This window comes from Phodopus roborovskii, unplaced genomic scaffold, assembly GCF_943737965.1.
Source record: "Phodopus roborovskii unplaced genomic scaffold, PHOROB, whole genome shotgun sequence".
Taxonomy (NCBI): domain Eukaryota; kingdom Metazoa; phylum Chordata; class Mammalia; order Rodentia; family Cricetidae; genus Phodopus; species Phodopus roborovskii.
Window position 1 is genome coordinate 37,657,854 of NW_026126418.1, and position 144,179 is coordinate 37,802,032.

A 144,179-nucleotide genomic window follows, 5' to 3' on the forward strand; every position below is an offset into this window, starting at 1 on the left:
AGAGTGGTCACATCTCCTCAATAGCAGTATCACACAACAGTTCTAAATTTGAAATCTCATGGTGTGTACTTAAGTCTTCTGCCTTTTTATGGGCTTAGAATTTTATACACATTGTGCAAGTTTTTGAATGAGAGTCTGTGGTACAGTTTAACAGTTTAATTTACATATCTTCCTATTTACAGTTAATACTACTACCATCTTTAAGTAGAAAACTATTTCTGAATAAATTAATAAACATTTTTAAGAGAATGATGACACATGGATAAATGAATTAAAAGGAGTAATTTTCAATTTCCTAAAATAATCAAATTTCTGATAATTTTACATTTGGGTATGCATACTTATGCAATAGTGTCTGAATGTGCATCTATGTATGACTGTCTGTGTTTACACATCTGTGCTGTGTTACGGAGACAATACTAATTTTCCCCAATTCATATCCGGTTAAATAAACACCACTTCTTGACCAGACTATTCTTTATACAGAGCATCTCTTATACCAAGTTCAGAATTATACCAAGTTCAGAATAAATTCTTGAATATCCACATGTAATTCTAAAATTAGTGATGGTCTGTTATGATAGATTATTTAATTTGTCTATCCTCACATGATTGTGTATCTTTAAAATGAGTCTTTGTGTCTGACACTATTATCCCTTTTTTTGTCAAAGATATTATTGTTGTTATTCTTTGCTAATTACCATTATGAAAATTTATAGCTTATTTGTCAGCTTTATACAAAACAAACAACATCCTATAGATAATTTCAGTGAAATTGCAATGTATGAGAAGAATAATTCAGAATAAGCCCTAGGAAGTAAAGCAAAGGATTTACAGTTACACACTCTACACACACACACACACACACACACACACACACACACTCACACACACATACACACACACACAGACACACACACACACAGGAAAGATCTCAAATCAATAAATTCACTTTACAAACTAAGGAAAGAAAAACAAATTAAATTCATAGCTAACAGGAAGATCTACTAAAGATTAAAACAGCTAAACAAAACTAACATGCTTTAATGTCTAAAATTAAATGAAAAAAATGAAGAAAACAAATTGAACATAAAAGTTGTTTTCTTGAAATTATTATAAATGTGTTCATTTTATATTGTATCTAATCTTGGGCATGTTTCCTTACCCTCCTATATCTGCTCACTCATTTTGGATATGAACATTTAAAAGTTATTTGAAAATCTCTAAAAACGAATACAAGTTTAACATTTACCTGAAGTAGTGTTATATTTGTAAATTAATCTTGAAGGTATAGCATATTTATCTTTTGGCACATGGGTTTTTGTTTGAAATGATTAATAGCATCTAGTGGCACAAAATTCTTATCACTGTAATGTTTATACACATGAAAATGTCGTTTGAGCTTGCACACTTTTTAAAGACATTTTCTTCTTATTTTTTTTTTTGAAGCTGTTAAAATGTGCGGTTTCATTTGGGTTTTGCTGTATATGAGAATGGTATTATTTTTTCTGTGCTAATAGAAACCTGACTGTTCCATCCTATCACCCTATGCTTTACAATAAGTGCTTCAATTCTCCCTACTTGATACTCCTAGAATAAAACTACATTTAAACGATTTTTCCTCCTTTTCAAATTTATGAAGTTAACATCATTAAATCCTATCAGTCAATGGCACATCTATGACTTCTGTTTAATTAAAATATGTTTCCAGTACATTATATATAATTTATTGTTAAAAAATCAATGTCATAGTATCTTTCACCTTTGGATTGAATAAAATAGAATTCAAATTTTATTATGTGGCAAGAAAATAATCATCCTTTTCTGCTCAAATTAGGAAAAAGCCTTCACATTTTATTATTAGCCCGTGTTGCCTTTCTCAAATAAACCATATGTATGTGATGTATGTGTGTGCATATATATGCATATATATACATATGTTATATTATACAATACAATGTGCACATCTCCCTTTATCTAATATTTTCCATTCTGCATGGCAAAAGAATTATTTTCTTCTAAAGAAATGTTAAACTCTCCCTCTAATTCTTGGTCTGGTTTCATTGTTGGTGGTTGGTATTTTTTTTCCTTTCTTGTTTCTTCATAGAGTCTAGTTTGTGTTGCCCATTTAGTTTTGGAGGTGTGGCTTGGTATATGGTTTGCCTAAAAGTGATCACATCATTCAAAATTTAACTTCTCTCCCAGCAGTTGTTAGGTAATATTGTCTGCTCAGTTAGTGGTGGGATTGTGTACCTACCTCCCACCCCCCCCCTTTTTTTTTTTTTTGTTTCTTGTAGGTTTTTGTTTTATTTATTTATTTATTTATTTATTTATTTATTTATTTATTTATTTATTTTATTCTGGCTTGACTTTGACGATGTCTTGTGTCTGCTGTCACAATTGCTGCCAGTTCATGTATTTATCTTTCCTATTGTTTCTAGAAAAGAGTTTCCTTGAAGTTGTCATTATGGTCCTTGGTCTTTTTCTTTTCTTTTTTTAAGGATCCCTGAGAGGTGGATTGAGATATGAATGTCTGATATTTAGGGTTGAACACTCTACAGTCTTTAGTTTTCTGTCTCTTGGCCACTTGGCCGAGTCTCCTTGTTATTCCCACCTGCTGCTAGGAGAACTTGCTTCTAGGAGAAGCTTCTCTGAAGAAGATTGAGCGATGCTCTGATGTGTAGGCAAAGCAACAAACCATTAAGAGCCATTTTTATTTTTATACTGTTCCACTTAGCAAAATAATAGTATTGGCTTCTTCACTAGAGTCCAGAACTCCCCTATCCAGACACATTTTTAAAAGTACCAATGGCATGTCAGTGTGTCAAAAAAAAAAAAATCACTGATTATTTTGAAAACCAGACTAAATTTGTAATATGGAGAGCACAAAATGATTACATGGTTACAACTGCAAATTTCAGAGTTGGTGTAACCTTATTAAAGCAGCTTTGACTTAGCTCCCATTCTTTGTCCAAACTCTTCACTGGACTGAATCAAAGGCACTCACAAATTTTTCTTCCTGATTTTTTTCCAACTTCCTTTGAATCTTAACAAAAATATCTTTTCCTGTGTCTTCAGAAGGATTCCTAATCCTAGAATGAAGGACTCAGTGAACTGTAATTCCCAGTTTTTCTGTAACAACTCTTAGGCAGCCTTGAGGGAACTGTTCTGGGCACACCATGCTCCCTACTGGCTTAGTTTCTGAATTTTTAAACTCAAAATTCTTGGTAAAGTTAGTCCTTTCTGGCTTTCTATGGCTTCTCTAATGGAAAATGGACAGGCTCCTACATAACTGAAAATTACATTAGGGCTGAAATTATATTAAATATTAAACATTACCCATCTAGTCACACTGACTCAAGCAAGAATAATAGAAAATAAATATGAAGTTAAAGCTTAATGTGCCTGGTTGTATTGAAGATTGCAATCCCATGGGAGAAATTCTGGGGATTTAAAATCACCAGCAAAGCACAAGAAATAAACGTTTGCTTGAGATACAGAAAGTGCAAATTTGAGGAGGATGCAGCTCAGTAGCCAGCATGACTGTTGCTTGTCTTAAGTCTCTGAATATTCAAATAGAAGCTGTGGGGTCCACTGCTCTGCAAATACTATATTTGAGGTTACACAGTGCAAGGTTTTAATCCACTACTACTGGATCCAAGGTTTTATTGGTCAAATTAATTCAATAAAAAATTTTTTGTTCTTGTTTTTGTTTTCCCCATGGAAGGTGGATGTTCATTCTTTTGCAGGTGCTTCGTCTAACAATTTCTGTTCTAGACAGTGATGTCCAGTCTTCTTAAATGCTGCAGAGAGCTTTCTCTGGATGTAGAGTAGTTGAAGTATCATCACTCATGGTGCAACAGTTAGGGACAGAAGATATATAAAAGCTATGTAAAGTTTCCAAATGAAAAACTGAAACTAAAATTGATCTGGAGAAGAGAGTTGAGTTAGAAAACTTTTGAGCTGGCAATAGGTGCCAATTACTGGGTTTTAATGCTCACAGGATTCTGGAATGCCCCAAGTTGAGGCAGCAAAAGTTCAAATACGAGGCCAGTTTAGGCTACATAATGAGACCCTATCTAGTAAACAGTGATAATATCAACAGCAGTATTTTATTGCAGATATATTAATATAGTCTTGTTTGCCTAGGAACCCCTAGGAATACATTGACTATTTCTACTATTGTCCGATTTATGAATAAAATTAATTTTCCTGATTTTTTTTATTTTAGTGCTTAAAATAGTTAAAACTGCCCTCCTGCCTTCATTTTTATAATAACTTCATTTTACTTAGTATTTAGGAATCCTAGCATTCATCCTTGTCCAGTAGGCCTACTCAATTCACCTACTAATCAATTTTGCAGAAGATAACTCACAAGTAAAAATTCCTATGAAACATGTTGTGATCCTCTTTATGTAAAACAACATTACCCACATATGCCTTTGTTTCTCGTTTTGTATGCCCTTTGTATGCACTCACTAATTTTTTAGTGTGTTGTGCACTTTTCATATATTATAAAGCTTGAGACGGTAAACTAAAACATGATTTATTTTAAATGTTGTGAAATAAATTTATAAATCAGCCCAAGTTGAATGCTGAGCAGATATGTATGTATGCATACAGCTTACACTCAAGGTAATTAACTAAAGCTGTATGCATACAATATTAAGGATAAAACTTCAAAGTTACAAGGAATCTTTTTAAATAATTGATTGTAAATGAATGATTCCAGTGTGCTCCATATACAACTGCTGAGTGCTCAGACATGCACTCCCTCTGGTCTCAAGTCCCCTGCAGCTCAGAAGCTGGTAGGGTAGTAACATATTTTTCACATTTCTCTTCACTCTTTAAGTGCATTTTCAGTTTTTCTTCTCGCTCTTAGAATATTGGAAATCATTACCATTGCAGCAACACTCATTTTTGTACCATTATAAATACTGACATTTATTCTTAATGACTCAGTGTGGAAGCCAAAAAGCAATTACTATCGATTATATGTAGAAAGTTCTTTTTGTTATAATTATAGCATTTTAAGAAGCTCTAAGATCTGAAGTTCCAGTTGTCTTTGAAGGTAAATTCTCAATTATTATCAAAATGCAAAATACAGTTTTTAAAAGCAAGTTTCTTAATAAGAAATGTCTCAAATATGTCATTCTCTTTTTCTTCTTTTAGGATTCAATATAAAAGTTCTTTTTTTTTTTTTTTTTTTTTTTTTTTTGCTTTTAAAGACTCATCCCCCAAGTGCAGCAAAGATTTTCTTTTATTAGACTTCTCCAAACAATTTGCCTTATTAAAATAAAGTTTTAACATTGATTTCATATCTGCTCTTTTTAGCTTCCCTGGAACTTCAAAATGTTTCTTTCCTCAAAGCACTTAGGACTAGTGCATCCTAACAAAGTGGTTTAAAATTTAAAACTATCTATGCTGTTATTTATGTCAACTTATTTGTTTCTCTTTCCTTATCTTTTTCTATGATCGTGCTAAGAGAACAGGTTCAATACCAGGAAAAGAATGAGTCTGTTTTATTTCCTCTGTATTGTTCTCTAAGCAGTAATCCCTATTTCTAAACAAATGTGGGCTCCCCTTAGTTTATGCTTCATGATAAATTTCAACAGACATAAGTTCTTTTTTTGAAATTCCAACATTAGTCGGAGCTTCATGATCACTTCTGAAACTGAGTTATTTTTTTAAGTTTTTAAAAAATATATGCATTTTTTATATATATGAATGCACAAAATATGTGTGCAGATATCCTCAAAGTAAAGAAGAAGGTATCAGATCCCCTTGTAGCTGGAATTGCAAACAGTTGTGTGCCACCTGACATAGGTGCTTAGAACTAAACTTGTGTCCTCTGTAAGAGCAGTATCCATTCCTAAACACTGAGCTACCTTTGCAGCCCTGAGCTGTCCACTTTTAATCATACATTGTATTTTCCATTTGTGCTTTTAATGTGGGGTCATATTTGTCTGTATCTTCTATTTGACAGTAGAAGGTGTTTACTATATGGTTTGCTGTATACTGTAGGTGCCATATGTATAGTATAATGTGTGGCACATAGTAGGTACTTCACAAATATTTGTTATTGGGAAGTAACTACAAATTTTCTCCCTGCTTACCAGTGGGGAATTATAAAGAAAAGTGCCTGAGATGAAGCAGAGCTTGTCTTAGCATTTATTGTGGAAGCCCATTATTTTTAATGTTCCTTATTTTATTTTCCTCCCGAGTTGAAGTAAGACAAAGCAATTGTTGCCTTGAGATAACTGTCGACTCTAAATGTCCAACACATTCTTCTGTTTGCTGTACCCTCTGCTATATTTTGTAAGGAGAAGAAAAGGCATACCTTGCAGATTTTCTTAGATGTTTATATAAACTAAATATGAAGCTACTTGTATGTCAAGTGGAGTGGGCACAGGGGAGCCCAGGTGTTTGGAGAAACATTGTTTAGGCTGTGTCTATAAGGTTGTTTCTGGCTGAAACTAAGTTTTGAATCTGTAGATTAACATAACAAATTACCCTCTCTTGTCTAGAGAGCCCTCATGTAAAGTGCTGGAGAATGAAGAAGAAAAAGTCTTCTATCTTAGGAGAAATTGAAAGGATGAATGTCTTCTAGCTGAGGCTCTTTTCTTCCCCTGCCTTTCAATGTAGATTTGAACTAGAAAACCATCATCTATTTAGTCCCCTGGGTCTTTAGCTTACCTACCAGGGATCACAGGGCATACCAGCTACCTGCTTTATTTATTTCTTTGCTTGTTTTTAAAAAAGACTTTGCTATGTAAATCAGGCTATCTTTTAAATCAATATTTTCCTGCACTAACATTTAGTGCTAGGATTAAAGACATGTGTCACTATACTATACTTTGTTGTGAAATGCCTTTTTTTTTTTTTTTTTTTTTTTTTTTTTAATCTTGATAATTTGACTCAGGACCTGGTGTATACATGAAAATTTTTCTACCACCATCCTGAATCTATAGTTCCAGAATATTAGTGTCCCACTGGAATAATTTCAAATACAAAAATTTAATAGGTGAAGAATTCTGGGTATGATTATTAATCTGCTAAAATTTACAGCCACGAGTCAAATAGTTCTCACTTCTATGCCCAAATGATACAGGAATAGGTTGTTCGGATGACATGCAAGGCTACATTTAAACACCAGGGGGCAGTAGAGTATTTTCTTGTTTAAGATGCAACCACTGAATTCTTAATTTACAATTTTCAATCACTCTCATTTAGTAAATGCCACTGTATGCACATCCTTGGAGAATATGTTGAGGAAATTCATTAATAAATATCATTTGTAATTCAGAGGATTCAAAATGCGTTAAATTCAAGTTCAGTCTCTGTAATGCAAATGATCCATATCTAGGCATGGTTGCTAATTACCGTGTTAGTCAGACATTTCCATCACTTCAGAATAGTCTTTTGGATACCACAGCCAAAAGTAGTAGAAAACTATATATTCTGAGAAGAAATGCCAGGGGAATGAAAAAAGAGCCAGAGAAGTGTGGTGTCAGCAAACAAAGAGAAAAGTTTTCAAGGAAGGAGTGATGTAGCAATATTGTATTCTGATCTTTATAGAATTTCTTCTACATGTTATACAATGTCTCCAAGTTTCCAGCATATATGATGATGTCATAAACTATTAGAGGGACCAATGTTTCAAGTAAATGGAGTACTGAACTTTATGACATTGTAGGTCATCAGTTAACTAGCATAGAGCCATTTCCAATTTTAAATTTTTGTTGTTTAAACTGTGAAAAAAGTTTAAAGACCAAATAAAAGATAAATCATATGATAGTGTCAACTGCTACCATGTGCCCTGCAGAATATTTTATTCCTGAAAAACATTCTTATAGTTGGCCCTGACGGGATTATTTTAGGTAAGAAAAATAAAGTCAAATTTTACAGGACTATGAAAGAGTGAATGAGATGAAAAATGTTACACAGAAGCTATTTAAGAAAGTAGTAGAGGGAGGAGTGATGAGCAAAGGGATCAAAACGAGACTGGAGAAACTCACAGAAACAGCTGACCTGAAAAAGGGAGAGCTCATGGACCCCAGACTGATAGCTGGGAAACCAGCAAATGGCAAAACCAGGCCCCCTGAATGTGGTCCTCAGTTAGGAGTCCTGGGTAGTCAATGAACCTGTGGTACTGGATCAGTATTTATCCCTAGTGTACGAATGGACTTTGGGAGCCCATTCCACAGAGAGGGACACTCTCTCTCAGCCTAGACACTTGGGATGTGGCAGATTTTGATGATTCCTCAAGGAAGGCCGCACCCTCCCTGAGGAGCAGAAACTCCCTGAGGAGTGTAGGGGAGGATGGGAGGGAGAAAGAACTGGGACTGATATGTAAAACAAGATTGTTTTTAATTTAATTTATAAAAGGGGGAAGGGAAATAAAGTTAAATGATGGCAAAGCAAGAAAAAAAGAGAAAGAGAAAAGAAAGTAGTAGAAAAAAGACAGGAAAAGTGGGAGCTCATAGGAGATCAAAGGTTGATTTTATTGCATCATCTCCTGAAGAACTGATGGGTTGGTTCACAAACCTTTTGAAACAAAAAATAAAATTATCTGAGCTTGTGCCCCTGTGTCATTTTTCTGTAGAGATGGTGCATAGCGTATCGGTACTTGAATGGAAGAATTTTGAAATCTAGAATGACAAGGGAAAAGCAATTTTAAATGTGCCACTGAAAACACATAAAGCAAGTCATCATGGAGAAAGAAGAAATTCTGTGCAGAACCACAGTATCCCCAGCCCTGTTCTTTAAAAAAAAAAAAAGAAAAAGAAAAAGAAAGAAAGAAAAAAAGAAAAGAAAAGAAAAAAGGAAAAAAAAAAAAAAAGGGAGGTATCAGAAAAACCAAGAAAGCCTGAAACATGATTCCCAGGGCTTTCTGTTACTTCTCCATTTCATGATGGTGTTTTCCATACACCATTGTAAAATAGTCTCTGTGAAGAAAAATGTATATTAAAACTTGAATTTTAAATTAACTTATCATCGCTTATTAGTTGGAGGCTTATGATCTGTTAGTGTTCAGAACTTTAAAAACTATTATTGCACATGCTTATTTGTACCAAGAGCAGAAATATTCAGAAAGGCTGTGATGCAGCATTACTCAAATGATTTTTAAATATTTAGTACAAATGGGAATCTTCTTTATGTTTGATACTCGTGATACATAATTTATTTGGCCCTGTCCTCCAGCATTTCCAAAGTCCTCATTTTACTTTGCTATAAGTTCCTAGGAAGTGTGTTTATTTATGATGTGGTGCTATTATTCCCTCTAACCTGTTTATCTTGATTTGACTCCAAACAGTTATTTGGAAGTTAATCCCTGATCACACTTTTGCTCTAGTTGTTCTGTAATAACTAGAGCAGCATTTATTAGGTAATTACCATTCAAAAGCCTCGTATTGGTGCAATCATTTAATCTACAACTTTGGATGGAGGTGCACAACCATACTGTTTTTCAAAGTGGCAAGATAAATGCATTCATTCTTGGGTCTCTGATGGCCATTAGTTTTGCTATTTGCTCATATTGCTCATCAGCCAAAACAGACAAAAGGCAGGTTTCTAAGAAGCCCGTACAAATGACAAGAAATGTTCTCTAATTCCTTGGGAATTATCTTCTGAGAAGTAGATCTCACTCAAGTAAATAAAGACACTACTGGTATCTATTGGAATAGGCCATGTGAATGTCTGTATCTGGTTTTGGTAACTGACCACAAAGAACTTTTAAATCTGCCTGGTAACAACTGAAGGGAGAATACATCAGGAGACAAGAGTCAGATGTTAAGGGAGAAATAGTTGTCTCACAAGTTTTGGATAATTCTTCCATATCTATATAATATGCTGAAGAAAAAAAATGTGTTACATTGTAAAAATTATAAATTTTGACAATTAATTATTGGGGTCCAGCTGGTCTGCAGTTTCTTTCTCAGGCACAAACTCTGGCTGAATTGTAGCTGTGTGACTGAGTCATTACTTTGGAAATCTGTTGGAACTAGAAAAAGCCTAGGAAGAATGTCTTCATGGGAAAAATAAGACTACCATAGCAATTAACTTTGCATTCCAGCTGAGATCTGCTGTATAAAGAGGCCACTTCACTCTCCGTACCCCCGGTGGAACATTCCACTCTGGACTCAATGTGGATTCTTTGAAGATTTGTTCCATGCTCCAGCTGCAGTTCTGATGGATGGGTCTCAAAGGACCATTTTCATTGTTTTTGAAAGGAAAACAGCCATGTCTGTAAGAGTAGCCAACAGAGATCCTCTGTCTAGAGGGCTTCCTGAAGACCAGGTGGACTGTAGAAGGCCAGGGAGGGTTCCTCAGGATACATTCATAAACACAATGATATACAACAAGGCAGAAAACATATAGGTCTGGCAGCCTTGCTAGTCATTCTCCTCATGCTAATCAGGTAGGAAGACAGGGAATGCCATCTCCTTAGAGTCTTTCCTATAGTAAGTTATCTGAAAAATTTGGAACTCCACCTCATTTTTCTTAAAGTGACCTGGACAAAACAGGTAAGGGGTAGGACATTAATATAGCTTCATATTTGCTGACCACTTTCTTTAAAATTGTACATTGATGATTTTTTTAATTTGTTTTTATTAAGGCAAAAGATGAGTATAGTTTAAAAGCTTAGTTTTTAATTAAACCACTCATTCTTCCTGAGTACTTTTCCAAACTACAAAATCTTTCATTTATTTCAGTTTGAAATTAATCGAACTGTTTCTGATCTTACCATTTCCCAGGTGAAGCATTGGCGCTCACCTCTGCTGTCTAAGTTTTGGGCAGTATCCCCAACATTTCTATGATGAGACTGACCATCATCACTCCTTGCTTTTCATGCAAACACACTGTAAGAGTAGCAACAGATGACTGGTTCACTGGTTAATCTATAGTTATTAGATTCACAATTACAACTCTTCTAAATCAAAGGGAGAGTATATATTGTATAAACATATATGGATATATATGCATTAATGTTAGAAGGGGTCCTAATTTTTTTTTTCAAATTTAAGTCTTAGTTTTCTCCTGCTTCGAATTGTTCCAAGGTATGTACGGTTCCTGTTGGCTGAGATGTGTTTGTTCGGAACAGATTATGTGTCTAGCATACCCATTCTGATCATTAGGTGGCAATGCTTGCATTTCTTGTGTGTGATATTCTTGTTGCATCATGGGTACCTCAGGACTACTTGTCTGAATTGTCACCATCAGCTCAGGAACTTGTGTGTTTGCCTCTCCCTGAACATAACCTATTTTCTGACACTGACAAATCTCAAACCATCCCTTGATTTTTTAATCTATAGGTTTTCTTAGAAGAATAAAATTATTCATTTCCAGTTATTTTTCTGGTTTTATTTCAAAGACCCAAAATATATGTAGTTTTTTATTCCATCTCTCCTATATTCTTTCTTATTATTTTAGAACGGTTTGTTTCATTTTACATTTATGAGTGTTTTGTCTGTGCATATGTATTTGATGTATGTGTGGAGGTCAGAGGAAATTTTATGGAAGTTGGTTCTCCCCTACTGTGCTGGTTCCCATGATCTCACTCAACTATCAGGCTTGGCAACAATTGTCTTTCTTTACCTGCTAATCTATCTCAGACCTGTCCATATTAAGGCAAAATCCTTCAATGATCCCCAGTTCCTCGATCTGACTTGCTGGGTATCCAGTAAGCCTCAGGATCTTCTTGTCTTTAGCTCCCCTGCACAATGTTTTACATGTCAATCCCAGTTCCCTCACCCTCCCATCCTCTCCTATCACCCAAGCAAACCCCAGGTAACCCCTTTTCTGCTCCTCATGGAGGGTGAGGCACTCTGTGGGCTGCTGTTTTGTCTTGTTGGCTGTGTTCTTTACCTTATAGAAGCTTCTCAGGTTCAGGAGGTCCCATTTATTAATTGTTGATCTCTGTGTCTGTACTACTGGAGTTATTATGTTCAGGAAGCAGTCCTTGTACCAATTCATTCAAGGGTACCTCCCACTTTCTCTGTTAAGAAGTTCAGTGTGGCTGGATTTATGTTGAGGTATTTGATTCATTTGGACTTCAGTTTTTTGCACGGTGATAAACACAGATCTATCTGATAATGAGATTGATGACTACCTTATATGCCATCCTAGAGCCTTCATTTAGTAGCAGATGGAAACAGAAGCAGACACCATAGCTAAGTATTGAGCCAAACTCCTATAATCCAGTTGCAGAAAGGGAGACGTGATGAGCAAATGGGTCAACACCAGGCTGCAGAAACACACAGAGACAGCTGACCTGAACAAGGGGGATCTTATGGACCCTAGACTAACAGCTGGGAAACCAGCACAGGACCAATTCAGACCCTCTGGATGTGGGTCTTAGTTAAAAGGCCTGGTCAGTCTAAGGGACCTCTGACAATGGAACAAGGATGTATGAAAGGTCTTTGGGAGCACATTCCCCATGGAGGGATACTCCCTTAGCCTAGAGACAGGAAAGAGGGCCTAGGCCCTACTCCAAATGACTTGACAGATTTTGATGATCCCTCCTGGAAGGGCTTACCATCCCTGGGGAGAGGATGAGGAATGGGACACGGGGTGTGGGGGGTATGGAAAGATGGGAGGGAGAGGGAACTGGAATCGATATGTTAAATGAGAAAAATACGAAAAAATAAATAAAAATATAAAAAATATTTTATGTGAAAGAACATATTTTCAACAAAAGGGAAAGGATGACTTTTTTAATGTCTTATATCAAGAGAGTGTACAGTCATCATGTCTCCTGACTCTTGAGACTGATTCAGAAGTATAGCTATTCAAATTTCTCCTCCATAAAGGAAACATCAGTCATTTAAATTTCTTTACAAACTTTACTGCTTTCACCTCCACAATTTCAGAAGTTTTAGTACATTTGTTTCCATGCCCCCACCCTCTGGCATCCTGAAGTTCTTCAAATAAGTAGTGGCTATACTTTGCTGATGAACAAGTAAAAAGTTGTATGTTCTGTATGCTGTGCATGAGTGCGAGAGTTAGAGATCCATTCTTGTGCATTAGAAGGCTATGTTTTCTATTTACTTGGCAATCATTTTCTTTTCCATTTTTTTATATTTGTATAAATTCTTGGAGAATTTCATACAATGAATTTGGATAATTTAACTATATTATTAAAGCCATCAAATGCTAATGTCACTGTGTTTACATTATGGTACAGGTCATATACATAATAGAAAGACTTTAGAATTGCCCTTGTAAAATTCAAAACAAGAAAATTAGAATTCTCAGAACTGTGAAAATTTCAACAAATGGAGAATCTTTCTTCCCAATAACGTTTCCTAAATGCTGTTTTCAGCTAAGCCATTATCTTTGACTGTGTTTATAATACAAGTTTAGAAGAAAACTATATGATGACAAATTTCTACAGTGTCTACCTCTCTTTTGAATGCAGAAGTTAGTAGGGCAGGTTGTAACTGAACTTCTGGTGACACAAAGATTCTCAGAAAATGCCCTGCCTTGCCCAGTTGTACTGTGACAATTTTTTTTTTTCACATAGAGAAATATAGCTTTCCAAAGAGAAAGCTAACTTGATTTCTACAAGTAGCACTTTCTATAGATAATGAACTTGGATTTCCTTCACTTACCTTGACTGAATCATTTGCCATTTGTATGGTGAGTCCCACTCCATATAACGGGCATTGGTGTTATAGGTGTTTCACTCTTTCACTGAAAATGGGGCTAACTTTAATAGAGCAATGGTTTTCAGCTCTTATTCTATTTAACCAAAATTAAGGTGGATGAAGAAAAAAAAATCATTTCAGTGAAACCACACTTACTGCCACACTTGATGACAAAAAGTCGGTTGTTACCCAAACACAGAAACAGGAAGGAGAGAATTGATTCTTAGTGGCTGTGTACAGATCTCCCACTGTGTGTGTGTGTGTGTGTGTGTGTGAGAGAGAGAGAGAGAGAGAGAGAGAGAGAGAGAGAGAGAGAAAGAGAGAGAGAGAGAGAGAGAGAGAGAGAGAGAGAGAGACCTACACTGACCTGTCTGAACTCATCATTTGATGAACCCAAATTATGTAAGAGCAATGTTTTATCACATTAGATATCCTGGAAACAGGGATAGATCCCAAACGAGAGTTAACAGATTTGAGTAAGTTAAATTCTTTGGAAACCTAATTCTGTGTGAGAGACACAAACTCTGTTGTTTTTAAGTTCCTATTATGTTAGGAGACTATAGTGGCGTAATATCACTTTTGTACATGGCAGGGACATGAAAATAGAAAATAGAAATGAAAATAGAACTTTCAATATATTATCAATTATGATTTATATTCTACTTTTATCTCTTGTAGTCCTCTGAGCCTCTTTCAAGCTTGTCTGGGAAGTACTTGCAGCTGGTTGTTGAACATGTAATTGAAACCAGAATGCATGGTGGTTAGGGACATTTTGAACATGGACTTCAGACAGGCTAATACATTGTTCTGTCTGACTGTCAAACAGTCAGGTCCACATTCCAACAATTATGGAACATAGGACATGGCTGAAGATTGTGATAAAGTTTTCTTGAAACAATGCCAAGGAACTCAAGCTTATAAATAGGATTGTTTATAGAAGTCTATGCATACAACAAAGAAGCCAACATTGGCTTTGTGTGTAGTCTTCAACCATTGAAGTCTTTCCTAGTGATATTTCAAATTTCACTTTAAAAATCAATAGTAATTTGCAAAAAGTCATGTGAATTTTGCAGGATTATAAAATCTGGAGCAAGCAATGTAGCTTAGTAGTATGGCACTTGGCTAGCATGAGTGAGGACCTGAGTTCAATCTCCCACATTTCAAAATAAAAAGAGACAGAATGCAAACACTCAGAAAGACATGCTTCTGCAGTATGATCTATAATTTATTCATTCTTAAAAGCTATTGTCCTAGTTTTGACAACAGTCCAATAGCAGTACAATGATAAAGAAAGGGTGCTAACTAGGCTTCCCATATCAATTCATGTTGAGAAAACAATTTCCTTCTTGTATTGTTAATTGACAATAATTTGGTACATTTGTGAAGTTAAAATGCAGTGTTTTGACATCTGAATGCATTGTGAAAATAGCCAAACTATTTAACATATTCATCATTTCATCAACATGCCGTTGTGTGTGCAGTGACAGCTTTAAAAACATGCTCTAGGCAATTTCATAATACACAATAATATTTCATTTACTTGGTTAGCATGAAGTACGGGGTGTCACCAAAGCGTATTGAAATACCTGAACACTCTGGTGAGGTCTCCATTTTCCCTCCTCTGCCACTCCAGACTCTGCAAATACCATTTCTAAGGTCCATTTTGATGCTTCCACATATGGATAAGAGCACTAGAGTAATTATTTTTTTCTGGGTGTGGCATAGATCCTATACCATTACCCGCAACTTTTCATGCTCTGTGTATCGTAGACTTTCCTTCTTTTATGGCTCTGTGTTTTTCTAGAGTGAACACACTCCATATTTTTTTTGTCCATTGGTGAATAGTTTGACCTCCGCCCTTAGAAATTAAAATAACTTGTAATGTTTAATTAATCACGAGAGTACAGCCATCTTTATGATTTTTCAATTACAATTCCTTTGGATTTTTACCCAGAAATAATAATAATGTTAGATCCTACTATAACACCATTTTAAAATTTTCTGAGAACTTCACACTCCTTTCCACAATAGCTGTACTAATTTACATTCACATCAACTATGAAGAGCATTTCAGTCAATGTTTTTCATTATTATTTATTAAGAATCATATAACTTTTATTTTAATAAAATATAATTATATCATTTTCCCTATCCCTTTCCTCCCTCCAACCCCATCCATATATGCTTTCCACCATACTCTTTCAGATTCAAGCCCTCTTTTTCTCTGTTATTGCAACGTTTTTGTATGTTTGTATAAATGCATAAATATACACATTCAACTTGATAAGATCATATAATTTTTACTAGTATGTATATGATTGCAGACAGAACTGACCACTTCATATTTGATAACCAAATAGAAAGTTCCCTCCACTGAAGACCATGTTCTCTGCTTTCAAAAGTTTCTAGTTTAGGGCAGTTCTTTGTCAGAAGGTTCTTTCCCCAAAATAGTATATCTACTGGAGCTAGTATTGTTCAGGACCTGTTAAGGCAGGCATACTATTTAGGTATCATAGATGTAGCTTCTTTGTTGCATGTAGGAGATTTGACCTCATAGAAGAACTTCTGATCATCTAGTTCTTTCAATCTTCCTCAGCCCTTCTTGGATATCCCCAGAGCCTCAGAGACAAGAGTTGTGTTGTGGGTGTATTCAATGGGGCTTGGAACCCCACAAACTATTGTTCTATGTATTTATTGGGTTGTGGCTTTCTGTAATGGTTTCTGCCTGCTGCAAAGAAAAGCTTCTTGGATGAAAATTGAGACATATTTATCCATGAGTACAAAGATGAGTGTTTAGAGTGCAGTTAGGAATTATGCTGGCTTAGTAAAGTGTGGAATGGGTTCTTCTTTATGACCAATGACTGTGTTTATATAGCTCATTTAAAAATGTAATGTATAATTTAGTACAGATTTTAGATAGTTACCTATAATAGTCAAAACTTATAGCTAGGTGAGTTAGGTTTTCTAGATATGCAGAGATGTATTTAAGATAGATAGGCATTCTTCAAACCTTTCAAAGACCTACAGAATATGGCATTTAAAATGGTTTAGGGTTTTTCTTGACAATAAGACTTAAATGTTCCTGGCAACACCACCTGTGTCAGAAAGGAAGATGGACATTGAAGAAACTCGTTATAGAGTTTGCTTCCAATATGGCAAGACTAGCCATTTGGACAAGATACTGCTCTTGTCTGGACTGTTTGACTTCATACTGTATAAACTGGACATGCAGGACCCACAGAAAAGTGACTGCTGATTCAAGATGGACATTGCTACAGAGTTCTTGCTTCATGGAAGAGTCTGCCAGACAGTCTGCAGGACACAGAGAAAAATGACTGACAAACTGCCAATACAAGAAGACAGTTTAAAGTTTCCTACTTTGCTGAAGAGTCTGCCAGATACACTATGGCCTATGGGCTGAAGATGGAAGATTACAGAAGAACTTCAGGTGACTGAAAAGGCAAGATGTTTCTGTCATTTCTAGAGTTTATATACTATCCTTCTGTGGTCTCTGAAGGAGTTGAGGACAGATAGTTATGGCCTTTGAAGGAGTTGAAGACAGATAGTTGTGGTTGTAGTTTTCCTTAGTTAGGATTCAATGATAAGGTAATATAGGACTTTAGACTCACAAAATAAAATAGATGATGGAATATTTTATTCAAACCTTCCTAATTGTTAATGGACTAAATATTGTTAACTGTGGTTCTTACTTGATAACTGTTGTGTTATATATTTTGCTATATTAAGGTTAAAACCATTCTTTTTATTTAGACAGAAAAGAGGAGATGATGGGAGATGTAATTCTGTATGTATATGTTTGATACAATGCTATTGGCCAGGTGCTAGTTTCTTATCGGCTAGCTCTGTCTTAATTATTAACCCATTTCTATGTATTTCCATGTGGTCTTACCGAGAGCAGAGGAATGGCAGTTCTGTTCTCTCCAGGCTCTCCATCCTCACTCCTTTACTACTTCCTATTTCCTCCTTGTCTCCTAGTCCCTCCTATCTTCCTTTCCTATTGGCCAACAGTGCTTTATTCATTAACCAGTATGAGAAACATATACAGAATGACATCTCCCATCAAATGACCTCACTAGGATTCTTTCCTGGTGATACACTCTCTCTCATAGTAATATGGTCTCAAGTACAATTATACAACTCTTGGTTACCACCAAGTTATGAATGGCATCATTGTGATTCATAGGAGTCACAGCTGGGTAGGACTATCGGGTACTTCCTGTCTCTGCCCCCTTGGCAGGTTGCATAGGATCTTCTAATACTATGAAGACTAGTCTTCAGGAAGGATGCTTTCAGGTGAGATCCGGCTCCAGTCCTCCAAGTCCTCTGTCCAAAATATATAGTTTCATCTGTCTTTGAGAAGCAATCAGGGGCAGCTGCAAACAGAATGGTTTTGAGACCCACTAGCTGATGTAGTATGGAAAAAAGAATCCTCTATCAGGGACAGAAATCAGAGTCCTTCTGTTGGATCTCTCCTGCGCATGATGTAAAGGTGGCAACAAGAGTTTAGATGGAGAAGAAACCATCACAAAATAAATTCTTTTAAAGTGTATGTTTAATTAAAACAACTTCTTCCCCCCCCCCCCGTTTTCCCTCCAGGCCTCCCCATCCACTGTCTCTCTCAAATTTATGGTCTCTATTTTTAATTGTGAATACACACACACACACACACACACACACACACACAAACACACACACACACAAAACCTGCTCAGTTCACATAATGTCCTTACTTATTTGTTTGTTTTTCAAGACAGGGTTTCTCTGTATTGCTTTGGAGCCTGTCCTGGAACTAGCTCTGTAGTCCAGGCTGGCCTTGAACTCACAGAGATCTGCCTACCCTTTCCTCCCGAGTGCTGGGATTAAAGATGAAAGCTACTAAAGCCTGGCACAACGTCCTTCTTTATAAATGATTCAGTGGTTGAACATTTGGTATTAGATTAAAAGGTTGGTAGTTATTCACTGGACAAGACTGTTTTTCCCACTCTCAACAACATTCCTTAGTTGCCTGTAATTCTTTGTTTAATATTATAGCCCCACAAGATGCCCCTCTTCCTTGTAAGCATTTCTATGATGTGGACAGGATTCCTGTCTTGTTTAGGTTGTCATGTTGTGGGAATTTCTTGGATTCAGCTTTGCTGGAATGTCTAGGAGAAAAAAATCTCAGAGCAAACATCCTGTTCCAGATCTTACAACCTTTCCACCTCATCTTCTGTTATAATTCCTGAGATTCCAGTTCAGGAGTTATGTTGTAGGTATATTACTTGTTGTTAAGCACCACAAAGCCACTTGTTCTATTCAGGATGATTGGATGAGATGAGATGAAATGTATACTTACCTATGGATATACCCATTTATAATGTAGTTAGGACTATGCTCATTCAGTAAAGTAGTATATTTAGATTATTCTCCAAGATACATGACTGCATTAGTTCTGTGTTTCAAGTACCAGGCAAGACTTCCTTCTTGTTGACTGTGCCTGAAGTCAAATTAAAGAGCTGTTAATTATCACTTGGGTAGACATGCCACTATTTCATTGTTAGGTTTATCATTCAATGATGGATTTTATTATAGTTCATAGGCATCGCACCTGTGTAGGACTATTAGTTGTTTCCCTCTGTTAGAAGCCTGCATGGCACCTTCTGATGCCACATGAAAGCTAGTCCTTAGGGAGAAAGATTTCATGTCAGAGCTAGCATGAAACTCCCAGTTCTTGCTGAAGTAAACGATGTCCACACCAATAGGGACTTACTTGCCTTCCATTCTTGGAGATAATAAATGGCAACAACAATAGCCTATACTGTTTGGAGAATTTCTTGAACAGCCGTTACCAACAACTCAAAAGGGGGCTTCTCATGCATGGTATTGGTATCCTTATTAAATAATCTATGCCTTTTCAGAGAATTACTGTCAGCACAGATGGAAAGTCTCCATTTACACTGTGCGTGTCTACGCATTTATCTGTGTTATAGTCAGTTTTAGGCAAACAGATAATAATATGATTCCTTATGACTTTTGTTTTTTGAGACAGTGTTTTTCTGTAGTTTTGGAGGCTGTTCAGGAACTCACTCAGTAGACTACTCTGGTCTCAAACTCACAGAGATCTGCCTGCCTCTGCCTCTCAAGTGCTGGGATTGAAGGTGTGCCACTGTCTGGCTCCTTCTAACTTTTAAATCCATAAATTCAGATGAAGTTACCAGAAGACCAGATTGGTAACACCAAGGTGTAGGTTTAAAGAATATACTTGCATTTGGTAGAATTGCTTCATATTTTGTTGTGTTATTTTTACACAGGGTTATGTAAACTCTGGGATCAAAGTAATATAGATCAAAAAGAAGTCTGGATCCATCTGCATTTCTGATACTGAAATGTTTATATTATGACAAACATCCTTTGTTTACATAGGATAAAAAAATGTACTTCTCCCAGGTCAGGATTTTGTTTAAAGTAGTATGTTTCTCTTGATAAGGCAGAGCATATAGGTCCACAGCTTCTATTTTTTTAATATATGCTAAAGATAAAATGACTTAGAAAATATAATAAGATGGATAGTCTTATAACAAGACAAAATCTAAAACAAGATGTATATCAAGGTCCATTTTCCACACTTCTCTCTGCTGAGAAAAATGGAAAGATGGTTAGTGTATGCCTAAGAATATAATGAGTGCAGGGATATCTCAGATATGCCATTATCTAACAGTGTTAGCAGGATATTTGTTTCAGAACAAATATAAATCCAGTGAAGTGTGTTTCTATAATATTTGGCTTTTCAGATCATACTTTTGTAGCTGCCTGCTTTTACATAATATGTAAAATTGTCCTGGCTTATACTCATTTCACATAACTTATTTAAGCTATATGATATTGAGGAGTTCATAGTATTTGAGAATTTGATACAGTGTTTTTAACCATGTTCACCGTTCACTTCCTCCCCTCCAATTCATTTACCCCTCAACCACTTTCCCTTCACATTTTGTGCTCTTCCTTTCTCTTTCTTTCTGTTTCTCTACTTTCTTTCTGTCTTTTACCTTTGTTTCTTTCTGTGAATCCTCAAGTCCATTCTGTGCTGCCTTCTGTGTATATAGATATGAGACCATCTTTCATAGATATTTCTTCAAATTGCCATCAATTCTCCATCACTGCTCATAGTTGTAGATTACCTGATTTCCTCCATAAACTGGGCTTGGATTTTGGCTGCCTTGGTCTTATAAAAGTCTTATGCATGAAAGCTGCAATTCTTTGCATTCATGTGTGACACAGTCCTGTCATATATTGGCAAGTAGTATTTCACTGAAGATGTCCAAACCTCCAGTTCTTTATTTCTGCCCCCTTTTCCATGGTAGGAGGGGCTGTGATACCCCCTTTGAAGCTAACTACTCCATGTCCTCTTATACTCTGTGTGTTGATCAGTTGTAAGTCACTGTTTTTCTATCTACTACAAAAAGACATTTCTTTGATGAGGGTTGAGAAAGGCACTGATCTATGTCTATAAAGATAAGAACTTAGGGTGCAGTTTATTAATAAGTTTATGTGGCATAATAAAGGTTCTCTCCTAGGCATCTATGATCTAAATGGACACTGGTCTAAGACCCCATGCAAACAATTCCAGGGGTAAATTCGGTCTTGTCAAGTGGGCTTTAAGTCCAATTAAAAAGTGCCTGGATAGTCCAGTAACTTTTGTGCCATTGTGCAAAAGTGGATATAACTTGCCAGGACAGTTATTATTGTAGCTTTTAGGATTTACAGAGGTCCCTTCAGCACTATTAAAGCTAATCAGTAGGGACAAAACTTCAATATCAGATTTATTTTCCCATGTATATGACTCAAGTATATGGTGTCTTCAGGCAATAGGGTCCACGATCAATTTCTAGAGGTCAACAAAGAGGAGTAGCAATAGTCTATAATGTTGAGAAAGTGTCTATGGGACCTGATGGACAACTTAAATATTGGTAATCCGTAGCTAACAGAAAAGTGTTACACAATGAATATTTTATGTATTTAACCATCTCCATCTTGGTTAAAAAGTTTAGTAAGTCTTCCCTACATCCCTCAAGCCAAAACGTGGGATATGCCAGTTTTTTTTTTTTTTTTTAAACACAGATGAAAATTTCCTCTGGACATCATATTCTACTAGCCAGGGTGGGATACAAACATACATTGCACTTAACAGTCTTCCAGTCAAGTCTTTCTTAAGCAGCCTCACACCTGCACAGAACAGCAGCCACAGTAATGTTCAGGTTTCTAGGCTGAGGGCTGCCAGTGTATCATAGGCTGACATTTAGCCCATATGTTCATAGGCAGTCAGAGAAGGGCAGGGAAAGCTTCCTGAAGATCAGGACCCTGCATTTGCTGGCCCCCTTCTCTCTCATTCCCCTCTCCTTTTCCACACACTTCAGTGGCACACAAATGCAACTCAGCCACACACTGCTTTTTGCTCTTCTCCCAGCTTCCCAGCTTGGACCCTTCACTTCTGCACATCCTGCCCAGATTTTTTTCTGTGTCTCTCTTTACTAAATCCCAATCCCAGTTGTCTGACTGGCTCCTTCCCAGCAGCAGGAGGATGAAAAAGAAACCACTGCTGAAGCTGTTATTGCCTCTGCAGCTGGGTGTCTGTCAATATCACCCGCCCACGCTTTGCTTATCTGGCTTCTGGAGTCACAGGCTATCCTGGAGATGAGTGTGGGGGAGTGGCCACGAGAAGGGAGGGAGGAAGGCAAAGGAAACAAAAACAGCTACACTAGGCTTTCAGGGCATCTGTGTGTATATGTGGTCTCTGGGTCTCTGACTGTGGAACCACCCAGGTGGCTGAGTGTCTAGCTGGCAGCAGCAGGGAAGAGCGAGCACAGCAAACAACCTCCTGAGCAGAGATCTGAGAAGAAAGAGAAGCCCAGGAGAGCAGAGGGCTCCCAGGAGCCCTGCTTCTGGGGGATCTTGCTGGGGTTTCAGTGAAGACTCTTTTGGCCCCAAGTAAGTGCATGTTTTTTTTCTTGTAGTTACAATCCTATGATTAGGATAGCTCATGGCTGTTTCCAGCATTTCCTTTCCACTCCAAATGCCCCACCCTCTGATCAATCTTTGGGAAGTGTTTGAGAGCCAGAAAGAACATTAAGATCTAGAACTGAACTATCAGCTGCAAGGTGGATGCTTGCTGCACTGATGTGGTTAGTTACCTTACCGGATCAGGTAAGCAGAAGCCAAGAGTTGCTCTGTTACTGTAAAATTTCTAGAAAACCCTAGATGCTGATGGTTAGAATGGATGGAGTGGGAGTTTGTGTGAGTTGGACTATACTATTAAGGAATTCAGTCTCTGATTTTGTCAAATTTTGTACATTTAAGAGTAGAACTTTTGATATGACAACATCAGTATTGAAGCAGAAGAAGAATGTTATTGGAAGCCATGTCCTTATTTTGAACAGCTTGGAGTTTGGCATTATTTGGTTCAATGTGGTTTATTTCTATTTATTGTATTGTTTAGTCTCCCAAACATAGTCTTTCTACTGTCTGTTTTCCTTTTAGAATTGATGGTGTTACTCTGGTCCTGTTTCTTCCGAGATTTAGGGTATTGTCAGAAGGGAACTGATACTGAATCCATGCAGAATACTCAGTTGATGAACCCTGTTGATGTGTTGTGTAGATATTGGCTAGGAAAATCTGAAATAGAAGTATGACAGTATTTTAGCGGGCATCTGGGGAGAACATAGAGCACAGTAGAAGGGACCTGCTGGGGGGTGATCAGATTCCTGGCTCCTTGCCTGACATGGCTAGCTCTAAGAAGCTATAATCAGCTGTCACTATTGCAACTAACACAGCCAAGGCCCAGGAGGAGTAATGGCCCTCTTCCTTTTCCTTTAGGCTTCTGCCACTTACTTTACAGTTGACATCCTACTTTCATATTAAAAATAATAATAATTTCCTGAATTATTGGGCTGTCCCATAATGGAGCTATTTGAGATTTAGAGTTATAAAAATCTTTATTTTCATTTTGCATAACAAAATGAATTATTAATACTTAGTTTGATTGCAATCTGTTTTCCTGATTTGTGATACTAATTCCTGCTAAGGACTAATAAAGGTGATATTGATTGTTTTATGAAAGCAATTATTTGTGTAACTGTTGGTTATGCAAAGAATTTATCTGAGATTTTTCTCTACTTCCCCAAGGTGGCTCTCATTTAAAGTGTAGTACTGTAGGAAAAAGCAGACTTTTGACTGATCTTTTGAGAATGATGAGAGTGAGTGAAAATCAAATATGTCTCTCATCAAGGATACCTGTGAAGTTAAATGGCAATCTGTTAGAGCCCAACCCTATAAATGTGTGCCAGTCATATTGTAACATCCTTGAAGATTCTGGCAATATGTCCTACACTTTTTTCTCTTTAGTTTAAAACTTTGCTTTGCTGTGTGGCCTTACTTTCTGGGTTAAAACCATCAAGACTAGAATAGATGTTTGGGAGTTTACTTGCTATAATTATTAATACTGGTGTAATTGAGTTTAGGAATAAAAACCCTCAGCCTTAAAACCTTAAACCTCAACCTTAAAATCCATTAAGTCTTGCTGTACACCAAGGGGTACCATGAGCCTTCCTTTTACTTATGGATGTGTTTAAAATAATAGAATTACATGAAATTGGTCATACAGCTCTGTAAAAGAGGCTAGCTATCCTTAGATAACATGGTGAGCACCTGTACACTCTTGCCATTTACCAGTTTCACCTAGAGAGCTAGGCACTCTCTTTCCTGATTGTCATGTGGTAAAGACATGGGCAAGATAACATATATATGCTGTGAATGAATTTGCCAAAATGAGGTGAAGTCTTGTCTCATCAGACTACAAATGTAGAGTCAGTTTTTGCTCAACCTTTCCTTGGATAAGAATTATGCTAATGTTTCCAGATCTACATGTTGATGGAAAAGCTCTGCCTTGCAGAGCAGTACTCAGAGGTTCACCGACAAGTCTCTGGCCACTACTTAAATTTTGTCCTTAAAGATTATAGTATAAATATTAGTGCAAAAGAGACTTTATTTAAAAAATTTAATATTTGAAATTATAATACATCATTTTACCCCTTTTCTTATCTCAATTTTCACCATATAACCCCCCCAACTCTGTTGCTCTCTCACAAATGCAAGAGTTCTGTTACATTTCTGGGAGTCTGACCTTTTATTACCACAGGCCACTATCAACTCTCATAAATTTGAGACTATCTACAACCCCTACCCAGCTCTACTGGCTGTCCACAAAGATGCTATCTTACCTCATGTAAGATGTATGAGTGTTTTGACCATCTCATTAGGAGACCTTCCCATAGAGCTGTGAAACTGGTACAGAAAAGTGTAAGTGGGCAGTGGTCAAGTGAAGGAGCATTTACTCTCATACCCAGAGTTCTCTCTTAATTTCACTCTCTGGATAGTTATGAAAGTTTACACTGTTGAAACCCACACTGTGTATCATTCTAGGTATTCAAATTCATATTAAAATTTCATTGGATTTTTTTCTTTTTTTAAAAATAAAGTCAGTCCTTGACAATTTCAAAAATATATACAGTGCATTGTAATACTCACATCCTTTGCACTCTCTAAATCCCTTCCTATTAATTCTCCCTTTTCCATGCAAGTCTCCTTCTAACTATCATGTCATTAGTGTGTGTGTGTGTGTGTGTGTGTGTGTGTGTGTGTGTGTGTTGTGACTCACACATTTAACCAAGGCTTAGTCTATAAAGAACTGTGTGAAGCAATGTGATTGTACATGGTGACTCATCAATGACCACACCACTGGGGAAAAATAAAGACTTCTGCATTTCTCAGCATCTATCAGGACCCAATCATTTCCCAGCTATAATAGTACATTTCTTTACATGGAATTAACTTGTAGAAAAAATTCTAATTTTCTCTTTCTTGGTCCTATTCTGTATTTCTTGGGTGATAACAATATTAACCAAGAAAAATCTCACTCCCTCCTCCAATAGTGAATGATGGCTTCTTTGAGGTTGAAGAGGATGGTTGAAGAGGATAGTTTTACCTAGTAGATAAAACATCCCAGATTGAATATTGACAAGTCCCATATTGTGAATCCCAGTGGATGAAACCATAGCTGCTGTGAGTTCATGATTTCAGTGAGTCTCTCATAACCATAGAGTCTTAAAGTACTGATCTTCTTTGTCAGGCTCTTACATTTTTTTGCTTCTAGGATGTTCCTTGTGCTTTGTATGGGGGTGATGTAGATGTTTTGTTTTATTTAGTCATTTATTCTCATGTGATACAGTGTACTCAGGGTAGTATTGCTATAGATAGTTTTAATTTACTTACTTATTCTCTGCACCTAGAGCAACCATAGGTCTCTGCATTGTTACTTGCTGGAAAGACAAGCCAATTCTCAGATGAAGGATGAGTAGAACCTATATATAGTCACAAAAAACCAATATTTAGAAAGTTTTATATCATGACTATTTAGCAGACAATATTAGTAAGTGTCCTAGGGTTTACAATCTCTGTAGCCTTGGGGATTTCTAGTGTCATATATGCATCCTCCATTCTAATCATAAAGGGATGTTTCCTCTGTAATAGTCTCCAGTAGTGCACCAGTAGGTTGATCTTGCTAGTTATGACAGTATTATAGTATTCAAAGTCTACCAATTGGAAAGACTCCTGTCTTAGTTATAGTATCAATTGCTATGGAGACATAACATGACTCTTAAAAATTCTTATTTAAAACAAACAAACAAACAAAAACTTCCGGTGACTCAATTTTTCTGAGGTTCAGACCATTATTATCATGGTGTGACATGGTGGTGTGCAGGCAGACATGGTGTTGGAATTCAGAATCCTCTATCTTAAGAGGCAGGCAACAGCAAGTGGGCTGAGGCACTGCACAAGACTGAATTATAATCAAACAAAAAAGGAACTACACATAACTGACTCTTTTTTCCTCTGTAGGCCGAAATTTATATATTTGCTTTATCCATTCATCTGTTGATAAACACTGAGGTTGCTTCTGTAATATTACTGTGGTAAATAATAGGATAATTAATATGTTAATGCTAACAACCTCTTTAACAGTTCTTACATGCATGTATTCACAACAGTGTGGATGAATCTGGAGTTTATTATGTAATATTAACTTATAACTAATAAAAATAAATCCAGTTACCTTACCATTCATAAAGATTTGTTCCAGGAACCCCTTGTGGATACCAAAATCTATAGAATTTCATGTTTTTGATATTAAGTCATGTAATGTTTTCATTTACCTATGCATCTCTTCTCATCTATATCAAGTTATCCCTAGACTACCTACAACATTTAATAGGATGCCACTGTGTATATATACCATGTAATAGAATGCTGTACTATTCACAGCATAATGAGAAGAAAAAAATATATATACATATATATATATATGTATGTATATATGTATTATATATATATATATGAAATATATAGTGATTATTATGAATGATTTTTCTCTGTTCTTGATTGGATCTCTGAATGTGGAAGACATGAATATTAAGGCCCAGCTTTATTTCAGGATCATTTATATGTAGAATTTTTTTCTTTTCATTGAAAATGGATTTTTTTGTCACACAATGTATCAAGACTACTGTTCTCCCTTCCTGTACTCCTCCCAGTTCCTCCCCACCTCCATTCCCTACAGATATGGTCCCTTTCTGTCACTCATTAGAAAACAAACAGGCTTCTAAGGGATAGCAATGAAATAAAATATAATAAAGTAATGTAGAATTTCAATAGTCTTACCCTTAGAAATAGTGTGGAATATGATGGTTACCTAGAAATGAGATTGTGGATTGCAAGAGATGCTGTTGGCCAAAGCGTTCATATTTTCAGTAAGGTAGGAAGAATGTTTAAAATGTTTGCCATATAGCACAGTAATCAACAATATTTCTTTGTATATGTACTTCAAAATTGCTAAAAGATTATATGGTAAATATTCTCCCTACTAATAGTATCTATAAGAGGTGGTGGATATGCTACTTAGGTTGATTTAATCATTAAAGAATATATTCTGTGACAACCATTGCACTGTGCCTCTAAAATAATTGTTAATACGACATAGGACAAACTTTAAAAATATTAATGTATGCTCACATTATTCAGAAAGTTGTATATTTATATTTTCATTTCCCAAGATGCCACTTCCTAAGAGTGTGTTGGCTGATAGGAGAGCTGGACCTGCCAGTTGTAGGAGAGCTGTGCCCTCCCTTGCCAGGCCAGCACAGGAGAACTGGTCTTTCCCCTAGGTGGTAGCCACATGGCAGCACCTATGGTGACATGAGTGCTGGGCATTGGACCTGGCACTCATGGGCCCACAGCACCACCCTGCAAGTGATGATACGGGATCAGGAGAACTATCCCTGCCCTGCTCTGTCCACTGCATGGAAATCCTTACCTAATGGCTTCTGGGATGGATGTAGGAGAAAATGATGGATGCAGGAGAGAAAGACTCACTGTCCCTTGGGGGCACTGACCACTAGGAATCATGCTTTAGTGAATATATGAACCACTCTGCATACACTTTGGAGATGGGGATGGAGAAAGAGGAATAGATCTGGGAACACTGGGAGGTGAGCACAGTCAGGAAGCATGATGTGAAATTTCTAAATAATCAATAAAAATAGGGGGAAAACAGTGTTTGCTAAAACTGTTCAGAGTTTCAGACTAAGTTATACTGAAGAGTAGAATCCAAATCTAAAATTAGTTAGGCTGCTCACAGAACAGCTGCAGAAAAGCATAGGTCCAGAGACAATGTAGCAAAGTCCATAGATCAGGCTAGATTACCTGTGAGGAACAAGTTACAGTGAGCATCTGATACTTGCAATAATCAATACAGAATTAATGCAAAGGAGATCACCAAAGAGATTAAAGGAAGAATTTCAGAAGGCTATCAAATTTTAGTCAAGTTATGTTTTATTCTCAAAATTTCACTGGATGACATTTCAATGTCTGAATTTTGACAATCCATACTGAGTGCAAACTATGTTAACATAACAAAAAAAGATGTTTACACTCTGATCTCAAGTGTGTCAGAGTGTCCATTGCCTACCTCCATATGCTTGTCAATCAAAGGCTGTTCACTGGGAATAAGTCTGCATTATGTCTCTATAGAGTTTCACTATTAAAATTATTGATCATGTTAATTTTATTCAGGCTCCTCAGAATCTTATTAGCTTCAATCATCTTTCCTTGTAAGCATCTGCTTTCAAAAATCAATGATTATATTTTTCATAGAGTCCCATTAAAAAAATGAAAAGAAACAACAGTGCACTGAATAAGATCACTTGGCTATACTCTGTGGAGAAAATAGAGTCTAGTCAGAGAGATTCTAGAAGAAAGAATGTATCAGAGAGTTCAGGTGTGAGTCATCCTAGAATGCAGCAAAGATGAAATATAAGCTATGATATATCCACTAAGTGCACTAAAACAGCCACAACCAAAGAAGATGCCAGGCTAAATTGACCATTAAATGGCTAAATTGATTAGCAGTTAGCTTCCTATATTCTCAAAAAATCATATCCTGTTCACTGTTTGCTTCCCTCTGCCTTTCACCTGTGCCAGTGTCTAGAGTAAATCTAATTTAACATACTATGCTAGACTTATATTTCTCATTGTTTTAAAAGCAGTTATTTGAACGGCACTGGAGAATAGTTTGATGCATTGTCCATGTCTGATGGACAGCTTGACACAGTTAAATGAGAAATAGTTTCAAACTATTATGTCTGCATGAAATTAGCATCTGAGCTGCTATCTTTACTTGATGAATCTACTGTACTGTTTTTGTTTTCTTTTTCCTTAATCTCCATTTACGTGATCATTTTCTGTGCTCTATATCCTTATTTGCTAATCTAAAACTTTGTGGAAGTTTATTAGAAGTGTTCATATGTACATCCATATGCAGATGTGTACAAATGGTATCTATTGCAGTTATCTGTCAAAACTAATCTAAAATTTTGTTTCATGATCAATTCCCCCAGTGCCCATCAAGATTGCTAATTAATTATTTACACTCAGTAGGTTAGATTCCCCCAAATAGGAATGGGCATGAAAAGGCATTGGGTGGCAACCTAAAATCTCTGTAGAATTTGGCTGATGTTCTTGGCTACATTATTGAAGACTCTGCTCTAGACATCAAAATGAAAAATAAGATGAATTTGGGAATAAGAAGGAAAACATTGACTATGACATCCCATTTTTTTCATGCCCTTAATTATTTCTAAGAGGATGGAACAGCAGTTGTGGGTAGCAAATGCCACTGAGGTTGGCTTAACCTAGTTTATGATTTAGAGAAGTTTATCATTGGCACAATGATTGAGGGGACACTAAATCAGAATTCTTTTGTAAATTGAAAGAGAGTGTTGTTGATAGCTTCCTTTCACAGTTGGTGTGCGTTCAAGCTATCTCCAGCCACTGAGGACTTCAATGTACTATTTGAAGGTAAGCTAGAACACCCTAGAAAGAAGAGAAGAAAATAGAAGGAAAAGGGATAAAGTTACCAACTACACAAGTATTAGGCATTGGATAAGATAGAGGATCCCATGTGCTTAACTTCAAACTCTAGGACTTAATGTCCAAGGTTTTCTGTTACCTGAATGCCACCCTAACCAGGTCATCATCAAGCCTGCACTCAGAGAAGGAGGAGTACTGGAGCTCAGGGAAGGTGGATGCCTCAAGAAGAGATCAGAATGTGATTCATCTGTTTAAACTGGCATTCTAGAGCAGTTATTTCTTTCACTGGCATTGGTTTATGGTTGATCCTTCTTATTTGGTGTGCTTATTGAAATTAATACAAAAGACAAAAAAAAAATCTAATGATGCATGTGCCATAGAGATGTGTGAAGTTTTTGAGTAAGAGCATGATTAGCAATATACCTTTGTCTCCAGTACGTACCAGATCACCTCATGGTACTGCAGCCCAGAAATTCTGAGGTTGTCTGGTTTAGACCACTGTTTCTTTATCCTTGATAAACAGGTCATGGGTAATTCTGATGTACAGTCAAGAACAAATATTCTCTTCAGCAATGTTGATAGGACTGTGTCACTCCCCAGTGCACAAGTCAGTTGTTGAAAATTCCATTTTGCCCTCTCAGACACTACAGGCTTTCTGAAATGCAAATCAGACACCTAATATCAGCTTATCCTCCCAGGGTCTAGCATATCATTGAAGGGTTTGTATTCGTGTCAAGCTAACACAGGCACAGCAGATATTAGAGGTTTAGGGATGGGCTCATAGGAAAACTATTGCAAACTCATCGGTCTTGTAACTGATTCAGAGTATTTATTTAGATCCCATGCAATTACTTTCTCTGCTGAGAAGCTAAGCAACAGTGAAGGCTAAAGAAAATCTAGCAGAAAAAGCCATCAGAAAGATATCCAAACTCAAAAGAAATATCTAGACATATTTCTAGGTCTGGGGTTTCTTTTCCCAAGGACATCAATTGGGCTATCCTTCTCAGAGAAGTCAGTTGTAGCAAGATTACAAGAGCCAAATCAGATGGTCTGGTTGCCTGATTGAGACACCTTTGGTTCCTGGTGAGGAGTGACAGTGTACTTTTTGTTTCTTGTCAATCTCTACTGTAAGCATGATTTTGGGTGAAGGAATTGACAAAATGTATCTGTCAGACAGAATTCTTAAATCAACCTGACTCTTTTGCAACTTGATCATCTTCATGAGGTAACAAGAGATGACCCAAAAATCCTAGTGATTTCAAAATGCATTGGAAGTATTTAGAAAATCTGGAGGAATAAGAAAATAAGCAATTTAAAATACTGAGTTAAACTACTTTCCAGGATCACTTGCAGGGAATGAAATAGTACTCACTGATGGTTGGGAAGATTAAGATAGGAACCTTTAAGGCAGAACCAGCTATATATTGTAAACTTAATATATAATTTTCTCTATTGCTTTATTATACCCATAGGTCATAATGGCATTTCTTGGGATAACCTTGAAAGAACTTTCTTCAACTCTTACATGTATTTCTTCCTGCTGCTCACTCCTACTAGGCTCTTACACTCATGGCTCTTGCAATTTGTAGAGAGTTTTTGTGTTTGTTCTTGTTATCTGATGCTGTATTCTTGTAAACCTATGATAACAAGTGACTGTATCACGTTGTACATAAGAAAAGCAACGATTAATTTATCATTCAAGGGTACATTTCAGTTTGACCTCCAATATAATCCATGTTCACAAGTATTTGCAATAATTTTGGTATCTTCTTTTTAAGCCTTAATCATTTTCAATAATGAACAAGGTAAAAGTTGTTCTAATTTATCTATGAGTATGTATCCCATTCTCCTTATATTATTGACTTCTTTATTCTATATTAGCAGCAATGGTGCATGATACTGTATTTTGCATCTTGTATATACATGTTACATGAATGAAGATCCAGAGCAAAGCACTCAGTGTACAAAACACTGTATTTTGTTACTTAAGTATGTACAAATACTGGGTAAAATTGAATTATAAAAGATATGAGACTATGGTTAATTGTAATGTAACTGAGGACTATTAAATGGATGACCAGTCTTTTGAAAAGGCTGGAAACCACTTTAATGTATCAAAAAATTGCAGCATTGTAATTAAAGGTAAGGGCCAAACATGCTAGCAAACACATGTTATTGCAGCAGTAAGAAGCATAAAATAGAAATATTTCGACCCCAAGGCCCACCTGGGTTACTTAGTGAGAACTTTGGCAAAGATCTTTGTGTCCTTTAAAGTGAGTAAGACTCAAATGTAGACACCTTCCTTTCTTTTCAATAAAATGTCCTATTTCAATAATGGGTTCCAAAAAGTCAGAGTAGGATAAGGCAAGAGAAATAAGGAATAACAGATTTGAGCAAACTGGAAATATGAATCCAGAAAATGTGAACCACCTTTGATCCCAGTGTGTTTAGGTTAAGTGTACTTTAGAAAGTTAAGTTGTAAGGATTAGCCAAAATTTGCTGACTATGAAGAAATATAATTTCAAGGAACTCTAAAAAATAAAAAGTGTAAATAAATCAGCAGTGATTTCTGCTAGAACAGAATAAAGTAAAGTAAAATACTTGTTCTCGGGAGCAAGTAGAAATATTGGAATAAGGAAAGTTAAAGTTGCATTAAGGAGACAAAACTACAAGAACAGAAGAGTGCCAACTAAGTGTGCAGTGATGGAGTGAGCACCAGCCAGCTTTTGAAGCCAGTGAGTTCGTTCTTACAGAGGGGCATGACCATTTCCTGTTAGACATAGGTCTGAATATCTGGCTTCTTGTAGTATCCCCACATGAAAGTTTTTCTACCCTTGAAACTCACAGCCATTAAGGAATACATGACAAATTTAGATTATGCTTGCAAAGTCATCTACTCTTTCTATACCTGACCAGGAACTTCTTACCTACAGAAATATCTTTAGTGATTTGTAGACCAGTCTCATCTGCCATCTATTTCAAGCCTTCAAGTTCAGCTCAGTACAAGAAAATAATAGTGCACTGGGTGTGGTTGGACACAGGAAGGAAGGGAATCTAAAGAGTCAAAACATTGGTAATATGGTTGAGTCTTCCAATGGATATCTTAGGTTGCTTTTTATAGTCTGTTATTTCCATTATCATGTTCAGTTACAATGAATTACAGACAATTGTTAGAAGAGGAAACAGAAGCAAACACTATGAAAATAGTAACAAGCTGAAAGTTTAATCATGAAAGAATTATAAAGTAGAAGAAAGCACACTGAAAAAGGAAACTCCTCAAGAATGTAATTGTATTGCAGTTAATCACCACAAATTATTATTACTATTAATTACTGGTTACCAGTAAGGACTTAACATTGTTTTCTACATATTTTCTTTATAAAATCCAAAATTTTTGGTAAGTGTTTCATTGAAAAAGATTAGTAGGCATAAAAGACTATGCTTTAAAATCTAAGTACTTCATATTTATTAGCATTGCTAATATTACTTTTAATTTTCCATTTTGTATTTGAAAAAGAAATACATCAAGAGGTGGAGTACCTTGTTTCAGATAAAAGATGAAATATTTGTGTTTTATAAATTGCACAATAATCTATAAAAGCATAAATCCTGTCTTAAAAGTAACAATACAGGGCTGTAGAGATGGGTCAGTGGTTAAGAGAAAAGGCTACTCTCCTAGAGGACCATGTTTTGATTTCCTGCACTACATGGCAGTTCACAATAGTCAGGAACTCCAATCTGTGAGGAGTCAATACCCTCTTCTGTCCTCCATGGCTACTATACATATGGAGTATACAGATATACATTCAGGCAAAACAAATATATACATAAAAATCAATTAACTAATGACTTAAATTTTAAAACCTACATAGGAAACTAGCTATACAACTAAACTCTTACACACAAATTTATAGTAAACTATTTAAGATACATAAAATGTTTATGAGAATGTATCAATACCTATATGTGGACTTTGACTAATTTCTTTCCATCTGCATATTTCTAAACCAATTTCAATTATTGTTCCATTTATTCCAAAGCAATTTGCAAATGCCATATATCTGAATCATAAGACTTATTTATTGGTGCAATAATAAATGAAAATCTCATTCGTTTATGGTTTCCCAGGGTAAAATGCACAAATCTTAAGAGTCATTGATCATTGTTTTGATAAGTATATCTACTTGTGTGTTCCAAATTCCAACCAGGCTTTTCACATTGCAACCAGCACTGACTCTCCATGAATGGTGCCATACTGGGACACGCCAAACCTTCTCTTAGAAGTTTAGTTATGTATTGTACAATCTTTGGTACACATGTGGCTTACAGTGAGTTATTGATTTATCATATCTATTGGTAATTCACCATTTGTGTCACTAAATTGAATTCTATTGTGTAAATTCTATTCTATAAAATTGCCATAGATATTTTAATTTTCATATATATTTATAGACTATTTCCTTATTTTGATAATTAATTCACATATTAATATATTCAAATTAAAATATACATTAATTTTATATTTACATACAAAATCTCATTTTATTCATTTCATGTTACATGTCTAAATATCTCCTCCCAAATTATGACACTGTCTTTGTCATAATTTCATGACTGCAGAACATTGTTTCTGAAGGCAGAATCTTAGTTTTATAAATTTTTTTCTTTATACACATCAATAGTATTGTTTTACTTTCTTTTCGTTTCCCCTTTTTAAAGAGAAGCCAGTAATCATTCTTGTTGTCTCTTCATGCGTGTCATCATTCCTCAACTGCTTTCCAGGTTTTGACTATTTTCCATCTTGTTAATGGTTAACCCATATGACTTAAACTATACTTTAATGCTGCCCATTTTCTTGTAGATTCATTTACAAATTAAAGTTGTTAAAACTGGGCATTTTTTCAATAGATTGTATTTTAAATTGGTTTGTCACAAATTTCAGAGGTGTGGGGAGAATGGCTTGATGAGTATTGTGCTTTCTAAGCAAAAATAAGGATGAGGCCCCCTGTAAAAGCCAGGTTTTGTGTCATACATTTATGGTCCCAGAACTTGGAAGGAACATGGGATCCCTGGCCAGCCATCTAGCTGAAATAGAGACTTCCTTTTTAAAAACAAAGGTGGAAAAGCAATTGAAGCAAGACATTCTAACATCATCTTGTGTTCATACATACACACAAGCACAAGCATTTTCACATGTGTACACACATGCATACATCACACACACATGCATTCACACACACACACACACACACACACACACACACACACACTTTTTAAAAATAAGGAAAAGGATTTCAGTAATTTTGTCAACACATAAGCCTTTGTTTAAACCTGGTTTCCATGGCATCTCTGTATAATCCTATAGTGTACATGCATTCATGCTAATGTATACATATACAGTTTTGTTCATAAAACACATGCACATAAATAGAACTTGTCTTTATCCACATTCACATCCTTATTTACAATTTCTAACTCAATTTCCTCTTTTGGAAGTTTTTAGATGTATCTCAAAATCATGAAGTCCAAAATTTCAAAGAACATTATCTCTCTTTCTCTCATTTGAATATTTGAAATAATGTTTCCAATATTCCACAAGATCTTTATAAAGAGCTAACTGATAATCACTTTTAGCCAAATTGAACAACCACCTTTCACAGTCTCTGACCTGTACCCAGACACCAACTATTAGTGTTCAATATTTTTAATGGATATTAGAGAGAGCTAGGATATTATCTCCTAGCTACCAGCTATTTTCATTTTAATGAATTCAAAACAACTCCCATGGTTTGCAAATCATGAATAATTTATAAGAAACCTATCTAAGAGTGCATTATATGGTTTTGGGGGGGTTACATATGAGATGTCCCAACTCAGACTCCTACATAAAAATGTTCTAATAACTTATGCAACAAAAAGTTTCCTAGGATGTTTCCCTGCACATTAATCAATGCTTTGTTATATGCTTTATACCAGCGTTTATCACACAGAATGAATATATGTATGCATCTATGTATGTACGTATGTATGTATATACACACACACACACACACATATATATATATATATATATATATATATACACATACGTACATACATGTTTTTATGCATTTGCTTGTGTGGGTGTACACATGTGTCTGGGTCAAATATATGTGTGTGTGCTAGAGGTTGATACTGAGGATCTTCCTACATTTCGCTCCACTTTTTATATTATTTTTTTATCAAGAGGTATACTATCACTGAACCTAGATATTGTATATATGTATAGTTCAGTTAGTAAGTTTGTTCATGGAACACCTTTTCTCTGCTTTCCATGCACTGAGGTTACAGGAGAGCCATCATTCCTGTGGGGATCTAAACCGTCTTGATACTTGATTGACAAACACTTTATGTGTTGAGATATTTTTCCAGCCTCTCTATTATATTTTTTTGTTTAAAAATGCACATATGCTTGCTTTCATAATCCCTTCAAGTTTTTAAATTTACACCTTCTCTTTATATTCAAATAATTAAGCCATGTAGAAATGGATTTGGTTGCAAATGTACAGGAACCAAGGTTAAGGATAGTTTCTAAGTTCCATATATGTTTCTACAATCACGCAAGGTACAAAAGAGGAAGGCACACTAAAACTACACAGAACCCGCCCTGTTGGTGTAATAAAAACATAGCAAATACATGAACATCACAATGTTGTACAATACAGTAAAGGCGGTCCACATGAACTTACAGTGTCAAATCTTTTATGAGATTGTGACTGGCAAGGAAAAATGAAAATATGGCTGGTGGAGGAGTAAAACTGATGTAAGATTACTGACAGGGAAAATTACCTCTCTGCAGGAATACAGGAGGAAAAAGTATTTTCCATAATCATTCTTGAATAGCGTCATTGTTCCACTCCAATTTGAAAGGCCAATGTTTCAAATTAAGCTTCATGATAATAACATAAGTAGCACTAAGAAATATAAAATTACATGCTAGGTTATAAACCACCTTTAAATATTCTTATTTATATCCATGAGAAGTGTAAGTCCCAGCTAAGTTGACAGTCAGTATCAAATGACAATGCCATCTCAGTAAGTGGCCCTATGCTTTAGCATCAAGATGCCAGCACATAGTCCTGGAAACTGAGCATGGCACTGTTGCTGCTATTGCTACCCAAACTGCTAAAATATGCTGGTAAAACTTCTGCCTCCTGCAAAAATAGATTACCCAAGATATTACCTAATTCATATCTTTTGATCCAAGTTCAAAATCTTGAACTGATAGATTGAATTGATTTCCCCTAAGAATATGGTTAAATTTTTTATTAATTTGTTTTTATTGAGCTATATATTTTCTCCACTTAATTTTATCTATATGCAAGTTAAGCTGTTCTCCCAATTATCTAGCTCTTCCTTTTTGCTCATTGTTCGAGGAATCTGCTACCATTCCAATGAATATCTAAGCCCAACTTAATTAGCATTGGTCTTCACCAATTACCCTTCTATACTATAAATAGTGCAGTCATGTAAGAGACCAAGACAAACCTACTCTCTTGTAAAATGGTATTTACATGAACAATATGAAAAGACAATGACAATTTGAAATTTTTATCTCAGAAATAGCACTCAGCATGAGTGTCCATTACAGGTCACTGTAATATTTTGATAAATACATCCTTATTGAATTTTAATTTCAAGACCATTTTCCCTATAAGAATATATACTGCATACCCTTTCAGATTCTTAGGAGAAAGGGATTCCATTTTGATGAACATCTAAAATATTATAAAGCTGCAACTTGTCAAGAGTTCAACTGTGAGTTGAATGTAGTATTATTTTTGCCAAAAGCTTACTTCAGCTATTCAGTTTTTTAGAAAGGCTATCTAATGGGCAGATTAACTATTAATCTTTGTTTTCTTAGGCATTGAGCTGTATTAAGATAGCTCCACAGAAAGCATAGTGCCTGGAGTATATTATATAAACTTCCCACAGAAATGCTTTTATTGAATTATGTTTAAATGATTAATAATTCAGTCTGCACTCTACCATTTAAAAGTCAGAGGCCTGCCAGTTCCATTTGATAAATGTTTGCATTGCTTTGCAGTGCATGGAAGACAAATGTCTGCTGCCCATTCATTCTACTAGTCAACAATTTGGTATAGTTTCTTTCAATGTCAGATTAAATGCTAAGAGAATCATCAGGGCTAAGTTGCTTCAATGAGGGAGACAGTGAGTCCCAATAAAGGCTAGAAGGTGGCTCAGGGTTTCTGTGGTGTCCAATTTAATCTAATAGCATTTTACATTGCATATATATGAAGGGTCCCAAATACCGAGAATTTCACTGATGTTCTCTGTTGGCAAGCTAATAAAACAATGAGTCATTGGATTATTTTACTAAGAAGTGGTACAGAAAAGGGAGATTATACTTGAACTTTACAATAAGAAAGCAGACTTTCAGATTGAATTTTTAGGTTTCAGTGAAGTGTGCTCAGACTATTTCCATTAATAACAGCATTTATAATGAGCTTGAAACATCTCCTTCATGTCTAGTGGTAATAAAGGTAATTTTAATATGTATGAGTTTAATTCTGTTGGCTAGCCATCTAAGTGCTTCTAAAAGCAATAAATATAGAAATTATTTTAGGATGGGTGTGATGGTGCTGGAAGTCCCACTATTCTGGATTCGTAATCCTTCTGTCTCAGCTAATCTTTATATTCTGTGACACTGCGTAAAAAAATTATATAAATATGTTAACATTTGATTGTTCTAAGATTACATAATAATGACATTATGAGTCAATGCTTGTATCTATTTCAGCATTTCATCCAGCTATCAATAATTTCATGCTTCCTACTGCTACTTAACGTGAGGCATGATGCCCACATCAGCTCATTCAATCTTAGAAAACACTTTATCTTGAAAGCCAATCTGCTCTGCTATCGGCTCATTGATTCTTCTTCCTCCAGAACAACCTAGTTTCTCTTCCATATGAAATACTTCAGATAGTTTGAAGCAATGAACTTCTGCTATGTGCCCTTCCTGTGTCACTATGATGCACCCTCTATTCTTTTAGTCAAACTCTCTACAGTATCATTGTACTTGAATCAAAAAGATACTGTTCCAGTTTACCAATGCTGAAAAGAGAAGGATGCCTTCTGTCAACACAGGCTACGGTTATGTTATCTAACTTGACAAGAGAAATTGCTCCTGACTTGATATTGATATTAAGTAAGACACATTGACAGTTTTCTCTGCTACAAAGCATATCTCTTCCCTATTTTCCTGGTACAGAGGGGTATATCTAGTACAGACTTCTGTATCTTATATGCACTGCCATTGTATGCTTTTATTACATATGATCCACATACCAAATGTTATCACAAATAAAATTCTTTCTAAGGGACTGGAGAGATGGCTCAGTTGTTAAGCTCACCAACTGCGTTTCCACAGGACCCAGATTTGAGTCCCAGAATCATTTGGCTAACAACCATTTATGAATCAAGTCTCAAGGGGTTCCAGTGCCCTCTTCTGAACTCCACAGACACTGAATGTATATGGTGCACAGACACACAAGCAGGCAAATCCCTCATACACATGAAATAAAAATAAAAATTAAACCTCAGAAAAATTATATTGACTTCTTATCTACTGTGTGATGATTATTTTACTGGACTTTGGGCCAAAACAATGTATATTATTTTATCTTGAACTCAAGGAGGAATCTCAATTGTATGACTGAAAAATCAAGTTCAAATATATAATTAACTTGACTGATCTCTGTAAACATTTTCAAGTTTAAATGTCAATCTACACAGTTCCAAGATTTGCAGTTTTATTTGTTTCATTTATTTCCATTTGACTATTTCTCACCACAACCTCAATTTAGTTTATCAGTTTAGAACTCACATAAGGTAATAAGGGATTGAACAGATCATATTGTTCTTGGTCAAAGAGGCTTTGGCAGAAATCCTTATAAGCCTATTGTATGGGCAATATTATTCTATCATGCATGTTTTTATATGTTAAAACATGTTGTAATTTTATTTTATTGTACATTTTAATACTTCATTTTTCACTGTTAAGTAAACAAGGCTCATGATAAAAATTTAAAGCATAAACATTATCAGTGTGTGTGAATGTAAAAAAAAATTTCTTTACCTGTTTCTTATTTATTGATTCATTTATTCTAAAGAATTGAACTATAGGCAATCACCTTTCAAATTTACTTTTTAATTTCATAAATAAAACAAGAGACTAAGAAATAAAAAGACAACATCTGGTAATACTTGACTGCAGAAGGAAACAGATGAACACAAAAAGCACAAACAGAAGATTTTGGGCTCAAGGTATATTATACCATGACACAGGAGTAGCAATCAACATTTAGTATTTTAGTAATCAGCCATTAATAAACCAGTTTATATATGAAAATATCAACGCTGAGTATAATTTTATAAAACTCATTAAACTTTGCATAATAAAAGTTTCATGAGAAAACTATTACCTGTACCCTAAATCATACTTATTCAAAGAATGTTGACAATCCACTATAAAATTTAATATATGAAGTGTTATTATTTGTATAGCATGAGTCAGTGTGTGTGCATATTATGCGGGGGGTAATTTTTAGCAATCTTTTAACAAGTATCAGTTTTATGTCTATATCAAACAAGATATTTAGAAAATAACTTTATGTTAAGGTGAGAGGTTTTTCATTTTGGAGCTGTTTTACATCTAGGCCCTGACCATATTTTAAGGTCTCTGGCATAGAAAATCTCTAAGGTGAATATATATCTCTGTGATCACAAGAAACTACTTCAAGGAAGTAGGAATCCTTGTTGTGAACAGGATCTTTTCATTCACAAAATTTTTGAGATACTGATTACAAATAAATACTGGAAAGTTGTATTCACAATTCCTGGAAAATGGAAACCTCCTAAATGTATTCCAGCTGTTAAAATAGGTTATGAGAATCTGTTACACACACAATAGAATATTATTTGTTTGCAAGGAAAAGAATGCAGGGAAATATATGGAACTAAAAGTTATATTGAGTGATACCACCCAACATAGAAAGGAAAATTGCCACATGCTCTTTCTCATCTCAGCTTGTCACTAGCTCCAAACCTTCAGATGTCAGTCTGTAATCTGAAACATCAACAGAAAACAAGAAAGTAAAATAGGGACCATGATGCGCTTGCAAGGGGTGCTATAGAGAGGGCAATAGCTGAGTATAGGAGATATGAATGGTGAATGAGAAAAATTGAAAAAAAGGAAGGGTAGCTTTAATGGGAGACGGGGAGTAAAATACAGAAACAAGGGAGGGAAAATGAGGAACAGCACTAATTGATTCAGGCCATCCTTACCTAAAATTATTATATAGATGAACTTATGTCATATATATTTAATGATAAAAATAGACTCAGCAGGCTATTTTATATATTTATATATTATATTATATTTATATTTATATATATATTATATAGACTTATATGTGTAATTATATACTGTAACAATATGACAATAACAAAACATATCTTTTTAAAACTTGAAGGAACACTGACTCTGCACTGAAATGATGGTGTATAAAGAGGGACACAACTTCCCAAGTCTAACAACATAGGTTCACATAGGTACACAGCAGAATTGACACCTGCCAATTACTCAAGTGTGTCAGAAGAACATTGCAAATATAAATGCCGTCAGACAGTTCTGTAACTAGACAGTTTTCACAATCATAATGAAAATGTATCACAAAATTGAGTCATATAGAGTGGTGTATAACACACACACACAAACACACACACACAACAAAAACAAAACAAAATGTTATGAGTAACATTCTAGTCATGAATTTGTGGTTTGGTGTGGTTTTTTTTAATTTTCTTTTGTGATATATAATTTGTATATATAATTTTTTCTTATTTTACATATCAATCACAGTTCCATCTCCCTCCCTCCTTCCTAATCATATTTTTTCATGTAATATACTGTGATTTCCCCTCTCCCAACTCTTCCAGATTCTCCACACTTTCCCAATTCTGCACCATTTCTTTACCTTGCCCTTTAAAAAAATTATCAGGTATAAAGACTATTTGTCATAATTGTTGAAGAAAAATTAAAAAATAAAACAACTTTTCTATGTTGCTTTACTGGTGAAATTACCACAAAATCATGCAAGAGAAGAAAGTATTTAAGGACTGTAGTTGGTAGATATGCATATATAAGGAATGATGCAACTCCTTTGCAATCATTAGAAGTATTTCTATAAGGAAGAATTTAAGGCTATCAGAGTTAAAATAGGTCAAAATTTGATCCATGTTCCTATAGACCTATCTTAATAGAAGAGCACCTTCCAAGTACTAGCAAACCACTAAAATGCAACCATGATGATAATAACTCATGTTCAAGGGTTAAGAGAAAGTAATCCAAATCTAAACAGAAGATCATTAGGGCCCAATATCATTGGAGACCATAAAAATAGTCCATAGTTATATATAGTACATAGGCAATAATTAGGTTTGACTTCTAAAAAGATCTTTTACACTTTAAATGTTTTCTATTTATAGTGGAGAAGTAGAAATAAACCAAAAGTGTTAGATAAATTCTGGGAAAGACTAAATTAAATTACAAATGAGACTAATATTAAGTATAATAAAATTGACAACAGCTTATAGCTCTTTGAAACTGAGGTATGATCTCTTTAAATGTACCTACTCAGTTTGGAGGAATCTCTTTATAAGTTTAAATTTTGAGACCATAAAATTCTGTGTAGTCCAGAGAATGGCCCATAATAATCTTACTTTTGGTTTTGATTTAAGCCTAGTAGGTATATAAGAAGGCAAGATAAAAGAATAAATATGAGCAAGGGATAAATCTATATGAATAATTAGATTGTTGGAGAGAGATGGACCACTAAATCAAATGCTTAAAAGAGGAAGCAGGAGTCACCTGGAGGAGCCCCACTGAGGTTGTCAGCTGGTGTAACAGATTGATAGTTCTGAGTGGAGCAGTGTCTCAAGTAAAACAGTCGAGTAAAATAAAAAATAGGAATAAAGAGAAATCACATCACAGAAAGGGCTTACAACATCCATCAGAAACCAGCTGTGGTAATTGAGACAGATAGTTGGGACCATGGGGTATAAGTTAAGCAGCCATGCTTGGGTCTGAAGTGGGAGCAGACAGCCCCACTTCTCACTGAGTTCAAGGAGCAGGTGACAATTTACTGATATAATGACCTCACACATTAACCAAATTTCATGTACTTACTTTTTTACAGGTACAAATTGAAAATGTTGGCATCCCCAGAGCCAAAGGGCCTTGTCCCCTTTACAGCAGAGTCACTGGAACTCATAGAAAATCATGTTGCTAAAAAATGCAATGAAGAGCATGAAGAAGAGGATGTAAAGCCAAGCCCTTATTTGGAAGCTGGAAAACAACTTCCATTTACCTATGGAACCCTTCCCCGAGGAATGGTATCAGAGCCCTTGGAAGATATGGATCCATATTACTATGTTAAAAGAAATGTAAGGATTTATCATTATTATTGAAACTATATTGTAATTAGTTTATTTTCAGCTACTTAAAAACTTAAAATATAATTCAGATAAGACTTAATAAAAATAATTAAGAGCTCTTTCATAATGTATTATATATGTGTTTTTAACATATTCAAGATAATTAATAAATCTCATATAACATCTGAGCATGTTAAGGTATATGTACTGTTGTTCCTATATATAAATTGCTTTTGTGGAAGTATGCTAATTACATTTTCTGATAATCAATTTTAAATTATCATAAAATAATTAGAATTTGGGAGACACCTTGGTAATTTATTCACTGGTCATAATAGCACATCATATATGTGTGTGTGTGTGTGTGTGTTATGTATATACACACATATATGTAATTTACACTCATACATATACTTACAAATTTAAATCTATCTCATTTGCAGAAAGACCTACAGATTAGGTACACATACAGATACACACATGCACACACACACACACACACACACACACACACACACACACACACACTCCCAGAACAAGAACAAAATGCTAAGTATGAGAATGGTTTTTCTCAGAAAATACAGGAATCTATGTGAATTGATGGAACTAGAAGAGTTTACATCTTAAGAGCACAGTTCAGGGGCTGGAGAAATGTTTCTGTAATTAAGGACATGCTCTTTCAGAGGTCTTGATTTTGAGTACCAGCCCCTGCACAGCACATCACAACTTTCTGTAACTCTAGTTACAGAGAATTTGAAGCCCCCTTTTGGTCATCCTGGGCACTAGGCACACACATGGATCATGAATACATGAAGGCAAAACAGCTATATACATGAAATAATAGAATGAAATAAGGTAAAAGTCCAGTTACATCATGCAGAATACTTGGAATTCTAATAAAGCCAAGGCAAAGCCTTATATGGACAAGTGAATGGGCAACAGCCAAGGATGATTCTTTGAGGGGGGCATAGAAAGAGAAATGTTCTTACTGGAAACTCAGTTATGTTTTTGATGGTGGTAAAGATGAGATAATGGAAAGCTTGATATAGACTTTATGTAGCGATCAAAGGACATATGACATGGCAGTTCAATAAAACTTATCTAGCAAGATTCTGTTAGAAAGAAAGGATCTACAGAGGAAACAGAAGAGAAAGCAAAGGAGAGGGAGAAAGGGTAGAGGCAGAAGGAAGAGAAGAGGAAGGGGTGAAATGGGAAAAAGAGAGGAAGAGATAGAGAAGTGGAGAGGGGGAGAGGGATAAGTATGTTAATTTTGGTTAACCTGGTATAAGCACTGATATTCATCAATATAAATGACATGTGTAAGAATGATGACGACTGCCTTCTAATCATCAATTTTTAAACAATCATAAAATGTTTTGATTATGGGAGGAGAAAATAGGTGGGGAAAGACAGAAGAAGAGGAAAAGAGAGAAGAAGGGGAGAACCCAATGTCCTATGTAATATCAGGAAAAGAAGCAACAGGATATGGCTGATGGATACTGACCATGTTAACAGCTTAGAAGAGTGAAGATGACACTGACAAAATTCATGTATTAAATTGGGGGAATATGAGGATTTTCTACTAGTATTTTGATAGACATGTATAAAATTCACTGATGTTATCTAATGAGGGAAGTCAAGTTGAATGAAAATCTGTGAACACACAAAACACATATTGCACAACTACACCTCTGTAATACTGTCATGGTAAAATTGTCATTTGAGGTATTTTGAGGGCATTTTAGTTAAAATGTACATTGAGTTCTAATATGAATTATTTCGGCACTTAATCTTTGGTGTGTTTAGGTCATAATGTGCAGTAACCTTAGCAATGACTATTCCTGAGGCTGAAGTCTGAGAACTGTGTAATGTATTCTGGGTGCAGAGGCTTCCTTGTTGAAGACAAAACCAAGAACTTAAAAAAAAATAAAACTAATGCTTCATGACAGATCATATTATAATATTACAAGGAGTAGTTGGCCAACACAAAATAGACTCCATATGTTTTTAATTTTATATGTGTGTGTATTGTCCTGTTTTTTTTTTTTTTTTTTTTTTGTCTTTTTTCTCCTATAATTTGTATGTACTGTTGCATTTTCTTTTCTCTTTTAAGAAAGAAAGAGCATGAAGTTGCATAGTTACAGAGGTAGGGATGATGTGGGAGGAGTTGAGCAAGTGGAAAGAATATGGTAAGAAAATAAATAAAAATAAAAGAAGATTCAGAGTTATTCATGGTCCTAACTGTTATGAAGTACCTGGGTTAAAACCTGTAAGCATGACTTCATGCTTACATGTTTTCAGTAAAATAGTTTTTTTAAATATCTGGGCTATATTTGGTTTATGCTCAAGCGAGCATAGAAATAACCACAAATTTAAGAAAACAATTGCAACACAATCCAAAAATGTCCCATGAAATTTGCAATTGTTCTGCAAAGTACCATGAAAAGTACAGTTTAAACAATAGTATTTTTTTGTCACCATTTAGTTTATTTAAGTGGAGATGGGAGAATTCTTTCAATGGAAGAACAAAGCCCCCATAGCTACATGTTGAACTGCTCTCTCCTAAGAAATGAGTCACAGGATGGTTTCCAGTTAAAGCTGTCATGCATGCCGAAGGGTCAGCAGTTGTACATTCTATTATTTCTTTTTTTATATGCATCTGTCAAAATAGAGAGCAATAAGTCATATCTCCTGTATTATTATTATTGACTATATAGTAGACTACTTTAGTATGTGAAATTATTTTTAACCCAGGCCTAGTGGCCAGGTCTGTAATTTTTGCTAGACAAAAATATTTCACATTCAGATCCTGTGTGATCTAAAGTGTGAGTTCAAGGCCAGCCTACACAATTTAATGAGACCATGTATAAAAAGAAAAAAGAATATAAAGAGCCTCAGGATAAACAGTGGAAAAGGCTTTCCATAGAGTATGTGAGGCCCTAGGAAGAAAAAGAATTAATACTCAAATTTGATTATAATAATAAATTTTATTATATTATACACTATATGTCATATTATAAAATATGTCATCTTATAGATTTCATAGTATTTACTACTTATAACAATTTTTCAGGGTTTAGGAGCTCAAACAGAGCTTGCTGAAGGCTAAGCAAACACTCTGTTACCAAGTTATATCACCAGAAAGAAGGTGTTTATGCACATCACACAATTAATAATTTCACTGAAAAGACACATATAGTGAATATACATGCACTTTTACTTTCAATTACCATATATATTTAATGTTATATAAATTCAAAAATATACAAAATACACAACCCCACATGCATATATGGATCATTTTCAAATTAGTACATTTCTGTTCTTTTAATACATTTTTTAATTTAATGCTTTAATATTTAAAGTCCTTGTTTTATGCTATATAAATTACTATTTTTATATAGGTTCTTGTCAATCATACCAAATAAATCAGATTTTTCAAGCATTAATTTTTAGGATTTAATTTTTACTTGATTTATTTTTAATACATTTTAATTAAAATAGAATTGCATCACTTTTCCTCTATTTGTTCTTCCTTTATTCCCTCCCTCATAAATAATTTAAATGATTAATTGTGATATTTGAAAACGTGGCTCTTCTTTGCCTTTATAATAATGTGCACTGATTTTCTCTGGTATAAAATTAAAAATTTCCCATTCATGTGGTTGAGATATAGCCTTGCTGATATGTTTAAGTGCAAATCCATGCACTGCCTGGAATGTTTTCTGTTACATTAGTTCAAATGGAAGACAGGACTGTGATAGCATAGTAAATGACTTTCCTAAGTATATAACTAGCAAAACAAAACAAAGCAGTGAGCTACCAGGTAAGTCTAAACATAAGTGAAAACCACTTCCTTTTACTTTGACTTTAATTAGAAGTTAAAGTCCAGGAAAATGTGATCAAATTTCAGGCTCCTGAGCATTAGCAGTGTGTTGCTTAAGATGTGCCTTCTTAGTTAACTGTATTTTCTGTCCTTTCTTACAGACTTTCATGGTTTTAAACAGAAGCAGAGTTATCTTCAGGTTCAATGCCGTCTCCATCTTCTGCACATTGTCTCCTTTCAGCTCTCTCAGAAGAGTAGCTATTAAAGTTTTGGTGAATCCATATCCTTTCTGAGAGTGGCTGGCTGTGTCTTAAATGCACTAATACTAAGTCCAGAGGCTCTGTTACTTGACAAGGCTTTGCCTTCGGTGTACTAATAACGGGTCAGATGTTCTGTTATTCAACCCCTGCTGCAGAATTCTTCTTTCTCATTGATATTATGTCATATTAAACACTGGATATTTTTGTTTAAATTTTCAGTGTTTGAAAACACATGAAAAGTGGAGCTTAATAAAATAGTAATAATAGCAAAAGTTAATCCTTATTTTTAATACAAATAACATGTATTTTCAATATTTACAAAAGGATCTTATCCCTTGTCCTTGTATTTAGAAATACAATTTAAATAAATAGGTCCTTTCTAATGCAATTGATTATCCATTATTCCTTGACCATGGTTTACCCTTTTTCGCCTGTTGATTTTAGTAAGTGTCATCATTGACAGCTTAATTATGTCCATGAATAATCCACCAGAATGGATACTGGTAGTACAGTAAGTTACTTAGTTTTAATATATGTAAAATAGTCTGAAGTTATATTAGTTTTTAGCATTTTAATCGTATTGTATTATATTAATCATAAAATACTCTGCATTGAAGCATAATACAATTTAGCTTTTTAAAATTTTTAATTTCTTAAAAAACAGTTATGAAGAAATGAAGTTTATTTCTCTCACAGCTTTGAAGGTTCAAGGACACAGGATCTCTGCTGTTAGGTTTCAGTTTCAGTTAGGTCATCTCTGCTACATTAAACTGTGTCCCCTGAAAAGAGCAGGAGTTCTGTCAGAAGCAGTCATTCATACCTTGATACCTTAAGCCAATGACTTGCATGAAGACAGCCTCAGCTTTTCTACTACTCCTCTCCCGAGTCTTATAGAAACAAATTAGCAGGTATCTCTGTAACACCAGGAACTCCAAATAGGCCCCATGTTTTAAAAAAAATCAATTTACTCATACATCACCACAATGGGATCAAGTTCCCAATATGTAAACCCTTGAATGATAATCTGCAGTTTAATATTTCTATTTTTAGATACTGGTATGTTTGTGGGGCATACTGATATGAGCACTGAGATTGAATTTTCTAAATAGAAACAAACATAAGCATGAATCAATTCATCCATTTGAGGATTTTTGCCCTTTCATTATTCTTACTTCGTTTTTGTTAGTGTTGTTTTGATCCATGCTTGCTGTGGAGCTCTTACTTGCCTCTATACACATAGCTCCTATTCTGAATATTGGGTCCAGACATTATAAGTGCAGATTATTAATTTAAGTATCTATAGCTCACAATTGACTGAGGGTTTAATTGTAGTAATTGGGATGTTTAAGTCTTTTGCTGTCTAGACATACCATAGTATCAAATGCATGTGGTTTCACATCAAGCTTGATTTATTTCTTATTCAAAGTTTTATTTATTTCCACTCATTAATAACTTGTCAATTTTATACTATTCACTGTTCTTGGAAATCTAAAGAGTCTGGTTTTCAATAGACTAATGGGGAAGCACATTAATTTTTTTAAGAATATAAAACTCGGGACAATAACTTCAAGCTTTAACTCTATTCAAAACAACTCCGTGTGTGTGTGTGTTTCTGTGTGTATGTGTATTCTTGAATACATTTGTATTAAATTTGGATTTAAATACTGCCATAATTATGTTAACTTTTCTATTTTGCATATATTTGATAATTTCATAATTTACGTATATACTATAAACATTGTATAAAACATCTGAGTTAGAACTATTGGGAAGAAGTATCAGTAGGAAGATGTCATCAAATTTGCTAACCAAGGCCACTACAGGGCATCACTGAAGGCCTCTCTACAGTTAAAGTTCAAGGGGAACAGAATCTTTGATCCTTGTGTGATTGACTGTTTTTACTTTCCAGATAATTTGCTTTTCATAGTGGATGACTGTCACAGATATAAAGTTTCAGAGTTGACAATGTACTATTCTCAGTAATTAACATTTGTGTGATTTTTTTTCTCTGCAGGAATACTTTACTTGGGATTTACACATTTGAAATACTTGTAAAAGTCATTGCAAGAGGTATTTGGGCAGGATCATTTTCCTTCCTTGGGGATCTATGGAACTGGCTTGATTTCAGTGTAACTTTGTTTGAGTGAGTACTTTTTCACATTGCAAACATCTTAAGGGTTTCAGTTCTCATGAGTCCCTCAGACAACTATTTATGGTTGGCCATTACAACTGAAAGGAATGGGTAGGGTGCTGTCTTGTTGAAAAGTGAAATGTCTTAACAACACACTGTAAGTGGTTTTTATTTTTGTTGTTGAGTTAAGGACTTATGGGAGGTCTCTAGCTTACTTGAGGCTCAGTACTGAACATTTCATTTAGCCTATGATCTGTGACAAGTAAGTATGCTAAATGTCTGAATAAAGTGTTTAAATACTCACAGTTCTTGAGTATTGTGTATAATGCTAGTTCTTTTCTAACTTTTCAATGCTTGTATTGATTGTATTCTCTTTTGTGGATATGAAATGATTAGAAGAGTTAAATTTCTGCTGAAAATAATTTAAAACAGATTTTACTTTATTCTTAAAAATAATTTTTATAAACAGTAAAAGCAATATCTACCATATGATAATATAAAATATAACCACTATTATAATTATAATTATTGTCATTTCTATTTCCATTATCATTTCTGTTCATTTTGTTGCCATCTAGCCCTTATCTAACCTTGGCAACAGTCTGTATTATTTGTATATACACATCTATGAAATTTGAATACATCATTCCTTTAAATCCCCATAAAAGTCCTCTGAATACCCACTTTAAAACCAAGATAATTGTGGCACAAAATTTTAATCATATTTCCTTTCTCACAGCTAGTAAACAGTAGTGTCATTTCTACCCAGGCATTCTGGCTGCAGTGTAGAGTCTCTTACACAGTAGCTATCCTGCCTTTTGCTCTTATCACTACTCCCTATCAGCAGGGTTTTAAGCATTTAAGATGAATCATATTCCTGTTTTTAACACCAGTTCATAGATTTTATTTTCATTGTCATTTTTTTTGTAAGAAGGTAACGATATTTTATAAATGTATTATAGACTTTTTCCACATGGATTCTAGCATAGAGTAAGAGTTATGATCTCAAAGTTTGAATTTGTGAACATCTACTACATAGTAGCTACCTTGTTCACAGCAAATTTGGCTTCCAATCAACAATAAAACTATTTCTAGAATAGAATAATGGGAGCAGGGGAAATTCTTGGAAATATAATTGTTATAGGACCTTTCAAAGATAGATTCAATGGCTACTAAATGACTCCAATTATTCCCACAGGCTTATCACAAGGTTTTCACCGTTAAACTTCATTTTAATACTTAAAACTATAAGAACCTTGAGGATTTTGAAGATTATTCCTCTGAACCAAGGTAAGAATTGATACTGGATTCATTGTCTTCACTGTGTTTTTTGTACATCTGTGGATATGTTTGAACTGTCTTGTCATTATTCAGAAAATATGTGAAATTGAACAATATTTCTACTTTGAAAACCATCTTAAGTCACCTAAACCTTAAATCTGCTAGTGAATCAGGAAAGGCAAGAAAACAATACATTTATCTCTTATGTGGAGGGGTTTTAATAATTGTGATGCAAAAATATAGATTACAAATAAAAAATGATTTCAATTTCAGTTATCTTTACATATTATAAAAGAAGTTATACAAACTCCTTAAATTCCAAAAAAAGCAGAGATTCTAAAATGCTACTTGTGACTCCTTCTTTTCATTTTATTGAGAAGCCAATTGAAATGAGTGAACATAGATTAATACTGTTATCACCATGCTATGTAAAAAACATAGATGAATGTGTTTCAGTTTGCCAGAAAATGTTATCCACCTTCGTAGTCTGGCCAAAATGAATGTAGACTTTTTAATTCCAATCTTAGTTGCTCACATTAATGCTCATATCAAACAACATAAAGCACAAAGAAATACACCTATATAATCTATCAATAGAATTTACAGAATAAATACAAGTTAGAGAGGACTTGTTTTGGAACAGGCTGAGAAAAATGTATATAGAGTGTGTATTAATAACAGTGAATGTAAAGCACATTTAAGGAACAAGGGTCTTTTGAAGCCACAAGAAAGGTCAAGACTGAGAGTGAGAATGCATAATTAAGTGCTGCTGTGCTGTAAAAGGACAGAAATCAGGTCAGATTAGAAACTGCAGATTCAGGGTCAGCGGGTGAGCCTGGAGACAGGCAGATGCCAGTGGTGTGTGCTGCCTCAGTGATAGAAGAATGGAGCCCAGCTGAAGCATGAGGGATTGAGAGATCAGCAGGAGTGCTCTGAGAATTGGTCCTTACCAAACACCAGGTGTTCGTGATTTTACTCTGCCTTACTAACTATCATTTTGGTGGGTTCATTTTAAAAGTCACACCCTTTCCTCTGTCCAGCCTGTCCAAAATGTCATGGGGCTGGATTGCCTGAAATGAGTTTAATTTGCTCATGCACCCCTACAGTCTCAGTTTACCCAGGTAAATTTAAAGGGAAACTCACTTCATGCTTTCTGGAATGCCACCTTTCACTCTGTGAGTGCAAGGCAGACAGACTGTTTGCAGGTCCTACAATGACCACAAACATCTCCACCCTCAAAATGTAGTTAAAAAGCTGTATATAAAATGGAGTCTCTCGGAGCCAAGGCTCATCTTTGGAAACAACTATCTTCCATAAATTGGAATAATTTATAGTATGGCATGGCCTAATCTTAACTAATAAAATCCTCCTTTTGTCTCAGTACTTAAATATGGTACTGTCATGTTCAGGGCTGTTCTCACAGACAGATAAAGCAGAGAGCTAATATCCTGACAATGGAAGACAGTGAGGACTAATTACAGCCTCCACTTCTGAATGTGCAGGCAAATGTTCACCTAGAAGGTGTGTGTGTGTGTGTGTGTGTGTGTGTGTGTGTGTGTGTGTGCAAGTGGACACACACAAACACACACACACATGCAATCAGAGAGCAAATCATATATTACTGTAGCAAATCATATATCACTGTAGCAAATCATATATTATGATGAAATCAGTAAGTAAAGGCACCCAAGGTGGATAAAGTGTATCAATAGTGAAACTGAGCAAAAAAGACAAGTAGAATGGAGAGTGACATGAAGAAAAACCAAGCTATACATATTTTAAGCCATCAACTTGCATACATTAAGCAAGGGTATTTTAGGATCTCTAAATTACATTCCAATTTGACAAAAGTGTTTGACAAAGGTACAACTTGGCATGGCAATCCAACCAAAGCCAGGAAGGAAATCAAAGAGTTCTGCTCTGGTGGGAACATAACACCTTTAACTTTCTTTATACATTGAGAATAATAAAAACATAAAATGGCAACATTTTCATCTTCACCAGAGGGAAGTTTAAGAAAGATGAGCAAATTTTAGGCAATTCAAGAAAAATAAGCTACTAGAGTTAAAAGTGGATATGCCGTAGGTGGCTCTTCCTTGTCTAGCAAAATCAGAGTAGAGCACCTGCCAAGAGATAGTACAAGACAGAAATAGAAGTGCATCATTCAGAAGACAGTAAATTCAGCTCTACATTAAATAGAAACAAGGAAAAAATCATGTGGTATTTTATTCAATTTTAAAATTATTTTAGTCTTCAAAATTGTTTATTGATCATACTCATCCACTGAAACGTTCCTCCAGCTCTCTCTAGAACACCACTCCATCTCCACCCCAAAGGTCAACATTTTTTGAGTTATAATTCACACGTGAATCTAATTAGTGCTGCAAATAAGTGCATGTGTGTGTGGCTGTTCACTGGGGTGGGACCTGGCTATTATACATCAGTTCCCAGAAGTTGTGCTTATGAGCACAAGACATACACCCCACAGACTCAGTCATCTGATTTTAAGGGTTTCAACAAAAGAAAACCTACATCTGTCAAGCAGAAGATGAAAATTAGATAAAACAGACATATCCTTACATTTTAAGATGAATACTGATATCAATTATAAGATGCTTGAGAAATATGAAGCAGTTATATAAGTAAAATGTGCTATTATCAATGCACCAAACAAAGGCATAGTATGAAGGACGTCTAAAGAGGTTCTCTTTTGGCAGATAGTGAGGTGGTTTAACAAAGCAGAGAAAACCACATTCTGTATTCTGCACGATTGGTGATCCTGAAATGACATCTGAGTAAATATAAAATATAAGCTTTCCCAAAACGCATTCAAACTTGTTTCTTTGGGTTGTTAATGAAAGGAAACCTTGAAAAATAGAAAAATAGTTTTACTAGATAATTCAGACACAATATTTTAAACCAAAGCCTATTTGTCTTTCTTTACTGCATGAACAGCCTGGGTATTGGCATGACAAGTCAGCTGTTCAAACAAGCACCCACTTAAAAGAGTGTATTCAAACTATCTCCTCAAGTATCACAACCAGGAATGACATAGAATCCTCTAGCTATGACTTTGTCTCCCAATATATTTTAGACCCAGGCAATAGGAATTAGAATGAAGGACAAACTAATTGATTTCAAAGGGACAGATATTTGCTACAGGAAAGGTTTTTTTTGCTATAACTGCTTTGATAGAAATATGTTTCTCTTTCTTTGGTTAAAAATGCTTGCCTATTCCCCCAGGCCTGCTGTCAATCGTGGCAACACTTACCCAGTGTTTGAAGAAACTGTTTGGTGCCATTGTCCTAACCCTGTTTTTTCTGACTATATTTTCACTTTTTGGAATGGGCCTCTTCATGGGCAATCTCAAGCACAAATGTCTGCGTTGGCCCCAAGAAAACGAAAATGAAACCCTGCACAACAGAACCGGAAGCCAATATTATACTCCAGGTAAGAATGACTCCATCTAATGATGGAGACATCATTTGAGAAATGAAGACTCCAATTCTGGGCAAGTTATAAATGTTATAATTATACTCAAGAACTAATTTGAATCTGTCTTTCACAATAATAAATTTCCCAATTTTCAGACAGTTAATCAGGAGAACCTAAATTTTGTAAAGTCTAAATTTCATAAAGTCATGAAAATTCTATGTTTAAATTCATTCCAGAGAGCTTAAAGTTTTGTTTTTTCCATTATTTAAAGAATTGTTTATTGAAGCATAAATTTTTAGTTTATCTCTTACAATGTTCGTGATTGTTCTAAAAGTCAGAATATCATTTAATATGTAAATTTTTACAATGGTTAAATTTCAGTTACTGCTATAGCTTTAACATATTTTAGTTCTGTTTTTTAGAGGAAGAAATTTTTTTTAGTAAAATATAATTTCTTAGCTCTTGGACATCAGTAAATACATGTATGTTCATCATGATATTTTCAGAAGAGATATAATAATAGCCATGCTGTCATTATCAACAGAATAGGGAAAAAATGAATTAAATTATGTTCCAGGGTTTTATAACTCCTAGAATGGGAAACTGGGATTCTATTCAAAGACTGTCTTGAAAACATATGCCTTTTCACCAGGCAATAAACTTACATTGATCTCTCATCTCAGATTAGGCCTCCATTGGCAATATTTAGGGAAAGTTTCTGTGTTCTTCTATTAAAAGTATAATCTTATGTAGCCCCCCCCCCATTTATATTGTGCTTCATAAACACTAGAAGAAATCATTACAGTTGAGCTCATTGGCCAACTGTATAGTAAGTATGATAGTGCTGCAACAGGGAAATGTAAGCACATGAACATGCCTAATGTTTCATTTCTTATCCATGTACATTCCAGTACTAAATCTAGTGCTGACTTCAAGGGAGGTGCACATTAAATCCTGATTCTAACTGAAGTACCCACTGGTTTTTCCAAATATGCTAATTATTTAAAATAAGCAATTATCGCTTCTTTACTAGTTATTTAAAAATAAACAATCAATGAAACAAAACAGAACTCCGACTCTTTGCATCTTTGCTGAAACATAGTATTGTAATTTTTCAAAGCATTCTGCTGTAAACTCTGCTAATCTCCTCCATTTTGTCAATGGCATATTAAGAATTATAGGAAATATTGTACTTATGAAATATTAGGACAAAGGCAGATGTGCGATTCCTATGGAAGTCAAGATGGACTTTGTGTGGCTGACACAAGTTTAAACATAGAACCTCATGTCTTTCTTATTTTTTTCAGAAAGAGCAAACTTCTACTATTTGGAAGGAGAGAGATATGCTCTCCTTTGCAGCAACAGGACAGATGCTGGGTAGGTAGGGGTAAGGCTTTCTTCTAAAAAGTCATTAACATTTACTCGTGGAATGAATGTTTGATTTACAACTATTCTTAGCTGACTATATTTTCTTACTTTATTAACAAAGCTATGCTGAAGAGTTGTCTTATTCTGTTAGATAAGTTTATAACAAAATGCCAGAGATCACAAGTCTTAGAAATAACATAAATGCATTCTTTAGTCAGGCAGACTTAAATCTTTATGTTCAAGTGCCCGAAAATTTGCTATGATGCTTGCTCTATTTATTGTACATCCTTGCTGCAGTTTCCCTTCCCTCCTCTTCTCTCAGTCCCACCACCTACCTCCTGCTCTGTTCCCAGCTCCCAATCCACTTCTTCTTTATTTTGTAGGGAAGGGCAGGTCTACCATGAGTATCAACAAAACACGGCATATCAAGTTGCAGTAAGACTAAGCACATCTCTAGGTATTGAGGTTGGGCAAGGTGACCCAGTATGAGGAGTAGGGTCATAAAAGCCAGTGAAAGATTTGGAGACAGTCTCTGTTCCCACTGTTAGGAGTCCTACAAGAGGACCAAGCTACACAACTGTAGCATATTGCCATCAAAGTGGCTTCATCCAGAAACTGATGGAAACAGTTGCAGACTCACAGCCAAACATTAGACAGAGTTCAGGGAATCCTACAGAAGAGGACACCACAAGAAAACTCACAGAATCAACTAACCATTGCTCATAGGAGCTCACAGAGACTGAACCTACAACAAGGGAGCCTGCATAGGACTGACTTAGGCCCTCTGAATATATGTGTGTGTGAGCTTTTAAAGAAGAGAAATATTAAAGGTGTACTGTTACTTTACTTAACTAAGTCTTTATGTATTTTATGTGTTTTTACATTAATCGAATTACTTAAAATATTAGTAAATAATTATTCAATAAGGCACCATAATTCTCATGTGTTGCTAATATGAACTCTTAATTATTTCATATATATGGGGTGGGAGCGTGCCATGGCACACATGGAGATCAGAGGACACTTTACAAGAGTTGATTCTCTCTTCCACCGTGTGATGTCAGAAAATTGAACTTAGATGATCAGACCAGATGACAAGTGAATTAACACACTTAGCCAGCTTGCTGGCTGCATCCTGTAGAGTATAAGGGAACAAATAAGAAAATAACAACAAGCCACTGTTGCCCATATGGACTTAGATGTGCTTTGATGTAGTTGAGATCTGCCATCTCTCCACAGACTCATTTCTTATATTGTTTTACGCCCTACCTTCTGGGAATTGACTAAAGCACTAAAGGAGGAGAAAGCACACTTGTGTAGTCCATATAACTTTGGGTGATGCAGAAGCTTTATCACTTAGCTTTCATTCTATCCTCAAATTCAGCTTCTTGGGCCCTTCTCTTTATAACATAACATTCAGTAACCCTCCACTTCAAATATCATCCATATTCCTTATGATGGCCTCTGGTTATGAACGTTAAGAATACAATGTTATATTTCAAGACAATGAACAAAAGCCATATGGTGTTTCACCTGTAACACCATAGTTTCAAGCATGGTAAGGTACCCAAATTTAATAGATGATGATAACAAGCATACCTTTGCTCTGACCCTAGGACTGCAGTTAAGAAAGCCTTGGTGCACAAGTGTTTTAAACCACTGCTTCTTCCATTATATGTCAAAGGCACACAATTTGGCCAACCCTCAAATAATGTCAGGGAGAAACTATGTAAAAGCTTATGTAGAAGAAAATTGCATTTATTGACCCAATACCATAAGGAACCACATTACTCCATCCTTACATAGATAAAACTTTGAGAACTCCCTAAAAGGGAAGGAAATAAATATTTAATGTGCTTTTTCCACAAGTTCTAGCTCTGCTTTTTAATTATTAATGTGACAAATGTTTTCTCACTCTTAAATAATGGGAAGTGAGGGTCTGTGGTGAGATCACTTGAAAATTAGGCCCTCAAATATTGTAGTTTATTTTTATCAGTGCTTTTTCCTAACATTTATTATACTTTCACTATAATGTTCACAGGTTTTCCAGTCCTTTCACCCTCCTTTCTTCTCTCTCTCTCTCTCTCTCTCTCTCTCTCTCTCTCTCTCTCTCTCTCTGTCTGTCTCTCTCTCTCGTGCTATGGTGTTATGGCTTGAACTGAAGGACTCAAAATGCTAAACAGTTTAGCACAGAGTCACATTTTCAGCTTCTCTAGTTTGACTTTTAAAGTGTTTGGTGTTTAACACCAAAATGATGAATAACAATAGTATATTATATTATTATATTCTTGAAGTTGGTAAATATTTTTGCTATGGTTATTGTAAATATGTAAACCATGCATATTTTAGATTAATTTAGCCATTTAACAATGTATAATTTTTTAAATCATATATGCAACAAATATATTTATATTATTAATTAATCTTTAAATTAAATCAATCTTTAAAGAATGGCTTTTTGAAAACTAACTTGGAGCAATTTTCAGGTGAAACAACCTGAAATATAACTCATATTTAGTGTATTCTGTAAAAAGAAAATTGTTAACCTTTGGCAAATTGATAGCTCTATGCTCTTGGGCAGAGGCTCGATAGTATTTTTGATTGGTCCATTGCCTGAAAGTTGCTTGATAGTTAACATGTCTTCTTTTTTTGTCTTCTTTAGGCAGTGTCCTGAAGGTTATGTGTGTGTAAAAGAGGGCACAAATCCTGACAATGGTTTCACTAATTTTGACAATTTTGGTTGGGCATTTCTTGCTTTGTTTCGATTGATGACCCAGGATTACCCTGAATTACTTTATCACCAGGTAAGAAGGTAATCTGAGATAATCTTCAGACAACATAATCCTAAAATGTTAAAGGTCTTTTCCTCACCCTTACAAATTACAGCTCAAATTGTAAGTCAAGTTGTTACAAAGAAATTGTGACTGCATACACACACACACACACACACACACACACACACACACACACACAGAGAGAGAGAGAGAGAGAGAGAGTGTGTGTGTGTTAGAGCCTTTGTGGGAGTTTTGTGTGAAGAAACTCTCTGTCAATTCCTGTGCCCTGTCTTTGTTTGGCCTCTAATAGTTTATCTTCACAACTATGCTCCAGGGTCAAAGTGAAGACCCTGTTTTCCACGTGTTTCACTTAGGATATACCAGCTAAAATGGTGCGAATAGGATACAATCCAACAGTAGCCAGACTCAGAGTTCAGGCTCTGATCTTTTCCCTTGCACTCTAATACTTTTTCTTCTGGTAGCTGCCTCAGCTACCATCCTAATGGAAGCAGCCATCTGCCATGCTGTGGTCAGATACAGTGAACACATGTGCAACATATGCCCCTTCAGCACGACCTGAATTCATTAAGAACAGCTGTTTACTTATTTTTTAGATCAGAAATTAAAAGTTAACCCCTGAAGCTCACTTTCTTGTTCCAAAGGCCATAATGCTGACCTGTTTGATATATGTGATATATACAAAGAGTATTTCTAAGGAATAACTCTTGAATCAAATTACTGGGTGCCTGTAAGATAGGCATGCCTTAAATAATTTTATTAAGTGAAATTTTCTATTTATTTTTATTCTATTTTGTGATTTCTACTTAAAATATTAAACAGTGCTCCTGATGTGATGATAGAAGTCTTATTGTTATAAACATAATATCCAATTTTTAATAATTTGCCTTCATAGGTACTATTGTGTAGCAGTATGTCAGGAAGGGATGTCACTTGTTACAATAGAGAGTCAGGGTTAATTTAAAGACTATTTTTATTCCCATGAATTATATAATGTTATTATCAAAGCAGCATAATTAATATCCAAAGATAATAGAACAAAGAGTTGTTACCCCTGATTCTAAAGGTTCTTTGTTTAGAGTTAAGAGTATTTTTCCTTTAAACATGCATTGTGTTGAGAGAGCTGTTTCACTGGGTCAATATAAACAAATGTCTTGTTCCCCTTTGATACGGTGCCAATGATAGACCAAAAACCATACTTCATATATTATAGAACTTCTGGAGTTTCCTAGTCCACACATACCATTATGGCAGAATTATATGCAGTACAATAGAAAATGGCTAGAATCTTGGGTGAGGTTCCAATGACCACCCTCATTTATAATGTCAACTATCAAAAGGTCTGATAGTTAGGATCTCTTGCAGATAGCCACTCAAGCCTTGGTGAAAATGAATGTAGTTATGATTGAAGAATATGATTGAAGAATGACATTCCTTAAATGTCACATACCAAATACACTTATTTCTATTATGTCTAAACTGTGATGTGAGTCTGTATGTGCACATGTAGTCCTTAAAAAAATGATAATATATAATCTTCAAAGATTGCTCAGTAGATTAGAGAACTTTCTGGTATTCCTAAGACCTGAATTTGTTTTCTAGAATCTTTACTATATGGCTAACAAACCCCTGTACTTCCAGCTTCGGGGGAATTTGGTGCCCTCTTCTTATCTCTGTATGCCACCTCCAAGCATGTGTCAAAACACACATGTGAACTCACACACACACACACACACACACACACACACACACACAGAGAGAGAGAGAGAGAGAGAGAGAGAGAGAGCCTTTAAAAATGATTGAAAAATGTAATTTTTTGAAAGCATAGACAGTGGATGATAATGTATTCCTAAGTAGAAATCAAACATGCTAAGCATTTGTAAAGTAAAATTGTATTATGGGCTGCTATTTACTTGTTTGTGTCTTGGTTTTGCTTTTTCTTTTGTTATTATTTGGGTTTTATGAGATAGGGTCTCTCTCTCTCTCTCTCTCTCTCTCTGTCTGTGTGTGTGTGTGTGTGTGTGTGTGTGTGTGTGTGTGTGTGTGTGCAGCTGGCTGGTCTGGAGCTCTTTGACTTCAACTTACGAATATTTACCTGTCTCTGCCTCCCAAGGGCTGATATTAAAGGTGTGTGCAAAAAGAAAGTTATTAAAATGTCACAAGTAACATTTTTGTTGTGTAAACCAATTTTCTAATTGCATTATGGTATCATTTACATTTTTATTTCCTACCATTTATGACAAGTTTCTGCTTCTACCATAGCACTCAGAGCTTATATCTGAAGGTGCCTTGCTATTTTTCTAAATTATTCTTCCTCAAAATCTTTTTCAATTTTGTTTTTTTATTTGGACTTTTGTTCAAAGCCCATTTGTATGATGCAGTGCCCTTTATGATATCTGCTGTATTTGATGATGAAATAAGACATTTACTGAAAAGCCTTTTCTTATAATTGTTTTCATGTATATTTCAAACTCCACAAAATTAAAGCTTTCATCTGTCATGATTAATAGTCAAATTCCATTCTTTGGCTTTTACCTCATCCCTTTCAGAAAGAATGCACTGTATTCAACCTCATGATATGCCATTATAAGTATTTGTTCAGATATTTCCTTCATTAGGAAGTAAACTTCAAACTTCCTCAAAAGGATTTTGTCTTAAATTAATTTAGGAAAAACAATAAATTAAATATTGTGAATGATGTCAATCTGTATAGTTGTGAAGCCATTGCTTTTTAAATATATATATATATATATATATATATATATATATATATATATATCCACATGTATGTTACAGAACTGTCCAGTTAGCATCATTTTAAAGTCTACCTCACACTCTTCAAATGAAAAGGAAACAGAAACAGAATCTAGGAGGCTTTCAGACTTTGAATGTAGTCAGGACTTTAATTTCTTGTTCCTGCATCTTTATTGTATAGTAATTGCTTTGATTTGATGGTAGATTTTACTTACAGTTTCTCTAAACTCATTATTCAAGGCTCAGAAAAATTCTTTTGTTGTTCCCAAGGAATACAGCCCTGTTTTACGCAATATTGTGTTTGATCCAGGTATTCCTTGCAACACATTAGTACAAGCATGTGGGAATCTTTTCCAGCTCTCATGAGCAGAGATGAATTTAACAGAATAGTTAAAGTTTATTGTGGATACTTGCTTCATTTTATCCTCCTACAAACTCTGTGGACTCAGTTATAGAATTAGCCTTTTTTTTTTTTTAGCTTAAATGAGGAGTTTATTTAGAAAGGGGAGTGAGGGAGAAGAAAGAGACATAGAGGCACCAGGAACAGAAGAGGAGAGAGGGCTAGAGAGAGAGGGGTGACAAGAAGTTGGGGGTAGCTGGTGGCCAACAGACAGCAGGAGAGGGAGAGAGAGAACAAAAGAGAGAGAGGAAGAGAGAGAAAGATGGGGGTATGCTTGCTTTAAAAGGGAAATTTTCAAAGCTCTCTAATGAGTGACTTAGCGATGACATGGGTCATATGTGTCCTGCCCATCGTCAGGGGGCGGGGTCAGCAGACTGCTGGTTTCCAACATTCCCATCTCTTATTATTATTAAAAAGGTCGGGGGGTGGGAGTGGCAGTTTAGGGAATTAAGGACATTGAGTTCTCAAGACTGTTTCCTGCTGACTTGGGAAGTTGATCTTTGAGGGATCTGAGAAAGCTGGGGTGCTGCCACATCCTGGTAGCTATTTGTTTCATTGCAGTTCTGACAATATGGAACTCTGGTGTCTCTTTGAGACCTGACAAGATGTTGGCAGAGCAGAAGACAGGGTCAAGTTTAAAAAAAAAAAATAACTACTTCTTAGGTCCTGGTACTTGAAGGGAGATAAGATGAGGGAGGGGTTTCCTAGGTGAGGGAAGGGAGTCCTGGGACCAGGGAAAGGTTGAATATTGGTTGAATATTTATTTGAAGTGAATCTGACCTGTTTGGATGGGTCCAATTCGGCTTCCTGGAACTTACAAGAATCCTTTGAATTTGTGAAAACATAAATATTAGGCACATTAGCAGCATACTCATGTTAGAAACGATTTGGCTGGAAGAATTAACTCATACAACTGACAGATCTTTAGCACAGTGAAAAGCACCTTAATTTTGAGCTTATAGCTATAGTTATGATCATATAATGGCATAGTATGGTGTTTAGTACTCTATCAGAATTGGATTAGTAGCTCATTAAAACTTTATTGATTAATGTTAAGAGCATAAATAGTAGCAACCTTAAAACACCCATTTCTGAAATCTGTTTTGTAACAGTTGGATCCTTGAATGCTACTTTAAGCTACCAGTTGTCAAAAGCATCAGAGTTCTTGAGAAGGATAAAATTTTACCTGAATGATTAGAGACCAATAGGGACTTACTAGCTGGCAGCATAAACAGCTACCCCCAGGTCCTCCATAGTTGTTGAAGTCAGAGGCTTTAAGGATATCTGCCTTCTGCTGATGGCATGAGACCTGAGGATTAGGAGCTTTTGGAAAACTTATCTACCAATGGACCAAACAATGTGGAGAAAGTCAATTCCACTGCCCTCTTGTCCATGGTCCTTAGAACCCTATGCAGCAGTTGAGATGAAAGGCAGGATCGCTTAGTAGCTAGTGTTGTCACTTTTATGGGTGGAGTTTTTTCAGTGTCCATCAGTCTTCTTGGAGGAAATGAGTGGTACCAGCAGCTGGTCTGTCTCTCTATTATAAAAACTGTTTAATGAAACACTTTAAATGTCATATTCTCCAGATATCTGAGCATTTGAGGGCATCTGACTGTTTAGTATATCTCAGTAGACAAAATTTGTCTTTAGTTACTTTTCTTAAGCAATAGGTGGCTAGGTAAGGCTTTATCCTTGTAATTAATTAATCTGTCTGGAAAACTGGATCCAATCTGAGAGGCTGTGGAAGGATGTTTTACTCAGAGGATTCCAGCATAACTATAACTGGTTTTAACTTAGTAGGTTAGATGTACATCTGTAAAGGACAAAGAAGTAGAGTAAAATTCTTTTTTGTAACAGAAGCTTAACCCTTACAAACAGCTTACAAGAAAGGACTATTTTGTTAATTTGAAATAGACCTTTGTAACCTTAAATGTTTACCATCATTTGAAGACACATGACAGTTTAGAAATATTTGAGACTTAGTACAGTTGAATTAGCCATTTTTATACTAAGACCTAATAAGACAAGAATTTCCCCCCTTACTCCATTTAGGACACATATTTGAGTCTAGATAAGTGGTACACATCTGTAATGGCAGCCCTAGGAAGGAGAATTGTAAGTTGATACTGGCTGGCCTGAGCTGTATAACAACAACAATCCTGTGTTAAACAGGTGGATTTGCGTGTGTGTGTGTGTGTGTGTGTGTGTGTGTGTGTGTGTGTGTGTGTGAGTACTTTTAGTCTATATTATAATCATAATATGAAAATTTAATATATCTGAGATCTAAGATTGTGAAGTGTATTTCCGCAGTCTGACCATTATATGCTTATTGAATATAATATTATATATCATATACAAGAGTTACTGGATAAGATATGAAATATATATTTCCTTATTTTTCATGACCTGTGGCAAATCCTAGGCTGTTCACTCATGGCCACTGAATGGATTAGTGTTAATAGCAGCTCTTACTAAGTGTATAAATATTTAATCAAATCATGAGTAATTGTCTTAACGTACTAATAGGTTACTAAAATCACTTTTTAAAGTCTAACATGCTCTAAGGAAATAAGACATTGTTTCAGAATAAATTTGGAAGTTCTTACTATTCCAAAGCCATCCTAAACTTTCTTTAGATAATATTTTTCTATCTGTTCAAATGTTTGCATAAAGATCAAAAAAAATCTCATTTAGTTATATTCATATATATTGAGCCATGGGACAAAAATAAATTTTATTTTATACTTACATTTTTTTGTAATTTTTTGCCATAGCATATGCAATTATTATGAAATCAAAGAAAATCATGTTCAGTTCAGAAACATACAATTCTATATTTATCCATATTTCTTCTTGTCATTATGTTGCACAAGTCTCATGTATTCTAATTGGTTTTCTCTAAAGACTTTATCAGAGATAGTTCTGATAGGCCGAGAAACATCTTTTCTATTAGCCAGGATTTGCACGTTGTGACTTTCTCATAAATTGGTGATCAGATAAAATGATCTTTGCAACACCTTTTGAAATTATCCAAAGAGATAAAGAGAGAAAGATTTTTCTGTATTGGCATTTTACATCTTCTTTATTGCACAGGGTCAATTTTTTCCTTTGCTGTGTTTACTCTGGTAATGAATACATGAATTAAAATTCACCCTAAATCAGGGGAATTCATAATTTGATCTCTTGATTTGTTAGCATATATTCTATGTCATATATGTATATTTAAAATTGAAACAACTTTCATTTATTTCTTCAGGTTGTAATTACAGGTTTAAATTATATTTTGATTATATTGAATTTATGACTAAATTACTTTTATAACAAAATTTTATTTTTCATCTTAAATGAGGAAGATATATAAAGATAAAGATAAATAGTAGCTCTCTCTTTCTTCTGTGTCCCACCTCTCCACAGATCCTTTATGCTTCTGGAAAGGTTTACATGATATTTTTTGTTGTGATCAGTTTCTGGTTTGCCTTTTATATGGCAAGTTTGTTCTTGGGAATACTTGCTATGACCTATGAAAAGGAAAAGCAGAGAGCTTCTGAGAAACCTAGAGACATGGAATTTAAATTTCAACAGACTATGAAAGAAGAGGAAGGAAATGAAGCAACTGAGGTACAAGTTTGTCATTTTCAGACTCATAATAATATCAGAAGAACTTCTCAAAATCTTGGAGTATATGGCCTTCTGACAGATGATCATATTTGTGTAAAATACAATATCAGAAAACAGTATTCTTGTTGGGGCTGGAAAGATGACTAATCAGTTAAGAGCATGCACCACTCTTGCAGATATGAATATGATGCCCAATATCCATATCACTCAGCACAACTACCTGAAACTACAGCTCCAAGGGACTTTCACACTCTCTTCTGGACTCCACAGGCACATGTATCCAATGCACACTAACAGCACACTTACATACACCCAACCACACAAATGCCTCATTAAAAGTAAATATCTCACAACATGTTTTCACTGAAAAGGACTCACTTTTGCTGTCTTGGGTCACTGTCCTTTACATACTTCCTCCTTCACAACATAATTTGGTAAGAATGACCAACATATTTGAATATTTTCATATATTGTTGATCTAATGTTGCATTATTGCTATTAGGAAAGTCTTGATATATTGTCTTCCTGTAACTTGACTTCTCCTTATAGAGATGTAATTCAGATAGCTCATCAGAATTAGCTTTAAACAGTGTGTTCAGTTTTAAATGATGACTTATTTCAACTTTTGCTCTAAAGATCCTGGTTAAAAGTATAGTGCTAAAGTTAGAAAAACAAAATGTTAACAATCTGGTCTATTCAAGAAACAAGGGACATCATGACGTATGAAATTATTTTATCCATAGATGATGAAGTCCATGACAAACTAATAATATTTACTGTAATTTTAAATCCCCTAGTCTCATACATAAGTAATTTTCCAGATGGTTAGCCTCCTATAAAAATCCAGGCTGTGAATCTGAAAGTATTAGCTGCAGTGATGTGGAAGAGATTGTATAAAATCCTTTTTTAAAGTGAACATATATTTGTGACAGGGAATGAGAGGACAGAAGAATGCAAGTTCTGGAGTTGCAAGCAAGCACACCTCTTTATTTAAATAATTTTCAGGAGGACTGGAAAGTGGTTAAAATTGAGACAGAAAATAAAATTTAGAGAAGAAACACATTTGGGAATTCTATTATAGAAGGAGAAAATAGGTAGGGAAAAGCAGAGAGGCCAACAAGTGACATGGCACTAATTAGACAGTTTAGGAAAGCTATCTGAGAGATCCATTAATACAAAAATTACTTCTGACATAAAAGCAGCTGATAAAAGCAGCATACATGTAGTGATCAATACTGAATAGTCTCTGGGAAATAACTATACCCAAATTAGGACTTGAATAACAGGATGTAGGAATGTACCCAATGACTTCATATTCACTTGCATCCATAACATGCATGCCATTGAACAAGAAGCAATTATGGACTGTATGAGAAAAACATGTACAAAAGAAGCTATTATCACTCATAAGTAGGTTGTAAGACAGGAAATTACAAAAGCTTTCTGTCTCTACAAGTCCCAAGACTTCAAAATGAACTCATAGGGTCTGAAGGAAATGTTGACTGTGTAATTTGTTTTAAAGTGGAATTTCAGAAGCTCAAGAGCTTGCCATGACATTTCAATGTACCCAACAGCTTAACAATACTCTTATTCCTCCTGTTAGCTCTGATCATGAAAGAACTTCAGCATTTCCCATTTTTTCTTTCACTTTGGTAATATTTAGTAAAATGCTTTCTTGGTTTTTACTACAATCTTTCAGTTTTGAAGACTTTCTTTTCTGGAAAAACCTTAGACCATTTCCCATGTAGAGTTTTCTGGCAACTGAAAATAAGATTCATTTTTCTTTTGCATTTATACATAATAACATGCCAAGAGAAGAATTTAGTTACTAAATGTCCCTTTGAAATGGGTTGAGTTCCATTTCTAAGGATGTGATTACAAAGAGATGGCCTACATGAGAGAGATTCTCAGGCTGTAGGAAATCTGAGAATTTTGTTGATTAAAACCTCAGTGGTACAGTCAGATAAATGTGGACTTCAGTTTACTGGAGACTGACTATCATGGATGCATGATAGTCATCAACTATATCAACTTTAGGAAACAGCAGCTTCTTTGTTAATAAAACATATATCATATGTATTATCTGTTATAGCAGTGGCATAAAAGCCCAAATCTCTCTCTCTCTCTCTCTCTCTCTCTCTCTCTCTCTCTCTCTCTCTCTCTCTCACTCACTCACTCTCTTTCTCTCTCTCTCTCTCTCTCTCTCTCTCTCACTCACTCACTCTCTTTCTCTCTCTCTCTCTCTCTCTCTCTCTCTCTCTCTCACACACACACACACTCACACACACACACACTGTGTAGTGTTTTAATATGTTTAAACAACAAAACATGTTATGAGAAGAAACATTAGTAAGGCCATTGTCAGTATCACGGGGCACACAAAAGACAGCTTTGATTTGTCACAATCAGCATTGCAAACTAGTAACACTTGATCTTTGATTTTTCTTTCTTTGTTGACATCAAGTCTCACAATGTAGTTGAGACTAGCCTGGAGCTCCTCCTCAGGCTTCTTTCCTCGGGGTCCATTCTTCAAAAATTATAGACATGAACCATCACATCCAGATAGAACACATAACATGTATAAGAAAAAAAATCACATTATATATGTAACTAATTCATAAGAATAAAATTAATTTTATGAAACAGCTCTTAATGAAGAAGATAAAGATACAAAATATTCCAATTTTGGAGTTCAGTAAGAATGGCCTGTCTCTAACCAGGAGTAGAGGTAGAACTCACATTCCCTTTTTTAAGCAATAGAAGTAGTTTCCATTGATGGGCCTCAGAGAAACTACTACTTCTACAGGGTATTTGTGAAGCATCTCTTTGTAGTATCACCAGGGGAGCTGGAGGTGTGGTACAAAGACCTCTGTGTCAGAGTAGTTCACCTTCAATTATCTCTGTTCTGTTTTGCCCCTGCTATCTACCTAATAATTTTTAGGGCCCAATGCCAAAACTGTATGATACTAAAATGACTGTTTACAAGGGCAATTTCCTATACACCACTAACCTCTGGTATAACTTCAGGAAAAGAATGCAATATTTAAAAACCAGAGTGATGCAAGTGATTTGAAAAGTGTAGGGTGTCTCTACACTGACACTGTCATGACTTTCATCTAATTAATCAAAATAGTATTGACAGTTCTCAAATATTGAAGATAAGCTTTGATAAATGCAATTGCAAAATAATGTTTGCTAAACCTCTTGATCTACGGGGTAGAAGAAAAACTTTGAAACTATCAGAAGCACAGAGTTATCTCCAGGACAAAAAGAAATTTCACTTGTTGAATTTTCTCCTAGAATTTGTATGAGTTATAACATTAGTTTTATATGATCTTGTAATTCAGTTGAAATGTTTTCTTAAACATGTGCAATTTGAGTAAACAACTAACCTGCCATCCCAAAATTTAGTTTACTTTTTAATCTAATTAGAAAATGAGAGATGAAGGGTCTCATTTTCCTGAAACTTGGTATGTGATATAGTTCCTCTTAATGTCTGCCACCTCTCTTCACTATGAAATCTCAGGAGAGTTAATGGATACTGAGGTGAATACAGTGATATCCTTGATCTCTATTTAGCTGCATCTGATATACAACATCAAATATTATCAAATAGCAGACTGTGCCAGTGAGAGTCTGGTATATTGATTGACTGTGATAGCCTGTCATCTATAGATTTGTGCAACAGTAGTTCCCAGGACAGTTTTAATATTACCATCCTAGTTGATTTCTTTGGGTCTTCCTGAGATCCTTAAAGCTGGGTAAAACTGTAGCATCCATACCAAAGCCTGGGATTTTAGAGTGCTTTCTAATGCAAGAACTCTTTTTAAATTGTTTCAAGATTGGCAAGGTTGATCGCCTGATTTGTACCCCAGGGAACTACATGGTAGAAAAGAGAACTAACTACAAAAAACTAATATCCTCTGACTTTCACATGTGCACTGTGTCATGTATACACACACACACACACACACACACACACACACACACACACACACACAAATAATAAGTAAATTAAAAACGTGTAGTAGATAAATGAAGCAGAATATTATGTTAAAAACAGCACTGAAGAAATTGTAGAAATCATAACTTTATGAAGTTAAATAATTCTCACTGATTACTGTCATACACATCCTGCCCAAATACCCCTTTGACTCCATTCCACTATCTTAGATTCTTTAATATTATTCTTTAATATTTATTTAGTCATATTTTCAAACAAATTTAGTTATATTGAGAGAATTGGCCAAGTTATAAAATTAGTATATCCCTGAGCAAAAGGATTATAGTTTTAGGGAAATATTCTCATTATTCACTACATCACTGGGCAACTAGATATTCCATAATCATCTTGTAATCTTTATTAAATTATTTGTTCAACTATAAATAGCACTTGCTAGCATTTACTACTCTGCTTTATTTATTGTTAGGCTCAAAGTAGAAAATTAGATTGACTTCAAATTATAGCATTTATTGTCCAACTAATTCTGAGTAATTCTAATACAGCCAATTCCATAGGAAGTGAATAGTGATTGAATACAGAAAGCCCCTAGAGGCAAGAAGCTGTATGAAGATCAAATTCTATATTCTGTTCAATTCATATTGTAAAGGTCTGGGAGGGGTGAGAACTAGCAATTACAAAACACATTAAACCTTTTTTTTTTAGATGAAAACTACAGAAATAGAAATGAAGAAAAGGTCACCAACTTCTGTGAACACTGCATTGGATATCCTGGAAGAGACTACCCTCAGACAGGAAGAAGGTAAACCAAAAAACTATTTGGAGTCTACTCAGTAATGAAGGAACTAATTGCAAAATGCAATTGTGCAGTTTCTTTAAAATCAGGTGGGAACAAGCAAACCATAAGTTACAATATGAGGATATTGGGATGCGCAATGTAGAAACATAGAATATGGTGTCTTCAACATTAAAAAGTGACATTAAAAAATACCAAGGATTAATCAGAGACTGCACGTGGTACCCTTGTTTTTGAGAGAAACAGACACAGATTTAAAGAGGTAGAATGAAATCACAGCTGTATAGCATTATTTTCAGTATTTGAAATAATCATTTTGTAGCCCCTTCCTGTTGCTGTTGCAAAGGACTACGTCTGAATATCTTATGAAAAACCACACTTTGCTAATCACTTCCACAGGAGCAGCTTGTCTTTTCAATTACATGCATGCTGCAGTTTCCCATTGGTTCAGAGAATTTTCATCACAAATAAAAATAAAGAGTGCGTAAATGACTGCTTTTATGTTAAGTTGGCATATCTTCTGGGAAACGAGACTGTTAGTACTTCTGTAAGAATGGGAAGTTAGTACTTCAGTTAGAATGGACTTTAACAGCAGAGGTCTTTGCCCTTATCACACGTTCTTCAATAGTACTTATATAATTATGATATTTCAGGATGCTATAGATTCATCTCCATTTTTGTTTTTACATCTAACCAATGGTTGTTTATCATATATGATTTCAGAAGCTACTATGAAGGAAAGCATATAAATATAAAAATTTAAAATCATGTTATACTCATGCAAACTTGATTTATAAGAAATTTATGTTTCCTTACTAATACATTGTTTGCTTACATTACATTTTTAGCTCAATGATGATGAACAAAATAGAGGACATGAACTTTACTTTGTTATGAATTAGTATGTCTATGTGTTTTTTCTTTTTTTATTTTATTATTTTATTTTATATAACAAAGTCCAATTAAATGAAAACAAACATTTATACACAATATTTGGGAATTTGGGCATCGTTCTTTCCAAACTACTTCCTGCTGGTAAGGGGCACTGCCTTGGGGGGATTCGAAGAAGATTCAGAAATCCTGGCTGTGGTCTGCAGGGCTGCTTTGTGCAGCTGTTTTGAATGTAGGATCAGCCTGTATTCTGTTTCAGGCGGTCTGGCGTTATCAAACCACATTAGTCTGGAAGGAATCCACATCTTTTCATTTTCTGTGGAAACAAAAATAGAAATCCTTTTCCCCAGTAACTTGTCCTTCAACTTAAATTTTGGAGTCAAAGCAATTTTTTAAATTTAATTTATTATTTTACATGTCGATCCCAGTTCCCTCTCCCTCCCTCCATCCCTCCCTCCCTCCTTCCTGCCCTTTTACCCTACTGCCCTCTCACATGCACTCTAACCACCCTCCCAATTCCATATGTAGGGGAATGCCATCCAGTTGGGGTCATGTAGATCTGACAAGTCATATGAAGTAGGGACTAGGGCTTCTCTCTTGTCTCTAGGTTAAGGCAGTTATCCCTCCATGGGGGATGTGTTAGCAACGTCCTTTTGTGCACCAGGGATACATCCTGGCTCCACTGTCTGAGGTCTCTTAGACTGCTCAGTCCTTCTGGCTGAGACCCATATTCAGGGGGCCTGAGTCAGTCCCATGCTGGCTTCCCAGCTATCAGTCTAGTGGCCGATAGCTCCTCCTTGTTCAGGTAAGCTGTCTGTATGTGTTTCTGCCGCATGGTCTTGTCCTGTCCATCTGCATCTGGGTTCTAGTTCGACTCAGTGTTTCTGTATGGGTGTTTGATCCTGTTTCCAACAGGCATTAGTTGAGTGCTCCATGGAGAAGTTAGTTGTTGATCTCACTCTCCGGGAAGGGCATTTATGATAGCCTTTCCACGGAAGCTCAAATTGTTAGATGGGAGCAGTCTTGTAGTTCTCTAGACCTTTCTTTGTGTTCAATTTTTATCTTCAAACCAATATTGGCTCCCTTTTTTATGTTCTCTGTCTCTGTCTCTCTTTCTCTCTCTCTCTCTCTCTCTCTCTCTCTCTCTCTCTCTCTCTCTCTCTCTCTCTCTCTCTCTCTCCTATCTTCTATTCCTAACCAGGCTCAATCTTCCTGTTCGCACATGTTTTCCTTTCCTCCCCCTCATTTTCTCCTACTTCTCTCTCCATTCGCTGCCCCCCCAACTTCACCTGAGCTCTGGGGGACTTGTCCCTTCCCAGTTCTGTGAAGGACTTTATATGAATCTCTTAGAATACACCTTGTATCCTAGTTCCTCTGGTGATGTGAATTATAGGCTGGTGATCCTTTGCTCTAGGTCTAAAATCCATATATGAGTGAGTACATACTGTGTTCCTCTTTTTGTGACTGGGTTACCTAATTCAGGATGGTTTCTTCAAATGCCATCCACTTGCCTGCAAATTTCAAAATACCATTATTTTTTTTCTGCAGAGTAGTATTCCATTGCATAGATGTGCCACATCTTCATCCATTCTTCAGTTGAGGGGCGTCTAGGTTGCTTCCAGGCTCTTGTTATTACAAATAATGCTACTATGAATATAGTTGAGCACATGTCTATGTTACATGGATGTGGATCATTTGGGTATATGCCTAAGTGGGGGATTGCCGGGTCCTGTGGTAAACTAATTCCCATTTTCCTGAGGAACCGCCATACTTATCTCCAAAATTGCTGTACAAGTTTGCACTGCCACCAGCAGTGGAGGAGTGTTCCCCTTTCTCTACATCCTCTCCAGCATAAATTATCATTGGTATTTCTAATTTTAGCCACTCTAGCAGGAGTAAGATGGTATTTCAAAGTTGTTTTGATTTGCATTTCCCTGATAGCTAAGGATGTGGAACATTTTCTTAAGTGTCTTTCAGCCATTTCTATTTCCTCTATTGAGAATTCTCTCTTCAATTCTGTACCCCATTTTTAAAATAGGATTATATGGTGTTTCGGTGACTAGTTTCTTGAGTTCTTTGTATATTTTGGAGATCAGCCCTTTGTTAGGTGTAGGATTGGTGAAAATCTTTTCATAGTCTGTGGGCTGCCAATTTGTCTTGTCCACTGTGTCTTTTGCCTTACAAAAGCTTCTAAGTTTGAGGAGGTACCATTGTTGATCTCAGTGTCTGTGCTCCCTGAGTAATGTTCAGGAAGCAGTCTCCTATACCAATTTGTTCAAGGGTACCTCCTACTTTCTTGTCTAAGAGGTTTTGTGTGGTTGAATATATGTTGAGGTCTTTGATCCATTTGGACTTGAGTTTTGTGCGTGGCAATAAACATAGGTCTATCTGCAGTATTCTACACACCATCACCCAATTGTGCCAGCAACATTTGTTGCAGATGCTTTCCTCCCCCCTACTGTATACTTTTAGGTATTTTGTCACAAATCAGGTGTTCGTAGGTGTGTGGGTTAATATCAGGGTTTTTGATTCCATTCCTTTGGTCTATCTGTCTATTTTTGTGCCAATACCAGACTGTTATCAGGACTATAGCTCTGTAGTAGAGCTCAAAGTCAGGGATGGTGATGCCTCCTGAAGTTCTTTTATTGTACAGGGTTGTTTTGGCTATCCTGGGTCTTTTGTTTTTCCATATAAAGTTGATTACTATCCTTTCAAGGTCAGTGAAGAATTGTGCTGGTATTTTAATGGGGATTGCATTGAATCTGTAGATTGCTTTAGGCAAGATTGCCATTTTTATTATATTTATCCTACCTATCCAAGAGCATGGGAGATCTTTCCATTTTCTGGTGTCTTCTTTAATTCTTTCTTTAAAGTCACAATGCTCTTATTATATAGGTCTTTCACTTGTTTGGTAAGCATTACCCCAAGCTACTTTATGTTGTTTGTGGCTATTGTAAAGGGTGATGTTTCTCTGATTTCTATCTCAGCCTCTTTGTCTTCTGAATAAAGTAGGGCTACTGATTTTTTTTGAGTTTATCTTGTATCCTGCTAGTTTGCTGAAGGTGTTTATCAGCTGTAGGAGTTCCCTGGTAGAGTTTATTGGGTCGCTTATGTAAACTATCATATCATCTGCAAATAGAGACAGTTTGACTTCTTCCTTTCCAATTTGGGTCCCCTTGACCTCCTTTTGTTGTCTTACAGCTTTACCTAGAACTTCAAGTACAATATTGAAGAAATATGGAGAGAGGGCAGCCTTGTCTTGTTGCTGATTTTATGATCACCTTAAGCTTCTCTCCATTCAGTTTGATGTTGGCTGTTGGTTTACTGTATATTGCTCTTAGTATGTTTAAGTATATTCCTGTTATCTCTGATCTCTCGAAGACCTTTATCATGAAAGAGTGTTGAATTTTGTCGAAGGCTTTTTCAGCATCTAGGGAGATGATCATATGGTTTTTCTTTTTCAGTTTGTTTATATGGTGGATCACACTGATAGATTTTCTTATGTTAAATCATCTAAGCAATCCAGGGATGAAGCCTACTTGGTCATGGTGAATGATTTCTCTAAAGTCTTCTTGGATTCCGTTTGCATCAATATTCTTTAGGGATAATGGTCTGTAGTTTTCTTTCTCAGTTGTGTCTTTGTGAGGCTTGTGTACCAAGGTTATTGTTGCCTCATAAAAAGAGTTTGGCAATGAACCTTCTGTTTCTATTGTGTGGAACAATTTGAAGAGTATTGATGTCAGTTCTTCCTTGAATTTCTGGAAGAATTCTGCACAGAAACCATCTGGCCCTGGGATTTTTTTGGTTGGAAGGCATTCGATGGCTGCTTTTATTTCATTGTGGGTTATAGGTCTATTTAAGTACTTTGTTCTTGAATTAATTTTGATAAGTGATAGTAATCCAGAAATTTGTCCATTTCCTTTGAATTTTCAAATTTAGTGGAGTACAGGTTTTCTAAGTATGACCTGAAAATTGTCTGGATTTCCTCTGTATCCATTGTCATGTCCCCTTTCCATTTCTGATTTTGTTAATTTGCATATTCTCTCTCTGCTTTTTTGTTAGTTTGGATAAAGGTTTGTCTATCTTGTTGATTTTCTCAAAACACAACTTTTTTGTTCATTGATTTTTTTTTTGTATTGTTTTCCTGGTTTCTATTTTATTGATTATTTATTGATTATCCAGCCCTCAAATTGATTATTTCCTGGCGTCTACTTCTCCGGGGTAAGTTTGCTTCTTTTTGTTCTAAGGCTTTCAGTTGTGCTGTTAATTCTCTTATGTGACTATCCTCTGTTTTCTTCATATGGGCACTTAGTGCAATGAACTTCCCATTTAACACTTGCTTTAAGGGTGTCCCATAATTTCGCGTACTTTGTGTCCTCATTCTCAATGAATTTTAGGAAATCCTTAATTTTTTTCTTTATTTCTTCTTTGACCCAGGTATGGTGCAATTCTGCATTGTTCAGTTTCCATGATTTGTAGGGTTTCTGCGATTTGTGTTGTTGTTGAATTCCAATTTTAAAGCATGGTGGTCTGATAAGATTCAGGGGACTCTTCCAAATTTTGTATCTGTTGAGGTTTGTTATACCATCTAGTTGATTTTCGAAAAGGTTCCATGTGGAGCAGAGAAGAAGGTATATTCTTTTGTGTTTGGATGGAATAGTCTATAGATGTCTGCTAAACCCAATTGAGACATAACTTCTGGTAGTTCTTTTGTTTTTTTTTTTTTTTTTTTTTTTTGTTAAATTTCTGACTGGTAGTCCTGTCTAGTGCTGAGACTGGCGTGTTGAAGTCTCCCACTATAAGTGTGCGAGGTTTTATTTGAGCTTTGAGTTTTAGTAGTGTTTCTTTTATGAATGTGGGTACCTTTGTATTTGAGGCATATATGTTCAGAATTGAGACTTTGTGTTGAAGGATTTCTCCTGCAATGAATACAAAATGACTGACTTCATCGCTTTTGATTAATTTTGGTTTGTAGTCTAAATTGTTAGATATTAGGATAGCCACATCTGCTTGCTTATTGGAATCATTTGATTGTAAGATCTTTTCCCAGCCCTTTACCATGAGGTAATATCTGTCTTTGAAGGTTAGATGTGTTTCCTGTACGCAGCAGAAGGATGGATTCTGTCTCTGTATTCATTCTGTTAGCCTGTGTCTTTCTATAGGTGAGTTAAGACCATTAATGTTGAGGGGTAGTAAGGAACATTGGTTGTTAATGCTTGTTTGTTTTAGATTAGTTGTTGGCAGTAGTATTGTGGGTATATTTGTCCTGCTTTACCCTTAGGTTCTGGTGAAGTGAGATTATCTGTTGCCTATGTCTTTGTGAGCATAGTTAACTTCCTTGGGTTGGAGTTTTCCTTCCAAAATTTCTGTAGGGCTGGATTTGTAGATACGTATTGTGAAAAATCTGGCTTTGTCATTAAATATCTTGTATTCTCCATCTACAGTGATTGAGAGTTTTCCTGGGTATAGTAGCCTGGGCTGGCATCAGTGAACTCCTAGTATTTGTAGAACATCTATCCAGTACCTTCTGGCCTTGAGGTTTTCCATGGAGATGTCAGGTGTAATTTTGATAGGTCTGCCTTTATATGTTACCTGTCCTTTTTTCTTCACTGCTCTTAATATTCTTTCTTTATTCTGAATGTTAGGTTTTTGAACATTATGTTTCAAGTGGTCTTTTTCCTTTGGTGTTCGGTATGCTTCTTGTACTTTCATGGGCATGTCCTTCTTCAGATTGGGAAAGTTTTCCTCGATGATTTTATTGAATATGTTTTTGGCACCTTTGAGCTGGGCTTCCTCATCTTCCTCTATGCCTATTATTCTTAGGTTTGGCCTTTACACTGTATCCCAAATTTCCTGGATGTTTTGTGTTAAGGAATTTTTGGATTTATGATTTTCTTTGGATGATGAATCTATTTACTCTAGTTTAACATCTGTGCCTGAGTTTCTCTCTTCCATCTCTTGAATTCTGTTGGTTGTGCTTGTGTCTGTAGTTCCTGATCTTTTGCCCAGTTTTTCTATTTCCAGCATTCCTTCGGTTTGTGCTTTCTTTATTTTCTCTATTTCACTTTTCAAGTCTTGAACTGTTTCCTTCACCTGTGTAATTGCTTTTTCTTGGCTTTCTGTACTTTCTTTAAGAAATTTGTTCATTTCCTCCATTTTTTTGTTAGTTTTTTCTTCCATTTCTTTAATGGATTTTCTCACATCATCTTTGAGGGCCTCTATCATTTTTATGATGACAATTTTTTAGTCATTCTCTTCTGCTTCATCTGCTTTGGGGTGTTCCAGTCTAGTTGGTGTAGATTCCCTAGATTCTGTTGGTGTTATGCTTGTCTTTCTGTTGTTATGTGTTTTCTTGTATTGCGGTCTTCCCATAGCTTCTTCCAGTAGGTGTTGATGGGGTCTCTCCCTCTCTCTATGGTACTCCCCAGGTGGGCTTAGGTTGGTCATTGATTCGATGTCTGTAGCTCTGTGTGGTCCAAGCTCTCTAGGAGGTTTCTCCACAGGCAAGGGCCCAGTGATCATGTTCAAAGATCAGGCTCCATCAAAAGACTGGTGATGGGAATCAAAGATCCCAAAAGCTGGGACTCATGATGTTCAGTATGCTTATAGGCAGATCTAGCCTGGGCTTGGCTCTAGCTTAGGCCTCTTTGGCAGAGGCCCTGAAATAGGGGTCAAGAATCCAGCCCACAGGAACTCAGAGTGGCCCTGCAGGAATAGGTGGACCTCTGGAAGGGACCCAGAGCTCCATTAGAGGACTGCCAATGGGGGTCAAAGACTAGGCAGGTGGAAATTATGGGTGGTCCTGCTTGGATAGGCGGGTCTATTGTGCTCAGAAGAGCTCCTGGAGCTCCACGAAGGTGGCAGGATTGTTGTCTCCACCCTCTGTCCCAATGCTCAACCAGAGCAGTAGGACAGTGGACAGAGTAGGGCACAAGGTAAGGGGAGGGCAGGCTCTTGGTGGGGGAGGGTGGGTGTGTATCAGAGCTCCAAGAGCAATCTCGATGGGGACAGGACACAGGGGCAGCGAGATCCGGGGCCAACCCAGAGAGTTCCCAGGGAAGGGTGTGGGGGTGATTCCACCCATATTGGTCCCAGACTCACCTCTAGCCAAGGCCTGGAGATAGGGGTCAAAGATGGTGGTGATCAAAGACTGGGCTGATACTCAGGATGTTTCTGCACTGATAGGTCTATCTAGCTGGGACCTGGCACTCTCCAGCTAAGGCATCTTTAGCAGGTGCTCTGCGATGGGGGCCAAGGATCCTGCCCACAGGAACTCAGCTAACTGACTTTTTTCATCTTTCATTCCAGAACCAGAAACATCCAGGAAGAAATGTCCACTATGTTGGCTTAAGTTTGCTAAAATCTGCTTCATCTGGGAGTGTTCTCCTTGTTGGATAAAACTGAGCATGTTTGCTGATAGAATTATAAGACACCCATTTGCTGATCTTTTTCTTGTCATATGCATCATTTTAAACATATGTTTCCTGGCCCTTAAACATTTTCCAATGAGTGAGGAGATCATGTCTCTCCTCAGCATTGGAAACTTGGTAAGAACTCATCATACATTGTTTTCACTCATAGTTTTAGAGGTTTTTTTTTTTTTTATGCTAACATCATTTTGTATTTGATAGCCCCACTCTACTGCTCTAAGTATGGATTGTATTGCCGTTGAATGGGAAGTTATGTTCATACCATGTTCATTCCATCCCCTACGTTGTAAATCTTGTTCTCATCAACATTTCTACAAGTAGAGTTCAAAATTCTGTCATTTAAATTTGGAATAGTGACCTGCCCCTGATAATGAAATTAAATGAGTTTCATTGTTTTATTATTTCTTCATTCCCAAACATGCAGTCTAGGTGTGGCTATTCTATCATGAGAATAGAGCAGGGGCATGGTAATAACTTTCTTCTGAATTTGGAATCCTGATCAGAGCAGTACCAGGCCCTGTTTTTCCAACACCTCTTTTTGAAATCCATATATATATATATATATATATATATATATATATATATATATATATGCTTTTGCATAAACTCAATTTCTATGGATTTATGAGCATGTTAACATTCAAGCAAGTGTATGTTATCTAAATTTCTTAATACCTTTTGTTAATTTAGTTGCAAAGTACTATCCACAAAACAAAATAGCAGACCATTTCAAATTATATGTTTCCTTGATACTAAAACAATGAGACGATGCAGGCAGATGGCTCAGTGACTAAGAATGAGTACTACTCTTTTAGATGAGTTCAGTTCCTAACACCCACATCAGGTAACTAACAATTGCCTGTAACTCCAGCTTTTCAGCAGGAATCTGACTGTTCTGGCCTTTGCATCTACCTATGTGTGCGCACGCACGCACACACACACACACACACACACACACACACACACACACACACACTTGTTAAAAATGAATAAGTAAAATTGTTAAAACAGTAGTATAACTTGTGAAAGATCATTTCTATAATTACAGCATTTTTCCTTTCTTCCCTTCCAGTCTTCCCATAAATGCCTCCCTGCTTGCCCTCAATTTCAAAACACCTTTCCTTTTTTGGCAATCATTATTGTGTGCATATATATGTACTTCTTATATTCTTTCATGAATTGAATGGTTAAGTGTCTTAATATATACTCGATATCTCCAAAGAAGATATTTAAAAAGTAATCACTTATATTCAAATGCTCCATTATTTCAAGGAGAGCTTTTATTAAATAATCATATTCCATAAACTAATTTTGAGATAGATAATTAAAAAATATATTAATTTATCCCTGAAACTAACCACGGTCTGCAAAACACTGTGCAGCAGGCAAGAGTATGGAGCTCTTACTCTTCAGAACTCTATATGTGGGTGTCAGATGCACTTGTGGGAACCCTTCTAACCCATATGTTTGGTTTCCTTTTAGGTTTTTATTGGAATCTATACAATAGAAATGATTTTAAAGATAATTGCTATGCATCCATATGGGTATTTCCAAGTAACCTGGAACATTTTTGATAGCGTAATTGTCTTTTTCGGATTAACAGAAACCTTTCTAGCAGGTATTGAAGAGATAACTGTTTTTATTTTATTCCCGGTAAGTAGAATTTAAGAGCTAACTTTTTTATTTTATTGTACCATATTTCATTTTCTTGAACATAAAATGGCACTGTTGAGCATTTCAAAAGGTAAATATTAGGACCCTGTGTGAAATTCATTCCATCAAAAATTAGTGTTTTCTGTGTATATAAATGTGGGAGAAATCTAATATATTATTAAAACCAAATGTTATAAAGAAAAACAAAATTGAAGTGTATATATTTACCCATTCAAATGTTAATTTTCACATCTATAACAATAGCAAGTGCCATATTTAGTATGTTCAAACATATGCATAAATTTAGTGCATAAAACTATAAAATGTATAAGATGAATTATGAATATAAATTCATCACTTTTGTTATTGATGTTGAAATTAGTATAAGTTTAAAGGTTATATATACATGACTACATAGTTCTGATGAAACATTGCAGTGTTCAAGTATACATTATAATCAACACTGATCTTTTGTTGTTTTTCTTCTATTTTACATTTGTTCATTAGTTGAGATTTATTAAATTGGGGAAATATGGCCCACCATTTGAGAATTTGGTGCGTATCCTTGGTAACAAATTGATGGCCCTGAAAGACTTGGTCCTGTTGCTGTTCTTATTCATGTACTTTTCTGCTGTGTTTGGCATGAAGCTGTTTGGTCAAAGTTACAAAGAATGTGTCTGCCGCTTAGACGAAGACTGTCAACTCCCCCGTTGGCACATGAGTGACTTTCTCCATGCTTACATGATCGTGTTTCGAATTTTCTGTGGAGAGTGGATAGAGACATTATGGGACTGCATGACGGTCGCAGGCCAATCTTGGTGTGTTCCTTATTACATGATGGTCATTTTAATTGGAAATTTATTGGTAAGTATTGCATGTCTCTATATTTTCTTAACAAAATACCTGGTATACTGTATGTATCTTTATGTACTGGATTGATCTGATCCAGTGATTTATGGTTCGATTTTCTAACATAGTGGGTACTTGGTGATTATCAATTGAAATAAAATTGGACCAATTTGAGATATGTAGTAACCGAGAAATACATAATGGATTTATCCCAAAAGAATTTGTATTATTAGCAGTTTTGTACTTATGTCATACTAATATTAAGGTACATATAGTTTAATAAAATTCACTAGTATTACTTTCTTTATAATTACATGTGTTATTTCCATCATATTTCTATTGACTTGAACTAGTTCATAATCTTAGTTAAAGTTGCTTTGACATCATGTGGAAATGGATCAGACCTGCAGTCTCCAATACCACTCAGCCATGTGGAAGCATAATCCACTTTTAACTCTGTTCTTAAGATTTGTTTGCCCACTAAGTTTTAATATGCACTCAAATGTAACACTGGCTGTCAACCTACCTGCACATTGGCATTACCTAGGGAATTGCTAATGCTGTACATGTGCCTTGAATCCAAATCCAGGGATCCTGATGTTATTGATATGTAGTACCATTAACTAATCATTAGAATTACTTTTATTAACACTTGACCAAATAGTACAGTAAAAGTTCCAAACCAATGGATATACAGGTTGCATTGTATAAGGGTGAAAGCATTTATTTTTAATTTATCATTGAACTGATGTTCAATTAATTGATTAAGAAGTCTTCACTGCTACTAAGAAATTGATATGGCCTGATTTTTTTAATAATTTATTTATTCTTTTAAATTTCATTTTATATTACAACCACAGTTCTCTCTCCCACCCATTCTCCCACCCCTCCTCTCACCTCTCCTTGCCTCCCCCCAGCCCACCCCCAGTCCACTTGTCCTCACAGGTAAGAGCTCTCATGAGGAGTCAACAAAGTCTAACACAATAGGTTGAGGCAGAGCCAAGCCCCTCTCTCATGCATTAAGGCCAAGCATGGCATCCCACCATAGCGAATGGGCTCCAACAGGCTAGTTCATGTGCCAGGTTTGTATCGTGGTCCTACTCTCAAGGGCCCGTGATAGTACAAGCTTCAAACTGTTTCCTACAAATAGAGGGCTTAGTTTCATCCCCTGGAGTCTCTACTGCTATGGGTCTAGAGTTCTTTAGTACTTGGTTCAGCTGTCTCTGTAGATTACTCCATCATATATATATATATATATATATATATATATATATATATATAAATTTTTATTTAAATTTGCAACAAGCTTGTTTTACATGTCAATCCCAGTTCCCTCACCTTCCTCTCCTCCCCTCTACCCCTCCCAACCCCCATCCATCCCCTTTCTGCTCCCTAGGGAGGGTGAGGCCTTCCATGTGGAATCTTCAAAGTCTGTCATATCATTTGGAACAGGGCCTAGGCCTTCCCCCATGTGTCTAAGCTGAGAGAGTATCCCTCTATGTGGAATGGGCTCCCAAAGCCCATTTACATACTAGGGATAAATAATGAAACATTACCAGAGGGCCATGGACTGCTCAGTCCTCCTTACTAATACCCATGTTCAGTGGGTCTAAGACGGTCCTATGCTGGTTTTCCATCATGATCTTGACCTCCCTTGCTCATATATTCCCTCCTCCCTCTCTTTGACTGGATTTCCAGAACTAGGTCTGGTTGTTGGTTGTGGATCTATGCATCTGGTTCTATAAATTGCTTGATGAAGGCTCTATGATGATAATTGCACCACTCGAATTACAGAGGGAAGTCAGTTCAGGCATCTTCTCCACTATTGCTAGGAGTCTTATCTGGGGCCATCCTAGGATCCCTAGGAATTTCCCTAGCACCAGGTTTCTCCCTAACCCAATAGTGTCTTTTTCTATCAAGACATATCTTTCATTGCTCTCCCACTTCACCCCCTCCCATGCCATGCTTAGCCTTAATGCGGGGGGGGGGCTTGGTCCTGCCCCAACTTAATGTTCCAGACTTTGTTGACTCCTCATTGTGAGGAGTGGATGGGGGGGGGGAGGTGAGCGGACAAGGGAGACAAAGGAGTAGGAGGGGGATAGGAGAAGAGGATGGGATCAAGAACTGTAAAATCAAATTAAAAATAAGTAAATAATTTCTTTGAAAGTGTTAGATGTGTAACTCAGCCCCATGGCTAACTCCCTGGAGCTTCCCCTTTGTTTGCAGGCTCTTTGTGTGTTTTCCAGGGACTGGACTGTAACCCTTGTGACATTAGCTATTTCTAAGATAGTATTCATTCTTTCACTTTAAGGAAGCCTGTCTCCATGATGAAACAAGCGTTGGAATAAGACAAACTAGAGTGGCCTTTAGATTTGAAATCTATAAGCCTTATATTTCCCACCAGGAAAAAAGAAACAAATTAAATCACATAGGGGTGCTGTAAACTTAACATTCTGTTTGCTGTAAACCAAAACATCCTATTTGATGCAGTGGTAAAATGCCTGGTAGCAATCACAAGGCACCACGTTGAATCTCTAGTACGAAAACAATCAGGACAGGGTTAACAACCCACAAGACAAGAATTCTGTGCACACAGACCTGACATTGAGCACTGTGATAAATTTCTGTATTTTTTTTTTTTTTGTCTCAGGTCAGAATTTTGAGAGTGCTGTTCTTATTGTTTAAAAGGAAATAGTCAAGATACATTACTCAGCATTTCCTTTTATTAAATTTTTATTTATTTATTTATTTTTTAGATATTTTACCTCTTTGTGGCACTTGTGAGCTCATTCAGTTCTTATGCTGCTATAACACAAGAAGTGAACAAAGAAGCCAAAAACTTTCAGCTTGCCATGTCCAGGATAAAGAAAGGAATAAGCTGTGTGCTTCTTAAAATATTGTGTACTAAAAGAACTGTTGTCACGGAAGCAAAAGACCAAATATGTGATATAAGTGTTAAAGAGAATATTTCTGGCCATACTCTTTCTGAACTGAGTGACACCCAATCGTTCCTGAGATATAAGGAAAAGAGCAGTTGCACAGAGAAAACCCCTATGACTGAATCTGAGAGCCAGTCACTGATTATTAGTCCCAGTGTCTCAGAAACGGTGCCAATTGCTTCAGGAGAATCTGATATAGAAAATCCAGATAACAAGGAGATTCGAAGCAAGTCTGGGAATGGAGACAGTAAAGAGGTAAGCAATTCTTTTGTATTAATAATTCAGTATAGATTTGTGATTCTATTAAAAAATTAATTCAATATTGACATTATAGAGTTATATTGCACATTTGAACCTAAATTCTCTTTTCCTAACTACTGATATCATGGTTTTGAACAAACTACTTAAATATCCAAGTTTTTGTTTCCTTGTTCAGAAATGAAGATATATATATATATATATATATATATATATATATATATTCTAGAGGGAAGAAGCAAGAAAATTATTATATTAGCACAGAGAATGTGATCATGCTGGAGATGTTAGAGGTATAACTGTGAAATTCTGTAAACTGATAAGCAAGACAATTTGTGGTGATGAAAAAGCACTTTAAGGTACCTAAGTTTGGGAAGTCAATGTGTATGATTGGGAGATTCAAATTTCTTCATCAAAGATGTGAGAGTAGCTTAGAAGAGGTCATGATCCTTATATGCTAAGACTTAAATTCTAGTCCATTCATGTCTGTTGTATATAAAATATACAATGAAGTTAGACAAAAAGAATAAAGGAAGTCAGGAGTTTGAATTGTGAACAGTTGATTTTATAAAGTCCTGACATAAAGACTCAGGTAGGCTAGATACCTGTTCACTTCGCTTCTAAAATTCTTAGTGTTGCATCCTTTCCAATTGTATACAATTTAATGATTTAACAAAAGGTAAACTTTAGTACAAAGCCATACTTATAGCAAGCACTTTCTGTTATAGGCTTATCACTCTGAGTATCATTGGGCATAACCTCAGGTCACTCAAAGTCCCCAAAGAAGGACAACTTGTATGTCTTTGTCTGGTATCTCTTCACTTAGACCTCTGCTGTTTTGGCACATGCTTTTACTATAACACCTCAAATTTGTCATCTGACACAATTTCAGGATTGGTAATCAGTAGAGCCTCCACTTCCTTTCAGGTTATCAATATTCTTTACTTTATTCACTCTTAATTAATCACAAGATGATGGTAATCCCTATTCATCACACATCTCTATCTTCTATGAAGGCTTGGCTTCCTTGCATGTCTAGATTAAATTGTTATTTAGCATGGTACATATATTTGATGGTTCCTTGAAAACTTTTGACAATATCATTAGAAAGTCTAAAGCACAAAATACAGTGTAAAACAGTTATGTTAAATAACTGGAAATATTGGGAGTTCAGAATCTGTCCATAATATTGTATGCTTATTTGTGCTTTTATTTGGTTAAATAACCTCTCAAAGATTTATTCCATTATATATCTGTTTAGCTATGTATTCTGTTATGATCCTTTTCCAAATTATATCTAAATAATCCTAAATTAATAAATTTATTTTTATATTCCTGTATTCTATGTATCTTAATTAGAAAATATTATTTGGTGCTACTGACTTATAGGATCCTGGAAAGTTTAAAATATATTTTTGTACCCAAATTAAAATAAGCTGAACTGAAGCATTTGCCACATATATAAAGGAAATATCACCTTGACCCAGCAGCCTTGTGCTTCAGTACAGCGAATGGGCAAAGGAAGAAACCTGTGTTTCCCCAGAAACTTCCTATATGGCTTGCCCACTTGCCCCATTCTGTTCTGGTTACTGTTTGATGTGTTTTTTTTTTTTTCCTCATTTCACTTGATAACCTCACATCCAAAATTGCGCACAGGACTATTTGAAATGGATTTAACAGTTATACTGAAAAACATTCTTGTCTACTTAATATTAGCATGACTTATTGTGATGTCTATCTAATTAAAACTTCATCTAAGCAGCCCCTGTGAAAGCCTTAAAATTCAAAATCATTATTTTTAAATTATGATTTAAGTGCTTTGTAGCTGACCTTTGAGTTTGTCTAATGTTATTTTCACTTAAGTATTTCAAACCAATTAAAAAAGAAAATCTTTATTTTACAAAGTAAACTTCAGTATCAGTCCCCAAATAACCTTGAAGTCTTTCCACTTTAATTATTATTATTTTTGTATTTCATATTTATTTCTGAAAATGAAATAAAACTTCAATAATCAAGTTAAGTTTTGGCTGTAACATTTTGCTGGGGCTTTAAATTTTCTAGAAGGTGAAACAATCTAGTTCATCTGAATGCAGCACAGTTGATATTGCTATCTCTGAAGAGGAAGAAATGGTCTACGAACATGAAAAGCCAAAGATTCACAAAAATGGCAAGTAGAAGTTTCTTTGCTAATTTTATTCAAACTTAGATTATATTTATCTGAATTGAAATAATGATTCAATATTTATATTTAACCATTTACATTGAACATTAATTGAGAAAGTTTGCATATATTTTGAAATGTGTACTCAGTCACTCACCTATAACTTAAGACATCAATAATTATAAAGAAAACAAATCATCTTGGGAAAAAGAGAAAGAGCCTACTTGGTACAAAGTAATGTGGCCATTATAAAGCTGTGTCTGGAATCAACAGTTTCATACTACCTCTCTATCTACTATCTGTTTTCTCTTGCCCTTTCAGCCTCCTAATCTAAACAATGATAAACCTCCTAGGAAGGTTAAAAAGATTACTGTATGCATTTGTGTACACAAGTCTAGAAGATAATCTTTTCCAAATAATAGCAACACTTAATTATGTTATCAATATCATCATTGTCCTAGTTCACTGATTCTGCCTATAAATATAGTAACTGTCATAATTGACAGAGAAAGAAACACTGAGCAATTGTGTGTTAGTGGAATACTACTAATATTGTTTACTCAAATGCATTATTCAGGTTATATATAATACTAATAATATATATAATATTCATTATATATTAATGAATATATTATATATATTATTATATTATATATTATAATTATAACATATATAATTATAATATATAATATAATATATGTTAATAATATTAATAATCATTAATTACATACTGTAGTTATGAAACTGATCGCATTATCCTAGAACATGAAAATCAGCAAGTAATAGTTAAATCAACACAAGAATATATAGATTAAACTATTTTCATATATCACATATATTTTAAAGTGAAATAAAATAATTTTAGACAAAACATCTATGAATTTCATAGGAAAAAAAGAAAATTATGTGTTTAGATATTTTACATAGAAATTGGTAGATCTACAATATACAATTTCAGTGAGCTCTTCAGCACATGAGATACATAACATACTTCACAGTGATATATAATTCAAATAGCAATATTAATAAATTACTACAGATTTGGACTTTTGAAATCAATGAAAAGTCATCAAAGTCAAAAATGTCAAAAACTCGCAATTAATAGCTTTTAATTAAGTATATAATTTGGCTGAAAAGATGGCTCAGAGGATAAAATGCATGCTGTAAAATTCATGATGACCAGAATTTGTATCCCACGCATGTACATAAAAGTCATGTCTGGCAGAAGGCACATAATGATAGATCCAGGGAGCCAGTCCATCTAACTGAAATGGTGAGTTCTAGGTCCAGTGACAGATCGTGTCTCAAGAAAACAGAAGCAGAGGCAATTGGGGGACACATCTTAGCATCAACTTCACACTTGCCCACATGGGCAAATGCCCCACCTTAAACACACACATCTGTATTGCAGCAAATTAAATTCAAGGACATTGATCATCTAAAACAGAGGTGTAGGTATATCCCGTTTTTAGAAAAAAAAAATCATAAACTGACAAATAATACTAAAATATTTTTAACTTTACATTCCATTCACATACATATATTCACAAATCCAATGATCATCCCCTTGTTGGGCCACAGATTTGCTTGTGTTAACTCTCTCTGACAAGGAGAGGATTCCTGCAGCTACATATACTTAGCCCTTGAAGTACACAGCATTCCGACTATCTCTTTAAATCGTTTCACTCAAGTTTCCCATTTCCATGCTGCCTAAGAATCCGTTTCAAAAAAATTTAGTTGACAATAATAGATGTGTTAATATAAGTAAGTGTCTTAAATCATTACACTGAGTATTCAAAATGTGGTTTACAAGCTATCAAATGTGTGCACAATGGGGTAGGATGGGGGAACTTGTTTTAGTATTTGTTTTAGTTCTCTTCTCCATAGGATAGAAGGACATTCTATCTTATCTACATCCTGGGTTATTTCTTCCTCTTCCAAACTCACAACTTTAGTTCCTTTTGCTGCTTGCTGATCACAGACCACTTAGCAGTGGTAAACAGTTGAATGTGTGAAAAACACAGGACTATCTATATGGGATTCAATAAACAAGTCATTGAAGCATCTAAAGTTTGAGACGTTTATCCACTGTGGGTTTTCTAGAAGTTTATCTCTAACAGTTTCCTTCTTGGCAGCTTATGAAAGAAAATCTTCACCTGCTCAAGTCAGTAGAGAATCTAGGAATGGAAATATTTGGAAGAACATAAGGAAAACTTGCTGCAAGATAGTAGAAAACAGCTGGTTCAAGTGCTTCATTGGTATAGTTACCCTGCTCAGCACAGGCACCCTGGTGAGCACACAGCTGCATAAATGTTATGTGAAAATACTCTCTATAAGACCTTTTAATTCAAGGTCATCACTATGCCAGATGACTTTGCCCAGAATACTTAATATAGCTCCAGAATTCATGTTCTGCAATTTGTTAGCATTAGAAACTTTCACACCTTGTTAGAAACATTGTGAACAAATGATTCAATATTCAATATTGAATATCACTATCTTTTATATCAATAGTTTTCTGATGTGTGAATTTTGTATCATTGATGTTCCTATGGTAAGCTTTATATTTATATTATAAATACTTAACATTGATGTTAAATTTAATTATAAAATTAAGTAAACAATAATTTCAAAACTACACACTGTAATGGGAAAAGGAAGTGAAATAGACACACTGATTTCAATGTTTTGTCTATTATTAAATTAAAATTTTGAAACCCTCTGAATTGGCATATTATGCTGTTCTGAAGTTGCTGTAAGGCCACTGGAAACTGATGTCTTGGAAAGAAACAAATGAACATGTCCATGTGTCAGTGATATGATTGATAACAAAACATCCTAAGTCTAGAATTGTGTTCTCACTCTGCACAGAAACTTTCTACGTGGGTAGTCATCCATTTGTGTATTCCATGTTCACTTTATACATTTTTTATCTTCATCAAATTCAGTTTAAATATGATGTGCATATTTGTTTTATCACCATTATTTTTGTTGTGTAGCATATCACTGTGCCATGATGATATGAATCAGTCATTTCTGATTACCTGTTAAGTACTTTAAAAAAAAGATTTCTCAGTACAGCATTCCAAAATTGATCAGAGGACATTTTTTTATTTTTATTTATTTTATATAACCAAGTCCATTTAAATGAAAACAAACATTTATAGACAATATTTGGGATTTTGGGTGTTGTTCTTTCCAAACTACTTCCTGCTGGTAAGGGGTGCTGTCGCGATCAAAGGACATTTTAGTCTGAATTTTAATAAACATCTACTATGACTCCTAATGCTCTATTCAGTCCATGAACAAATACCTGAGAAACCACTTATCTTATAGCAAGGACCTAGAAAGTTCAGTCATCCCCAATTAGGATGGCCAGGTTCTCCTTTCTGGTTCTTTCTTCATCACAGGTTCCCCTTGAAGCATATCTTCTTATGACTCAAATGGACAGGCCACAGGGAATGTAGCTAAACAGTTTCAGAACACTTCACTTTTGCCATGTCCAACTGAAAAGAAATTAGTCATCTGAGTCACCTTCTACATAAGTTGGACCAGTATTCTCAAGCACGTAATTTTACCTTTGGGTCTGAAGTGGTCCAGTAGACATTACCGTCTCTTTTAGTACTAGGAAGTGCATCCAAACCCCCACCCCTGAGCATCTAGTGATCTTTCCATTCCTTGTTATTTATAAGGCCCAGTTCACAGGATATCATATTGTAACAGGTCAAGTTGGTGTGTATTTCTATGTCATTGAAAATTGACTTGACAGCAGTGTGTCTATCCTTTCTCCCAAGTTTGTGCTCTGATTCCTCAACCCTATTGCCATCTGAAAAATGGCAATTGTGGCCATATTGTCGGACCCAGATATGTCTGTTCTCATTTCGATGACTGAAGACAAGACTAAATTCGAGATCATGAGCAAAGCACATGACCCTAAGTTCTCCACATGAATCAGAAGTAGTCACAGTGTTCCTTATGAAAACAGTATTATTCTTATAAGAGAGCAAGTGTGCTATTGAAATGAAGATAGAAGTAGCGATCGGAATGTCATGCCTTCAAGATGAAAGCAGACATCACATGACCAATGAAAAAGGGGATTCACTCTCCAGACACTGATTTTCACACAATGAAATTAATTCTGTGTTACATTTCAAGAGTTACAAGAACAAAAATTTACTGCTTCTCAAACACCAATTTGCAGTGATTATTATAGCATCTATGAGAATGCAATAAACTCCCCCTCAGAACAGATTCCCAATCTTATTCTTTCCATTCCACCCAGTACATTTTACAATATCCAACACATGGCACATGCTATCAGAATGAAGTCTTCCCCCTTCTGTAGCAGTATCAGTAATCCTCTAGCCCCTCAATATAAAGGCATTTGACTATGCTTGTACTTCTGGGAGCTAGGATGGAGGTGAAAGCAGATCTTTTAAAGGTGTTTTTCAAAATACTAATTGAAAACTTTGTCATGGTCTTCAAGTGAGGCCAACTTTACTGAATATTACAAGAATACTCTGAAGTCAAATAATGCCTCAGAATTTTACCCTGAGTGGAAAATGGTTGTCATTTTTATCTACATGTCTTTTATATATGAGTTTTGGGTTATAATTGTAGAACCAACTGCATTATACAACATGTACTTGAAAAGCAGGGGCATGTGGTATGTTGAGTGTGATTATTTCATTTATTTCTTGGCTCCATCTGTTATATCCTTACTGATGGAGCACAGGTAGATTTTTGTTTTTGACCTTGCCAAATTGGGCATGCCTGTCTCAAGTTATCTCAGAAGCTAAACAGGGTCAGTCTTGGTTAGTACTTGGATAGGAGATATTTTCTCTGATGGGTTCCAGGTACAAAAATCGATGTGTAAACTGGGTTGTGGTGATTCATGCCTTTAATCATAGCATTTAGGAGGCAGCTACAGGCAGAAATCCATGTGTGAGGCCATCCTGGTCTACAGAGTTCCAGGACAGCCAGTACTACATAGAGTAACCCTTTCTTGAACTCCTCCTCCAAAAAATGTTGATATGTAAAATCACCCTGATACAACTCATTTTTCCAAATATTTTAGTTCCAATTTCCAAAGTATGTTTTCACAGCCTCCAATTACCTGCAGATAGAGATTTGTGAAATTTGTGCATTTTTATTATTAAATGTCTTTAGTTTTATGTCTCAGAGAATTTGAAATTGAACTTAATTCCATATAATCAAAGTACCTAGAACTTTTGTATATTAACATTTAAACATTTTAATTACAGGCTCTGGAAGATATATATATTGATCAGCGAAAAACCATTAAAATCTTACTGGAATATGCAGACATGATCTTTGCTTACATCTTCATTTTGGAGATGCTTCTCAAGTGGGTAGCTTACGGATTTAAAGCCTATTTCGCTAATGGCTGGTACAAGCTGGACTTCATGGTCGTCATCGTATGTATTTAGAAGAAAACCTTTAAGCACTGCTTTCTTTTTTCACTGTCACTTTCCAACCTTCTCATTCCTTCCTTCTCCCTCCATGCAGCCTCAACAGTTTTCTAGCTTCCCACATCTGTAATGTCTAACATCTGCATATTCTGTCACTGCACAACTGGAAATATTCAACATTACAGTTTTGAACAATATCTTAAAAATATCCCTAAAACTCTTCAAATCCTACTGAGTTGACTTTCAAAAAATATGGCCATACTTTGACCTATTATTATTATTATTATTATTATTATTATTATTATTATTATTATTGGTTTTGTCATCCTCATCATACTTCAAGGTATCAGGGTATCTCGTGTAGACCATTGAGTAGATTCTATGCTGACATTATTGCTCAGGCTAAAGTGAAGCTTCGGTTGTTTTTTGTACAGAAATCAAAGTGAAAATATAAGGCAGATATCAGCTAATATGCTTCTCGTTGGGAAACCTGATTAACAACAGTCTATCCTCCTCAGAGAAAAAATTCTCCAAGACCCTACAAGATGTGATGATATCACCTGCTGCTCTATCCCATCCACCCCCTAAACTATTATCTTCCAATCCACCCCTATTCTCTACCCCTGCCATCTTAGTGGGTGACCTACCAGCACTGTTTTTTGTAATGATTCAAATTTGCCAATGTGATTTACATCCTATTGCTTTTGTACTTATTTCTCCATGTGGGATTTTACAATTTTTTTTTTATAGCTGAAATGAAACCTGTGAAGTCCTGTCATCCTGTGCTACCTAATTAAAATGACGGCCATACCAGTACTCGTTTTTTCCTCATTTTTCACTTATGAATATTATATAATTTATTCACTGTTTGGGGTGTTGTTCTTTCTGTTTTTTTTTTTAATTTGTCTTCTCATACTAAAAGAAAAGTGTTATCATGGTGAAAGTTTTAGGAATATTACTCTACTGTCCCTTGTCCCCTATGCCTTCTAGGCATATTGTATAGCTAATGTTTACCAATGAATAGATATCTATTTTACGGACAACTATGGAGGCCTTTCTGCCTAAAATCAATGACTTGCAATAGGTCACCTCTTCCATCCATGTCAGTTCTAGGCTTCTACTCTATAAAACAGCACAAAAGGACACTATACCTATTCAGTGCTCTTTGTATCTACATCCCTGTATGCTTCTATAGAGAACCCCATGCTTCCAAGGCTACCTCAACACCATCTTCATAGTATAGTACAGAATGAAGAACAAAGATGAAGTGGTAATTTTCTATGTTGACTTGAAAACATGAGAAGCAAGCATTAGATATAATAAAAGTTTAATCATAGCTATATTGACCTTGCTTAATTCTAAGTAGCATATTTTAAATCCTGATGACTTTCTGAAATAAGTTTACTTTACAAATCATGCATCTTTGTAACTATAATTTTACAATCTATGTTCTTGTTTAATTAAGTTAATGTAATTCCTCATCTGGTTTCTGAATTATTTTACATGTTGCCTTAATCACAATAATCCAGAGGTGAATATGTGAGTGCATTCTATATCTTGTTTTAATGAATTTAGTTTCAATGCTGTATTGAAAATCATCTTATTTCAAACTGGAAAACAATATTAGTCTTAATCACATAGAATAACAACTTTATAAATATTTATGTAAATAACATTGATTTCTGAAAATGATTACTGTTTTATCTTTTTGGAAAAAAAATTAAAAATTATATTCTTACAGTTTGCATTACTAAGAGATTATGAAATGTGGATTTAAGTGTTTTAAAGTTTGACTGATAAGTTCATTGTGTGTCTTTTTATTATAAGCACAAAATTATTAATTCTTTTTTTAAATATGTACAGGTATTTTGTCTTAGCTTAATAGGCAAAACTCGAGAAGATCTGAACCCACTCACTTCCATCAAATTCCTTCGAGCACTGAGGGTTCTCTCTCAGTTTGAGAGAATGAAGGTATGACAGAAGGGTTAAACCTCAGCTGTGAGGGTTCATATGGGGGTTCGACAGACATTTCCATGAATTAACAGGCTTTATTGTTCCTTTAATAGATCTTTCTAAACAGACAAATAGCTTATCTCCAAGTGCATACAAATAGGGAAGCAAATGTTAGTAACACATTTAAAGATTTTAGTAATTGCTCGTAATATGTGAAAACTAACAAAATACGTAAAGACAAACTAAAAGTTGGCAGTTGACAAATAAAATAGTTTTAGAAACAACATATTTCTAACCCATATATATATATGGGTTCAGTCAGTTCATTAACTATTTTAGTATCTCAATTAATTCTTTATTAGTTTCCATAAATGTAGTTTGATCACATTCATACACAACTCTTCCTTTTAACTTCTCGTAGATCCACCTCTATCTCCATGTCTCCTTCCTGTATTTTACTTAATAATTCACTGACTGTAATTTGTGCTGGCAATATACTTCTGGATATGAGAAATTCACTGAAATATAGCTGACCCACAAGAAGCCATGCCCTTAAAGAAAACTGACCTTTGTTCACCAGAAGCCATCACTGTCCATAGCTCTTCGGTTAGGAATAGGGGCTCAGGAACCCCTTGAACTTCTTTCTGCTGCATGCTGGAAAGCTGATTAGTTTAATCTTTGGAGGCTGCCACAGCTGCTATCATCAGTTCATGAGTTCAGGGTTCCTGTCATGTTGAAACCACAGGTTCACCCTGGTCATTCCTAACCTATGGCTTTTAGAATCGCTAATTCTGCCCCTTAGTCTGCCATGGTTCCTGAGCCTTGAGGAGAAAGAATGACTAAAAACTTCTATTTATGGATGAACACTCCACAGTTACATATTCATTCTCTTCACTTTCACCTTTTGTTTCTGCATTAACCATCATGTGGTGCACAAGGAGATGTCTTTGTAACTGGGGTTTCTTTTCCCGTCAGGTCCTGCCGCTTCAACCCCAAATGAACACACAGCTATACTATATTCATTATTAAACTATTGGCTGATGGCTAGGGCTTCTTATTGGCTAGCTCTGTCTTAATTATTAACTAATTTCTATTAATCTAAGTATTTCCACGTGGTCTTATCTTACTGGAGAAGGGTCTGGACCTGTTACTCTTTCTTCAGATACATGGTGTCTCTTTGTGGCACCTTTCTACCTACCTTTCCCAGAATTCTCCTCATATCCTAGTCCTGCCTACCTCATCTCCCTGCCTCTATTGCTCAGTGTTTTGTTCATCAATCAAAAAGGGAAACATATATGCAAAAGGACACCACCCATCACTTCTCTGAAAATGTCTAAGAATTGGGATAATCTATAAGTAGAGAAATACAGATTTTTCAGATAGTTTGGTACTATGTCTATTTAGAAAATAATAGCAGTAGACTTACATTTAGGGCATTTCAATGCCCAACCATGGGTTCTTGGCCAGTTTTGTAGCACTACGCATCTGTTTCCTCCTTAGGAGGGCAACTTACATCCAACAAGAAATCTGGTAATTGTACCTATAACATTTGAATTTATTGCACCTTGGTCATATCTTGTCTCACTAGCTGCAGTTCACAGCAATCAGAACTGGGGAATACTTTTCAAGACTTTCGTCCCCAAGCTAGTATGGAGGCAGCTTTCAATACCAATTTGATTTCTCTAGAAACTATGTCAATGTGTGTGGTTTCCTCAACAATGGTGTCTCATCATTAAATTCTTGGGAAAGATAAACAGTAATGATAATTCTGGGGGCCTTAGTGTCCAACAACTCTAGAGGAAGTATTCCATACCTTCCCTAGGCTCTTTATTTAGCAACTCATGGCTTCTAGAATAAGCATAATCCTCTATGCAGAGTATCTGCAATTAAACTTCTATATGAATATATATGTATATGAATATTTGTATTAATATGAATACACACACACACACACATATATGATTTTAGAAACATTCTATGTGTTGGTTGTCCTTCCCACAGCTCCTATCTCTACCCCACTCCACATAAACCTCTTGCCTTATTATTCCTCTTTTGTCATTCCTATCACCTATCTTCTAGTTTGCCCATTCCCTGAAGATCTTTCTTCTCCTTGAATTAAACACATTAATTCAAAAATTCAATGCTAAGATCACATATAAGTAGTAGATAACATTCAATGTTAGTATGTCTGGATCTGGTTTATCACACTCAGTATAGTGCTTTCCTGCCCAATTCACTTAAATACACATTCCATATTTTCATTTTTGTTCACAGCTGAATAAAATTCTGTTGTATCTTGATACCACATTTTAATTATTCATTCTTCAGTTGATGTACACATAGGCTCTTTCCATGTCCAAGCAAAACTGGAATATTATGTATGTTATTTATTAAATGAAAGCAAAATTTGCTTTTTTAAAATAAATTCACTTAAACTCACATTATACATCATATACAGTTAGTCCTAACCTATCCTTTATCCCTCACTCTGAGGATTAAAGGCTTCTCTGAACAAAATGGGAAGAAAACCAGTGTGTTTGACTCTACAAATGCCAAAATTCATACAGTATCAACAAATGTCTGTTGACTTAATTTCAGAGTTATAATAAAATTATGGAATACATATTTTAACTCAAAACATTAATCCACTAACATGTATCTATAACATATAGGTAAAATGTATGAAAATACATAAATATAATCATGGTTAATAAAGACAAAAAATGTTTAGGATGATGGTGAAAAACAGGTTTGATTGTGCTTCTGGAGTAGAAAAGAAAAAATAAATTCCTAGAGAAAGAGGAAGAAAGAAAGGAAGGAAGGAAGGAGGAAAGAAGGAAGGAAAGAAGCTAGCTTTCTAAGATTCGAAGGGGATTCTGTCACATATAGCAAGCAGCTCAGTTTTGTCCAACAGTTTCAGTGCAGTGATGAGAACAAAGTTCTAATTAAAATGTTAGGAGGAGGTGATAAAATAAAGACAGTGACTCAGTCTGGCTGTGTTCTCCTTTAGAGTGAGGGTTCATTTCCTCAGCCTCTCACCCTGAATGGCTCGTTAGTGGCACAGTTCAGTGGGGACGGCAGAGTCTGAAGTAGATCTATCTGCCTGGTCAGTATTTCCTGAGCTAATCCATCCTTTTGATTTCACCACTATCTCCATCTCAGCTCCACATTTCCTGTGCTATTCCATTATTTCCTTCTTTGCAAGTCCACCCTATTGAGGGCAATAACATTCAAGTCAGTTCTCAATCCATTCGCTACCACTTTTTGCATACTTTATACACAATCTAATTGATGCAGTGAGTGTAAGTTATCTGAGTCAATACAACATAGTATAGGATCTCATGGAATGTGATCACTAAATAAAAGATGCAGTCTAGTATTTTAACTAATCAGTTCTGTTGCCTGTCACTGATGTACCAATTTTTTTAAGTATATAGATTTTTGGTATATTTTTCTTAAAACTGAATCACTGTTTGGATGATTCCAGTACTTACATATGAATTATTCAAGCCTGGATATACATTGTATTTGTTTCAAAGTGATACTACATTAATGAGTACTTTTAATGTGATCAGAAATTAAAATGATTTTCCCTTCCTTATCTAAAATGTACATTTTCTTATTTTTCAGGTGGTTCTGATAGCTTTGATAAAAACAACATTACCTACTTTGAGTGTATTTCTGGTCTGCCTAATGACCTGGCTACTTTTCAGTATTATGGGAGTACACTTATTTGCTGGCAAGTTCTATGAATGCATTGACCCAACAAGTGGAGAAAGATTCCATGTATTTGAAGTTATGAATAAGAGTCAGTGTGAAAACCTAATATTTAATGAATCAATGCCTTGGGAAAATGCAAAACTGAACTTTGATAATGTTGGAAATGGTTTTCTTTCTTTGTTCCAAGTGGTAAGTATACTTTCTGAACTATTTGAAATCAAATTCATTTTCAAGCTAGAGTTCAAACATGCATTTTCAACAGAATATGTGTAAAGATTCATTTTGTCATAAAATAGATGAGCAATTATAAATTGATAGATAACAATTATGAAGTACATGCTGTTCTAGCCTTCTTTGAAGGTCCAATAAAACACAGTACCTGCTCTTGTGGGAAAAGCAAGTAGGAATGACACTGCAGACAATGGAAAGTAATGGCAGAACTCGACTATTTCCACCATTGCTCATTTGGTAACAGGGTTACAACCCTTCATTCTTAGGTTGCTAATATCTTTATATTAAATAACATGCTGAGTCATGGGTACTCAGTTGTTTGATATCCAACAAATGTGAATGAATGATCCACCATTCACAAGTCACGTGATTAAGATCACAAGCAAAACTTGGATGCTTATTTGCATATATTTAGAATTTTGTTATTATTTCCCTTTGTCTCTCTTGTTCTACTGAAACCAAATAGTTTATTAATATTAAACAAGTTACGTAAAAATAATATAATCTGACAATGGAAATGTTAAATGTCTTAGTTATACAGTATATGGAAGTATGGCAAGTCTCAGCATCCAATGTTTTAGAGTACTTTTGTCACTTTCTTATTTTAAAACAATTTTTCTCACTTTACATACTAATCCCAGTTCTTTTTATTTACCATGAAAAGTTTTCTGTAAGATTCATATATATTTACCTTACTTTCAACAGGCAACATTTAATGGATGGCTCAGTATTATGAATTCAGCTATTGATTCTGTTGGTGTAAGTATCCACCATCCTCAATGTCATTATCAAGACAGTAACTTAAACACAGGCAACAAGAGTATAAAGATTAAATGTATCTCAGATTTGGTATTTCATGGGCACTGAATATCCTCCCAATTACATATGCAACAATTGAGGCCCAGCTATCGATCTTGAAGGATGATCATCTTTTTTCACAGTAACTAAACCAAATAAACACATCTAAAACCCCAAATGAACAAAGCCATGATAAACTTGCACCAAAAAGCAGAATGCTGCATTTACTTTATTTATTGAAGTTGGGTTTGTGTGTGTGTGTGTATGTGTGTGTGTGTGTGTGTGTGTGTGTGTGTGTGTGTGTGTGTGATCAGTTGTCTTATGAATCTCATGTTTTAGAAAGTTACTATCCATGTTTTACTAATTTTTTTCACATTCTATTTTAGGTAAATATGCAGCCTAGTTTTGAACACAACCTCTACATGTACATTTATTTTATCAACTTTGTTATCTTCGGATTATTTCTCCCTCTGAGTATGCTGATTGGTGTTATTATTAGTAATTTCAACAAGCAGAAAATTAAGATAAGTATAAATATTCTTTATACATTCTTAAATTTAAAATTTGCAAAATACTTCAGGAATTGTCTCATGTTAGTTTTACAAGCAACAAAATAATTGAACAATAATTAATGTTCTTGTACATTACAAAATTTACAAAAATTCTAAACTTTCTTGTATCTGCAATATTAAAAATATACCCAGACAAGTGTTAAAATTAAGAAGTTTCTGCATTTATCTGTGTATGTTTATAAATAATAGTGTAATGAACATTACATATATGACCTTACTGTGTCTATACACATATAAATGCATGTGTACAGAAATAACTCCTATTTTTGAAATAGAGTCTGACTATTTTTGGTGTAAGTAGATGACAGTCTTCAATTCCTTGTTAAAGTGCGAGTAAAGTCACTTTGCATTCAAGTACAGGACACAAATGGTGACATATGGTGATTAAACATTTCAGATTTCAAATTGCACAGACAATAACATTTTACCAGAAATATATAAATTATTGAGGTTCAATTGGTCCAAACTGGCCTCAAATTCAAGATAATTCTGTTTTCACTTATAGTCACCATAAACTCTGCCCAAGGAATATGATGTGTGTGTGTGTGTGTGTATCCATATGTGAAAATCTATATAGAAACCAAAAGAACAATTTTGACGCAGAACTCAAGTAGCCCACTCTAACTACAGTGCCTTCCAGGAATCTGTTTCTGTCCTGTATCCTTGAGATTATGTGTGAGGTCCTCATGAAGGCATTTTTACCTGGCTTCTCAGAATCATCAGGTCCATGAACTTACAAACTAAGCACCTTGCTCCCAGGCATCTCCCTAGTCCCAGAAGAGTTCTGTACTTCAGTGTGTTCTAAGCATCCAGAGTTCTTTTTTAAATAGAGAAAACTGTAGGTCATAAACCTGAGGCATGTGCACATTTACCATGTGGATCTGCTACTCACAGGGAGCAGAGAACTCAGGGGCAATGTATGATTCTATTTGATGCTACAGCATCAAATATGATTTGACTGTCCTTCCAATGGGCTAGCATACCAGGGTTTGTTTCTGGACTTCATAATTGTGATACATGTCAGTTCTAGTGATGAGATTCTGACTCAGAGCATCAACAATGACTATTTAATGGATTAAAGATACTCTTCAATATATATATATATATATATATATATATATATGTATGTATATATGTATGTATATATATATATTATGAAATTAGCAGGAGAAACAAAAAATGAATCAGCTGTTTGATAAGAAGATAAGAAGAGTTGCATACTTTCAGAATTATTTTTAAGAACCTTTTGGTTGTATTTGTAAAGTACGACAATAACTGAACTTATAAAATTGCAAGTTGGTCCAATTCTAATTTTATTTACTCCTTCTTGTTAAAGACACAAATGTTGTCTATTAAAGTCAGTTCTTTTCAGTGGAACTTTCTTGTCTAACTGAAAATAAAAAAAGTGCAATACAGATGGTTGAGCATCATGTGCCCTGTGCATCTCAGATAAATTTTCATATAAAAATGCAAAGTATTGACTGTGTAAACAATGACAGCTAGTTTCTGAAATGCACATCAGTAAAGAAAGAATAGGAGGAAATACAATTTGATTTTCACATCTTTCATTTATTTATTTCTTTACCAGGGAGGATCAAATATCTTTATAACAGTAAAACAGAAAAAGCAGTACCGGGCATTGAAGAAGCTCCTGTATGAAGATTCTCAGAGACCAGCACCCCGTCCCAAAGTAAGAAAACAGTATTTTGAATTAAATAAATGAATTTAAAAATATTCAGTGTATTCAGGCTTGGAATATAGGTTAGTAGTAGAGTGCTTTCCTAACTAATTCTAGGTAAACTTCTTTGCCATATATATATATATAATTTTTTTAAAGTTAAAAGTGTGTTTTTTTAAATCATTAGCAAATAGGTTAGTTATAGTAGAGCACACCTATAATCCCAGTGCTTAGGAGGTAAGGTAAGAGTATCAGGATGTCATGGCCAGTCTCCATGACACAGCAAGTCTAAGACTACCTTGGGTTACATTATCCTATCTCAAAATAAAGAGTCAAATAGAATATATATTCTTTTGACACACTGTAAAGTACATTCAAAACAAGGGATTCAAGTGAAAAATTTTTGCATTATTCTGAGATGAGACTTATAGAATCCAGAAACAATGTTTATGTATATTATAAGTAGCTTGTTAATAGATACTATACTTTTCTTCTTCTACAGAACAAGTTCCAAGGCCTCATTTTTGACCTAGTAACACATCCTGTCTTTAATGGTATCATCATAGTTCTTATCTGTTTCCAAGCAACAACCATTATGATACAAAATGATGAGCAAGGTCCACAAATGGAAACTGCCCTCTACTGGATGGACTCCATTTTTGTCTCACTGTTCACTCTTGAATGCATATTGAAGCTCACTGCCTTCCACTGCCACTATTTCACCCATGTGTGGAATGTTCATGATTTTATGGTGGTCATTTTCTCCATTACAGGTAAAGTTTGTTCTCGTTAAATTTTCCTTTATAGTATTTATTCACAATGACTTGAGAACAAAGTGATGAAATCATTTTTCTTACCCAAAAGAGTGAATTACTAATTGCAGTATATATGTACAATCTTTGTGTTCTTGATGAGAAAATATATTTCATGTGTTAAAAACCTTAAAGTATCTGTCACAGACACATGATTTGCTTGGTAATCTGTAATTTGTGACATTCTAGGCTGCCAGGAGAAGGAGCTCCATGTATTAAAATGGCATGACATTTAAACTCACTAAGATTACATGCTTTTGAGTTTTAAAAACTTTCTCCAATCTTTGCAGTATTAGAATTTTAGAATTTAAAGGATTTTGCCAATAGTCTCATAGTTTTAGAGTTTAATGAATTTGTCACCAGTTTTCTCTTATTTGGGTAATCTTACTCTTTGTTGACAAATATATTTTGTTAATTCTCTTGCTTAATTGACAGGGCTCTGCATATAAAAGTTAGAAATAATTTGAATGTATGTGTAATTTATAGACTCTCAGAGGATATATGTGCAGGGCAGTACATTATTCTCACACTGTGCTGTTATGTAAGAAGCAGAGAGTACTAAAGCATACAACAGAGTGAAGGGTGCCTTGTCAGGAACTGGTGGTCAGAGAAAGGTTATGTAAGAACCAAATTTAAATAAAAACATACTGAGTAAGGGCATAGACAAGCACTTAGTTTAGGGAAAAATTATTTCCCTAAATCTATTTAGTGTTTGCTTCTGCATAACTAGAATATGATCTCCATGATAGTAGGTAGCATTTAAGAGTTAATGATATGAATTCCTGTACCCAAGGCTCAGAAATCATAGCACAAGAAAGGCAGAAAGGTTGTAAGCGCCAGAGAATCAGAGAGTTTGCTGTGAGATTGTGTCTCCAAGGATTGTCACAATGTAGACCCATAAATTCTCACCACATGACTGCCTAAACATGAGCTGAACGAGGATGTTAGACTGACTATGAGAGAAAGCCAGGGAGATCTTTATCCTACACACAGAACAAAAGAAAACAAAGGAATACTGAGAGTGAAAGAAATAGTCTTCCCCAAGGAAGATCACACCAAATGGTTACCCAATACCAAATGATCAGTCCTGAAAACGTATACACAAGTAACTTTAAACAGACTGAGCAGGTTATATTTATGTATTTACAAGTGTGTGTGTGTGTGTGTGTGTGTGTGTGTGTGTGTGTGTGTAAAACAACGATTAGTGAAAAAAAGAGGCCATAAATTTGAAAGAAAGGATAGAAAAATACATGGGAGTGTTTATATGAAGGGAAGAGAAGGGAAACTGGTATAATTCGATTATTATCTCAAAAAATTAAAAAAAGTTAAAGGACTAATGACATAAATCAAGACATTCATAACAGAAAACATAAATAAACTACCTGCCTGAAAGCAAAGTAGTGCTTTCAGGATTTTTCAGTTCTTTCAGTAGGATACTGAATTCATGCCACTGAATACTGAGAGAAAAAGATAAGAAGATTGGTAGAAAAAATGCATAGAGCTGGAGGAGGCAACAGGAAGAAAACAGATGAATTACAGAACCACATTGGCTGAAGTAGGATTTAAAGAATGAGCAGGAAGGGGAAAGCAGCCATAGAGAAAGCTGTCTAAACTGGAGGCTCTACTCTTCATGGTCAGTCTTCTGACCTGGGCACTGATGGACATTACTGAAGTTGATTAACATATTATTGAGTTGAGATGCTGGCAGACTGAATCCTTTATTGAGCAAGAGGCTGAGGTGAACAGGGAGGCCATGACCCATTTACTAAAGCCTTCAGCAGTGTGTAAGTGATTAGGACTACATGGTTCTCAGAGCCAGGCCATGATAAGAAAGGACTGAATGGAGCCTTATTGTCCATAAAAAGTCAGAAATCTAGCTTACCTCTTAATAAAACTGACTGGACAAAATGTGCATGAGAACCCCTGGTAAGGTACAAAGATTCTTATTTCTTTCAATTTAGAGTGGAGGAGAATATATTTTTTGCACTTGACAGTGTTTCAAGAAAAATAATGTCATCAAGAGAACAGATTTTAGATAAGGAGTTTAATTTCCTGGTAGTGAGCGTGTGGGTAAATTTGTGCAGTGTTTAATGAGGATGCCTTTGAATGACAGAAGAGCTCCAAAGACTGGCAAGAGATGGGATATTGGCTGTGATGAAGGAGTTACTACCACACTTTAGAAGGAATATAGACATGACAGAATTCCACCAATAAAAGGTCATGTTATGGAGTGGGCATGTTCACAAAAGTTTGAGCACAGCCACTTCTCAATGAAAACCCAAAATGAAATTATAAGGAAATACTTAGAATTTCTACTCATCTTCTTATAAAAGAAACAAATTAGATTATAATCTATGATTCACTGAACATTATACACTTTTATAACATTAATTATCAAAAATTGATTTCTTACTTGAATTCTACTTATCTTTAACTATTATCATGTTAAAGGATCATAAAATCTTCGAGAGAAATCATATTATTAGTCTCCCCATATTTACATGGTTCATTTTAAGGCATTTGATATGAAATTGAGGAAAAAAATTTAATCCATCAATATTCAGAAATATTTTGACTGTTGACTTACAGTGTAAATTCTGATCATCTGTAATTTTAGAAGTATCTTATGGTGACAGTCCAAAAAATGTCCTCTGAGTTTGCTACAAGGCCTGTTCATTAGGACAATTAATATTTAGCTAATCTAGTGTTCAATATGCTATTATATGAGATAGGTTAAATGATGGATAGAGAGCAGATTCATGAACCATGGAAAACTAGATTTCTTGAAAATTAACTAGTTTTTTGCATTTGGGTAATTTTGTTGCCTATTTGTATTTCTTCTCACACTAAGGTTTGTTGCTGCCTATAACAATAGGGCAATACTTTGTGCCTACTTCACTTGTGCAACTGATACTTCTTTCTCGGGCCATCCACATCCTGCGTCCTGGGAAAGGACCAAAGTTCTTCCATGATCTGATGCTTCCTTTGATGCTGTCACTCCCCGCGTTACTGAACATTAGTCTTCTCATCTTCCTGGTCATGTTCATCTACGCCATCTTTGGAATGTACAACTTTGCCTATGTTAAGAAGGAAGCTGGAATTAATGATGTATCCAACTTTGAGACCTTTGGAAGCAGTATGCTCTGTCTCTTTCAAGTTACAATATTTTCTGGTTGGGATGGCATGCTGAATGCAATTTTCAGCAGTCAGTGGTCTGACTGCGATCCTGATAAAATTAACCCTGGCACTCAGGTCAGGGGAGATTGTGGAAGCCCTTCTGTTGGGATTTTCTATTTTGTCAGTTATATCCTCATATCGTGGCTGATCATTGTTAACATGTACATTGTGCTGATCATGGAGTTTCTAGGTATCCCTTTAAAGAAAAGAAACAGGACCTTGAGTGAAGATGACTTTAAGAAATTCTTCCAGGTATGGAACAGGTTTGACCCTGATAGGACCCAGTACATAGACTCTAGCAAGCTTTCAGATTTTGCAGCTGCTCTTGATCCTCCTCTTTTCATGGCAAAACCTAACAAGGGCCAGCTTGTGGCTATGGATCTCCCCATGGCTGCTGGAGACAGGATTCATTGCCTTGACATCTTACTTGCTTTTACGAAAAGAGTGATGGGAAAGGATGAGAGAGTAGAGAAAGTCCTTTCAGAGATAGAATCCGGGTTTGTGTTAGCAAACCCTTTCAAAATCACATATGAACCAATTACAACCACTTTGAAACGCAAACAAGAGGCAGTTTCAGCAACCATCATCCAGCGGGCTTATAAGAGTTACCGCTTAAGGCAAACTGACAAAAACATGTCAGATATCCCTATAATAGATGATGATGGAGATGATCCCACGTCTAAAGGTGTCCACTCTGACAAAATTGAGCAAAAGACATCTATTCAAACCCAGATCTAATTTCACTTCATTATTCTGCTTTTTTTTCCACATATCCCCCAAACACAAAGTTTAACTAGGTTTGAGCACTGATCAGAGAGCAGAGAAAATGATGAAGCTTGTTTGTTTGTCCACACATCTCCATGCGAAACTCATGTTCATGTTCAGTCTGCCCAGTGCACCTAATGTAGTTTACTATTGTCACTCAGCTATGTAATTTTTCTTCCTTGGCTTGTTTAGTATTGTCTCCAGTGAAAGATGACTGGGAGAAGATGGGGAGAGACGGAAGTAAAGTTCAGCAGCTAAATGGCTTTCCTTTTCTAGTTTATATGTCATATTATAGGCTAGGTCACCACCCCAGGGGCTTAGTTGCAAAACGTGATACTTCTTGAAATTGTGCTTCAGAAACAGGGAAGCACTGGATTATATCACAATTATGCATAAATAAATGCTGCTGGCAGTAAGGGGAAAACAGAGTTCTTCAGAAAGTGGCTTTGGATTCAGTCATAGCGACTTTAGGGCTAATTTACAACATATATTTCGTAGAACATTTGGCTGAACACCTTTTCTGTTTTTCTTCTTGGCTTTTGAATGTCTGTTTGTTTGGTTTTTGTTGTTGTGGTGGTGGTGGTGATGGTTTCACGGCCTTATTTAGTTTTGAATTGTGGATGCCCATGTTGCATCCTTGCTCCTGAGCTCCTGGCTCCTCACCACTCTGGCAAGCTCTGCATGAGGTCCAGCTCAGCAGCAGACAAAAATCACAGAGGAAGAAGCATAGAAAAACCACACTATGTTTTCTGTATTTTCTTCATTTATACCTTTGTAAAAGTACACGTTTACTAAATGAATATAGTAGAGATTTGAAGGTCTACAACCTTCAAATACCTTATTTTTTTTTTACATTTATCCTTAGCAGATGAATGCAATCATATAAATTAGAAGAGTTGAAGGCATGCAACATATCTAAGGATTTTCAGTACCCTGACCCTTAATTAGGAAACTGGTCTCTTGAAAGTTTTCATTGCACTTTGTATTTTTTTTTCTTGTCTTAAAAAGGAAAGGGATCCTTAAAGCAGTAAGGATTATGAATTAACACACAAAAGTTAAGTGGTATTTTATAACATCATTATATGCTAATTAATTTTAGTTGCTCTTTTATTTTCCCTTATTTGTCTTATATCTTGTAATACAAGCTTATGTAAATGTTTTATATTTGAAGATCTGTAAAATAACAGACATTAATTTTTCACTACTGACATTATTATTAATATACATATTCGATTTTGGTTTATTCATAAAATTGTTTATTTTTCTCCATGTAGTTTGAGAGTCTGATATGTTCTCCATTTGTATGAAAACTGATTTCACTGTGCCTATGAAGTCCTCCATAACTAGAAAACAATGCATATTGTGTTGACTTACACAGTAAGTTTGAATGTGTTTTATGACACTCAATGCTATTACGTCCTAGAGATTGTATTTTGTAATGAATGCTGCATGGTCTTGAGCCTTAACTCCTGTTATCTACTTATGCTCCTCACAAACTTAGTAACTTTACCAACATGCATTTAAAGATTACTTAACTATATGTAATTTCAAAGTATGATGAGTTTTACTTTAATAAAAGTATTTCCCTTTCACTGTTCACTCTCTGTAATACCATGAAGACAGAAGAGGCATGGAAGGTTTAACTGGTGATATGGTGACAGCCTGTGTTACCTCAACTTCTTAGTTTTCCAATTCCTGGGAATGCCTTAATGTGGAAATTGCTCCAGATACTAAAAATGAATTGTAATTTACTTCCATAAATCCCATGAAGGCAATATACTGATGTGAGTTTGAAAATCATTTTGCTATTGTAAGAATTGTAAGAAATGACCATCCCAAATTGCAGGACGTTTCATTTCTGAAAGACTGTTGCCATATGTTCTACTTCTGAGATACTGCAAAAAATAAATAAATGTCACCTGTTAAGCAAGCACATTCAGATTTGTTCATTTTTTTATATTAGAATTTGGTAAACCAGAATGGCAAATTTGATTAGTAAATTTTTAACAGTAATATTTTCACAATAACTTCTTCATTGTTTATTCCCATAACACAAGAGTGGAAATCCCTAGGCTGCCTGTGGATCTGTGCTGCTTAGACATATCTGTGGATAATCAGCTATCAAATCCATGAAAGAGCAAAGTGGGATTTTAGTAAGACTCACATTGAATTTTATGTTCATTTTGTATAATCTTGGCACTTAGTCTTTCCTTCCACTAGTACAGGGTGTATTTTAGTTTTAACTAGAGGTTTATTAAAAGTAAATCATTTCTAGAAAACAATTTTTATTTATTTGGTTTTTATGTTTTCTTTTCTCAGATTTATTGATTTCTCTATTATTGGGACTGTCTTCTTTCTGCTCACTTTACATTATTTTTGTACAGTAGAAAATTAAACTGTTTATTTGCATTCTTTTTCATGATTAATATGCCTTAATCAAAAAAATCTATATTTAGCTATTCTCTCACATTCTACTGTGTTGTATTTTTTTTCATTTAATTCTATATCTTTTTTTAGAGACATACAAATATATGAAAAACAAGTTTGATTTTGTGTTACATAAGATATTACCCAATAAGTTCAAAACATGCATTCTTTTTTAATATGTACATAATTTGTCAATTATGGTCCATAAGATATGTCTTCATGGATTACAGAATATGGGTGTCACATAGGTCATTTTTTCCAACCACGATGAAATTTAAGTAAAACTTAAAAGGCAAATAATTGAAAACTGAGGTGGGCACCTATACTAGCATGTGTACACATGAGTGTGCACACGCACACACACCCAGCTAAATAATCAAAATAAAACTACGGTAAGTTTTAAAACATCATATTATTCATAGATTCACTCTACTAGCCAGTGTTTCTTTTATATAAGTGTAACTTAATTCTGTATCTTTTAAATTTTCCTTTAATATGTGTCCTATGATCCCTCAATTTGTTCTGTTTAATTTCTACATTAAGAATTTTCCTGTTTGCTTGTGTGTTATCTATTTATAGTTTGGATACATTATATCCTACGAACACATCACATATAATTCAATTCATTTAATCATGATTCATTTCTTGAAAATATTGATCTATTTCAGAATCTTCTCATGGGCACTTAATAACATCTTTTGTCAATGGTGAGGGGAGTGTTCTTTGTGTGCTTGCATCTTTTGTTGATGAAGTGTTCATTCTGTGTATTACATCCTTTGTTGAGTGGATTGTTCCTTGTGTGTTACAACCTTTGTTGAGTGTTGTGTTCTGTGTGTTCTTCCATCCATTGTTGAGTGGAGTGTTCTATGTGTTCTATGTGTTCTAACATCCATTGTTGAGTGGAGTGGTCATTATGTGTTACATTTCTTGTTGAGTGGAATGTTCTGTGTGTGCTTATATCCTGTTCACTTACTGTGCTGTGCAGACCATCTGCGTCCTGTCTTATTTTATATTTACTGATTTTGTTTTTTTCTGATGGGAAGGTGTTAAAAGTATCATTCGCCTGTTCTTTTAAATAAATTTAGCTACATTTTGAATCTCTGTTGACACATGTATATTAAGGATTACAATTTTACCCTCATAACTTTCTTTTTATCCTTGTGTAATGACCCACATAATTGTTTCTTGTCAAATTGACACCAACAGATGATATAACCTGTGTTGCTATTTTTTTAGAAGTTTGATTTTGTAAATATTTTTTTCTTTACTTTTGACTATTGTCCTTGCCAATTTCATATGCCATCAAATCTTATAAGCATCTTGTTGGATTGGTGTATCCAACCACTTAACATTTACCTATAAATCTGTTAGCACTGAAGATGACTGACATTATTTACTCTCCATTTTCTTCTGTTTTTATTTTTTATCTTTTATTTTTATTGAAAATTTTTATTGAAAAATTATATGATATAATTTCACTAGAAAGTAATTACATTGACCACACTTCCCCTCCACCAACTTGTCCCAGATCCTTCTCACCTCCCCACCCACAATTATTAAGTGTTCCTCAGCCATTTGTGTTTCATATTTTGAGAACTCTGCTCAGCTCTATGCCTCATTTTAATATGGTTATTTAGGTTGTTTTTATTTTCACTTTTTTGGGGTTGTGTATATATTCTAGATACTGATCATCTATTCAATGTGTAACTTCAAATTCCTGTGTCTTTGCAAAGAAATGGGCTCCTCGTCCCATGTTTAGCACAGAGAATATTTTATTTAGGGGGGATGGGAGGGTAGGGTGTTTAGAGTGCATGTGAGAGGGCAGAGAGGGTAAAAGGGAGGGAAGGAGGGAGGGAGGGTTGGGGGAGAGGGAGGGAGGGAGAAGGAACTGGGATGGACATGTAAAACAATAAATTAAATTAAAAAAATGCTTTGACTCCAAAATTTAAGTTGAAGGACAAGTTACTGGGGGGAAAAAAAGATAATATTCCTCTTCTGATTTTCATAGTATTTTCCTTTGAAATTTGTTCAAACCTTATATATTTGTATGGAAAACTGTATACTTTTAAAACATGGATAGTGTTTTCCATTTTCAGTTGTCTTCAACTTTCAGTTTAAAAAGGCGGAATCTATTTCCCAGATGGTTGGAAAATGGGAAAGGATGGAAAAAGGTTTTTTTCTTAACAACAATAACAAAAACCACAGGAATTCATTGTAACACCATATAACCCACAATACAAAAGTCTTTTTTGAAAAAGTCATATGGAAACCTACAACTGTGAAAATTTCTTCAAACATACATACATACATATATATAAAGATTTTAAGTGATTTTACCCTATAATAGAAGTTGGGAAACACACTAACACTAGACAGTACAAACTAGCAAATGAAAAGCCCAGTGCTAATAATAGGTCATGATTTTTTATTTTTATTTTTTGGCCAGTGGAGATCCATAGATCTCAGAATATAGTTCATTATTGTCAATGCTTTTGGTTACCCTCTAGTCATTGACAATAATGTAACTGAAGAGACCACACGCTTGAGTCATGCAACATTAGAAGCCAAAGGAGTACTTCATTTATACAGGATAGCTTTCATGATGCTAGAAGCTACAAACCTTTTGAAACTACAATAATGACCCTCCTGGCAAGATAAGCCTTCTGCTGCAATAATGACAATATTAATGTTATAGAAGTAACCAAACACTTTCTCATTAGAGGTATGGACAACTCTGAGAAATGGAAACTTTGTTGGTACTAAGAATTCATGCCTAGATAAACCATAGGCTCTGGGGAAAACTACTATTATTATTCTGCCAAATGAAAATAATATTGAACAGAGTACTAATGGCATAATATTATACTCATAGATCAATGCATATCTCAGCCCTCATTAGAGAAGCTTCTTTTTTTTTTTTTGCAGTAGATGACAATTAACACAAATACAACTGTCCAGCCTACACAGACTAAGAAACTTCATAGCATTCCATCCTAAGCAGAATGTCTATATTAAATATTTTCTCCCAAGGCTCGGTGGACATTTAGGAAGATAGAGGAGCATAATGCTTGTAAGAGCCAGCCTACAAGATAGAACAAGCCTACAAGTAAACTATTTTAAGAGAGGCTAGTTGCACATATGAATTTATAGTGATGAGGTAGAATGCACAAGTCCTATGCAAAATCAGCTGAAGACAAAATCTAAGCGTGGAGAGAAGGAAGTGGTCACAAATCCCTACTCCCAACTGAGGATGTATTGGTGTTTAATAGGTAGGTGCTGAGAGAAGGAGAGTAATTTTTCTTTGGGTGTGACTGCTGATAGATGAACCATGGACCATAGCAGATCTGCCACACAGGAGTATTTTAGCAACTCAATCTGAACTGGAAAGGTTTGATAATAAAAGAGAGAACAGGAATTTGGTTGGTTTAGAAAGTGTAGGGGTGTCCAAGAAAAATTGAAGGAGCAATTGATTAAAATGCATTGTATGAAACTCTCAAAGAACTCATAAAACAATATAGAAATTAAGGACTCATAGCAAGCTTTATCACAAATCTATCTCCTTTGAAGTTTTAAAACATTTAACTGGCACATTAATTATACACATTGGCTTAGTGCAATATTGTTTGTATATATGCTTTTAATACAAAATAAATGAGCCTATGAATGAATAAATCTAGCTCTCAAATTTTATCTCTGTAATGAGATCATTTAAAACATAATCTTTTAGCAATTTGAATATTTAAATTACTTTATCTTTTATTATATTCAGCATTTTCTGCAATATAATTGTGCAGTTTATTTTTGCTATATAACAAAAATTCTGCACCCCTGAGTAGCATCCTCATTGACCATCCACCCCCTATCTCAGCATCTTGTAACCATCATTCTACTTCCTAGTTCTACCCATTTACCTTTTTAGGTGTCATATGTTAGAGAAGCCAGACTTTATTTGTCTTTCTGTAAATGGCTTATTTCACTTAACAGACTGTTGTCCAGACTCACCCGTATTGGAAAAACACAAGAATCATCCCTCTTTAGGTCTGGATAATAGCCTACCACAAATATGTGCAATAGTGTACTTACTATATTCTCTTTCCAAATTCATCCAGTAGAGATGCTTAGGTGCTTTCATATCTTAGCTCTCATGAATAATACTGCAATGAACAGAAGTGCAGAAGTTTCCTTGTGTTTTTGTTTGTTTGTTTGATTTTGATATTTGATATTTATATACCTAGCTATGAGACCAGAGTCAAATAGTTATATCCATTTTTTTTAGTATTTTGATGAATGTTATCATATTTGTTTCCATGATGATGTTATTTGCATCTCTACTAACAGCCCACAAGGATCCATTTTTTCCACATACTCCCCAACAATACCTATTATCTTATGTTAAAAGATATTCTAGCAGTTATTCAGTGATGTTCATTATTTTTCAAGTCTGTGTTCCTTTGATGAAGTATTGTTAAATGTTTTTTAAATGTATTAAATATATTTATCATCATCTGTGATATTGTTGCTTGAAGACATTCGAACATTTTTATTAGAATGGTTTTCCTTCTATGTGTTGATCAAAAATCAATTGGCCATAAGTTTATGAGTTTATTTCTGGGCTCTCTGTAATTATTTGTTTTTGTCAATTAATCTATTTTTAAACCAGCCTCATGGTATTTTGGTCAATAACAGGTATGTCTAACATACTGCCTAAGAACTGAACACATCCCAGGATATCTGTGATTGTGGCCAATCACATTTACATATCTTAATGTCATATCAAAATGTCAAAAGTTGGACACCTTGATGACAGCTTTCAAGTAGATATTCAGGTCAGATAATAGGATGCTCCAACTTTTAGCACTTTATGCATGATTACCTTGAAGATTATTTTCAATTTTGTTTATGGTTCCATAGAAGTTTTTATATTTGCTTTTTTATTTAATTAACATTTTTCATTTATTTTAATACCAACCACAGTTTCTACTCCATCCTCTCTTTCCCCCACCTCCTATCTACCACTACTCCTCTGGGTAAACACTCTCTGATGACAATTAGGGTAATCACCAATCTGATCACAGATTGATGGGAGATGTCATTCTGTAAATATGTTCCTTTTATGGGTTAATGAATAAAGCCCTGTTGGCCAATAAGAAAGCAAGATAGGCAGGATTAGGAGACAAGGAGAATTCTGGGAGATGTAGTTAAGAGGAACCAGGATGTAGGACATGAGAGAAGAGGTCTGGGCCCTCTCTCTGGTAGGAGAAGATCACATGGAAACACTTAGATTGATAGAAATGAGTTAATATTTAAGAAAGAACTAGCCCACTCAACAGTTTCATAATTAATACATTGTCTCTCTGTATTATTTGGGGCTAATGTAGCTCTGGGATCAGGCTGCTGGGAAAGTGCTCATAACAGTAGATAACCAGTTCAGGCACCCTATTTCTAGGGGTCTTAACAGGGTCATCTTTGTGGATTACTGAAAGTTTCTTTGGCATCAGTTTCTCCCTAACCCTGAAATGCCCCACCCCTTTCAAGATGTCTCTTTGGATACTCTTCCTTTCTGTCCAACTCCTATCTTGACTGTCTATCCTGTCCCCTCGAGTTCACATCCTCCATTCCCCCACGCCTGCCCCTTTTATCCAGGAGTTATTCTATTTCCCCTTACCAGGGAAATACATGGATCCCTTTTAGGGTCCTTCTTGTTATCTAGCGTCTCTGAGGCTGCGGATTGTAGATTGGTTATCCTATACATTTGAAAAAAAAAAATTTTTTTTTACAAAGTTTGGTGGAAATTTTCTTCAGGATTTTAGAAGTAATGGCATTGAATTTGTAGGTAAGTTTGGATAATGTGGAAATTTTAATTGTCTCTCAAATGTTTACATAAAGTCTTTAATTACTAAATTCTAATTCGTTAAGTCCCCAAACAGAATATTTTTGTTTACTTTGTCATATTTATGATAAAATATTTCAACAATATTTGATAATCCTGGGTTTATGGATAGCTTAGCACCTTGGCTAAGTTCACCCTTAAATATTTTGTGTAACTACACAAGAAATAGAGCACTTTACTATTTTAGCATACAAGTTGTCATTAATATAAAGAAATGCCAGTTATTTTGTGATTGGTTTTTGTTTAAGAATATTTATAGGAATATTATTTATAATAGATAAATATATAACCAGAACTCAAATGTCAAGAACTGATAGATGATCAAAATGAAATATTTCCATACAATGAGAAGAATTATTCAGCCACAACACTGTCTAAAGTAGAAACACATAGTGCAACATTAATATATCATACTAAGTGAAAGAAGCCACACATAAACTATATATATTTTATGATTACATTTATGGAAAATGGTCTGGACAGAGAAATCCAAGTCCAGAGTCGTTTAGTAGTGGCTTGGGACTGGATAGAGAAGAGAAATGAGAATGAATGGGTATGGTCATGTGTTAACATTCAGCGTGACAAAACATCTGGAAACTAAACAGTAATGATCACTAGACAATGCTGGAAATGGCCTAACATCTCGCGAACTAAGTACTTTAAAATCAAGCCACATAAAATGTTAATTGTTTCAGTTCACACATATGCACATTGACCTTATTTTCAAATAGCATAATATTACAATTCAAAGAAACATTTTCTCATAGTTAATACTGCAAGAACTTAAGTAATTCATTAAAAAGCACAGTTACATAAAGAACTAGTTTTAAAACATTCCCTGCAGCTCTGTACTGCTTCCACAGCTGCTTCCCACAACAGTGAAAGGAAGAAAAAATAAATACTACCTTGACTTATCTGGATCTGCATGGGATTTGTGTGTGTATGTGTGTGTGTGTGTGTGAGAGAGAGAGAGAGAGAGAGAGAGAGAGAGAGAGAGAGAGATTTTACTTTCATTTAAATGTTAAATTTTAACCAATGTCCTTTGATTACTCCTTATTTAACAGATAAGGAAATCAGGAAGAAACATCTGGCGTTAGTATTATGATTTCAGTTGTGATAAATTGTCATGATTTCATCCAATCTACACATTTTTACATAGTTCATTATATATTACTCTAATGAAGCTATACCAATACTTCTTTTATGATTTGTATTTCAGTTTTTCTTGTCATGTCTAGATGTTCCAGTGATATGGTAAATAAGAGTGTGAAAAATGATGTGTGACCTTATTTCTGGTCATTTAATAAAATGCTTTCAACATTTTTCATTAAGGGTTGTGTTAACTGCAATTTTGTCATATATGGTTGATATTCATTTCATTCCTATACATCCCTTTTGTGCAATTTATTGAATATTTTTATGACAAAAGCATGTTGAATTTTGTCAAATGTTTTTTCTGTATTGAATGAGTTCAGATAATCATACTTTTTAAACTTTGGTACTTTAAATAGGATATGTCATACAGATAAAGTTGATTTAATTTTTATTTTCAAGGATAAGTTTCACTTAATTATACAGGGCTAACCATTCTAAGGTTGTCAAGATTTCATTGATAGATTTTACATTCCTATTGACATTGATGTCTTATATTTTTTGTTGGATTCTTTGCCTGACATTTATATCAGAAAGTTTTAGCAAAATAAATTTGATAATATAGTCCATGTACTTAATTTTTTAAAGCATTTACACAGGATTTTTATTACTTCTTCACTGTAGAATACCACCATGAAGTCATTTGTCCTGAACTTTTGGTATCAGTATGTATATAGAATAGAATCAATTGAATCCATATCAACAAACCTGCTGTTGTTTTTTCCAATGGGACTCACACTTTCTTTTTTAAGGTTATTTTTAAAGTTTTGTTTTTACCTTATTGTTTTAATTTTCCTTTTATTGAAAATAGATACTTTTTCACCTGATTATGGTTTCACTTCTCACTACTCCTCCCAGTATCTTCCTCATTCCCGGCTGTCAGAATCCACTCCCTATTTGTATTTCTTTAGAAAACAAACAGGCTTCTAAGGGACAATACTATATTGTACTATACTATAGTATAGTATAAAACAAAACCTAACATAACAGAGTTGGGTAAGACAAACAAATAGAGTCAAAAGGGACCAATAGAAGTCACAAGAATCATAGATCCATATCCATAAAATTTTGCATACACTCAGGAATCTCATAAAAAAAATTAAACTGTGTAGATGTGCCACATCTTCTTTATCCATTCTTCATTTAAGGGGCATCTAGGTTGCTTCCAGGTTCTTGCTATTACAAATAATGCTGCCATGAACATAGTTGAGCACATGTCTTTGTTGCATGGATGTGGATCATTTGGGTATATGACTAAGAGGGGGATGGCTGGGTCCTATGGTAAACTAATTCCCATTTTCCTGAGGAACTGCCATACTGATCTCCAAAATGGCTGTACGAGTTTGCACTCCCACCAGCAGTGGAGGAGTGTTCCCCTTTCTCCACATCCTCTCCAGCATTGGTTGTCATTGGTGTTTCTAATTTTAGCTATTCTGGCAGGAGTAAGTTGGTATCTCAAAGTTGTTTTGATTTGCATTTCCCTAATGATGTTGAGCACTTTCTTAAGTGTCTTTTCAGCTTTTTTGATTTCCTCTATTGATAATTCATTCTTCAATTCTGTACCCCATTTTTAATAGGGTAATTTGGTGTATTTTGTTGACTAGTTTCTTGAGTTCTTTGTATATTTTGGAGATCAGCCCTTTGTCAGATGTAGGATTGGTGAAAATCTTTTCCCAGTCTGTGGGCTGCTGTTTGGTCTTGTCCACTGTGTCCTTTGCCTTACAGAAGCTTCTAAGTTTGAAGAGGTCCCATTTATTAATTGTTGATCTCAGTGTCTGTGCTCCTGGGATTATGTTCAGGAAGTATTCTCCTTACCAATTTGTTCAAGGGTACCTCTTGCTTTCTCTTCTAAGAGGGTCAGTGTGGCTGGATTGATGTTGAGGTCTTTGATCCTTTTGGACTTAAGTTTTGTGCATGGCGATAGGCATGGTTCTATCTGCAGGCTTCTACACACCATCATCCAACTGTGCCAGTACCATTTGTTGAAGATGCTTTCCTCCCCCCCATTGTATTCTGTTAGCTGTTTTGTCGAAAATCATGTGTGCATATGTTTGTAGGTTAATCAGGATTTTTGATTCAATTCCATTAGTCTAACTGTCTATTTTTGTGCCAATACCGGCTGTTTTCCCGAACTATAGCTCTGTAGTAGAGCTTAAAGTCAGGGATGTAAGGAGTAGGGTTTTTTCACCTGCTGGTCTTGTCCCGCCGCCGCATCAGCCCCAAAATTACACACTGAGACCCTGTATTTAATATTATGCTGTTGGCCAGTTACTAGTTTTTTATCGGCTAGCTCTGTCTTAATTATTAACCCGTTTTTAAGTATTTCCACGTGGTCTTACCGAGAGCTGAGGAATGGCGGTTTTGTTCTCTCCAGACTCCCCATGCTGACCCTCCTTCTTACTACTTTCTCTTTTCTCCTCATCTCCTAGTCCCACCTATCTTGTTTTTTTATTGGCCAACAGTGCTTTATTTATTAAACCAGTATGAGAAACATATACAGAATGACATCTTCCATCTCAGGGATGGTATGCCTCCTGAAGTTCTTTTATTGACAGGATTGTTTTGGCTATCCTGGGTCTTTTGTTTTTCCAATAAAGTTGATCATTAACCTTTCAAGGTCAGTGAAAATTGTGGTAGGATTTTAATAGAGATTGCATTGAATTTGTAGATCGCTTTTGGCAAGATTGCCATTTTTACTATATTTATCCTACCTATTCAAGAACACGGGGGATCTTTCCATTTTCTGGTATCTTCTTTAATTTCTTTCTTATTATATAGGTCTTTAACTTGTTTGGTAAGGGTTACCCCAAGATACTTTATGTTGTTTGTGGCTATTGTAAAGGGTGGTATTTCTCTGATTTCTTTCTCAGCCTCTTTGTTGTCTGAATAAAGTAGGACTACTGATTTTTTTTTAGTTTATCTTGTACCCTGCTAGTTTGCTGAAGGTGTTTATCAGCTGTAGGAGTTCCCTCGTAGAGTTTATTGGGTCACTTATGTAAACAATCCTATCATCTGCAGATGGAGACAGTTTGACTTCTTCCTTTCAATTTGGGTCCCCTTGATCTCCTTTTGTTGTCTTATAGATTTAGCTGGAAATTCAAGTACGATATTGAAGAGATGTGGAGAGAGAGGGCAGCATGGCTTGTTCCTGATTTTAGGGGAATCACCTTAAGCTTCTCTCCATTCAGTTTGATGTTGGCTGTTGGTTTACTGTATATTGCTCTTATTATGTTTACATATGTTCCTGTTATCCCTGATCTCTCCAAGACCTTTATCATGAAAGGGTGTTGAATTTTGTTGAAGGGTTTTTCAGCATCTAGGGAGATGATCATATGGTTTTTCTTTTTCAGTTTGTTTATATGGTGGATCACACTGATAGTTTTTCTTATGTTACGCCATCTAAGCAATCCAGGGATGAAGCCTACTTGGTCATGGTGAATGATTTCTCTAAAGTCTTCTTGGATTCCATTTGCCAGTATTTTATTGAGTATTTTTGCATCAATATTCTTTAGGGATAATGGTCTGTAGTTTTCTTTCTCAGTTGTGTCTTTGTGAGGCTTGTGTACCAAGGTTATTGTGGCCTCGTACAAAGAGTTTGGCAATGAACCTTCTGTTTCTATTGTATGGAACAATTTGAAGAGTATTGATGTCAGTTCTTCCTTGAATTTCTGGAAGAATTCTGCACAGAAACCATCTGGCCCTGGGATTTTTTTGGTTGGAAGGCATTCGATGACTGCTTTTATTTCATTGTGGGTTATAGGTCTATTTAAGTTCTTTGTTCTTGAATTAATTTTGGTGATAGTTATCCAGAAATTTGTCCATTTGCTTTGAATTTTCAAATTTTGTGGAGTAAAGTTTTTCAAAGTATGACCTGAAAATTGTCGGGATTTCCTCTGTGTCCGTTGTTATGTTCCCCTTTTCGTTTCTGATTTTGTTAATTTGCATGTTCTTGCTCCAATTTTTCTTTAGTTTGGATAAAGGTTTGTCTATCTTTTTTATTTTCTCAAAAAAAAAACTCTTTATTGCATTGATTTTTTTTTCTTTGTATTGTTTTCCTGGATGGTGATTTCAGCCCTCAAATAGATTATTTCCTGGTGTCTACTCCTCTGGGGTGAGTTTGCTTCTTTTTGTTCTAAGGCTTTCAGTTGTGCTGTTAATTCTCTAATGTGACTATCCTCTGTTTTCATATAGGCACTTAGTGCAATGAACTTCCCTAGTAACACTGCTTTCAAGGTGTCCCATAAGCTCAGATATGTTGTGTCCTCATTCTCATTGAATTTTAGAAAGTCCTTAAGTTCTTTCTTTATTTCTTTTTTGACCCAGGTGTGGTGTAATTGCACATGTTTCCATTTGTTTGTAGGATTTATGCTATTTGTGTTGTTGTTGAATTCCAATTTTAATGCAGGGTGGTCTGATAAGATACAGGGGACTATTCCAATTCTCTTGTATCTGTTGAGGTTTGTTATGCCACCTATTATTTGGTCAATTTTAGAGAAGGTTCCATGTGGAGCAGAGAAGAAGATATTCTTTTGTGCTTGGATAGAATGTTCTATAGATGTCTGTTAAACCCAGTTGAGACATAACTTCTGTTATTTCTTTTATTTCTTTGCTGAGTTTCTGGTTGGTGGTCCTGTCTAGTGGTGAGAGTGGTGTGTTGAAGTCTCCCACTATAAATGTGTGAGGTTTTATGTGAGCTTTGAGTTTTAGTAGCGTTTCTTTTACGAATGTGGGTGCCTTTATATTTGGGGCATATATGTTCAAAATTGAGACTTTTTGTTGATGGATTTCTCCTGAGATGAATACAAAATGACCGTCTTCATCTCTTTTAATTTTGGTTTGAAGTCTAACTTGTTAGATATTAGGATAGCCATGCCTGCTTGCTTCTTGCTTCTGTTTGATTGGAAGATATTTTCCTAGCCCTTTACCCTGAGGTAATGTCTATCTCTGAAGCTTAGATGTGTTTCTTGTATGTAGAAGAATGGATTCTGTCTTCGTATCCGTTCTGTTAGCCTGTGTCTTTTACAGGTGAGTTAACACCATTAATGTTGAGGGTGAGTAAGAACCATTGATTGTTAATGCTTGCTTGTTTTAGATTTGTTGTTGGCAGAGTTATTGTGAAGATATTTGTCCTGCTTTACCCTTGGGTTCTGGTATTGTGAGATTATTTGTTGCCCACATCTTTGTGTGCCTAGTTAACTTCCTTGGGTTGGAGTTTTCCTTCCAAAATTTCCTGTAGAGCTGTATTTGTAGATATATATTGTGAAAAATCTGGCTTTGTCATAAATATCTTGTTTTCTCCAAATATAGTGATTGAGAGTTTTGCTGGGCATAGTAGCCTGAGCTGGCATCTGTGAACTCCTAGTACTTGTAGAACATCTATCCAGGACCTTCTGGCCTTGATGGCTTCCATGGAGCAGTCAGGTGTAATTTTATTAATTCTGCCTTCATATGCTACCTGTGTTTTTTCCTTCACTGCTCTTAATATTTTTTCTTTATTCTGTATGTTAATTGTTTTGATTATTATATGCCATGGGGTCTTTTTTCTTTAGTCCAGCCTATTTGATGTTCATTAACCTTCTTGTCCTTCTTCAGATTTTCATCAGTTTTCCTCGAAGATTTTGTTGAATATGTTTTCAGCACCTTTGATCTGGGCTTCCTCACCTCCCTCTATGCCTATTGTTCTTTTTTTTTTTTTAATTTTATTTATTTATTTATTTTATATAACCAAGTCCATTTAAATGAAAACAAACATTTATAGACAATAATTGGGAATTTGGGCATCGTTCTTTCCAAACTACTTCCTGTTGGTAAGGGGCGCTGTCATGGGGGATTCTAAGAAGATTCAGAAATCCTGGCTGTAGCCTGTAAGGCTGCTTTGTCCAGCTGTTTTGAATGTATGATCACCTGGTACTCTGTTTCAGGTGGTCTGGCTTGATCAAACCACCTTAATCTGGAAGGAATCCACATCTTTTCATTTTCTGTGGAAACAAAAATAGAAATCCTTTTCCCTAGTAACTTGTCCTTGAACTTAAATATTGGAGTCAAAGCATTTTTTTATTTAATTTATTATTTTACATGTCCATCCCAGTTCCCTTCTCTCCCTCCTTCCCTCCCTCCCTCCCTTTTACCCTCTCTGCCCTCTCACATGCACCCAAATCACCCTCCCCTCCCATCCCCCCACCCCAATTCCATAGGTAGGGGCATGCCATCCAGTTGGGGTCATGTAGATCTGACAGGTCATGTGCAGTAGGGACTAGGGCTTTTCTCCTGTCTCTAGGTTAAGGCAGTTATCCCTCCATAGAGGATGTGTTCACAAGGTCCTTTTGTGCACGAGGGATACATCCTGGCTCCACTGGCTGAGGTCCCTTAGACTGCTCAGTCCTTCTGTATGCCTATTATTCTTAAGTTTGGGCTTTTCACGGCATCCCACATTTCTAAACAACCGCTGCACTTAAGGCTTGGGGATATTGCAGAAGAAGGAATGTAATGGTTCTAAGAGGCAAAGGACTAAGAAGTCTGTTGTGAGATTGTGTTTTCCAGACATGACAGAAAAACTATACCCATGTCTCAACAATATGTCTGCTTAAAGGGGTCTGCACAATCCCAACGCCAATTGACATGTCAACATAGGTGGAGAAAATCCCACAGGGTTTCAACCTTCGATTAAGAGCTATGGGCAGTTAACAACTACTGAAGGAGGGAAATTAACCTTCCCCAGGGATGAGCCTACTGACAGTCCCATACCAACTGTTCTGTTCTAAAGGCATATAAATACAAGCAAAAATTAATGGACTCAGTAGGTTGTATTAATGCATTTATTTGTATGAATATTATTATCGCTACATATATATGTAACAATAGTAATTAAAAAATAACTAGAGGTGTAGTGCCCACACTACAATCTGTTCTACTAATCAGGTGAAGGAAGGCCTAAAGGTTTAAATAAAAGACAAGACAGTGGGTAATTCGTGCCAACAGGAACACTGGAATGCCGAATGCTGTTTATCAAGGGGAAGTTGTGGGCTTATATACTGACTCACAGCACATTGGAAACAGTCAAGAGTCAAGTATGCAAGTTCTTAGAGTACCAGTAACAACTCTGGGACAAAATGTTCCAGCCAACAGCTTCAGGCTTGCTCAAGGTCCCTCAGGGGTCCATGTAGGATCCTGCAGACAGGTAGTTGAAGGTGATATGGGAGAGGTTGGAGAGAAGAAAGGGAGGGTAGAAGTGATGTAAGTACAATTTAATTAAAATTTAGAAATTAAAGTAAAAGCTTGAAGTTTAAAAAAATGGGCTATGGAACTGAACAGAATTCTCATTAGAAGATAAAATGGCTAAGAAATATCTTAAAGTTGTCATCATCATTAACTATTAGGGAAATACAAATTAAAGCAACTTTAATATTTCATCTTGCTCCAATCAGAATGACTATGACCAACAAAACAAGGGGGAACAAATTCTGGTTGGTGACGACTTGAAGAAAGGGAACTCTAATTCACAGCTAGTTGTATTACAAACTGTAAGGAGTACAGGTTTTTTCCTCCTGCTGCCACTCTTGTCCTGCCGCCGAGCCAGCCCCAAATAACGCACAGAGACTCTGTATTTGATATTATGCTGTCGGCCAGGTACTAGTTTCTTATCGGCTAGCTCTGTCTTAAGTATTAACCCATTTCTATGTATTTCCACATGCTCTTACCAAGAGCAGAGGAATGGCAGTTCTGTTCTCTCCAGGCTCTCCATCCTGACTCCTCCTTACTACTTCCTCTTTCCTCCTTGTCTCCTAGTCCCGCCTATCTTGCTTTCCTATTGGCCAACAGTGATTTATTCATTAAACCAGTATGAGAAACATATACAGAATGACATCTCCCATCATCTCCTCTTTTCTGTCTAAATAAAAAGAAGGGTTTTAACCTTAACATATCACATAACAATTATCAAATAAGAATCACAGTTAACACTATTTAGTCCATTAACATTTAGTAAGATTTAAGAACATACTCCATCATCTATTTTATCTTGTGAGTCTAAAGTCCTATATGCACTTATCTTTAATCCTAAGGAAAACTATAACCATGACTATCTGTCTTCAACTCCTTCAAAGACCACAGAAGGATAGTATATAAACTCTAGAGATGACAGAGACAACTCACTGCCTGGTCACCCGAAGTTCTTTTGTAATCTTCCATCTTCAGCCCATAGGCCATAGTGTGTCTAGCAGACTCTTCAGCAAAGTAGGAAACTTTAAACTGTCTTCTTGTATTGGCAGTTTGTCCGTCACACAACCAATCTCTTTTTAAAGGTAAAAAGGGGATTATGATCTAGATATGAATACTTTGTTTTGGAATGGATTTTCATTTAATGATTACTTTTGTTTTGGAATGGATTTTCATTTATTGATACAATTTAATGTCAATTTGTGAGATGTATATTTCTCCTTTTGTTTAGGTATTGTGTTTATGTAGCTCATTTAAAAATGTAATGTATAATTTAGTACAGATTTTAGATAGTTACCTATAATAGTCAAAACTTATAGCTAGGTGAGTTAGGATTTCTAGATATACAGAGATGTATTTGAGATGGATAGGCATTCTTCAAACCTTTCAAAGACCTACAGAATATGGCATATAAAACAAACTGCTGTGGCAACTCTGGAAATTAGTGTAGATTGTTTAAGCTAAAAATAAATCTACAAAACTATATCACTGAGTGTAATATGCCCAAAGGAATGGACATCCTACCCTACAGATATTTTTGTTTATGTTTGATTTATATTGTTTGAGATAAGGTCTTCCTTTGCAGTTTAGAGTGGCATAGAATATAGTATCCAGCCTAGACAGGCCTTGAAATAAAGTTTGTTTTCCTTCATCTGCTTTCCAATGCCAGGAATAAAGGCATAAGATTCCTTGCTTACCCCTGCAATACTACCTCTTGTTCACTGAATACACCACATCATATCCATATGTAAGAGAATTCCCAGGATTTGTCAAGTATTTATTTTTAGTAGCTCTTAATCATGCTTGGTAGTTAAGTAAAGAACAGTAATTGTTCTTTCAACTTAGTGATATGTATTCAAATCAAGGTAAACTCTGAACTATCTAGGACAAATAAGGTTCCACAGAAGGAATGATTGATTAATTAAAGGAGGTGTGCTGTTTGAAGTCATAGGAAGTTGCAAAAATTTGCCTCCAAGATGCAGTTTTTTACTTAATTGGTAAATATATTTCAATGTTCTCCCTTCACTTTCTGCTCAAGAAAGCTCCAGGTTTAGCAAATTCATGCAAAGATTCTATTGAAATGTGCCCCAAGTACATTGAGCCAGTTTCTGTGTGGCTTTCCCCTGCAGCAGCACTGGTGCGCACAGAAATTGTCTCATAAATAATGTATAGTTATAAACAGGTGGCCATTTCATGCTCTCTTCACTTAATGCTATTCCCAAATACATTCTGGGGAAAGTAACTGGATACCTTCATTAACTATTGATCTACACAGGAAGAAGGTGTGATTAAAAGCTTTGCAAGGAAGGCATTGATTGCATGTGCATTATCTTGACTTGACCTGCATTGCATTCTGCAGAAAGCTGCTGAATATTGGCACAATGATCAAAAATACAACACTAAAACAAGATATGGAAACATTTTGAAGTTTCAGGAATCAAAATGCAGAGTCATACTCCTGAGAATATAAGAAGACAAAGCAGCTAACATGAACCACTTTATAACTGAGTAAGTGATTCTGGAGCAAGATTCAATCCTGATGTGAGTCTAATGAAATAGCTTGAAGACTATGAATCCTTCCTCATTTATTTTTTTAACAATGACAAAAAGAATCAAGTGACTCTGAATAACTAACATTAGTCATTCAGAATAATTATATTACTTTTTTAGTATTGAAGGTGAAAATACAGAGCATTACTTTTCCAATCACAGAATGTATATTGGTTTTTAAATATCACATCTTTTGTAGATACACACCAATTAGCTTGTTAGCATCATTGTCTAAACTTTTGCTACTATTCATTAGGATGAAACCAGATGTTCACATGATTAGATCATACACTGCAGATACGTTTTTGACCCTTTTCAAGAATATTCAACAAGAAATGGAAATGTGACATATTGTCTTAACCATACTATGAATTATTAACTAAAGATTACAGGTATTTCTCTGATTTTAATGTTGTCTGTGTGTTTCATTTTGTTGTATACTTTTATATTTTAACAACAATTGTATATGATAAATTTTTTTATCAATGTTTCCTATACAATATTAACTGTGTGCTTATTATTTTATGTTTCAGAGGAAATGACCCATTTAGAAATTCTGGTCCTACATTGCTGAAGAATTTTCTATAATTACTCTGTTAGACTTGTATTTTCCACTATTTTCTGTTCAGTATTTTTGGTTTAGTGCATAAACAATAAATATGCTAATGTGAAAAGACAAAAAAAAAACAAACTCTCAGTTGTCATAGTGTGGGCATAATCACTATAGATTTGTTTATTAGTGATAAAGTCTGAGACTTTGAGACAATTTATGAAGGATTAACTATAAATGACATTGCTATCTCACCAGAAAAGAAAATAAAAATGCATGGAAGAAATTTTGTTTAGACATTAAACAGTAGACCACACAAGAATACCAAATGACAAAAGTGAGCTAGAGACAACAAAGATTCTTAGTCCTACATTGAAGACTACTATAGATTGACTATATAATATAATATATAATATATTCTAAAGGAAGACTCTTCAATTCACATGATAGCATACAATATTTAAGGACAAAATGAAACATAATGCTTCATAATATAAAATTCACGTAGTCCAGCATTCAGTGTATTTTTTTATGTGTGTTTATGCATGTGTGTATACAAACACACGACCTGTCAGATCTACATGACCCCAACTGGATGGCATTCCCCTACATATGGAATTGGGGTGGGGGGATGGGAGGGGAGGGTGGTTACAGTGCATGTGAGAGAGCAGAGAGGGTAAAAGGGAGGGAGGGAAGGAGGAAGGGAGGGAGGGAAATTGGGAGGGAGGCAGGGAGGGGGAACTGGGATCAACATGTAAAATAATAAATTAAATTAAAAACAAATTGTTTTGACTCCAAAATTTAATTTTAAGGACAAGTTACTGGGGAAAAGGATTTCTATTTTTGTTTCCACAGAAAATGAAAAGATGTGGATTCCTTCCAGACTAATGTGGTTTGATCAAGCCAGACCGCCTGAAACAAAGTTCTGTGTAAGAGTGACCACTAGTAACCACACATGAGTCAATTCTAGGCTGTTTTAAGATTTCCTTTGTCAACAGATTTAATCCAAAACTCTTCATTTTAGCCTCAGGCAGACTCCATGGACAAGGGCAAAAATCAACCAAATTCTTCCCCTAAATATTATGACTGGTCTCTAGTCCACATACTAACATTGTTCTCCTCTGAAACCTCTCAAGTAGAATAGAACACACTCCCCATAGAGGGATGCTCTCTCAGCCTAGACACATGGGGGAGGGCCTAGGCCCTGCCCCAATTGATGTGACAGACTTTAATGATCCTCAATGGAAGGCCTCACTCTCCCTATGGAGAAGAAAGAGAATGGTATAGGGGATCAGTGGGGGACATGGGAGGAGGGGAAGGAGGGGGTACTGGGATTCATATGTAAAATAAGATTATTTCTAATTTAAATTTTAAAAAATTAATTAAAATAACAAGTGATGGGAGATGTCATTCTGTATATGTTTCTCATACTGGTTAATAAATAAAGCACTGTTGGCCAATAGGATAGGAAGATAGGAGGGACTAGGAGACAAGGAGGAAAGAGGAAGTAGTAAGGAGGAGTCAAGATGGAGAGTCTGGAGAGATCTGGATGCCAGCTGCCTCCCCGGGAAGAGAAGGCCATGTGAAAATACATAGATCAGCAGAAATGGGTTAATACTTAAGACAAAGCTAGCCAATAAGAAACTAGTACCTGGCCAACAGTATAATATCAAATACAGAGTCTCTGTGTATTATTTGGGACTGTTGGTGGGAGGAAAAACCCATACTCCTTACAAACAAGTACAATAGATGCCCCAATGTAGCTCTTATCCATAACAATTTCAGACTCACTCATATATGGATTTTAGACATAGAGCAAAGGATCACCAGCCTATAATTCACACTACCAGAGAAACTAGGATACAAAGAGGAATCTAAAAGATTCATACAAGGTTCCTAACAGAAGGGGAAAGGAACAACATCTCCTGAGCATATTGGAAGGGGGGGGCAGTGAGTGGAGTGGGAACTAGGAGAAAGAGAAGGGGAGGAGAGGAAAGCACTTGGGACTAGGAAGATTGAGTCAGGAGAGGAATAGACCAGAGGAAAAAAAAGAGAGAAATACCATAAAAGAGGGAACCATTATAGGTTTGAAGAGAAAACTGACTCTAGCGAAATGTCCAGAGACCTACAAGATTGACCCCAATTAACAATTTGATCAACAGTGGAAAGGCTGCCATAAATACCCTTCCCTGACAATGAGATTGATGACTAACTTATCCACCATCATAGAGCCCTCATCTAGTAGCTGATGGAAACAGAAGCAAACACCCACAGCTAAACACTGAGCCGAACTGGAATCCAGATTCAGAGTGGGAGGACAAGGCCAGGCTACAGAAACTCACAGAGACAGCTGATCTGAACAAGGAAGAGCCAATGGGTCCCCCCAGACTGATAGCTGGGAAACCAGTATTGGACTAGCTCAGACCCCCTGAACATGGATCTCAGAAGGCCTGGGCACAGGATGTATCCCTGGTGCACAAAAGGACTTTGGGAGCACATTCCCTAGAGGCAGGAGGGAGGGCCTAGTCCCTACTCCAAATGACATGAGAGATTCTGTTGACCCCTCCTGAAAGGCACCATACTCCCTGTGGAGTGGGGGGGGGGATTGGATGGGAGGGTGGTTGGGGGAAATGGAAGGGAAAAATAAGAAAAAAATATTTGGAACCCTAAAAAAGAAAAAAGAAATGACAGAATACAGAATAAGCCAATTGTATCAGAAAATTAGATATTATACATTACATAACTATGGGCATAAATTTGAGGACCCTATAAGAAAAAAAATAGAAAACAATTTTTCAAGCTCTGAAAGGTCATAGAGATAAAAAATTTATTTAATTTGAAAAATATACTACATAGCTTTAAAGTTAGATGCCACTGAAGAGAGGAAAACATATACAAATTTAGCAGAGAAAGACAATAAACAACAACAAAAAAAAACCCTCAGTGACCTCTTCACCAATATGAAACAATGTGATAACATTATCAAAATGAGGATACTCACTTCTCACACAAACAATAATGAATTATTTCCCAGCAGTGCTGTGTTACAGGGTGAGTTGAGGACCTTCCTCAAGTGGAGAGCACAAGATGCCAGACTGAAACTGAATGTAAACCAATGAAGGAGTGTTAAAATTATGAGCACATCTATACATACAAAAGACATATTTTTGAATATTTAGAAAGTAATTTTAAAATTTAACATTGGAGTCTAGATAGTGCAGTAGGTAAATACACTTGCTGATTTTGCAGAGGATTTATGTTTGGTTACCAGCACCTATGTAGCAGCTTAAAACCATCAGTAACTCCAGTTCCATTGGATCTGATAATCTCTCTGGCCTTCACAAGTACCAGGTGTTCAGGTGATACACATAAATGGGAGAAAACACTCAAACATAAACAAAAACATCTTAATGTAAAAAAAAATTGCATTGTACAGCACTGCTTATGTTTGTAAGGCACATATACAGAGATGTTTACAGGGTGATACAATGAGAGATGGATGACATGGAAGCTATTAAAATAAGAGTTGTACACTGTACTTGAAGTAACACAATATCTTTTAATGTCATCATGTCACAAATCGTAGATATATGGATTTGTAGAATATCAACTAAAATACATTAGATATTATGCCAACATGAGGGATATGATAGACTCAATAAACATATTTTTAAAAAGAAGACACTTGACAACATGAACATAAGAAATGGAAAAAATAGCAAGATGTAGATTTAATGGCATATTATACATAAATTGAAAAGAACAATAATTAAATTAAGTGTTATGAGCATTCTTCCCACCAGCCTGGTCTCAGAGCCATGTCAGGCCCCAAATGAACTCGCAAACATTATATTTGTTATAAAGCTGTTGGCCGTTAGCTAGGGCTTCTTATTGGCTAACTCTGTCTTAATTACCAACCCATTTCCTCTTAATTACCAACCCATTTCCATCAATCTATGTATTGCCTCGAGGCTGTGGCTTATACCCAGTAATGCCCAGCATGGTGTTACTTCTCCAGCAGACTACATGGTGACTGACTCTGCCTATGTTTCCCAGAATCCTCCTCATCTCCTATTGCACTGCCCTATTGGCCTATTGTGTTTTATTCAGCCAATAAGATAAATATATACAGAAGTTCATTTCCCATCAATTAAGTGCAGAATATCCAAACCTTACACTTAAAACACAATGATACAGGCAGGTGTGGTAGTGTGGGATTAAATGCCTATAATCCCTACACTTGGAAGAAAGATATAAGAGTACTGTGAGTTTAAGACCAGTCTGAGACTACAGGGCTAGTCACCATTTCAATAAAAAAGAATGAGAATGTAAAAATATATAAGTAGGCTTAAATATGAAAATATATTAACAACAAAAAAGATCACAACTTAAAAGAGCAATCTAAAGAAAGTGAACAACTAAGTAGGATTTAAAAATGAATAGAGAGACTAGGGAGAGGACTTGGTTCATGAAGTGGTGCCACAAAGTCTGAGGGTTGTTGATATTCAACATTCATGTAAAAAGTTAGGAATGGTGTATCTGTACATAATCCCAGTGCTTGGGATCTGATACATCGCAGTGACAGAGAGAAAATAGCTATTCTGTACTTTCTCATGGGGAACAATGAACTAATCAAGTCAGAAGCATGGCTATTGAGGGCATATATAGGGGATCCAGTTTGGAAAGTGCCCTAGATTGAAGGTAGCTGCCTAACATAAAATTATAATCCTTCAACAGAGGCAGTCTACATCTAATGAACAATGAATACAGGCATGAATGTCCTAATTTTTTCTTGGACCTTTTGAGTTTCTAAAGGAAGGTATTCAGCTTCTCTACTATGCAGACTAGAGAGTATTTCACAGTGAAATGCTACAGCAAACTTTGGGCTTGAAATCTCTGTAACAGAAATAAGTCGGCATTGCATAGCAATGCTGAGCACATGAAGTCATTTCCTTATGTTAAATCATTACGGGAAAACTGCAGGCATTTTGTGGAAAACAGTCTCCAGTCTCTAGAGTTTGGCATTATTTCTAACTCTTCAATTAAAGAAATAAAATAAAGGAGTGGAGGCCAAAGAATGAATTGGCTAATTGATAGAATCCTAGGAGCCACAGGAAGGAGACAGACGAGCCATCCAAGCAATGGAGCTGGCTATTTGTAGTAAAGCTCTCGACTATTGATCTCTACTGAAGGGAAGTCTGAAGTTGAAGACCAGAGAAAACACCTCACCATAATAGTACACATGTTGGACCAGCACTGGCAGCTCATTCTCTGGAAGCCATGATACTTATTATGCTACCCTTCAGTTCATCATGTGATTAAAACTTGGGGTGTATTACAACTTAATACAGATCATCAGAAACATACAGACTGAGACCTAATGGACACAATTGCCTTTACTAACCTCTTCATGTGTTGTCCCATGTTAAAGGACCCAGGAGTGGAGAAAGGAGAGGGATGGTGATGGAAGACAGAGATGATGAGCACTGGCTTACTATAGCTTTTGTTGATCTATATTGTAAATTGTGGAAGACTTGCTATCATACATTCCCAGGAAATGATTCACTTTATCACTGTATTGACAACGACATTTAGGTCTCAGGAATTCAAAACAAAATGTCTGAATTTTGATTATTTATATTCTTTAGCATTTTTCTCAGAAATTTAGCTTTCTTAGTAAATTGGTTTATGTGTGTAACTGATAACAAACCTCAAAATAAAGTGATATTATTTTGTTTCTTCTCAGTACGCAATTTCAAACTCATGTTTACACAAAGGGAACTATATTTGTGGTTGATACTGAAGAACATTTTTCATTATTATTATTGTTATCGAAATGTTGGGAATCAAAGTTGAGGTCCTTAAAATGAAAGGTAAATGCTATACCACTGAGGTAAATGGAAGCCCAGTTATGCAAATCTCAAAGGTGTGGTCAGGAAACTTAATTAAATATTCTGAGCTCTGGTTCTCTCATCTTGAGAACAGTAACCCTGTTTTGTATAAGTCTGGGGTTTAAATAAAACCATATCTATATAAGTAACTGAGAATATCAAGTAGAACCAATAGTTAGTGTTAAATGGTAAACACACATGAATATGTAGCTATACTTTTTTTGAATGTTTATAGCTTGTCAGACATTGTCAGGCAATCTCCTTAATCCTCATTACAATGCAATTGTTATGCATTTGTATCATTCCATTGGACATATTAGGTAAGGGCTTATCTTAAATAAATGCAAAATACTTTAAATTAACGGCTTAAAAATTACTGTGCTTTACAAATCTTAGGTCTTAGAGTTTAATGTGGGCTGTTACTTCTGAGAATACATTATTGATGCTATGCCACCACTTTTAAGCAGAAAATAGCCAAAGTTAACCATAAAGAAAAAAAGGTGGGTGGGAAATAGTATGGAATGGAGGGGGAATTAAAGGCCAGTTGAGAGTATAGAAAAGAGGCTCAGGAAAAACAAACAAGCAAAACCCCAACCAACCAACCAACCAACAAACCAGTTAAACAACTGGAAGAAAAGTTGTCTAAGAAATACTTCTTTTCATTTCTAGGACTTTGTCCACACAGGGCATCCTGCTTAAAAGGCCACTCCTCTCTGTCTACCTGGTCTTTACATCAGCTATTTCTCCGTTTAAGGAAACTCTTAGTACCCAAGACTGGGTCCAGCTTTTTCCACTTGGCATTATCATAACATTTTGAACTTTACTTCTATCACAGTTGACACACTTTAAAATTAATTGTCTCTATAATTATCTTTTAGCACAGCCAGATAAACCAAAATTCTGTGGAAAGAGAAGCTGTCTACTTTATTGGTAGTCTTCCCTAGTGTTAAAGGCATCTAGAAAAGAGGAACAGCTCAACTGCCATCAAACACCAGAGTAAGGAGCAAGAATTAGAACTGCACTAGTGAAGGTTTTCTGGATTAATACAAGCAAAAGGTTAAACATTATATCTAAAAACTATCTAATTCAAGCTATTTTCCAAAATTTTCAGTGATAAAATACGCATTTACTTTTTGGTCCTCAGGAACTAAATCTAGACAAAATGACCATGAGAAAACAATTTTTACTAGTCATTATTCCAAATCATGATCAGATTTCTAGCCAATGAAATCTACAACATGTTAAAAGGATCATGTGTCATGGTAAAACATACTTTATCCTGAGGATGTAAGGATGTTCAACATACATGAGTTAATTACTGTAATATTCTAACAGAATGAATGATGGAAATGGTAAGAACCTCTCTGTAGACATAAAACAAAATATTTCACAAAATGGAGACTACTTTAATAACAGGTTCTCAATTATAAACAGGGAATGTATCTAACTGTAATTCAGGCTGTCTCTCAATACCCAATCTAACCTTATCTTTGGTGGTAGTGACCATGAGCCTTTATTGTAATATTTATAAGACAGTAGTAATGTAAACAATTTTTGCCATTTCTACTTATTACTGAGACTCTAAATCACTAGGAAACTATAATCATACAGGTAAGAAAAGAAAAAACAGCTCTTCCTCATCAAAAATTACCAGGTGGAGCTCTCCAGCCTATGCTGGCTAGCTCAGCCTATACAGTAAGCTGCAAGGGGCATGGCAGGTTTACCTGTTCTCAGGTTCTACTGCCAGCTCACCCACATCTAAATTACCAGGGCCAGCTTAACTGAGTAGCCCTGGTGAGGTGCAGAGACCACTCCCAAATGCTGCAGCTGGTGAGGATCAGGGCCAGCTCTTCCTCCATCCACAGGTGGTGAGGGGTGGAGCTAGGTACCTTCCTCCCCTTAGCACATCCTTGGGTGACTCATCTGACTCCCCCTCCCCCCAGCCCAACAAGGTCAGCTCCACTGTGCTAATTAGGTGAGAGGCAGCACCTGCTCTCCCATGTGCTGCAGCTGGTGAGGGGCTGGAAAGCTCTCCCACCCTATTGATGCAACTTCCCCAAGTGTATATATATCAGGTGGTGTGAGGCAAGGAGCAAGCATCGTAGTAAACCAGTTTTGGGGGTCTTTTGCCAGATAGCCTGTTCAGTCTATGCTTGGACAGAGTGTAAAAAAATTAAAGGTACAAAAGAAAAGACAGAGGCACAGGATAGGGTTAGGAGGGCATTCAGTGAATACTGAATCACCCATGTCTATTGTTTAAAGCCTTTTTAATACTCCCAGCAAAAGAGTGGGAGAAGGCAAAAGACTTCCTTACCAAGATGTGAAAAGACAAGCAAGTGTAATTACCTTGTCAATACCTTAAACACGAAGTAACTATATCCCCAGTTAAGAATTCTGTTGCATGACACATAGCAACATACCTTAGGGCAAGAATCTTGTTGTATTTACATTTTAGGCCAGACATCCTTGCTATATGTCCTTGGAAGAGCAAAAATAGACCTAGTCCCTACTCCAAATGACTTGAGAGATTTTGTTGATCCCTCCTGAAATGCATCACTCTCCCTGTGGAGTGAGGGGCATGGGATGGGAGGGTTGCCAGTTGGCATGGGAAGGAGAGATACAGGGAGGGAGGGTAGAACTGAGGGAGGGAGAGGGAACTGGGATCAATATGTAAAATAAGAAAAAAAAAAAAAGACTTACCTACCCCCACTTTCTGAAGATTACAATGGCATGAATGACCTACCACACATGTCTGTGTTTTCTTTTGTAATAGGAATAATGCTTCTAAAAGTAAAATCTGGCCATGACAAGGTATGCTTTTTAAACATTTAGCTTATTTTCCTTTCTGACAAAGTACTAAAAATTTGAAAATATTCAAAACCTTTTACTACAACACTGCTTCATCCTGTCTCATCTTTTTTTTTTTTTTATTTTCTTTCTTCAGACATACTGTCTCATCTTCTCTAATTTTTCTAAGTGTATTCTGCCTTATGCACAGAAATGGAGTGTTCTGAAAATTGACAAAAAGGCTTGTCATTTTGCACTATATTCTCTCTGCCTGGAATTTCCTTTTCAGTCCATCCAGCAAATTCTTAAACAACATCTCTGGTCCAGATTAAGCATCACTTTTTCTGAGAAACCTTTGTTGGCACTCTATTTGCAATTACAATAAAATATGACACACTGTTCAATAAGGGGAAGTTTGGGCATAATGGAAGTGTGCAGGATGGGAATCTAAGACAACCTTTTTATGTCAAGGAGGATTTAGAATGTATGGTATATAAGATCTTAAGAATGATGGCCATATGTGGGTTATAAGGCAAAGTGCACCATCCCTGGAAAGTGCAAGAGCAAACTGATCACTGTGGAAGCTCTTTCTATAGCCCTGACAAAAATCTAAACCACTGGGGCTAAGACAAAAGGAAAGAGATAGATTTAAGTAATACATGAGATAGATTTTAGTGTAAATATTTCAACAGAATGAAAGAGGGAGAGAATGAGGGAAAGGAATAGAGGGAAAGAGGAAAGAGTTGGAAATTTCAGAAAACAATTTTCCGAGTGGCTTTCCTTTCTGTTTGCTTAAATATGAACCACTGACTGCAGTTGTTTGCCATCCATCCATCCGTGCATTTTACTTTTGTCTATGTGTACCATGTTATTTTTTTCTTGTTTTCTTGTAATGATGATTAAAGTTGAGCAAAAATGGTGAGATTTGTATTTTTGCAGTAGCACTCATTGCTAATTTCTACAGTTCATCAAAGGCAAGGAGATTTTCATCAAATGTTTCTTATGAAAGGGACTCCATGTATTATATGTTCTTTTGTTTGGTTTGGTAAAGACACATCTAAGTCTGAACAGCCAAACATTTCTATTCAGGCTGTTAATTCAACCTACACTAGTCTATTTCTTTTGAACACCAGGTGGCAGTAACTGCAATGTTTATCAAAAATGAGGAAGTTTGAACATCATGAATTCAAAATATATACAGTATCTACAGCATGCTAGAATTTAAACAGGAAAGAAATAATTCTGCTTACATGCTCTAAAGTCAAGGTAATAATCATTTCTATAGTCTCCATTCTACTAAGTATCCTTTGACTGTGTCTTTTAACTTCTATCAAATCACATGGTTCACTGAAATTATACTTTGTTTTTCTCTAATTCTGAATGTTGCATAATTTAATAAAAGGAAATAAAAGTGCTAACAAATGAAATACCTTGATATAATTTAGCACAAGTTCCCATGTATATAGGAAAGAACTAAAATAAGTGGGACATTTTTTCCAACCAGGAAATGGCTTTAGTACTCTGTTCACCACACTGTGTTGTGTGTTATCTTCTTTACATATTTGACTTCATTCTCAGGTTTATTTGTGAATAAATGATCTGATGACAGGTTTATGTGCTTAGGGTTGATTTTTCTCTGTTATGGATATCAAATTTTATTTTCAACTCAGATAACATTTTCTGACTGAATATGTTATTATACTTATGAGACAGAGTATCAAAATTCTCTGTGGGAAAAACATAGCTTGGTACTAAATGCATGCTCTCCAGTCAAGCAATCTAAATCAATAGCTCTGTTCCTTCTTAACTGTCCTTTTGAGAGAGATTGACAAATGTAACTTCTTCTATTTTAAGAGTTCTACCTGGGGTAGAGAGGGGGCAAAGAGGGGGAGGAGATGTCAACAAGATCTACTGTGTGGAAGAAATGAGTTCAACAACATTTATAATATAGTTCCAGATATTATGGATCAAAATAAAGTTATGCACAGTGGACTTTATCCAAGAGAAGCTCTGCTGTTTGTGTGACTTCGGAGAAACAACTATCAAAACTCCCAAACAGATCAGTTTCAAATGACACAATAGTTAACTCTGAATGGATTCTGAAATAACATGATTTTAACCAATCCTTGAGATGTTTGTTTTGCTTGTTTGTTTGTTCATTATTATGTCTCTCTGGCATTGCCTTGTGAGGAAAATGAGATCACCAATCTGCTTGGTTTGGGTGTCTGTTTTCTTCATTACTCATATATCTACAAAACCATATTGTTCTGCCAGCTCCTTGCAACACTGACTCTACTTATGTTAACTGACACTACAATGTTAAACTAAATTGTTACAACACTGGAAGACAGAAATATAGAAGGGCTATGACTCTTGTCAGGCCTGATGCACTTCAGTTGCCAGCAAGTGGTTCTGGCCTCCTGGATACCAACGTCTCATTATCTGGTTAATTTAACCTTTGATTGCTTTGGCTTAGTTCTGTATAAGTCATACCCATGTGATGGGAGATGCCATTATGTATATATGTTTCTCATACTGGTTAATGAATAAAGCACTGTTGGCCAATAGGAAAGGAAGATAGGAGGACTAGGAGATAAGGAGGAAAGAGGAAGGAGTAAGGAGAGTCAAGATGGAGAGTCTGAGAGAGATGGACACCAGCTGGCTCTCCGAGAGTAAGAGGAAACCAGGTGGAAATACATAGATTAGCAGAAATACCTAATACAGAGCTAGCTAATACTTAAGACAGAGCTAGCCCATAAGAAACTAGTACCTGGCCAAGAGAATTATATCTAATTCAGAGTCTCGGTGTGTTAATTGGGGCTGGTGCAGCATCGGGACAAGACCAGCGGTGGGAGGAAAAACCTTACTCATTACACCCATGCCATCAGTGGAATAAATACCTTAGAGAATTCCTTCTTCCTCCTCATAACTCTGGAACAGAAATGGTCACAGCAGCCATGTTACCTGTGCTGACCAATGCAATTTTGACTACTATTTTATAGCTGCAAACCCCCCAGTACCCTCCTTCTTCCCATCTCCTACCATGCCTTGTTCATATAACCACACTGTCACTTCAGTTTAAAGGATGTATTCTACATAAACAGAACCTGTGATTTTCAGGTGACCACTTCCCTTTGTTGCAAATAAACACTTTTTATTCTGCAGGCCTCAAACTGACCTTTAAGTTGGTGGTTTCTATGAATATGAAGGGTTCAAAAAGAATATGAAGGGTATTTAATTCCCCATCCCCCATAGGTCTCCCCAGATTTACTTCTCATACCAGTCATCTACATGTCTATTTCTCTGTGCTTTTCTGCTTAGGAAATTACCTGGTAGTCAGGGTTCATTCTCTGGGTACCTCACTTCTCCTTGACATTTGCTGAAACTGTGTTTCATCAAATCCATGTTCTATTTCTTTTCTATGAGAATTACAAGTAAACTCATTTTCCTGTCCTTATTAGGAGATGGGCATCATGATCCATCTTCTTTGACAGAAGAGTTGAGTCTCAGAAGGGGGACAGTACTACATATCAGTGAGGAGCCTAATGAAGGATTTTACTTCATTTTATTTTAACCAGTTTAGTATAAGCAATTCTGAAAAAGTGCAGTTGTTTCCTAATTTGTAATTCGGAGCTACCTTGACTGTGACCGTTCATCTGCAGTATATCTCTAATAAAAATATGTGATAGTAAATCACAGCTCAAAGAAGACATATTTGAGCTTCTAGCTAGAGCACTAGAGTCTTCAAAGGGATGTTGGATCTTCCAGACCAGCAACTATCCAATAGAATTCTCCAAGAGAAGGATATTTTGAGGGAATATACTTAGCTCATGTGTAAGCACATAAAGAGTGGAATATCCTACATATCATGTAGTAATTACCTTCTCAAGGTATAAAAGCAGCAGCATAAGCCCACGAGAGATCCCTTAGGAGCCTAAGTCCAGTACTTTTATCATTAATCTCAGTGACCAAAACTAAGAGCAATTTCAAAAGCTAAATCCTTAATTCTACTGAAGAAACAATCCTTTGTACTTATTTATTGTGTGGATGTACTTATTTATTGTGTTTATAGGAGAGTATGTTCCTGAGTGCATACACATATGTTCCACTGTGTATGTGAAAGTCAGAGGACAAAATTTAAAACCCAGTTCTTTTCTTTACCACAAGTTGGAGGGGATAAAACTTAGGTCCCCAGGCTTGGCAGAAACCAGCTTTATCTGCTGAGCCATTTTAACAGCCCCATTTTTCTGAGAACATTTTAATCATTAATATATCATAAAAATCATATAGAAGACTTTGGTAGCAAATAAGTTTATTTAATGTCACCAAAAACAAGCCCCCAAGTTAAAATGTGTGGCACACTATCCAAAATTATAATTACACTCTTCTTTACAGAAATCTGATCTGATAATAGAGTATTTACTCCTGGATTTGATCCCAGTCCTGTAGGGAGGACTGAAGAGAGGTGGACAGAGACAGAGACTGTGCTTAGTTTTCATTCCTTCTCACAGCCTTTTAAGTTTGATTCTTATGAAAATGCAGAATAGACAGAAAGTAAGCAGCACTTTATTAAAATTACATAACAAGTAAATACATAATTTAATCAAAACCTACAATCACAAAGATCTAAGAAATGAAAAATCAATGATATTAATGATGCCAAGGTTGCTCTTTACATCATAGGAAATTGTGGTGTAAGGTTCTTTATAATGATAAACTTAATATTTGCCAATAAAATTACTCCTACTTAATACTTATGTACCCTATAAATCAGCAACTCAGTCAGTCTCCATCAGAGAAATGTCTCCTTGCAGTAGTTGGTAATTAACACAGAGACCTGCAACTAGAAAATCTGCAAAGTCTAATAGAACACTCGGTCCTAAATGGGATAATCATCATCAAATCCCTCCTCTGGATCCACCAGAAGTCTACCTGGATGAGGAGGTAGAAATATTATAAGAGCCAAAGGTGATGGATGAATCCCAGGAAACAGTGCCTTCCAGACAAAAGACAGATACACAGATGAACTCACAGAGACTATGACCACATGCACTAGGCTCAAGCCTGATGGGGTCCCTATACTGAAAATTGGAATTAAACATAAAGTCCCACACCTAACCACGAAGCCTCTTGCAAATGACACCCAATGGCAAAGAGAAAAAAAAAAATCACTGGGTGTGTCAGCCACTCCAGGGCAAGCCCCACATATAGGAGTAGTTAGCCAAAACAAAACTCCATGAATTTTTTCTGTGGACTTTTGCTTACTTTGCGATTGATTGTTTGTTTTGTGCTATTGGTTTTTTGTGCTTATTTGCTTTGGTGTTGTTTTTTATAGTTTATATTTGTTTTTTGAAAGAGAGAAAGACAGAGAGTAAAAAAAAAATCATAGGGTTGGGAAGGGAGGTGGGAGTGATCTGTGAGGAACTGGGGAATAGGAAAGAACATGATCAAAATATGACATATAAAAATGTCCAATTAAAATGAAATAAATACATTTAGTACTTACTAAGAATTCTCAAACAAGGCCACATTTATAGATCTAAAAATTGGATCATTGGGTTTGTGTTAGTATCCTCAGCTTCACTTAAGTCCCAAAGTTCTTGAAACATACACTGGAAACACAAAAATATTGAGAGAATTGTATATTCTTTATTAAATATTCTTTGTTTTAGATAGTAATGTGGAGATTGGAGATTAGTTTGAAGCTCATTATATAACCTAATGATGACCTTGAATTTTGGATCTTTCTACTTCTATCTGCCAAATATTGGAATTATGAATGTTCTACCATGTCCAAATTCTGTTATGGTGAGGGATGAACCCACATTTTGTACATTCATAGCAAACAATTTACTATCTGACCTATACCATCAACCATTGTTCTGTTTTTGTTTTTCTGTGTTTTGTTCTCGTATTTATTCCCATGTTCATATTTTATTTTATCATTGCAGAAATTTCTGTCCTTAGTTTGGTAATTATATTTTTTTGTTATTTCTGAGCAGTATACTCCTAGCAATTGAAGTTTGTAATTACCTAAGCTCATATTTACTTCTGTGTACGCAGGAATATTCTTGTACATTGTTAGGTGCTAGTCAATATGAATAATATGTTGCTAGATGAATTTTAATTGTTGGATATTATCCTAGATACCATGTAAGAAAATGAGTTGTTTCATTCTTAAGGCTTGCTTTTAAATTTAGAGTTCAGAAAACTACCTTGAAGCTAGTCTCACCTTAAGACCATAAAAATTGACCCAATCTTTTTCTTATAATCTTGTAATCTTTCTCTTTTCCTCCCTTGGAAAGGAGAATCATAAAACATCACCAGCTCTTTGTGGGGTATAGAACTTTAATAGCCTGGTGAATTTTTGTTTGGTTAGTTGTTTTTATTTGCTGTTTTTTAAGCCAATTTTTCTATGTATAACCCTGACTTGCTAGAACTCACTCTCTAGACCAGGCTGTTGTTGAACTAGAAGATCCTCCTTTCTCTAACTCCTAAATGCTGGGATTAAAGGCATGCATCACCACCTCCTAGCCTTTAACCTGATGCTTGATGCAATTCTGTCTCTAACCTTGGGTATTTTGTTTTTATGTAATTCTATATCAACCAGAACCTCCAGGGTATTGGACTCCTGATCTCTAGTGTGCCCTGTAGACTTCCTCCTCACTGGAATTCTATGACATCACTTCTATCTGTTAAGACAAGATCAGCTTGCTACCTTCTTCATTCAGTTTGCTGGTTTCATTCTTCTGAGCTGTGATTTGGAAACTATCTTCATGGAATGAGTGAGTCCAACCATAGACTCACCTTAGTTCTGTTCTATAGGAATCGGTCTAAAGTATCATGTTTCATAATGTTTGAAAACTAATGGTTCATATAATCTTTCTTGTTATTTAGCTTAAGACTTCTTTCTGCAGAATGAGGCATCAATAACATTTTTTTTTTCATCCAAAACTACTCTTCTGGAAGCTCATTGTGGTTAACAAAAGCATGCAGGAAGGACACATCCATGACTGGTTGGCCCTAATGGAAAAATTCTTCCTGAACAACTAAACAATGTTTATACTATCTAAACATCTACTGCATGAAAAACCAAAGCATATTTATTTTATCCACAGTGTTCTGACACAAAATATGTTGATAATGAAAGGATCTGTACGTATGTGTTTGGAAATAAGTGATCTGTAGGAAATCTCTGTGAGTTTCTAATAGTGTCGCTGGGAAACTGAAATTGCTCTAAAATTAGAGTTACAAAAATCTAGGAATGTGACATTGTCATTTCTATTACATCAAACTCTTCCTACATCTGGAGTGAACCAAAGAAGAGGTAACTTGTCCAATATGTGGTTTTGAGAATCACTGACAAATGAACTACTTCTCCAGAGAACAAACTCAAAAAATTATTGCTTTTCAAGGATGTAGTATGCAAGCTCCCTATCACCTCTCTCCTTCTTCCAAAGCAGAAGGTCATGTAGATCTGGGGCTTCAAACCATGGGAATGGAACTTAAGCTTCACTCCTGAAGGAATAGATGTGAGAGCAAAAGCAAGGTACTCCAGAAAAAGAAAAGGAAAAACAAACAAACAAACAAACAAACAAAACAAAAACAAAAAACCATCAAACAAACAAACAAAAACTTTGCCTACCTTAGCTCATCTACCATCCTCTGATTTCTTCCCTGGGAGGATTTCCCGTTGCATCTTTTTAAGGAATATAATTCACTGCTTTCTCTGCTATATTTCTGTGGAACACAAACTCAGACACAACACACACACACACACACACACACACACACACACACACAGAGAGAGAGAGAGAGAGAGAGAGAGAGAGACAGAGAGAGAGAGAGACAGAGAGAGAGAGACAGAGAGAGAGAGAGAGACAGAGAGACAGAGAGAGAGTTGCTGATCTCTGCATCCAAACGAGGGGGTCTGAAATCTGGGTTAAATTTCCTTGACTCGTTTTCCTCCCTATCTAGACCAATATCCATAGTTTGCAGTCCATTTTCTAAAAGAAATACGCATTCTTTGCCTATCTAGAAGACTGCACGCATTTCTTACAAGAAGGTAAAGAACAAAACCACTACCCAGCTCTACCTAAACCCAGCCCCATAGGAAGGAACAGTTCCTGCCTCCAACCTGGAGTCAGGCAGGCACCTGAAGGACAATGCTTCCTTGCGCCCTCTCCCAAGCTCCAGCCCTTTACTACTCTTCTCAACCTAGGAGTTTTTCTCAGGCTCAGCCACCAAGCCACATAAAGTGGCTTCTCGGAAACATTAGCAGATTGCTGGACTGGAGGAAGGAAGGGCCTGAGAGGAGGAGGGGCGAGGTGAGGGAAGGACTCTTTTAGCTGCAAGCCACACAGGCGCATACTCGCACACGCCCCACCCAGAGAGGTGGCCGTGGATGCTAGACTGTGCGACCCTCTCCTGCCCCTTCATCTAGGGGACAGTACTGAAGCTGCTTCATCCTCAGCATCACCGCACCACGCCCAATCTCTAGGTCTCCGCCCTGCGCTGTCTGCAGGGTTGGGAGGAGGGAGAGAGGGGTGGGGACCTGAGGGCCCAGGGAGCGTCGAGGAGGCCCAGCGACGCTGCTGGCTGTCCGAGGGCGGGGTTGCTTCATCTAGGGCAGATTGTGAGCAGACTGGGTGCAGGCCTCCCCAATGCTCCAGTTTCAACTGAAGGCTTTCCAATCCTCCTGGCGGCGCAGACTGGGCTGGGCTAGCCCGAGTATCCGAGGCTGGTGGTAGCAGGCGCTCAGAGCAACAGGATTTCAAAGAAAGAAGCAGTGAAAAGAAAGAAGTCTGGGGAAAGAGGAAGAGTTCCCTTTGGATCAGATTCCGCAGGTCCACGCACCGGGTGGGCATGACCCGTGGGGCCAGGTCGCAGGTCAGTGAAAATCTTTCGTTTCCTTTTCTTTTTCTTTCTCTTTCTTTCTTTCTTTCTTTCTTTCTTTCTTTCTTTCTTTCTTTCTTCCTTTCTTTCTTTTTTCTTTTTCTTTTTGATCCTCCCTCGGGTGTGGCTGAAAAAAGAGCTAAGGTTCTAAGGGTCTTCCCTGTGCTCTTTTCAACTGCCACACCCACCTGTGTCCATTTTCACAAAACTCGGATTTGGCCACCAAGTATTGCACTGCCAGGAGCTCAGAGGGTTTGAAAGGGGGTGGGTGGTCAGAGGAGAAAGAGATCCAACTATTTCATCAAGAAAGACCCCCCCAATACACACACACACACACACACACACACACACACACACACACACACACACACACACACCTTCGGCTTCTGGCTTCTGATCCTACTGGTTCCCTCAATGTGCAAAGGAAAGTTAGCAATGCTTAAATTTTTTTTCTTTCCAGCTACTCCAGCAGAGTTGTTACATGGGTCTCAGGACCAGGGCCAGCTCACACTTCTTGACTAGCAGACAAGCATGTGCTCGCAAAGACTAGCACGCAGAAGCAGATTAGCTGATTTACCTAGGAAAGATCAGAAGAGCTATGCATCCTGGAAATGCACTCGCACACAGATAATGAACCAGCCCCTTGCTCAACAGCTTATTTTTCCAAGCTGATGCTCACTGTATAGTGAAACTTAGATGTGTTATATTTTATTTTGACTATGTATGTAGTACAAACAATGCTGTGAGCACAGGGTGAAATTTTTCTTTGCATATATATTCGATCCAGACAAGATTATCTTACCAAAAAATGCCAGCTTTTGTAATAAAGTTTTACACGGTATTCTGATTTTTGGGTTTTGTTTGTTTGTTTTTTTAAGATTTAGCATAGTAAATGATCTGAACCCAATGGCAATTTTCTTCAGAACAAAGCTTGGGGAGTTTTTTTTTTTTTTTTCAAAGCTAATTTAGAAAATATAAAGATCAAATTAAGATATGCTTTTACACAAATAGTGGGATTTTCTGAATGTGAGTGGGTGTCACCGTGTCCCTTCTACCTAGAAGCACTTTCTTTTCTATCTCCTTTCACTGTGCACTGGAAAAAGACATCTTTTTCTTTCTCTTTTGGTCATTTTCACATGTTTGAACTAGGGTTTTAATTCTTAAAATTTAAAGTAAATGGGGTTTCTTTTTAAAATGTAGTTTAAAAGCCACTTTTATCTGATTTCTATGTATGACATTATCAAGATTGTTAGACT

General features: G+C 35.7%; 1 protein-coding gene across 1 annotated transcript; it reads left to right on the plus strand.

Annotated features, from left to right (window-relative positions):
- Window positions 1-22,483: 22,483 nt before the first annotated feature.
- On the plus strand, window positions 22,484-105,669 carry Scn7a (sodium voltage-gated channel alpha subunit 7). The gene is made up of 25 exons (XM_051184548.1): window positions 22,484-22,634; window positions 43,388-43,634; window positions 47,613-47,731; window positions 48,133-48,222; window positions 49,726-49,854; window positions 51,041-51,132; window positions 54,367-54,573; window positions 55,866-55,935; window positions 58,589-58,730; window positions 65,287-65,490; window positions 70,157-70,253; window positions 78,447-78,685; window positions 80,051-80,221; window positions 80,729-81,085; window positions 83,827-84,264; window positions 86,329-86,434; window positions 88,564-88,718; window positions 91,693-91,866; window positions 93,724-93,831; window positions 97,444-97,722; window positions 98,470-98,523; window positions 98,949-99,086; window positions 100,720-100,824; window positions 101,315-101,585; window positions 104,476-105,669. The coding sequence occupies exons 2-25, from the start codon at window positions 43,401-43,403 to the stop codon at window positions 105,537-105,539; spliced, it is 5,043 nt and encodes a 1,680-aa protein (XP_051040505.1). The 5' UTR covers window positions 22,484-22,634; window positions 43,388-43,400; the 3' UTR covers window positions 105,540-105,669.
- The last annotated feature ends 38,510 nt before the right edge of the window (window positions 105,670-144,179 follow it).

What these genes read in the sequence shown, in the direction of transcription:
- Scn7a (XM_051184548.1), top strand. Translation starts at nt 43,401, where the DNA reads ATGTTGGCATCCCCAGAGCCAAAGGGCCTTGTCCCCTTTACAGCAGAG. An exon ending in AAGCCAATATTATACTCCAG is followed by an intron (nt 54,574 to 55,865) that starts GTAAGAATGACT and finishes TATTTTTTTCAG; the next exon opens with AAAGAGCAAACTTCTACTAT. An exon ending in CAGCTATTGATTCTGTTGGT is followed by an intron (nt 98,524 to 98,948) that starts GTAAGTATCCAC and finishes ATTCTATTTTAG; the next exon opens with GTAAATATGCAGCCTAGTTT.